Source organism: Orbicella faveolata, unplaced genomic scaffold, assembly GCF_042242905.1.
Source record: "Orbicella faveolata isolate gen_17 unplaced genomic scaffold, um_ofav_v1 contig_25, whole genome shotgun sequence".
Lineage (NCBI taxonomy): Eukaryota > Metazoa > Cnidaria > Anthozoa > Scleractinia > Merulinidae > Orbicella > Orbicella faveolata.
The window spans coordinates 22,900,583-23,022,478 of NW_028301553.1; the positions used below are offsets into that span (position 1 = coordinate 22,900,583).

At 38.7% G+C, this 121,896-nt stretch overlaps 9 protein-coding genes across 9 annotated transcripts; 5 read left to right on the forward strand and 4 right to left on the reverse strand.

Annotated features, from left to right (window-relative positions):
• The first annotated feature begins 9,863 nt into the window (after positions 1 to 9,863).
• Positions 9,864 to 13,036, forward strand: LOC149109514 (proto-oncogene tyrosine-protein kinase receptor Ret-like). Its single transcript, XM_089294644.1, has 4 exons — positions 9,864 to 9,890; positions 10,566 to 10,869; positions 12,389 to 12,499; positions 12,837 to 13,036. Exons 2-4 carry the CDS (start codon positions 10,641 to 10,643, stop codon positions 13,034 to 13,036), a joined length of 540 nt encoding a protein of 179 aa, XP_089150770.1. The 5' UTR covers positions 9,864 to 9,890; positions 10,566 to 10,640.
• Positions 13,037 to 26,510: 13,474 nt separating this feature from the next.
• Positions 26,511 to 58,133, forward strand: LOC110040077 (hemicentin-2-like). The gene is made up of 9 exons (XM_089294645.1): positions 26,511 to 26,901; positions 33,113 to 33,355; positions 38,917 to 39,183; positions 39,808 to 40,056; positions 52,421 to 52,684; positions 53,626 to 53,874; positions 54,783 to 55,040; positions 56,633 to 56,683; positions 57,858 to 58,133. Exons 1-9 carry the CDS (start codon positions 26,511 to 26,513, stop codon positions 58,004 to 58,006), a joined length of 2,121 nt encoding a protein of 706 aa, XP_089150771.1. The 3' UTR covers positions 58,007 to 58,133.
• LOC149109515 (uncharacterized) lies at positions 44,672 to 48,905 on the forward strand. The gene is made up of 3 exons (XM_089294447.1): positions 44,672 to 46,000; positions 46,317 to 46,887; positions 47,010 to 48,905. Exons 1-3 carry the CDS (start codon positions 45,417 to 45,419, stop codon positions 48,681 to 48,683), a joined length of 2,829 nt encoding a protein of 942 aa, XP_089150573.1. The 5' UTR covers positions 44,672 to 45,416; the 3' UTR covers positions 48,684 to 48,905.
• On the reverse strand, positions 48,950 to 50,918 carry LOC149109516 (uncharacterized). Its single transcript, XM_089294320.1, has one exon. The coding sequence runs from the start codon at positions 50,806 to 50,808 to the stop codon at positions 49,111 to 49,113; it is 1,698 nt and encodes a 565-aa protein (XP_089150446.1). The 5' UTR covers positions 50,809 to 50,918; the 3' UTR covers positions 48,950 to 49,110.
• A 2,056-nt stretch (positions 58,134 to 60,189) lies between the features above and the next one.
• On the forward strand, positions 60,190 to 72,371 carry LOC110040074 (proto-oncogene tyrosine-protein kinase receptor Ret-like). The gene is made up of 14 exons (XM_089294333.1): positions 60,190 to 60,293; positions 60,970 to 61,145; positions 61,772 to 61,885; positions 61,999 to 62,017; positions 62,531 to 62,561; positions 63,438 to 63,741; positions 64,178 to 64,288; positions 64,545 to 64,735; positions 65,027 to 65,149; positions 65,948 to 66,018; positions 66,564 to 66,604; positions 70,087 to 70,183; positions 71,002 to 71,101; positions 71,526 to 72,371. Exons 2-14 carry the CDS (start codon positions 60,998 to 61,000, stop codon positions 71,592 to 71,594), a joined length of 1,419 nt encoding a protein of 472 aa, XP_089150459.1. The 5' UTR covers positions 60,190 to 60,293; positions 60,970 to 60,997; the 3' UTR covers positions 71,595 to 72,371.
• A 2,333-nt stretch (positions 72,372 to 74,704) lies between these two features.
• LOC149109517 (striatin-interacting protein 1 homolog) lies at positions 74,705 to 83,717 on the forward strand. Its single transcript, XM_089294434.1, has 4 exons — positions 74,705 to 77,946; positions 78,823 to 78,891; positions 79,932 to 80,034; positions 81,027 to 83,717. The coding sequence occupies exons 1-4, from the start codon at positions 77,855 to 77,857 to the stop codon at positions 81,081 to 81,083; spliced, it is 321 nt and encodes a 106-aa protein (XP_089150560.1). The 5' UTR covers positions 74,705 to 77,854; the 3' UTR covers positions 81,084 to 83,717.
• A 1,854-nt stretch (positions 83,718 to 85,571) lies between these two features.
• Positions 85,572 to 94,098, reverse strand: LOC149109518 (cysteine repeat modular protein A-like). The gene is made up of 6 exons (XM_089294307.1): positions 93,991 to 94,098; positions 92,235 to 92,297; positions 91,879 to 92,087; positions 90,843 to 90,968; positions 87,891 to 89,447; positions 85,572 to 86,979 (listed from the first exon to the last, which is right to left on the reverse strand). Exons 5-6 carry the CDS (start codon positions 89,377 to 89,379, stop codon positions 86,375 to 86,377), a joined length of 2,094 nt encoding a protein of 697 aa, XP_089150433.1. The 5' UTR covers positions 89,380 to 89,447; positions 90,843 to 90,968; positions 91,879 to 92,087; positions 92,235 to 92,297; positions 93,991 to 94,098; the 3' UTR covers positions 85,572 to 86,374.
• Positions 94,099 to 94,654: 556 nt separating this feature from the next.
• On the reverse strand, positions 94,655 to 116,427 carry LOC149109519 (uncharacterized). Its single transcript, XM_089294458.1, has 20 exons — positions 115,614 to 116,427; positions 114,853 to 115,009; positions 112,596 to 112,756; positions 111,186 to 111,303; positions 110,107 to 110,178; positions 108,994 to 109,065; positions 107,962 to 108,033; positions 107,440 to 107,511; positions 105,966 to 106,037; positions 105,522 to 105,593; positions 105,045 to 105,116; positions 104,399 to 104,470; positions 103,329 to 103,400; positions 101,642 to 101,713; positions 100,544 to 100,615; positions 99,804 to 99,875; positions 99,495 to 99,566; positions 98,602 to 98,673; positions 95,427 to 95,504; positions 94,655 to 94,739 (listed from the first exon to the last, which is right to left on the reverse strand). The coding sequence occupies exons 1-20, from the start codon at positions 115,906 to 115,908 to the stop codon at positions 94,655 to 94,657; spliced, it is 1,902 nt and encodes a 633-aa protein (XP_089150584.1). The 5' UTR covers positions 115,909 to 116,427.
• Positions 116,428 to 117,107: 680 nt separating this feature from the next.
• Positions 117,108 to 120,610, reverse strand: LOC149109520 (CUB and peptidase domain-containing protein 1-like). Its single transcript, XM_089294646.1, has 4 exons — positions 120,559 to 120,610; positions 119,776 to 119,976; positions 119,025 to 119,270; positions 117,108 to 117,419 (listed from the first exon to the last, which is right to left on the reverse strand). The coding sequence occupies exons 1-4, from the start codon at positions 120,608 to 120,610 to the stop codon at positions 117,259 to 117,261; spliced, it is 660 nt and encodes a 219-aa protein (XP_089150772.1). The 3' UTR covers positions 117,108 to 117,258.
• Positions 120,611 to 121,896: the final 1,286 nt, after the last annotated feature.

Sequence of the window (121,896 nt, forward strand, 5' to 3'; positions counted from 1 at the left end):
TGATTTTGTAAGACCCTGGGGGTTACTAAGAATAAAAGAATTTAACTTTTATATCCTTTAAGCACGAATAAAAAAATCTCTTTGTTTTTAAGTGATCTCGTCCAGACTGTAAGATGTTGTGAATCAAATGTATCTCAGTGAAGCCCATTTATGATTCAGTGCATATGATGTTGCTTTTGAAAAGGACTTTCTTTTTGCTTTTTCATAGGCGAAAAAAAATGTGAATGCTCGTGTAAAGATACCGTGTTTGGAGCTATAATTGGAATTCTTGTTCTTATAATAATCACTGGAAAAGTTGAAAATTTACATGGACATGTCAATTTTAATTTACAGCATGTAAATATTGATTTACATTCTTTGTAAATTACAATTTACATGTTAGGGTTTTGTAAAATAAATTTACAGAAAATTTACAGCTTTTAGTACAGCATGTAAATGTTCTGTAAATAGTGATTTACATTGTTTTTGTCGACAATGATCATTTGAAGAACATGTAAAAACCTGTAAAATATTTTACGCACTTTTACAGTATCTGCCTTTGTAAAAAACATGTAAATTGCTTTGCTAAACCATGTAAGAAACGTGTAAATAATTCAAGCGAATGCTGTAAAAAGTCTGGAAATGTTATGTTTGTAACCCTGTAAAAACCATGTAAATGAAAAAAGGGGGCCTGTAAGAAACATGTAAAAACCATGTAAATGAAAAAAGGGGGCCTGTAAGAAACATGTAAAAACCATGTAAATGAAAAAAGGGGGGCCTGTAAGAAACATGTAAAAACCATGACAATGAAAAAAGGGGGCCTGTAAGAAACATGTAAAAACCATGTCAATGAAAAAAGGGGGCCTGTAAGAAACATGTAAAAACCATGTCAATGAAAAAAGGGGGCCTGTAAGAAACATGTAAAAACCATGTAAATGAAAAAAGGGGGGCCTGTAAGAAACATGTAAAAACCATGTAAATGGAAAACCTAGAAGTTGCACGGGTGCAGTGGGGGGGGGGGGGGGGTTGTAAATAGCCTGTTAAAAACATGTAAATTAAAAAGGGAGACCTTACAAAGGCTGTGAAAACAATCTAAATGAGATAATGGGGGCTTTTCGAAAGACTGTTAAGACCACGTTAATGTAAAATGGAGACTCTTAGAACAAAAAGATCTAAATTTAAGAGAAGGCCTGCCTAAACCCTGCAAAAACCATGTAACGGAAAAGTGGGCTTATTTAATATAACTCTGGTGTAACGGTTCAACCAACGGAGACTGTTGAAATGATGTAAATTCCAAGTTACCGACAGGTTCGCTATCCTCTTGTAAACGGTTGGTTGGATTTTGCAAAGAAATAAATGAAAAGTTACCCTGGCCAGGTTAAACTTGGGGGGACGGGGGGGGGGGGGGGGGGAGAGGAAGGGTTGTCTCGGGTAACCGAGAACATATAAATGGAACCTTTTAAAGGCGCGTAAAGTTAAAATGTAACACCGCCCTAAAGCTCCGTAAACCTACCGTGAAGCCTCCATTAAGGTGCCTTTTACGTTGAAGCATTTGAACTTCTCTAAAATCCAAGTGTGTGCTATAGTTTGCTTTAAATTGAAGTTGGGTTAGAAGGTATGCGCCAAACTAAATCGCTGCATTGATCGACACCGCACTAAGCTGTCTTCTTGTGAACTTTCCGCGCATCCACAACGACAAAATAAAACTAGAATTGTTACTGCACATGCAGGCGTCCCAAGCTTACGTCTCTAGAAAAGAGAAAATTAATTCTCGGACACGTACGTATTTATTCATGAAGGACCATGAAAGCGTCACGTGTTGTGTGAGCTCAAGACGGAAAGAGCCCCGGTGACCGAGTTTGAACTGACGCGAGTTAGGTTAGGCAGGGAACCATAAGGGACACAGCCGGCCCAGCGACCGTTTTCTCTCGAATGCTTTGAAACGCTGTTTTAGGCTATCTGGTGTACTTTCAAAGCTCTGTAGGTTAATTTTAGGTTGCGCAAAAAAAAATTTATCTGTTCGGTTATTCTAGAGGAGCTTGTGTATCTCGTACGTACTGATTAGGGCTTTTTTGTCCATTTCCCGAAAACTTTAGGACTTATCGCCTTTCCGAAAATGATAGCTGACTTTTTTTCGGTACCCAAAATGACATTTTGTTTTTTTGTTTTGTTTTGTGTTTTGTGTTTTGTTTTGGTGATTTCTACCGTTCTGTGCATTCATTGCCGTCACTGTTATCCCAGTCCCTTTGTAAGAGCATACCAGCCTTGTGAGTGCCCGATCTCCAACAAACAGGAATCAGCGGTCTTCATGTTAGGTACCAGGTCCTCTCGGTTCTCCCGCCATGTTTGGCAGTTCGTTGGAACCTGCGTGGAACTCGAGCTCTGTTTTAGGGGCCAAAATCCACTCTACCTTCGCTTCATCATCGTGCACGGTTTCAAGGCAAAGTTTTCCCTTACCCAGAAGCTGAAGATAGCGATCACAGGCAACAACAACAGGTAAGCAAGTTTTGCATAAATTGAACGAGTAGAGTAAAGTAACGTCAAGATACGTATACATTTCGTTTTGCCTTTGGTTGTGAATGTGTCATTATCAAGGAGAAGTTACATTGCTTGTGGAATCGACTTTGTTGATGTTTACCTGCTGTGCATAAAGGGCTTTATTATCTGTTATTATCTGTTCTCGATAACCGAGTATGAGCATGCGACATTTGTTATTGGCTGATGCATTCTCTTGTAAGGTTATGTTGCCCTCTGATGTGAATACCAGTAAGCTAAAATGTAATGTGCCATCTTCAGCAGAGAAATTTCTCTTATGCTAGTGTAAGTATTCTGAAGTTACTCAAGTATCTACAGTTGTACCTACATGCAAGTTACAATATGCTACACAACTGTACATGGACATTGCACCCACTGGTGCTGATAGTAAGCTAAATATTGTGAAATTTTCTTTCACAAAAAAAAAACACCACGATACTTTATAAAGAGGTATACATGTACCTCAAACTGTCATGAAAACTACACAGGACTTGAAAAGAAAAAAAGGAAGAGTAACTTGCCTAGGCAGGAAAATCTACTTGTCTTGGACGACACAGTATAGTCAATCGATTATTTCATAACAATCAATAGGAATTAGTCAATGATATCAGAAATCAATAAAAGAATTCGTCATGAGTAATCGATTGTGATCAAATTTTCAATAAGCATTATCAATTTTGCTGATACTAGCTTATCTTTTAAGTAACATTTAATAAGGAAGAAAATTATGAACAAAAGATATAAAGTGAAATATGAAATCATGAATACAATTGCATAAAAACATAACATTGTATCTTGTAAACAGAATTTTTTGCTGGCATACATGTATCAGGGACTATGTTTTGGGGGTCTTGGTAGTGCCTTTGAAATGTACATAAAAAAGTTACAATCAAACATTGTGTTGAGGGACACAATTTTTCTACAGTTTATGTGAACTAACAAAGAGAGGCCAAGTTTCAATTGATTCTCTAATGACTGATAAATTTGGTAAAATCAAATTGATAACTTGAAACTTCTCTAGCATGTGAGTATGAATTTCTTTCAATTGATTGATAGCACTGATAACACTTACATTAATTTCAATTTATTGATTTATATCAATTTATGGATCAATTTCAATCGATTGCCTTACCCTGGGATGACCAGACAGCATTTTAGAGACCTGTTACAGCTGTACATTTTACTTGTACGAAATTGGGCTCTTACCAAATACATGCAGGTTTCATGTGTCATGCATCTGTTCATTCATCTGTAGCAGGGCAGGAAAAAAATTGTAAGTCACTTGCCCAGTGGGCCAGTCAATTTCAGTTCTCACTTGCCCCCATTTAAATATTGGTTGCCAGTGTGATGGCCAGTAAGGAAATCAGAGGACAAATGCGCATGAGGTACACTCGGATTCCTAACTAATTCTTGCTTTCAACCTAATAATTAGCTAATCTTTAGGTCTTAAGTTTTGAAATGGAATGACTGGAAATTATCATTTATCAAGCTGGCATTTTTAGTCAGACTCACAAGACTACTGAGGCTACATGGTAATTTCACTTGCCCACCGGGCCACTGAACTTCTATTTTCACTTGCCCAAGAGCAAAATTTACTCGGCTGAGGAAATCAGACCTGGTTTTTTCCTGCCCTGAGTAGATCACAGATAACACCAAAATGTGGTAAAAACAAAAAATATTCACATAACCCATTACCAGAGTGTGTCACAGAATCTGTGAATTTTTCAGGCGTGTGCAACTGATGTTCTTACCACATTCTGATGTCTTCTGTGATCTATTACTGAACAGATGCGCGACAACGTAGAATCTATCTGCTTCGTAATACATAACAAAGAAACAAAAACAAACATTTATGGCATCAGCTGTACCTTTGTCCACCAATAGAGCATAAGTGCGTGTAAGAAACAATCAAATTGTGCCTGCAAATAACTTGACTTGTTATTTAAACATTGTTTGATAGGAGTTTGATTTATTGTGCATGAATATCACAATGTAGAAGATAGTGAACATTGAATATTTACTGCCACACATTTTGAGTTTAGTTCTTCTACATCCTCTGACATTCAGTGCCTTCCAATCAGAGATGCAAAGTTTTTGTCACACAGTAGCTACAGATGTAGATGTAAGATCTGTTTGATTGATGAATATTCAGGGCTCAAAATAATGGCAGGTCAACGGGCAATGTCTGGCCAGAATGGTGACTTGACTGGCCAAAAACTTCACTCGCTGGTCATGTTGATCAGTCATGTCATGTCGAGACAGTCACATTGTTCATTCTTGAATAAACAATCAAATCCCCAACTGTAAATCTGAGAGCTTTAAATCTCTTTTTTATTATGACCTCTAATGAAAACATACACCAATGCATACATGTATCTGTTCGAACGGCTAAAGACCATTCGCTTGCTGCTTGTCATGCGTTCAAGATCAATAGGAATGCCATTCGAGTGACTGGGGTTAAATCCATTCAGAAAAATATTTAGCCAATTTTTAAATGGTCTGGCAGTGACTGGAACAAACAAACTCTATTTGTGGGTTTAATTTGGCTCACATTACATGTACTTGATTTTTGCATAAATATCCTGACCGGTCAGAAACGAGACGTGACAGAGCTAAAATTACTTTGGCCAGTCAACATGACCGGCTACAGTCCGATTTCAAAGGTCACAGTATAAACTGGAATGATAACAAACAAAATGATAACTCCAATGTAAAATTCACTGATTGATATCATACACAGAATTTGCTGATTCATTCTCAGACATAACTTATCTTATTTAACGAAATGTTTTATGTTACTTGTAGGATGAAGTAAAATTGAGAGTGGTCAATACATGCATACTCCTTGGCATTGATGCTTGATCAGGAAAAAAAAATCAGCCACTGAGAAGTCTACAGTACTTATGACTCTATAAGGGGTCCAAGGCCCATTTCTTGAAGGCCCTGGAAACTTTTCGAGGGCACAAAGCCATCTTTAATTGAGCTGTGTCTAAAAACTAAGAGCTGTATATGCCTGAAACTTCTTGCCTGAAGGAAACCTCTGTTTATATTGAGAATAAGCGATTAAAACAGCTCTGTAAGCATAAGATTTCAGATTTTGGTATGGCTTTCTGGGTGCGAAAACTTTTTGGAACCTTTGAGAAATGGGCCCCTGGTGCATTACAGTCTAACATGGTGACCTTCAACACTTTGATATGCTCTGGCAGCTTTGTGGTTTAAATTCAACCACTTTAAACATTATTTTTTAATGCTTTGAAGTATCACCTACACTGTACCTGTGTCAGTTCACGAATTAGCATCAAATTTAAATATCTCAGATTGCTAGGTTGATACTTATTGTTCAATACAGCAGCTATAAGATTTCATCATAAAAAGAAAAGGCTATGTTTACATACATATAGTACCAGAACAATAATTTATTAACTTATGATGTGTTATGGGAACTATGGTACTAGATAGGCCTTTCAATTTCAACAGGCCCCTATGAATTTTTTTTTTAGAGTACAGTTTTTTTATCACAAAAAGAAAAAGTAAAATTTTGAATATTGTTTACAGTGAATGTTTTGTCAGGGGTCCAAAATGTTTGTACTGTTTGGATTCCGTACAGTTTTGGAAAAAGAAGGAAACTGTGACTTTGTAAACATAGCCTAAAAGATGTCAGAAGCCTTGTTTTATGTTATGCAATGTAGTATTCCTTTGGCATGAATGTTTTTATGATGAATTTAAAATGTCAACCTCTATCTTGTGGTAAGTGTTTTTTCTCCCTATTTTCTGTTATTTCAAAGGAACAATTCACTCTATGAAAAAAGTTGATCAATACTTCACACTTACATTGCAGTAATTTTCATAATAAGGTAAAGGTAAAGTCTGCATATGAGCCACGTGGCCCAACAGGCTGGAGCTTATCCTGCTTTTTGTAGCAGGAAGCAACTAGGACTATTTCTGCTCCCCCTGGATGACATGCCAGTCCATTGCAGGGTTACCCCACCATTAAATTCGCTGCTACCCACTTATACACCTGGGTGGAGAGGCACTGAGAGTAAAGTGTGTTGCTCAACAACACAACAGAACATACCTGCCTAGAGCTTGAACCCGGATCGCTCGATCAGGAGTTGAGCGCACTACATGTAACTACGAGGCCATCATGCCTCCCCCATTTCTCATTATTAAGGCCAATTTAATCCTACATTAATTACTTAGTAAGAAAAAACAGTTTATTCATTCATTTTATGACAAAGGTATTATCATTATGTTGCATTTGACTTTGTGGCTTAGTATATATTTAAGACAGGTATCCATTCGCAAACAATTTTAATTTAGTAATACACCTAAATTGCAAAATTTTCACTAGTTGTAGCTGACAACTGTATAGTTCTTAATCATTTTATTATTTATGAATTAAATAGGGCTCAATATGACATGGTTTCACACAATCTTGAAAAGGTCTTGAATTTTAGTAGTCTTCTCGCAAAGTGCTTGAATTTGGTTAAAGGAGCTCAGTCATGGTATTTTAAAATATTTTGGCCATGCACAAAATTACATTTAAGTCGTCTTGTTATGGATAGATAGTAAAGAAAACATGTTTTATTTGTTGCAATGTATACATTGTAAACCTTATTCATGGCATATAAAAACTATTTGAATTTTACTGAGTTTGTTCTGATTGCAATAAATTTCTGATTCTGTATAAATTTGCATATTTTCTACTATTATAATTAAGGTCAACATATTTGATTACAATAAAACAGTACATTCCATGCATTTTTCTTCAAGTTATTATTTACAAGTCATTTATCGTACAGGGTTTCTGCCTCCCTTTTTCGATTTCCATGTTATTTACAGGCTCCCTTTTTTCAATTTACAGGTTATTTACAGGCTCCCTTTTTCAATTTACAGGTTATTTGCAAGCTCCATTTCTCAATTTACAGGTTATTTACAGGCTCCCCTTTTCAATTTACATGTTATTTGCAGGTTCCCTTTTTCGATTTCCATGTTATTTACAGGCTCCCTTTTTCCATTTACATGCTATTTACAGGCTCCCTTTTTCGATTTCCATGTTATTTACAGGCTCCCTTTTTCCATTTCCATGTTATTTACAGGCTCCCTTTTTCCATTTACATGTTATTTACAGGCTCCCCTTTTCCATTTACATGTTATTTACAGGCTCCCTTTTTCCATTTACATGTTATTTACAGGCTCCCTTTTTCGATTTACATGTTATTTACAGGCTCCCTTTTTCGATTTACATGTTATTTACAGGCTCCCTTTTTCGATTTACATGTTATTTGCAGGCTCCATTTCTCAATTTACAGGTTATTTACAGGCTCCCCTTTTCCATTTACATGTTATTTGCAGGTTCCCTTTTTCGATTTCCATGTTATTTATAGGCTCCCTTTTTCCATTTACATGCTATTTACAGGCTCCCTTTTTCGATTTCCATGTTATTTACAGGCTCCCTTTTTCCATTTCCATGTTATTTACAGGCTCCCTTTTTCCATTTACATGTTATTTACAGGCTCCCTTTTTCCATTTACATGTTATTTACAGGCTCCCTTTTTCGATTTACATGTTATTTACAGGCTCCCTTTTTCGATTTACATGTTATTTGCAGGCTCCATTTCTCAATTTACAGGTTATTTACAGGCTCCCCTTTTCCATTTACATGTTATTTGCAGGTTCCCTTTTTCGATTTCCATGTTATTTACAGGCTCCATTTTTCCATTTACATGCTATTTACAGGCTCCCTTTTTCGATTTCCATGTTATTTACAGGCTCCCTTTTTCCATTTCCATGTTATTTACAGGCTCCCTTTTTCCATTTACATGTTATTTACAGGCTCCCTTTTTCCATTTACATGTTATTTACAGGCTCCCTTTTTCGATTTACATGTTATTTACAGGCTCCCTTTTTTGATTTACATGTTATTTGCAGGCTCCCTTTTTCGATTTTCATGTTATTTACAGGCTCCCATCTTTGATTTACATGTTATTTACAGGCTCCCTTTTTCCATTTACATGTTATTTACAGGCTCCCTTTTTCCATTTACATGTTATTTACAGGCTCCCTTTTTCGATTTACATGTTCTTTACAGGCTCCCTTTTTCGATTTACATGTTATTTACAGGCTCCCTTTTTTGATTTACATGTTATTTGCAAGCTCCCTTTTTCGATTTTCATGTTATTTACAGGCTCCCATCTTCGATTTATATGTTATTTACAGGCTCCCTTTTTCGATTTACATGTTATTTACAGGCTCCCTTTTTTGATTTACATGTTATTTGCAGGCTCCCTTTTTCTATTTACATGTTCTTTATGGGCTCCTTTTTTGATTTCCATGTTATTTACAGACTCCCTTTTTTGATTTACACGTTATTTACAGGCTCCCTTTTTCGATTTACATGTTATTTACAGGCTCCTGTTTTCATTTTCCATGTTATTTACAGCCTCCCTTTTTTTATTTACATGTTGTTTACAGCCTCCCCTTTTTTATTTACATGTTTTTTTACAGTATTATGGCACCCTCCCTGTATTAAATTTACATGTTATTTACGGGTTTCCACGTTGAATCACAAGAAATTTACAGGCTATATACAGTATTTGCAGGAACAGTTTACATGTTATTTACATGATCTTAGCCCTTTGCTTTGAAACATTTACAGTGTTTTCTTCATCATTTACATGTTTCACTTAAAATATTTACATGTTATTTACATGAAACCTCCAAAACATGTAAAAGGGGAAAAATCATGTAAATTATTCTTTACAGTCTTTTTTTGGTTATTTACATGTTAATTACATGTTATTTACATACTCTGTAAATTTTCAACTTTTCCAGTGAATTCTACTCATTATCTACGTGGTGTGGCTGCACAAGAAAGGTAATTTCTTTTTTTGAGGAGCTATTGTATTACAGGTTTCTGTGTCTCTTCGGTAAATGCTTAGAATGCATGTAACAGTGTCTTCTTTTGTTCCTTAGGTACAGGAGCAAAACGGTAAGAATGTGTACCCATGTATATACGTCAATACATGTTGCCCTAATAAACCTCTCACTCCAGTCGAGAAAGAGTACCTCAGTGGTAAAACCTCCTTATAATATGTTAGTGATTTTTGGCACTGGATTGACCCCGGTCCAGTCATTCGATCATAATCAAATAATACTAAACGATAATTACACTTGTTTGGGTCTATCCAGACTTTTGTGTCAGCAAACAGTATACCGGCCTTTATTCTGGAGATGATCATTACGAGAGTAAAATATCATTGGTTTTTGAAGTAAAGAATATGACATTAGGTATCCGATTCTGCAAACGTATTGACTTTCGGCGTTTTCTTTGTTATATTTTCAGGCAATATGAAGACAACAGAGGAGTATATGACGTAATATAATCTATTTGTTGTTTCAGGGTTACTAGTTTTTTTTCGTTTTACTTTATTGCACAAGTTTGTTTTACATTCACAGTTAACTACATCTAGAAATACCTCACAACATTCTCGCGGCAGGAAAACAGCATGGTAAAACTTAATACTGGGGAATTTCATGCACTTTAAGAGTCAGGTTCAGATTTAATCTCTTTGATGTACAAGCAAGTTCATTTCTTCCTACGATTTCCTTTATAATAAGACACGAAAATCATTCTGAGCTCAGTAGATAGTGCTCAACTTGGTGCATAAGATGAGACACTTTTTTTTATTGTTATATCAAATAGGATATAAGAAAGTAGTGATGTGTGAAAAAGTAGTGATTCTGCAGTCAGTAAAGGTGAGATTTGGCTTGATCGTCCTTCCAAAATGCCTTCGCTATGGCAACGAGAGAAACAGCAGCAGACACATGAAAATTTTGGCAAAGGATAAATGAACAGCTACTAACTGGAAGGTCCGGCATCACAGCAAAATTGCAAAATACCTGGACGGGCTGTAATCCCTCCTCCCCTCCCCTTTTTACATCCAAGGGTTAATATCAAACTATCTGTAAAATGTCCTAGTACTCAATACCACTATATAAGAAGTTGTCAAGGTAGTTGAAAACAATATTCATCATCTCTTGTTCATCAGAATGAAATAGCATTGAGTGAAGTTGAGCCAAATAGTCCTGTTTCCACTAACTCCACCCAGCCTCGCTCAGAATACATGGACTTAACAGAAGCAACCATAGACAACTCCGAAAAACAACGTGTTGCTCAAAGTGCTGAGTACGCACCTCTTCATCCATCAACACGTTCTTGGGAAGTTGCAAGGCAACACGTCACTATAGAAAAGACAATTGGTAAAGGTGCTTTTGGTCAGGTTGCCAAAGGAACGGCAATGGGACTTCGAGGCAGGCCTGGAAAGACGACAGTTGCTGTTAAAATGCTTAAATGTAATTTTTGTTCTGCTGTTACTTCCAAGTCCCCCTAAACTAGAAAATTCTTCATTTATTTTCGAGTTCCGTATATTTAAGCTGACCGACATTTTCAACCTACATTCAAGTCGGTGTCTTGATGGTTTGCTGAGGTTTAGTACTCGTCAACCGTTTCAGCAAATATTTGCTGAACACGTAGGGGCCAAACCACCCCCCAAATGTTTCATGAAGGCAATATTTGCTTGGTTTATATATTTCTGAACCAAGTTTAGCAGATAAACTTTCTTTGTTCTCCAGTTTATTTTAATTTGGAAGTTGTGACAAAATGTCAGATTATGACGTCATAATTGATGACGTCACCAAAACGTGCTATATTTTTTTGTAAAATCTGATGTAAAGATTATGTCATTGGAAAGGCCTTGACTTGAGGAGTAAAATGCTGAAAACCGTTTTTTGCTATGATGATTATTTTTTGAGATATGGTAAATTAAATATTTTTTTGTTGTCCCCCCGGAATTTGCTTAACCATACTTCCCTGCTTAATTCAGTCTCTCTGGTTTATTTTTTTCAGTTTTATTCTAGGAAGGCTATTAATCTAGAAAAATAGAAAGTTTGATGTTGTCAAAAATCGTATGGTTTTAGAAATTTGATTTTCGGCTTTGTTAAGATGGTATTAATAGTAAAAAAACAGGTGACGTCACAGGTTATGACGTAACAAAACTAATTTTAACGTAACACTAGGGGGATAATTTTTTATTCCGATTTTCTTCTTTATCTTTGCTTTAGTCATCTGGCACATCACATATGCAACATAGCTGCATTTGCTGGAACAAAATTACGGCTCCAATTTGGGGATTTTTCTCAAGGGGGGGACCCCATATTTTGCAGAGTTATTTTTCATATTTAAAAATGCCATATTTCATTTAATTTTTGTGATATGGACAAAAATTTTTCAGGTTTCAACTCCCCTTGATGTGCTCTTTCGAACACATTGTAAAAAATATGCATATTAAAAACTTCAAAAGTGGCAAAAAACATGACGTCATCACTGTGACGTCACAACTTTGACATTTAGCGACATTTTTGACGTAAATATAATTGGCAATAGGTCTCCTGGTCATCTGCCAAGTTTGGTGTAGAAAGAGTCAATACCTTTTAAGTAATGCGAAGTAATGTGAAATACCCAAGAACTGACAAAACATTTGGGGGGGTGGTTTGGCCCCTACGTGGAGAGCAGTGATCCGGCACTCTTTCACTGAAAACACTGTACAATTACTTACTTACAGTTATGCTTTCTTTGAAAATTTATTTAAATCTACCAATGTTTGTTAATTTAGTGTTTGTTGTTGCTGTTGTTATCGTTACTGTTGTTGGAGTGTCAGTAATAAAACACAAAAGAGATTTTTAGACGCAATAATGACTTTTGTATCGTACATTAAAAATCGTCACACGGGATAACATGGCGAGTGCTTGTTACAACTATGGAACACATCTATAGTATACACTTTTGGCCTAATTCATTTTTTTTCTTTTGCAGATAATTCTCCCGAATCAGACAGGAGAGATTTGCTGAGAGAACTTGACACAATGAAGCAACTCAAACCACATCCCCACCTCATTAAACTACTGGGATGTGTCACAGAAACCGGTAAAAGTGTTGAATTTAAATTGAAATAGCCATATCGTGTTCGTGAAATAGAGATTGACGGTATATTCTGTCAAAGAACACCATTCATTAAATTTTACAGTATATAAATTCACCTATTATCGTTTATGCGCTGAATTTCTGTTGAATTTCAGTTTATGTAATGTTTCAAATTAAGCATCATTATTTCGTCGTTGATTTATACTACTCGAACAGTTTTGTTTATTGTCATGATGTGTAAAGAATCTAGCACGACGAAGTTCAGATAAAAGTGCCTTTTCGAGGTCAGAAGGAACCAAGTCCAAGGTTTGGAAGAGTTATTTCTAAATGTATTTCGTAGAGCCATTGTTGGTGTTAATCGAGTATGTACCTTATGGAGACCTGCTGGGATACCTGAGAAAGAGCCGTGGACTGAATGACACTTATTATAAAGACCCGGATATCAAACCACAAACAAGTCTGACGTCACAACAGCTGATGAAGTTTGCTTGGCAAATCGCTGATGGCATGAGTTACCTGTCTTCAAAATCTGTAAGTTAGATATTTTCTACAATTTTCTAGCAGCACTTTCCAACATTAGTGGACAAATCTGTTCACAGCAGGAATTGTGAAATTGTGAAACGAACGAAACGACTTTTTCAAGGTGGAATTTTAACTGCAAGAGATGAGTTATTGACAGGTTACAACGTACAATGCTAGATTTTCTTCCGCTTTAATGCGGAGTTATGGAGTTATGGAGTTATGGAGTTGTCCTTTACGAGATTTTCACGATAGGTATATTTAACATCTTATGTAGCAAAAAGCTTCGACCAGCAGTTCTGTGAAAAAAATGTTGGAGAACAACTCTGTTTTCTTTGCAATGAACTGAATTACTGCAACACGAAAATATGTTAACGAGAAAAAGAAAGCAGCGAAAACGAGAGTAGCAATGGTGCTTATGCAGTTGTCTTAAATTCTCTTTTTCAGCATTTTCACAATTCCTTGCATGGCAATGCCGTAAAACATAATAATAGTAGTAATCTCTTTTTGTTAAAGGGATACAGCTTTGGACCTAAAAAGGTTTAAGGTGCCATTCGTCTCGGGACTACTGTCGTACCTTCATCAACTCCCTCCCAACCGTATTTTAAAGCCTTGGCATGCCTATTTTATAAATATATTCAAAATAACAAATGTTGTTAAGCGTGTGTCCAGTAATTGATCAAAAATGTGGTAAGAACAAAAAAAGTGGCACACGAGGCGATAGCTGAGTATCTCACTGATATCCTAACCACATTTTGACGTCTCCTGTGAACAATTACTGAACAGACACACGGAAACATGGAATGTATCAATAAAGAAACAAAAAAATGTTTATGACGCCATCTGTAGCAGACGTCTGTGTTCCAATTGATCATAGGCTAAGTAAGAAACAGGCAAATTTCGAGAATAATTTGACTGATTATGTAATACCCTGTTTAAGATGAGGTTCCTTCAAACGCTGTCGAACGTCCTTGTACTTTTATCAGTAGACTCGAGACGTTGCTGTTGTTGTTGTTACTTTTTTTTTCAGGTGGTTCACCATATCCACGAATGAATGGCAAAAGAATTGCAAGCCTGCTTCAAGAAGGATACCGAATGCCTAAACCACAACACGTGGATGATATATTGTAAGTTTTGCGCTTGGAGAGATTAAACTGGCAATGATTACCCTTTTACTGACGTCTATGACATCTACGCAAGCGATGGATCACTATAAAAAAAATTGCAAAGTGAGCCATGCAAAATAAATTTAAAATATGTCAAAAATCGAATTAAAAGCTCTTGCATGACGTAACAATTGTCTAATCCTTCCCGAGCTCAGCTCAAAAATATAATGGTCAATCTCTGAAATTTCAGCTTAACTTCGAACGAAGTAGTTGTAGACGACTAATGGCACTCTACACGCTTAAATTGATTCAGTAACAGTGGTAATTGATATTTTGAAGACAATTTTCATGAGAACAAATAATTTCATCCATTTTAAGTTTTTGTTTATCCTAGGCATGAGATAATGTTGAAATGCTGGCAAAATGACCCGAATGTAAGACCAACATTCTCTGATTTGAAAACCCAGCTGAGAGATATGGAGAAGCAACACAAGGTAAGACAAGTAGAAAGTAGCTATTAAACGATTACCTTTATGTTTTTCGTCAAGAAAGGTTAGAGTTACTAACGGGAAGTTTAAGGAACAAATATTTTTGGTGTGCCATCGAACAGGGCAGAGCCTCTGACCCCAAAACCTCGTTGAGTAATGTGTCTCTGAGTATGACAGTCGCCGTTCTAATGTTTACTACCTGAGTTTGCGTTAACCACTAATATAACGGTCCTTCTTAAAAACGCTAATGGTTCATTCAGCGTTTGGTTGATTGAAAGTTATTCTCAACATACAAAATTGAGGTATAAGATTAGAGTTTGAGTTCAATGAACACGAGCAACCGCAGTTTCTTGGCGATACTTCAATTACTTCCTATCAATAGGCGTTCTCATGACTTAAGAGGCAATGTGTTGAAGAAGGACATAACACGTGCTTTCGACATTGCTGATCTTAGCAGTATACATGTAGGAGTCTAGTTAATCATCCATGGAGTTCTGGAGGCTGTTGGTGGCGAAGGTAGCTGCTTGAGACAGTTTTCCTCGCGAGCGTCATGATCGATCTGTCTATTTTCATGCTGCTTTTCCTTTTCGGTACGAGAGGAGGAGGACTTGAGAAAACTGTGAACGAAACTTTCTTCCTTTAATAATATATATTCTTACCCAACAAGGTAGACAAATATGACGAGTAAACTACAGTTGTGTAGCCTTTTAGCCCTGCTGCAGGCTGTCGGTCAGTGGGGTGGCCGGGGACGATCGAAAAAGCAGGCGAACTGTTCAAAGGGTGGGCAGCGCTGCCCTGCGGATAAGTCACTACCCAGTGAACAGTCTACTAGTTGTAATTTGTTATGTCAATACCTATCCATTGGATAGTGAGTTATCCAGTTGATAGCGTTATTCACCCTTTGAACAACTGGCCCAGTTCTGCAAGCTCAGTAAGGAATCCAGGACTTTCAGATTTTTTTATCGACTCTTTGCTAAGAATCGGGACACTGCGTGGTTTCCGTAAACCTGCATGTCACACAGGAGATGAATCGCTTTGATTTTACTGATATAAAGATGCCATAACGGTCCCTTGTAAAAGAGTCATCCGTGTTCGTTTACGTGATGTCTAGGCCATACACATGAGCTGGACCCACAATCATTTGCTGAATCTTTCGTTAACCATTGTTGAATAACATGGCCTGTTGTATTTAGAGTATTGTGGTGTTCAGCTTTTTTATGATTGAGTACTGTTCATGTGATAATTTTCACGCTCAACAACCAGAAATATTCTCTGCTCTCCGTAGCGGCTGATCAACATGAAAATGTATGATGACAGGCAGTTATACGCAAACGTCGAGGACCTGGTGGTGTGAACGGGGGAAAATTAAATAACGTTAACTTTGGTTTTGTTGAGTAGTGATTTAATGGAACATTCCCTTTCCAGTGGTATTAATGCCACTAAGCTTAGATGCGAATCTGAGTGTTTGGTTAGTTTACCCCTTAATTTGTCCGTAATGAAATTACTGTGACGTGCACTGTCAAATTTCACACAAAAAGGAGAGATGCTGTATGTGGAAAAATGTCTCAGTTGATTAAGTTAAACAAATTCAGCTGAAGGTGCATAGTTTATTCTGCAAAAATTAAAATAAAAGAAGCAAAAGTTAGACAAAGTACAAGCAAGGTGTTTAGGGGATTTCTAGGCTTTTTTACTAGAAAATATAGCTGTTTATATTAAGAACTTAGTTTTTACCAATGTAATTGTCAAATACTTGTGAAATGTTCGTGGTTAGTCTGACGCGGCGTTTCGTCTCGGCCAAGAGACGCTTCAGAGACCTTTAGAATTCATAGGCAAACTTGTTGAGCATTTAGAATTCATGGGCAAACTCGTTGCCCAAAGTCTCTTGGCCGAGACGAAACGCCGCGTCAGACTAGCCACGAACATTTCACAAGTATTTGACAGTTGTTTGCTTTTGGATAAATGTAATTGTATTTAGTTTATTAGAATATTAGTCTATTTTAATTCCTGATGTTATCGCACGTCATCCCGTTAGTCACGCTCTTTGTTTGTTCTTCTAAAAGAAATATTTTCAATGTTTTGAAGGAATTTACAACACGCTGGTTAAAAGCCCACCATTTTTGCATTTTTTTATTACATTGCTATTGTTGATAAACAGTAAAAAGACGTTTTCAGCTATCTTTAATTTTGTAAACTAGTAATAAGAACAATTCCAAGCACTCGTGTGCTTAACACTTTCAAGTGAGGCTTCCAACTGAATAAAAATCGCTCAGATTACTTGGAAACGTAACATACATGTACTGGCAACAGATAGCAACACGAGATATTGCTTCGTGAACTTTAACTCTTGCGAAGGGCTGGACCAGTTGCCTTTTTCTTTTGGGGGGAGGGGGGGGGGGGGGGCCGGGGTTTGGATTTTGAAAAATAGATCCTGCCAGGATACTTGTACTAAACGAATTCATGCGAAAGACCAACGCCGACAAAAAAATTCGCGCACATTCAGTGAGGCGCAAAAGAGCATGTTACACGGAGAAAAAATATCAAGCATACACGTCTCTAGGGAATAAATCATATTGCATGACAGGGTTAAAAAATCCATGCTTATACCAAATCACCCACACACCCCTCAAAAGTCAAATGGTCCACCCCTAATAGCAGAAAGTGTCCGTTCTAATTACCATACAAATATTTACAGTTTTAAATTGTCATTTAGGAATAAGCACCAGTAAAGATCAGGCATTTTTAAAAATAAAATAAAAATCTTTTTTCTGTTTGAATCACTTCATTTCTTTTAAAGTTGAGGGACTGGGCAATAATTATCAGGAGGCGGAAAAGCTGTAAAATCAGAGCGGCCACCATGTATGTAATTTTTTTATGGGCGAGCTGACTCAAAGATTCCAACACCACTTATGTTTCATTAATGATACTCATTTCTTTCATGCTGTTTTAAACCATAATTATATTGCTGCATCAAAATCCAATATTGCCAACAATTTTTGCCAACTGCCCAGATTTAAAATAAATTGGATAGTTTTTGCTCGAACGTTTGGTTCAGCTCTGAACAAACTGTCCAATTTGAGAAAAATCTGGATACTTTCCATCAACCAATCAAATGCCAAGATAAATAAAAGAACCGAGTATTGGCCAATCAGATTGCAGCTATTATCACTGCCATCAAACGTCAGCGAGCGATGGTAGCTCGCTAAGTCTTATTATGCTTTGATAATGGCGGAATTTCCCGACTTTTCTCTCCACCTTTTTAACGTCTCAAACTTTCAAATGGAGTCTTCAGCTAGGTTTCCAGAGATAGCTGCCACTGATTTACTCGAGATGAGGGAGAATAATCACAACTAGAACTGTCAAAGAAGCACCAAAAACCTGGGTGTGCTGAGCGAAGCGACGTGAGAAAGGCTGAGGAGATTCCCGAAGACGAGCTTGAAGATGTTCTTTGCCGATTTTATGCAGAGGCAAGACTGCAAAACGGACATGAATACGAGCAAGATAGCCTTGCTGTTATACAAGGCTCCTTAGACCGCCATCTAAAGAACAACGGCTAGAGTTACAACATACTGCGAGTCCGTAAGTTCGCCATGTTCATCTGCTTTTGGATGCTATATAATTAATAGGTAATAGGACTACATGCTTGTCCAATTTGGAAATAATTGGATTCAAAAAATTCCCCTGACAGCCAAATTGGACTCGGCCTACGGCCTCGTCCAATTTTGGCTGTCCTCGGAATTTTTCTCATCCAATTATTTCAAGATTGGACAGCATGTCATTTGTCAAATTGCAGCAAGACCTATGCATCTTTCAAATATTAATATTGCAAAATATTAATATTAATATTGATATTGATATAAATTTTAATATTAAAATTAATATATATATATATTAATATTATAAATAACTTGTTTTCTCCAGCATATCTCCATTTAGCTAAGTGAATGTAGATCCTTTAAAAGAAAACTATAATTGGGTGGTCAAGAAGGACTAAGTAGCTCAACTGGCCAAGGTACATTCACTGTGTAGTCAATCTGCTTGTCGGCGCCATCTTAAATTTCGCACATGAAATTGAAATGGTCTGCCAGACGTTTTCAAATTCGAGATCGAAAGCCCGGACTTGCGCAGGAAACTTAAGGTGGTATGGTACCCTAAAATATGGCGATGTTCATGAAAAATTCAATTTCTTGGAAATACAAGACTTAAGACCCTTGAGGACTGATCAAAAACATTTTGAAACGATCTTGCCGAATTTCCTTCCAGATGAGTGTGAAATTTAAGGAAAGTACACAGTGGTATAAGTTTTTTCACGTGGCAACGGCCATAGCAACGACTGTTTACTAAAAGAACGTGACCAAAAATATAGATTATTTTTAACTTATATGAACGAAACTATTTAGAAAAAACTTTGAAGACATGCACAACTCGATTGGTATAATTATTTGTGAAAAGCTTTGCCTCGAATTGCCATCACAGGCTCATTCATTTCCCTAATGACAAGGAATATTTCCCACAACTGTGGTAATTTTTTACAAAATAGAACAACCATTGCACCCCCTCCCCCGAGATCCAATCTGCACCCCCCCCCCCCACTATTTGTGGCTCGTTAAATGCTTAATACTTCGTGTAAGAAACTTAAAGTGCATTTTTCTCAAAAGTTTACTTTTATACCGACTGACTTCGCGCCAACATTTCTACTTTGCAAGGTTTTTAAGTAGAATTTCTGAAACTTGGGCTCATCAAAGACCAATAGTGTCGTGATGATATAAACCAAAAAAATCGTAACATTTTAAGATCTGTCACGTGACATGAGATGATTTGTCCACTGGGTGTGGTAAAAAATAAGGTTATTTCCAAATAAAGCTGTAAAAAGCACTGAAAATAAGAGTTAACTGTCAAAACTTAGGTTCATATCAGAGAACAAAACAGAAACTTACATGATATGCTTATTTGACAGTCAATTCTTGTTTTGTAAAAGAGCAGGAAGTGTTGGCGTCAATACTATAAAACACTCTTCGAAAGGCTGTGGCTGGTTTCCATAGCAACCATTTTGAGTAAAACTCTAGAAATTTAATTTCTCTTCTTGAGTGCAATAGCACACAATTGATCTTTCTTCACCATATTTAAACAAACTTTTTGGTCCATATTGAGGGTACCATACCACCTTAAGATAGTGCCCCTTTAAAAGTCAACCGACAACAACGTTTTCGAACTATTTCTACCCGAGACTCTGCTCGGCCAGTTCGTGTCCCGTCCCCTACAGTTTATCTGTTAGATATTACGTCGCAGTATTACTTGGGAAAGTCGATAAAACATCATTTTGTTTACTTCTACGTGAGCGATAATCTGGGCGATGACATGTCGATTTAATTTGTTACATCTGAGTGATCGACAAATTTGCATATTGTAAGCCCTAATAACATTAGTTGTTTCAACGCTTCACGCATCCATGACTAAAAACACTGGATTAATTAACACATCAGTCATTATAAGTAGCATTCTTTTCTGCCATTTCCGACCTTTTCCTTCCCTCGAAACAAACTGGCCATGCAAGTGTACTTGTGTTTATAATTTGCCGTAAGGAAGGAAATTAATACACTTGCTTAAAATCGCCAATCAAAAAAAAAAAACAAAAAAACTTTCTTCCTTCTGAGCAGTGGAGCGTTTTGTTTATAGCTCCGTTGCCTACCTACAATTCATTCTGGTCGATGACATGTCGATTTAATTTGTAACATCTGAGTGATCGACATTTCGACATTTCCATATTGTAAGCCCTAACAACATTAGTCTTTTCAACGCTTCACGTATCTATGTCTAAACACACTGGATTAATTTAAACATCGGTCATTATAAGTAGCACTTTTTTCTGCCATTTCCGCGCTTTTCCTTCCCTCGAAACAAACTGGCCATGCGAGTGTACTTGTGTTTATAATTTGCCACACGGAATGAAATTAATGCAATTGCTTAAAATCGCCAAATAAAAAAAAGATTCTTCCTTCTAAGCAGTGGAGCGTTTTGCTTATAGCTCCGTTGCCTACTTACAATTGTATCCTAGCTATGGGGAGACGTCCACTAGTATTCCGCGTGAAATGAAGGAAATAGTAAACGTTTGCACGTAGGCTAGCGCCGGAAATAAATCAGACTTCTGACGATCGTGTCCTGCTTAACACGTACCACTGGTAATAACAAATTAATCTATAAAGACCCAGTGCTGAAGTTAGTTATGAAAGTGGATAATAACCAATTTAAACCTAAGTTAGTACTTTATAGCTAACTTACTCATGAAATAACTGCTCGTAAGTAACGCAAAGAATTCTTTTGTTGTTTTGTCTCAAAGAGTGCCACCGTCACGGGCGGCAAAGAAGGTCACGCAGTCCATACAGTGCTCGCTGGATGATAGCTGCTACTGATCTAAGGAGCCTCTCATTTCCTCTTGCTGCTAGATATGAGGAAGAAATGCTGCCATAGAAACGCAATGACTTCCGCATTGTAGTTTTCTTGGAGTGAACGTCAGCAAACACTGATGATGATTCAGGCTAGTAAAGACTATGTGCTCAAGTTACTTGCCTATGGAACAATATTTTCACAACTGAACATAACAGGTATTGCACTTTTCTGTCTTTTCAGCTTTTTATCTAAGCGCTAGTCATAGATACGTTGTGTCGACCGACCGATAGTCTCAATCGGGTGATATGCAAGACTCATACTTGGTCTAAAGTTGATCGATTTATAAAAATTTTAATAACCGCATTAAACTTGACCGAGACGTACATCGTCAGTCGACCGACTACTTGCTGACACCTTTTGTAGTGTACACTTTGTTCGTATCGCTTTTTCCTTCAACTTGTCTTATGTGTATCAATGCTACTGCTTGTATCTAATTCCCACTATTGACGACAACAGTTATGAAATACTTCGCGTTAAACGGACATTGAAAAGGCGCTGGAAACGTCACCTTTATTTCGGATGATTGTTTCAGTTTCAGTCAGCTAGCTCTGTACTGGGTCCAAGTTTAGTTCTTTTACTTTACACCTGAGCAAAACCATGTTATCGTTCTGTTGAAACACTAATCTCTTAACTCTGGAACGAGCGTTGTAACATATCTTGCAAATACTACATGCAACTCAAGTGTAATAAAATTAAATGAGTTTGTATGTAAATTTAGATGACAAATTCATAGCTATTAATATGACTGACAGATGATGAAATGTTGCATAAGATTAAGTTTACAAAAAGTGCTTAAAGGTATTTTTAGAGATGTTTCGGGAAAAACCCCTTCAGTCGGAAATCTGAAGCGTTAAACAAACGTTATTGTCTGACGTGCGGCTAATTGCGTAGACGCTCTTGAAAATGCTACGCGAGCTCGCATGCAAGTTCTTATTCATAAAGAAGAATTCAATTGAACTTGAATTCAACGTTGAAGCCCCTAGGAGCTAGTGTTCCTAGTCGGAAGATCAGCCGCATCTCGTCGCGCTGTCTTACATCCGTCCAACCCTGTACCTGCCTTACCACGGACACCCTCATGTCCTGGATCTTATTTTGATCAGGAAGGTTGAAGTGTTCGCCAACGAGGAATCCACCGCCTTGGTTTCGAGGGTTCGGATAGTTACCCTCTACTCAGGTGCTCACCGAAACACTCCGCTAGAACGTACAACTTGTGACAGCGTTGGCAAGCGATGACATAGACTACCCCGGCCGCAGTGAAATCGTATCGTCCCTTTAGGTGAACATAAAGGGTTTGCTGCTAAATGTGTCCTTTTTAGAAGGGTCCTCGCTCAGGATACGGAAGTTCTTGAGAAGAATTATCTTTACTTCTTGGTTTTTTGGGTGGTAAGTGAGGACTTGGGACACTGGGAGCGTTCGGTCCTGTTATGTCGTTCAGTGTTCCTGAGTTCTCTTTCACGGCTAATCCGTTGGGTTCGTTTTCGGCTGGTGGTAATGACACTACGAGGATATCGTCCGCTCTCAAAGAATGATGTCATCGCTTTGGATTTGGCCTCAAAGTCATTATCTTCCGAACAAATCCTACGAGACGGAGAAATTGACTGCATGGTATGGTGTTCTTGAAGTAAAGAGGATGGGACGAACGGTAATCAAGTTAGCTGTGGGTATCGGTGGGCTTGTAGTGAATGGTCGTAGTCATTCTGTCGTCAGATATGGAGAGGCAAAGGTCCAGAAAAGGAATTGAAGACTCAAAGGTGTACTTCAGAGAAGGGTGGTAAGTGGAACAAAAATCATGTGTGAACTCCTCAAGATCTTGCAGCGTGCCCAAGGCTGCTCCAAGTACAACATCAATATAACTTTTGTAAAGTTGAGACAGTTTCCCTGGAAGTCTTCAAACATTCTCCTCTCGGCATAACCAGCAAACAGATAAGCATAATTAAGTCCCATTTTGGTCCCGATCGCTACGTCACCAACCTGATGGTAGTACGCATTGCTAAATTCAAAAGAATCCAAGTTCAAGAATAGCTCAGCCAGTCGGACGAGTGTGTCTGTTAGTGGTTGCTGTGAGGACACTGGTCGAGGTGGCATTACAAAGCTTGCAGGGCATCATTGTTGGGGATGACAGTATAGAGAGATTTGATATCCGTCGTGAAAAGATAGCTATTAGGTCCTCTAAAAGTAACCGATTCCAAGATCTGAAGAGCACGACTAGTAATTACTTGACTAATGGTGCCATTGCCGAATCTAGGTGGGCGGGGATGTTGGAAGAGATCGGCAGTTGCAAGCCGAAACAATTGGACGTCCAGGGTTGCCAGCCTTATGGATCTTAGGGAGCATATAGAATTGAGAAGTTCTCGGATGATCGACTGTCAGATTTTTTCCTTTAGGAGGTAATTTGCAAGTGCTATTAATTTGCCCTACTGACAGAAGCGTTGACTTCTTTGTGCTGCACTTCTGTCGCGTCATATTCTATTTGCGAGTAAAAAAAAAGTTCATCTTCCTCCTTTATCCGCTGGCTTGATGACAACGCCACTAAGATTATGGAGTGATTTAATGTGGCTCAAAACATTTTCCAGCACTTAGATTTTGATGGGTCGTTATAATCACTCGTTATCACTTAAGCTTGATGTTACAATCATGGCATCAAAAACCTGCCCAATCATTGGTGAGCGCGTTGTTCTCATTTTCGTGACGCAATAGATTACCATGGCAATAATATTACCTTCTAAAATCACCCTTAATTTAAGATTTATGTGCTTATAATTCAAAAACGGCGCTGTGAAATTTTTTTATATAATCAAATTTTGAAAAAGCATGGTAAGACGCAACTTTTGGCAAAGTTAAAAAAAACTCCATACATAGGGTTCAGAGCCACTTTATGAACCCTATGTCAAAAACTTTGCCAAAAGTTGTATCTTATCATGTATATAAAAATTTGATAATATAAAAGAAAAATTGACCGTGCCGTTTTTGATTTATCATTTCGTAAAGCTGTAATCAAGGATGGTTTTAACAGGTCATACTGTTGCTCTGGTGGCTTGTTGTGTCACGAAATTGATAACAAAGTCTTCAACAATGATTGTGCAATTATTTGATACCATGTTGTAGCATTAAGTGATAAAGAGCGATTATAATGACCCATCAAAATCTAACTGCTGGAAAACTGTTTTGAGCCACTTTAAGGACGTTCGCGCGAAAATTTTCGCACGAACGGGTCTTTTGCGTAAATAATTCCAAATGTTACCAACGTTTTCACAGAACTTAGCCCTTCAAGAGGCATTTGAAACTGTCGCACAGATTAACGAAGAGCTAAAAAGAACGGAATTCGATGATGCATTTTGCAAAAAATTGAAACTTCTAGTCGATAGATTTTCTTCACTTTTTCGCTAAGCGTAGAAAATCGGCAGAGAAAATGATCCACCAAAAGAAAATTAGGGGTCACCAAACGTCCAAGATCGTTAAATGCAGGAAAAGCTATGGCAACGGCCATCTGCGTCATCATCTTTCATTTTATTACTTAGTCTGTGCGCTCATGCATGACGTGGCGTGTGAATTTGCGTGCGCAGTAAGGATGCGCAGAAACAATTAGCGCAAACGTCCTTTTTGCGCATCTTGTTCCTCTCGCGTTAGATTACGTTCACTCGCGCGCTTGCGAAAATCGATTTGACCAATCTCCGAGCGACGACGTTGAATGTAACGATCTAGAAAACAAAATTTGCCTGATGGTGGCAATCACGTAGATCTCTTTAGTTTGGGCTGATCAAAGACTGTATCTTCACTGGGTTCGCTTAACACCTTGCTATTTTGGAGATCTTTTTTTTATTGTTATTTATTTATTTTTTAATTTTTTTATTTGCAATAACGCAAGGGTAAACAATGCTTACTTACAACACTAGCTCTATTTACATTATATTGCTCTAATTATTTACTCTATTTTGGAGATCTTGGCTACTCTCTAAATTTTTGTCGTGAAAAAATGCTTTAAGACGTAGTCTTCGGTAAAATTTCTCACAATATTTATTGGTTGTAAACTCGTCAGTCGCAGGTTTGATTGGAATAAAATTTAGGCCTTTTGTAGGACTGATTTTTCAGCTTCAGAAAGGTTGAGATTCTCAGGAATAAACGTTGAACAATAAGCACTTAATGACTGCCCCCTCGGGAAAGAATGAGTTTTGTTTCCCCGAAACCTTCAATGTTACCCGCGGCGAAGCCGAGGGGAAAACTGAGGGTCGAGGGGAAAAAAACTCACTGTTTTCCCAGGAGCCAGTCATTAAGTGCTTTGTTATACCTCCCGACTCAAAAATAGAAAAAAAAAAAATGAAAAAATAAAAAAACTGGGAAAAAATGATTTGCTTGACGCCTACGGTGGCTGTGGTTGCGGTACGATCGGCAGTCAAACCGAGCTGTCCTTCGACACGATAATAGTCTTTTTCTTGGCAGCTAACAAAAATAAAGACAGTGCGTAAGTTGCTTTGCTTTCTTCTACTGCTTAACCCGAGAATTCTGGGTTTGATTTGACGAGGAACAGCATATTTTGTTGTAAATTTAAATAACACACAGTATTTTCCTACCTGATGAGTGGCGACAGCGATCGAAGTGCGAGTTGCCGAACGCGGGCGACCCATTTTTTGACGCCAAATTAACAGCTGGAATAGACGAAATGTTCAAATTTTTCCCTTTGTTAATCTGATATGTTTTTGCCGAATTATAAATCCCTTCTCTTGAATAATGAATGTCTTCTCTAGTGAGAAACGTTGCCTGACTTTAGTGGCCTTATGACATCGGGCCGACTCGCACACAAATTTGCCACCGTTTCAAGGTGCACGACCTGATCACGTGCGAGTCGAAAGTTCAAGTTGTTGTTTCCCTAGGGAGTTAGTGAGTTTTGTTCGCCCTAGGGAGTTAGTGAGTTTTGACCAATGGCACGTGACACGTTTTCCTCCAATCGGAAAACGTATTTGAGTTGGGAGGTATAATAACGTTTGTTTAACGCTTGGAGTTTGCGACTGACGAAGGGGTTTTTCCCAAAACGTCTCTAAAAGTACCTTTAACTACGTTTTGTAAACTTTATCCAACCCAATTCAGTTTAGAGTGCTAGAAAGTGACAATAATTTTTTTTATATTTCTAAAGATGATGAAACATTACCTAGAGGGTTTCAATGGGGCTAACTATGTAAGAAAGATTCTAATCGCGAAAGGAGCCAATCATAATTAGTAGTTAAAATTTGTTCACTCAAAGCCTAACATAAAATTAGAGAATGCTGTCAAATAATCGATCAAATTCAGATCAGTTTAAATAGCCGGATCACTACCCTCTATTCAATTCCTGAAAGTGTACGGAGTTTTACAAAATACCGAAAACTATATACGAATACTTGAAGTTAGCTGGCATACAGGTAAATCACTCATCATACCTTCGGGTTTCTGACACCGGAACAATATCTCACAGAGGCTATTTTGATGTGGACAGCTCCTCCACCAGCTTGGAATCAAACTAACGCAGGGAGTATCCAAGCTGTCATTCAAACTGCTGTTTATCAAGTGCGGAATGGAAGTACTAATGTGCTTCTAAGGTGGAATTACACATTGCTATCCGGTCAAACATTAGCACTGACCACGTTTTCCATTGGTGATGGCATCAGTCAGGATGACATTGGATTAGTAATCAGTGCCTTGGGCCCTTCTGGAACCCCCAGTAATAAGTTCAAAGACCGATTCAGCATTTACAGCACGAGTCAGTTTTCTAATTTGACAATAGACAAGGTGACTGAACAGGAGAGTGCTACTTTCCAGTGCAAGCTGCATGTGGGAGGGGATGCATGGGCATACAACATACGAGTTAACGTTACAGGTAAGATTGCACAGTAGGATTCTTGGGCCATAAATTAAAGTTCATGTAGTTGGTTTTCTTTAATCGACATACATTCCTTTGGAGAGCTTTCATCCCGGGAGGGACAAGAAAGCCTTCATCAGAGGCGAGCTTATGCGGTATACTAGGAATAGTTCCACGTTTAAGGCTTTTAGGCAAACACGTGAGAAATTCTAGAAGGATTCAGGTTTGTACTTCCTTTCTTTAGGAAAGGGAAAATATAACAGAGCTAACTAGTTTTCTAGAGGAGACAAATCACGCAATGTTAAAATGTGGTCTTCAAATCAGGCTACATTTAACTGTTGTCATAGAAACATTTACCGGGTTATCCAGAAGCATTTGCCAGATTTAGACTTCATCGCTATATTTCCAGGGTTATTTATAAATCTGCGACTACTTTGGGGGCTATACGAATTTTAAGAGACACAAAGAAACTTGTCTCATGTACTGCCACAATTTTGTAACTTTTTCTTGGGATATTTTTGGATTAAAACGTATTTTTTTCGTCTTTAAAACAATCCGTCTATGCGCGCTTACCATTTCTTTTTTTTTAAATTGCAATAGCCTTCGTTATAATGTTCGTTTTCCACCTAGTCCTAGTAGTCCTAGTAGTCGCCCTCCTTAAAGGGAAGGGGTTAGTGGGCCTCTTATATACCTCTTACTAACCGAGTTCGAGGACCGTACTGTAAGTTACGGACCGAGTTCTCCCCATCGATTTATGGCCCAAGCGCGAGGCGCGCGGGCCATAAATCGAAGGGGAAAACGAGGATCCTACCTTACAGTACGGACCGAGAAAACGAGGTTAGTAAGATATTTATTATATCTCTACTGTGTGTCTGACGGGTTCGGGAACGATTTCTATTCAGGCGGAACGGCTTCAAACTTCTGACGCACCTCGAAAGCAAAACGACTCAATTGGCAGTCATTGTTAAGTGACTCTTAAGTCGTTAGCAGGTTTCAGTACACAATTTTTGAAGTAAAAGAAAGTTTTAAATTTTTACTTGCTAAAAAAGTTAAGAACACTTGCCGATAAATCACGAAACATTTTGGCAACAAAAACAGCTTTAAATTTTAGCGGGCTGTACAGGAGAATACGGCCTGCTAAATTGACCAATGACAGCGCGCGTATTAACTGAGAGATATAATAAAGTAAGTTAGCGCACTGTTGCGCCGGTTGTGGTCCTCGCAGAATTATGGTTACTCTTGAAGTTTTTATTAAGGTGGCTGACAATAGCTCCCAACATTTTTTTTTAGCACATCTTTAATTCACCAGCACGATTAATGCGATAAGACTAGTAACGAGGAAAGGGCCAAACATTGGTGTACCAGTTACGATCATTTTCTTACCTTACAAGTTACTACGGAAACAGTACGATCTATAACAACCTTTAGTTAACACAGAACAAGCTTAACGGACTAGTTTTTGAGTTAGAAGCATTTAAAGATAAGGTAAGGGTGTATAATGTGTTCTGCTGTTGCTTTGGTAACTGTCTGTGTCACAAAAGTTGTCCTAACTTGTTTACCAATGATTGGGAATTTATCTGATACCACTATTATGCAATCAACTGAAAAAAATAGGTAGCATTGATCCATCAAAGATTCTGGAAATCGTCAAGATTGAGTACGTACTGCTTTGAATTTCAATCCAGTTATGTTTCCAGATCTCTCACACCTCCCCTTTGTTGTTGGCCAGCTGAATGGAATATATTTTCGAGATTGGTTTAATTGAAAGCGTAAGCACTGGAATTGAAAAGTCGAGCTCCAAGTCCTACTCGTCCGCCGATCTTATGGTTCCTATTATGTCTCTCTCCCTCTCATTGTCACTTCTTTGATCCTTCCGCCTACGAATGATTTTATTTAAAAGGAGAGGGACAAATAAATCTCCACGTCGAAGATGTGAAAATTATTACTTTTGACATTGATTTGAAATTACAATCGTTTTTGAGTGTTGGAAGTGAAACATCGATGTAGGAAACCATGACTATTCTTACCAGTATCTTTAGCTTTACTTAGATCTCTTTAGACTGTTATTTCAGGTGTAAACAGTGGCTGAGACCTCCTTGATGATCTAAGCGTAGATATCAAACACTTAGCTCCACGCAAGCACTAACATCAAGCATTGTCCCTTAAGCAAGCAATGAGTGGATTGATTGTTATACCCCGAATTGAAAATAAACTCTATATTGTCTTGCGTTTCTCAACAGCAGACTGTGAAAATAAGTATTAAGCAAATCTCTCGACATTTCTGTTATGCGAGAGAATTAACGTCCGTTTGTCCCAAAACCTCCAAAAATGATGTTTTTGGTATTTTGGCTTATATGGAAACAAAATTTCAGATAGTGTTGTTATATGGCCCTGTCTCAATAGGACTGGGAACTACCAAATTCACGAATATGATTGGCTGAAACTGATGTTGAAAGCGTTCTAGATTTTCCCATCTAGACCGGCATCCGGACCCGTAATGTTTTGCAGTGAAAACTTAGCGAACTAAACTGCAAAATCATTAAGAGTCACTGACTGGAAATATCGAGAATGGCTGGCCAGGTTCGCAAACTCGAAAATCCTGAAACTTTGCCTAAAGAACGCTTTTAGGGAACTACTTTCGAAAATTTTTTTCTGATTTTCTTTGAATTCAAAGTCTTCGAGAAACTCGCAAAAAACGAAAATATAGCTTTTTGCCTCGTTAATATGCAACAAATATCTGGAAAATTGACAAAGTTCTCGGTATTTGCATTGAAACAGTTTACAAAACTAGAACACGGGGTAAACTTAGCATTAGAGCTTTACCTTTCTTCTATCTAACAATAGGAAGTTTTAAATTTTTCAAGCATTTTGAAGGGTTTCGTCGACCGTCGAAGAGTTGCCTTTTCAAGCTCCTATGAAAACAGCAAAAATTGCGGAGTTTTACCGGCCTAAAACGCATCTTGGTATGTCCGATATGGAACTAAAACAAGTACTGTGCAAAGGAGAGTCGCTTCTACTATAATAATATGGAAAAAAAAATTCTGGGCAATTAAGGTTCACACAGGTAAAATGCAAAAGTTCGGGACAGTCTCTTCTCAAATTTGCATAATGCGGTTTGTTCAAAGAAAGCTATTGCTGAGCACCCTAGTTTGTTTTTGTTCCATTTGTGGGTCATGCTTTGTGGGAAATATACAAAAAGAGAGTTGATCAATGTCGTTATTACAACATCGTTTTATTATTTCCCGTAAGGTACATAAAACTATGGAAAAAGCCCAAAATATAAGTTCAAAGTTACATAGATTAAACACGCTACATGTATTATGAGACTGGGATCACGTAATATATATTTTCAGTTAGCTCCAATTGGAATTACTAGATTATTGAGGTTTAGACACTTGCTTATAATAGAAACATATCAGGGTTTGTCTTCCCCGTTTATACACACTCGATTAGTCTGCAAATATTCGAAAGGCGACTGGTCTTTTAAAGTAAATTTTAGCATGTGTCTCGATTTTGATCTTGATGGAAAACGAATTAATTAAATGCACTAAATGAAGCGAAGAGGTCTCATTAACGTGATTCAGCTAGACCAAGGAAGCAAGTTTTAGTGAAAAATAGACTAAGACTGTTTGATACCTATCCCGCGATCTGGGTTGGAAATTCGGCCTAGTCCAAACGTCGTGCCTCTGCCGTACCGATCTCAAATAAATTTGTCCCGGCAGTGGCTATGACAAGAGAACTGCGCTGATTCCAAACGTCGAGTTTAATCAGTCGCACAGAAGATCGGCAGACGCTTGCTTTGCTGAAGGCCATTTTAAATGGCACAAATATTAGCAACGGCAGCTGATGCAGCAGGCTATGAATTCAGTTCGGCACGGTAAGAGCACGCCAAAGCCAAGTAGCGCTACACGGCATGCAAAAGTTATTCGTCCTCCGGGGGGGGGGGGGGGGGAGGGGGGAACTCATATAAAAATAACTGGGGTGCTCGTCGTACCCTCAAAAGGTCCACCGCGAGAGCTTTTACGGTAACTTTTAGGGGATTGAGCCGAAAAATATGACAGGGAATAATGCGTTATGTGAACGGTTGTCAGTCTAACCATCGATTTTCCCTCTTTCTTTATTATTTGGAAACTATTAAGGCTAAGCAACAGACCAATTTCGATATATTAAAATTCAGCCTAAAACAATAGACCTCAGCACGAAGCTTTGGGGAATAAACCCCACAAACTCTGGAGTTATTCCCCATAGCCTCGTGCTGAGGTCTATTGTTTTAGGCTGAATTTTAATATATCGAAATTAGTCTATTGAAGACAGCAACAACGACCCAAAAAAAAAAACACACACAAAAAAAACACTGAATTATATCGAGGTAGTCATTCTATAACGATACTTTTCAATTTTCGTCAACTATGCAAATAAAGTTCAGCTAGCCTCAAAAACGTTTCTGTTTGCTGACGCGCGTTCTTGCTGCGCAGATTTTTTTGTTTCAAATACTGATTGAAGAAGACCAAAAGTTAATCAAAGTATTTATTTCGACTCGATATTGGGCAAACTAAAACGCGTTTTAAGCCCGTAAAATCACGCAATTTTTGCCGTTTCCATAGGGGCTTGAATTCTTCGACAGTCCACGGAACCCCTCAAAATTTAATTGAATGTAAAGCTTTCAATACGCTTAGTTTATCCGGTGTTCTAGTCTTGTAAATTGTTTCAATGCGAATACCGAGAATTTCGACTCAAGCGCGGCAGTAGCACGACGGTTGTAAGCATGCATGCACTCAGTTCGGCACGCTGAATTAAAGTCGATGCGACTACGCAGAGCACGACAGGCGTAATGCCGTTCCGCACGGCAGTAGCGCGACTTGACTTCGAACGGTGTGCTCTTGCCATACACGTGCCGAACTGAACTATGGACGGCGGAGCCGGGGTGGGGGCTTGAGCACCCCTCCCCATTCATTTTTAACCACGATGACATTTTCTTTTCTTTTAGTATAAGGTACAAATGAAGAAATAAAGAAAAAGGAAAAGAAAACGAAAAAAATTCTGGTTGACTGCAGATTTACCAAGAATTTACAAAGCTACAACCTCGTACCAGATCTGTAGGAAACTTTTCATATTTACATAGCTTTAACCTTTACGCAGCGTGCGCTTCCTTCCCACACACGGGAGCTTATGTAAAAGCGCAGGTCAGTCAGTACTAAGGCCGTGATATATCTGGAGGGCTGAGAATTATGTATTAAGCACACAATACCTGATATTGCTGTAAATGCACTAATAGTACCTGTCATTTTATAGTTCATCCACTGGTTGATTTTTTTAAGAACTCCACCATAGAGAATGTCAAAGATACCATTTCCAAGCCACTAGATTTCAATTTTTGGGGGGGAGAAGGATGACCCTAGACCCCTCTGCAAACTTGCACCGGCACCGCTCGTTTTCAAGCCGCTCACCTCTCCCTCCCTTCACTTGAAAAAAAGCTCCCGCGTCCCTGTGAATTGATATCCTGTTGCATCAGCTGCAGTTGCCTTCTAGCATTTAAAAAGGTCTTCAGCAAACTTCTTCCCATCTTCTGCGCAACTGTTTCAATGCAAATACCGAGAACTTTGTCAATTTTCCACATATTTTTTGCATATTAAATGGGGCTAAAAGCTATGTTTTCGTTTTTTGTGAATTTCTTGAAGACTTTAAATTCTAAGAAAATCGGAATAATATTTTCGAAAGTAGTTCCCTTAAAGCGTTCTTTAGGCTAAGTTCTAGGATTTTCGAGTTTTCGAACCTGGCCAGCCATTCTCGATATTTCCAGACAGTGACTCTTAATGTCCATTTTCTTCTAACAATATTTAATTGTGGATGTGCCAAGAAGCGTGATAAAAAAAAAGTAAGAGGACGAACAAACTTTGGCAGAGTTAAATTCAGCTCATCGCCGTTCGCAAGCAAAATGTCAGTTAACACAAACCAGTTACATTAAACGAATTAAATTGTTCTTGTTTGTCGTATAATAAACATCTCATTAACCAAGCTTAGTAGGTCTGTATCGGAGAATCTTGACCTCGGTCGTGTGTACAGACCTCACTGCGTTCGGTCTGCACTCACGACGACCTCGGTCAAGATTCTCCCATACAGACTTCCTGCTCGGTTAATATAATGAGAGCCAATTATTAACTAGTTAAATAATTAATAAAAATAACGTAACCCTTTGACAAGATGAACCCTCAGTACATTGTCCTGTTAGATCCAGCAGACATCACTCATATCTCAGGAAACCAAACAGCGAATGAAAATGAGGAAGTGACACTCAACTGTTCAGGAAAAGGTATGCCAATACCAAGTATTACCTGGACAAGAGTTTCTGACCACAGTCCTGTGTCCTTCCCTTTGACCATCACTGGTAAACAGGATGAAGGAGGCTACAGATGTACTGCTGACAATGGTATTGGTAATCCAGCAAGCCAGGTTGTCTACGTTATTGTTGAAAGTGAGTAAACCGTTTTTTTTTTAATTCACACAAAAATAGAAATAGCAGTTTACATAATTTTCTGTTTCTTTGAAAAAATTTACTTTTAGTGAATTGCTCTAGGGTACAAACTCATATTGATCATGAGTGCCGAATTGTTACAATAGAAATTTGATGAAAACTGCAAAGTTGCTAAGGATAAGAGATGGTTTTAGTTGCCATTCGTCTTTTTGTTATCATTTCACTTTCATTCTGCCGCTTTTGACTCTTTAGTTGGTGAAACATTGCCTATAATTATGTTACAGGTACATGTAAATGTTTTTTCATCCGCCATCGATTACGTGTGCATATTTAAGAAATCAGCATTTTAGTAGCTTCCTGGGCAAAAATGAAGTGAAGAACATCAAGAGGGACCTGAAGCTCAATAACTCGACCTAAATTTTCTTATACGGACCTACTTTAGCCCTTATACCCCTATTTCAATTTAATAACATCTACTGTGTTGTGCATATTTTGATTTCACTCTATCACTGGTTGTGGGTAGTTTAATCTCAGTTTAGAATAAATTACAGGAAAAAGAATGTTGAAACCGTTTCAGTTAAATATTATCTGGAAGGAAACAAAACTGACGTTGTCATGTCTGGAACATATTATAGGGAACAGAATATAATCCTATCGAAAAATGGTAAAGATGAGATTCGCAATATTTATAGATTCTTCGTAGGCAGCTGTTGTTTATTACAAGTTGCCATATTACATATTTCTGCTAAATATACGCAAGATCTTTGTTATGCACGTTTGAAAAAGGACTTATCGAGTGACGCTATCAGCGCAACTATACATTCTAACCAAAAGAACGGCCTTTGATGAGTACGTCCCGAAAGCGTCGTTTCGTGATTATGTTGCTGGTTGGCTTGCTCACCAAATGCTCTGGTTGAATGTTTCGTTACTCCCAATAACGCGGCTGCTTGTGGGTGAGTCGTCTCTCCGCGGCCAGATCCGTTTTTCTTGGGTCACAAACCGTCATTCTCTTTATTCTAAAACTTTTGCCCAAAGCTGTTTTTGCTACGCGACGAGAACAAGTCATTGCTTATTTGAGTTGGTCCTAAAAAGCATAAGTCGCTCTTTTTCTCCCCCTTTGTCGTTTTACTAGCATCCTCTCCTCCTCGTGCGTGTGTGTGTGGGTGGGGCTGGAGTGGAAACTCTTATATAAAAAGGGTTTTGAAAGGAACCCTTAAAAGGTAGCAAGATCCTGTTTGGTGGGCGCGGCTTGAAAATTTTTCACTCTTAAGAGGTACAAATTCTAAAACAACACATTATCTCCTGTCATAAGTTTGTTGACTCAACATCCTAAGGCAACCGCAAACGCTCCCGCTGTGGACTTTTTGAGGCTGAACCCCGTTAGAAGTACCAAAACCACTTTTTTAACCCTAAAAGGTACGACAAGCACACCCGTCCTTTTTGTATTGGAGTTTTTCCCCGGAATTCTTTCCCCTTTGATATTCATAGGCAACCTAGATAAATCCTCAAAACGTGGTCTAACTGCCTCTCTTTCTTACACTTTGTTAGCTGCTAAATATACATGTAAACTGCTCCACAAGCGTCTAACCGAGAAAATTATTGCGTTTGAATCTTGCCGGGTAACAATATAGGATAATTGACTGATGGATCAAAATGAACTCTTTGTTAATCGATGAAAATTTTTATTCGTTGTAGAATATCATCCTATCAATATAAATCTGACGTCTAATTTAATTAACAACGCTGTTGTTGTGAATGAAAGCTTTAACATCACGTGCAGTTCAGACGCCAATCCACCTGCAAAGTATCGATACTACAAAAACCAGGACAATTTTGTCAATGACACAACTGGAAGTGATGTCTCGGTTATTACAACTTCAGTGAGTGAAAGAAGAAAGCAGGTGAAATACAGCTGCACTTCGTTTAATGATTTTGGTGATGGACCTACAGATGGTTTAACTCTAACAGTGTTATGTAAGTATGCAATATCTATAGCTATCACATGTTTTATGTTTTTACCAAAATACCATATGCCAGCTCAGAAAAATCATCTACTCTAAGAAAGAAATTCACAGTCACGTGACTTCTAAAGGTCAGAACTGTTGGATAAACTGATTTGCCTGAATACGCAACTAGCTACAGTTGCAATACAGCCTGCAAACGCTTTTGCTAAAGCGTTAGGTTTAATACTGTTTTAGTTGGAAGACGACAGTTTCCAATTTTTTTTACCTTTGGATAAATAAAAAAAAGTCCTTAAAGAACTACCCAGATCTTCTTCTGGACTGGATTACTTACCTGGTCGGGAAACTAAAGTCCGAAATGCATCGACTGATTTAGAATTTATAATTGTACAGCGGCTGCTTTCCCACAAAGATAGTAATCCTAGTACAGAAGACTAGAATGTCAACTGGTAGTGGTAAAATGGACGTTAATGTCATGGCGAAAATATAGGAAACGACGTAAATTTCAAATCATTCTTCGACACGACTTTATTAAAAACTCAGTGGAAGGAACAGTGCTGACACGGAAAACGCGAACTCGAAGGAATTGAAGTCGAGACTGGAGAACAATCAGTTCCCATGAAAAGACTAAACTACTACAGGCAAATATGCTTTGCATCCACTGACGCGATTGCTAAAGCTCTTGACTACTTAAGGTGGCTCGTACCAGTTTTCTCGCGCAGGGAGTAGATCACCATCGTACGTCACGCGTGAGTAACACGTACGATAGAGGCACGAGATTTAAAACCCGAAAGACTAAAACAAATATGGCGGCGCGCGGCTTTTTTTCGCGCAAGGTCACTTTTGTACTGTTGGAGACGAAATTCACATACAAAGGAGGCTTTACCTGCTAGAACAACTTTAGTCAATTCTGTGTATTTAAGAAAAATTGTTTCGGGAATTCAATGTTTCCCAAATTTCAAAGGAAACTCGATCAATCGTGACAGCCACCGGGAGTGTATAAAGGACTTGCAAAACATAGCAAATGTAAGCCCGGGAGGTTGTCTTCAACGATAACTACAAATGCAAATGAAGTTTTAGCAGCAAACAAAACAAAACGCCTGTTCGGAGCCCGCTCGCCCGCGCGGGCACACATAGCAGTCAGCGGTAGTCAAAACAGCTCATGAGCAACTGCTGATCTTATAAAGTCTGGATTTTTGAATGCGTGTCTACGCGGGTGGAAATAACGGAACTCGCGAAGGCTTTTACATGAAAACAAGCCCGGTGACGCCTTCTTTTTATTGTTTCAGTATAATATTATTATTGAGAGGAAGCGTCAGAAAAAAAAGAAATAAAAATTTCTACGGAAGGAAATTTGCACTTTGTGCAAATTGTGGTTTTTCCAAGTTTACAAGAAATCGGCTCCGTAAAATTATTTTAAAATTGTTGTGCATTTCCATTTTCATATGCCAAAAGGTATTGATTAAAAAGAAACTCGGTGTCACCGGGTTAATTTTTTAGTTATTAGTGACATAAGCGAAAAATCAGGTCTGGAAAATCCTTTTAGAATGTTGCCATGGTAACTGCTGAGGACAAAATAACCGCTTATTTAGGACAAGTATACCTTATATAATCCAAACCTACAAAAATATTTCAGTGGCCCTGGTCTGCCTTTTTGTTCTATGCTTACAAAGTTATGAGCCGTCAAAAACCTGAAAACTGATACGAGCCACCTTAAGAGGCTGTCCGCGTAAGAACGGATAAGGCAAATTTCGGACCTTTACCGATTGGCTTCATTTTTTCAAGGAAAGTCAACCTTATATGCAATGTACAAGTATCGCATTTACTTGAATCAATTCGACTTTTCTTCATTTTTTACGAGACGGTTTTAAAAGTGACCTCGAAACTGGCTAATTTGCCTTGGGAGACTCTGAAATTTTGCTATAAACGTCGGACGCTGCCAAAACAAAGTTTTTCAATCTAACAAGCTGAATATTTTTCATACAAAAGTTTCATCTTTCCTCTATATTTTAACGGTTTAACAATTTTATTCTGTCAAAGTTTGCCAGAGTTATGAATTTTCTAAAATACCTCCTACCAAACTCCGGAATGTGCGAAGCGCGACATACCTAAAGTTAAAAGCTATTTTCTCAAATGTGGGACCTGATCTAGAAACGAATTTATGATAAATCAAAAGTACGTACATCAATGTAAAAACATATAGAATAAAATTTGTGGGCACTCTGCACTGCGTGCCGTACAGAGCTCCACAATTTTGCAAAATATTTGCCATTTTGATGGTAAACAAAGATCACGGCGGTCCCGCCCGTGACCAAACAAGAAGCCATTACTCAGAAAGAAATAGTGTTTCGTTTCCGGAAAAATAGGCAAAGTCCGAGAAAGGCTGGGGTTTTGATATCTTGTGCATGAGAATGCCTGGGGTGAGGGGGGATATGCGCTAATGCGCCGCTTTGCACCGCACTGATTTGTTCAGTTGCCAGCGCCTAGGGTTTTTCGTCCAGGTGAGGTTTAGTACTGAACCTATCGTAAAAGAGGAAGGGCCAATTAATTTAGTTGACTACACATGTATCAGTTATTACAGTCAACGCGCTTCGAAATGTATTTACTTGTGATACTTCACTTTATCTCTGCCCTAGGGGAAGGGGGGGGGGGGCGTTCCCTTATATCGGCTATATAGTTATGTCCAGCGACAGAGGGACATGTTTTATTAAGACATCTTAGTCAGAAGTAGAGTATCGATTTTGGTCATTTTGGTCTCAAACTGGATATGGTTTTTGCATTCTAGTCTTGAATTAGGTATGTTTTTTAGAAGAAGCTTCTTTTTTCATCATTATCGATAAGACCAGCAACTAAGGCCATTCACAATACCTGTAACATCATTCTGAACTAGAGAATTACGGTAGATCTGAAACAGAGTATTAATTTAGGGGCCAGGCCATAAATAGGTTAGAACTAGTAGTAATCAGAGATTATGAGAGTGCGTTCGACGCTCTCACTTTAATATATATATATACCGTAAATATATAGATTTAGTCCAAGTCTAAAAGCGGAGCTGCTCAGTTATTTAATTACATTTTGTTAATAATTAAAATTATTATACATTGTAGTCACCATCTGTCTTCTCATTGGCTAAAAAAAAAAAAAAAAAAAAACCCTCAGTTAATTCTGGGAAACAGAGCAACCTACAGATTATTCACTAATCTGCTAGCAGATTAGTAAATACTCTGCAGGTTGCGCGCGCCATGCATGATTTCCAAGTATTATTTCCATTATTATTATTAACGAGAGCAAGTGTTTTCATCGGGGTATCCAAACACCGATAAAACAAATGAAAGCACGAGGCCGTAGGCCGAGTGCTTTTATTGTTTCGAGTTGTTTGGATACCCCGATGAAACACGAAGCACAAGTGTTGGAAATAACTTCTCATGATCACTCTTAAAGAAATAATAAACAAAGACCAAGTGGAAAATTAAAAACATCAGATTTCCTCGATCGCCAGTTCTTCGAGAAAAACTTACCGTGTTGTTTAAGTAGATGATGGTAAAAACGAAAATCAAAGTCAATTATTATTGTTTAATTTCTTGGCTATCTTTCATGCAGATCCACCTGAAAATGTCCGCTTAACTACAAATGCAACAAGCAAAGAGTGTACAGGAGTTGTTATACACTTCACCTGCACTGCTGAAGCCAACCCACCAGTACACACTTATTTGTTGTACGAAAACGACACCGTGATTAGGAGTATGGGAATATCAGGAACCTGGATAAAAACAGTGGAAAATGCTGGCATGTTTGTGTTCAGATGCGAGGCTAATAATTCTATCCAAGGGATTGGAAAAAGTGGCAATACTATCTTGACTGTTGATGGTGAATTAAAACTAATTTAACTAAGTTGCACTTTAATTGCAGAAAATTATTTCAAGTATCTAATGACTCAAAAAGGTTAAAAAGTATAATCAGGGGGGAGACGGAAGAGGATTGCTGGGATACGTAAGGGGATTTGAGAGGTTGGGGAGGATTTACCTGCTGCGGGTGTAAGACACATCCTTTCATATCTGCATCATCTGGCAGATAAAAAATTGAGATTTTCTAAGAAAGTCTGCTAATCAATCTTTCTTCTTACATTGAAGCACCTACCTAAGTGTGTGTGATGTCATGCAAAGGACGTGTATAAGTTATGTACATTTGATGTAATATATCTAACACGAAAGACCGTGTTTAGTCACATTCCCAAACACCGAAATGAGTTAAATATACAACGCTTAACGGAGTATTTTTGACGAACTTCAAGTTGTTTGGAAATGTGGTCAAACACTGTCTTGAGTGATTGATATATCTCCTCAATCAAAAGTAAGACTATAAAGAAGACGGAGAGAGATAGTCGTAAAAATCTATGCTAATTCAGATCAGATATTCAAACACCGTAACGGTCATGATTTCCTTTGTTACAAATTGATGAATTATTAATGAGTTTGAGAATGCCTTTTTTAGCCCCGGCATCTGTGCACCAGGCCGAAAATAAAGTTGTCAAAGAAGGTGGTGATGTGCAGGTGAACTGTAATGTGACTGCAGGTACTCCTGATACAACTGTATCGTGGACAAAGGTCGCGACTGGTGAGCACATCAAGGGAAACCGATTGAACATCACTTACATCAGCCGAGCTCAAGCTGGAGAATACAGGTGCACTGCAAACAACACTTGTGGAGTGAACTCTACAGTGGTGGACATTGATGTACAGTGTAAGAATATCACGAAGTCTTTTTACATAAAGTCTTACATAGAAATATATCTTAATGTAAATTTTAACAAGAGACCAAAAGTAATTTCTATTTACAACGCTAAAAAACACCGAACGTTTTCGACACTAGGTCATCTTCAGGCATAGTAAAGACTGTCCGCTAATTGTGTATTAAATATATCAGTTACGTAATTTCCTATGGGAACAGTTTCGCGATGTAGCGATAAAGCTGTCTGTCTAAAGATGGTTTCCATTGTTGGATCAATAGGCCTTCAAGGATTTACGCTTTGTAGTGTATTGCAATTGAGGCGTGCAAAGTCTGCGCCAGCTAAAAGAATGCAAAGAATTCACACGTATCTCAGAGTCGCTACGACTCTTAGTATGCTCATCAAATCGCACTTGCACATTTCTCCTGGCCTCGCCAATGCAGCTGTAACCGCAAGAACGGTCTCCTTTGTAGACTGCTTGTGATCTGTGAGTGTATTTTACTTTAAGGTTTTAAAGGCTTTTGATTTGTCTTGTGTGCCACAGGATAATGGAAATGTACTTGAAATTCGTGAAATTGTTTAGTTTGGAAATGAACGTTTTACTAAGTTTTTCGCTCTTACTACAGTAAGGGGGCTTAATGAAAACTTTCATTAATTAAAACATCGTTTGCAGGCGAATCATACAGGCAACCGTTCACTGTAGGGTATCCAGCAGTTAGAAAGTTTTTCAATTGTTTTGATTTCGTTGTTAAAATGAGAAGAGATACGTTTGGTTCTCTGGAGGACGCCAGTGATGTAATTTCTTTTCTATTTTGTAGGAATTTCCGACTTCCAATGCGTAGGTAGTTTTCCCGGTTTCTTGTAGACTTTGCAGTCGTATTGGTTGTCTTAAGTGAAAGCAGTGTCGAGGAAATGGTCGGGATTTTCTTCGACAGTAAAAACAATGTTAGGATGGTAATTGTAAAACGTTCAAGAAGATCATTGAGCTTATCTTTCTTCTTTATGGATAACCAATCATCGGCATATCGGTTATAGATTGGTGGGTTAAAGGGTCGGACACCATTCTTGTTTAGTCATGAAGATATTCGCGAGGACAGGAGATAAATCGGGAATTACGTAACTGATATATTAAATGCACATTTAGCATACGGTGTTTACTTGCCCTGAAATGACCTAGTGTCGCAAACGTTCGGTTTTTTTTTTCACTTTTTAACTCTTTTAGCTTTGTAAATAGAAATTATTTTTAAAATCAAAGTAAATATTATGGATAAGACTAAAAGTGCTGATCAGTCCAAAATGTTTATTAGGGCGACCGTTATATTTGGCAGTGCATTTGAATGATTGTCATAAAAAATGAAGTCCATAGACCTAAGCGAAAAAAAAAGAAAGAAAAAATTACAAGAGAAAGTAGTTTCTGAACTGGAGAAGATGAGCTAAGATGATCTCGGGCAATTTCCAAAGTAGGCATCATTTGAATATATGAAGTAACCTCTCGTGGTTTTCACAAAATGGGTTTATTTTTAACATATTCCCTCATCTCTATGCGTGTCCAACTATGCGAGCATCAACACGCCACGCTTTTTAATGTATACGTCCCTACTCTCCCGGAAGATCCTTTAGATAAGGAAATAATTTACTCCAAACTGCAGCTTCAGTAGAACGTCCACGCAAAGGACAATCTCATTACTCGAGGCGACTTCAAAGCCAGAGTTGGTAAATAGTCCGAAGCCTGGAAATACGTATTCTGCGCAGAGCAGCTTGCCATCACCGACATCAGTCAGTCTGAAGACCACCTGGATGCATTTTCCGGTCAAGACACTGGCAGCCAATTGACAATGTTGTAATGTGCTGTGGTGACCAGTGAATGTTCTTAGTAAACATATGATACCAAGTGCAGAATGATATACTATTGATCATCGCCTGGTTTGCTACAAACTTAGCTTAGGAATGATGGCTTGTCAAAGAGATTAGGGTGGTTTTCCGGGATAACCTGCAGTCAAAACTTGAGAAAAACGGCTGCTTTGGAGACTTGCCCCAAGGACACACGTGGGACTGTATCAAAAGTGCCAGTTTTCTGAAGAAGTAGTCGGGTTTTCCACTAAGAAGAACAAGGACGCATTTGAAGAGAACGACCTTGAAATCCAGGAACTGCTAGCAAAGAAAAGATCTGCAACTATGCTCACTTGGTCCAACCAATTAAGAAATAAGCCTTTTGCAAGGCTTGGAGCACCATACAACGAAAGCTGCGTGCAATCCAGTATATGTGACCCAGTCACGCTTGGGCAGCTACCATGGGTTCTATGATAGTTATTAATTTTCTCCCTTTTATGCATCGTTTTATATATATACATTAATTAATTTTGGCTTTCTAACATATTTTGTATTGATCACGGGAAAGCACTCAGTGGAGCGTTCAATAAAGTCTCGTCTCTCATCTCATCTCTATGAAGCCTCGGAAGCTCTTTAGGGGGCACTGTTTCCGCAGGTGGACCCCTTACAGACGAAACATGGAAAGAAGCTCTCACTGATAAGAAATCTATTTTTAGCAGCTGTTCTGCACACTTCCACACCCTCTTCAGTGCCAACTAAACGCGCTGTTCCTAACCCTGCAAGTTTCACATTGCCCAACCGCCAGTGAAAACTGAACTTGATGAGACAATAGAACTGCAAGATAGAACAGCTGAAGAGCGGAGAGGTCCAGAAAAATCGAGATTCAGCTCTCCATACCAATCTCTACGCGAGGTTGTAGCCGGTTGTCGGGGGCAGGGTACACGACCGTTGTGGTGAAGCTACCATTACCCTGTACAAGAACAAAGGAGAAAATGGAGCTCGTTATTGCAGCTATTAAATTTATGTAAGAATGTTGTTGAACAAGCTTATATCATTCATTGTCGAAGCTCAACTTTTTGAAAGCCAGTGTGTCTTCAGATCCAACCGTAGCAAAACAGGCATTGTGTTATAATGTCCTTAGACAGACATAGGAAAAGATTTGAACACATTTATTGATCTGGCCTAAAAATTTGGCACCGTGAGCAGAAAAGGTTTTTGGGGAATCCTGGGAAAGCCAGGTTGCCCACCACCTTTTTTGAACACGATCCATCAAGATCAGACAAAGGAACGACCTGTCACAACCCTTCAAACGGCTTCAAACGGAGCCGCCTCCTAGCTCTCACACCATTCACAGTCCTCTTCAGAATGATGCTCCAAGAGGTCAGGTGAGACTTGGAAAAAGATGACTGGAAATACATTCGTTTACACACTGATGGGAGTCTGTTCAACCTGAGACGTCTACAAGACTAAAGGAAGACCTTGGAACAGCTGATGAGTGAGCTACTCATATAATGCTTTCCTTCAATTCCGCCCCCCCCCCCCCCCCCTCACACACACACACACACACTGATACTTGACAGCGCCGCAGCGAGTAGCTTCCTGCTTAGAAAAATCTTTGCTTTCCGGATTCTTTTAAAGTCAGCCTGTACAAAATGTCTTTCATCGGCAAGCCCTCCAGCTCCCTCCTCCATTAAGAGTAGTATCAATCATCATTAACCTGACCAAGCTGAAAGTTGTCTACCAGTTCACCTATCTGGGTTGCACAGTCTCTTCATATTCTAAGAAGTGGGCAATAGACTGGCCAATGCAAACGCCGCCCTTGGAGACTGCAAACGAGTCTGTAACAACAACAATCTGAAAAAAAAGAGACACAAAGATCAGCATATCATTATTATATACAGATCTGAAAAGGTGGCTACTCTCTTGTACGATGCCATTCCCGGTGCACGTATGGACGCCATCTTACTCGAGCGCCTCTATCAGCGCTGCCTCCACCGTATTCTCAATATTCATTGCAGTGACTTCTTTAAGAACCTGGTAGTCTTCCAAAAGGCGGAGATCACCACTACTGAGACCAGCCGCTAAAGGATGGAATACAACCGCCTACTAAAGATTTTGCTATACAATGAGCTTTCCGTTGGCCATCGTGACAGAAGAGCGTCTCTGAGAGGCACAAAGAATTACTAAAGAAGTCTCTTAACCGTTGCAACATAAACCATGGCAGTGGTGTACGTTAGCTGCTGACAGAGATACCTGAAGACACACAGGCCAGCAGGCCGGTAACATAATCTTTCGAAAGTTTCAGAAGGCTCACCATGAAAGGGAAGAGAAGAAGAACAAGAACAAGAAGAAGAACAAGAAGAACAAGAACAAGAACAAGAACAAGAACAAGAACAAGAACAAGAACAAGAACAAGAACAAGAACAAGAACAAGAACAAGAACAAGAACAAGAACAAGAACAAGAACAAGAACAAGAACAAGAACAAGAACAAGAACAAGAAGAACAACAAGAACAACAAGATCGTTTCCCAAAATTTCTGTTCCCTATCACGTTTTGATCTGTAAGTATCAAAATACTTACAGTAAAAATGAAAGGTAAGTCGATGAAGTGAATCTTACTCTGTTGTTGGCGTGTATACTGGGTATGGCGTATACTACGGATATGGCCAGAGTTGATTAACAAATTTACTCAAACCCGCTATATACGCTTAAACCGGTATATACGCCAACAACAGAGAAAGATCATTGCAACAACTCATTAGCATTACTAATAATTATTAATTTTATTTATTATTATTATTATTATTAGTAGTAGTAGTAGTAGTAGTAGTAGTAGTAGTAGTAGTAGTTGATGTTAATTAATTCATCTCATATACGCTTTATACGCTAAACCCGGTAAACACGCCATGTACAGAGTGAAATGTGCCTACTGCATGCTAATGAGTTGTTGCAATGATCTTTCTCTGTTGTTGGCGTATATACCGGTTTAAGCGTATATAGCGGGTTTGAGTAAATTTGTTAATCAACTCTGGCCATATCCGTAGTATACGCCATACCCAGTATACACGCCAACAACAGAGTAAGATTCACCTCATCAACTTATTATTGTTCATCACATCACATACGCATGAATACATTTGTTTAACTTTATCAGCTTTTTTCCGTTATTATTTTCAAAAGGAACTAACCACAAGAAATTTGTCAGAAATATCAAAGTTATTGATAGGTTACATAACGCTTATGTAATCTTTTCTTCATCAAATGTATTAAAGCATTAACTTGTTTTGGAGATTTGTATTGTGGAGTGTTTAGGTGAAAGCCATTATTTGTTTTTGAGCTCAACGAAAGAATTTAGAGAAAAAGAATATTGCAAAGCTATTGGTGGTGATCAAATGGAGTTCTCAATCTTTCACCTGTGATTTGCTCTGCTATTCTCTCCGGCGGGTTTGAGAATGAAAATTTGTTCATGTTTGTGACGGAACAGTATTTAAGGGTAGTCAGAACTTCAAACGGCTCAGTTCATGCTCATGTTCATGTGGCAAGATGAGCAAACCTTGCTCTCAGTTAAATAGCAAGGCAATAAGAGATAAGGCGGAGTGCGAGATAGTTGCGAGGGTTGAAAAGCTGTGTTCGGTTGTTGCTTTTAAGTGCGTTTGGCGGGTTAGCGACGCCGAAATAGAAAGAGCATGGAACTGGATATGCGAGAAACGCGACGAATGCGATTTAACCTTGTCAAAATTGGCGGAAATTTGCTTCTTTTTTTCGGCGATAAGTACGTCAACATTGGACAGCAAGAAGCGAAAAAGGCCACAATTGCAGGAGACCAGAGAGAGTGACGAATCGAATGACGAATCGCCCGTCAATGCGTCCCAGCTTTCATCGCCGGGAAAGCAAACATTCCCAGCCATATCTTACTGGGTGGCTTGCCAAACAAACAATGGCTCGGTCATTAATGCACTTAGAATCCAAAGAGCTGTCGCAAGTTGCGGTTTGGAATATTATGCATCAAGGGCGTCACGAAAGAAAAACTGCTGTCATAACCTGAATCAGCTGTGTCAAGTGTTTAAGGACCACAAAAACCTCTGCTTAATGCAACTAGTGGAGTCATCGTACCAGCATTGCCTCGGGTGAGTAGATTAATTTGACCAATTTATATTCTTTGAATTTCTGTTAAATTGCACGCTAATGAAAGTAAATATATAATAAACAAACATAAATAGTCAGAAAGGTAAAAAATGCTATTCATCATTGAAAAATCAAAGTAATCATGCTTCATTGCCCGGTGAAAAGAGACTGTTATTCGATTATCGATAATTGATCAATTTTTATCTTCTCATTTTCAAAACATCGCGAGTTTGATTTCAGCAGTTCACTTTCACAAAGTAATACCAGGGAGATATTGCATTGCCTTACGTAAGCAAAACCTTTTGTTTTGATTGGCAGGGCTCTGCAAGAGGAGCTTCATGGTGACTTCCACGAAGAATCCCAAGAGTCAGCGCCGACGGAAAATGTCGTTCGCCTTCGTGTCGTTCTTGAGAGTTTTCAAACGATGATGGCAGCATCCGTTTCGGAATTACGCCGAGCTGGTCTCGTGTTAGACACCTTTGGATTTGATAACAACCTGCAAAGTACATCGCAGACAGCACTACCAGATCCGCCGCACAAACCCCTATCCTGTCCAGTAACAGTCCTGTGCAACGATATACAAATTGTGATGAAAAAGCTGCAGTATGCTGTGTATCGCGGCGAGGTGTACAAACTGGCGGCCAAATCGCAGTTCACGTTCCAGTATCTGTGTACCATGAAAACGTTCCTCCACAGCCTAATGGGAAACGAAGCGTTCAAAGACCGTCTGGTCCAGCATATTCAACGTGTTCTGCCCATACTAAGCGAGCCAGAAAGCTCTTTCATACGCCAAATTAAGATTGACAGAGACCTGATCGAAGTACAAGACGGGTGGTTTTGGAGCTTTTCCTCTGGGTCGTTCGTCCAAGGGATTATCTCAGAATCTCAGGTGAGAAGAATACACTGGACTGTTTTAACATTTAAATAAGAAGATACAATCAAATTTTCAAACCCAATCTTTACGATCTGTAGCACTGTCTGATGTGCTTTTGTTTTGGCTCTTTTCAACAGAAGGGTCTCAGAACTCCACGCGCGTTTGTGGACTACGACCGACTCAAGGACCCGGAGCCAAGATATTTTGAGGCAATCCTAAGGAACAGCCTAGCAGAAGATGAAATTCGGCAGTTTTGTGCAGATTTCCTGGCGTTGTTCCGTCCCAAAGAACACAAACAGCCTGTGCTGTGTGCTATTGGCTCAGCTGACAGCGGAAAGACCAGCCTCTTCTCACCTGTTTTTCAGATCATTCCCCTAAGCCGAATTGCTCGCGTCACGAAGCAAAAGAGTTTCAACAAGGCTATGATCGACAACCTGACAGAGGTTATCTTCCTAGACGAGGCATATGCCACCCTGCTCGACATAGATGACTGGAAAATCATATGTCAAGGGGGCTTCACGTCGCACGACGCGAAGTGGAAAAAGGCTCAAGGTTTCCATTGCACTGCGACCATGTACATAACTTGCCAGGTGGAAATGGATTTTGGTGCAGCTCACAATCAAGCTATGGACAAACGCCTGCGCAAGTACCGCTTCAAGAGTCTTCCTCGTGTCGAACCTGAAGCAAACAAGTGGCTGAGGAAACATGCTATGGATTGCATTGTGTGGGCGCACAATATCGTAGGAGATAGCCCGAGCAGTCAGGCCAGTACAATGCCCACTGTGCACGAAAGTGGTATGCCTGAGGAGGAGTTGCGCAACATTTTGAGCGTTTCTTTAATAGACGAAGAAGTCGACGAAACCGCCCAGGGCGATTGTAGACGAGAACAGAGTTGCGGCCTTCTGACAGAACCGCAATCCCGAGAAGAAAGCTCTGAAGAGGACGCCATTGAAGATGTCGGCGATTCCGATGAAGACGAGACCCTGACGACCTTGAAAGCTAGGCTGGCACAATGCTCACCTGGCTCTCTACGTCACCGCCAACTGAGCCACATGTTAGAAAGTCATCTCGCTGAAAAGGAAAGGCTGAAAAGGGTTGAAGAAAGGTGCTATAAGAAGAGGCAACACTTCTTACAAACGAGGGGAGTGTCGGTGGAGCACGTGTCGTTGCTCCCGCACGACCATAACGAGCCGCTGCCCACACCGATTCGAAGGGACCTCGCTGCCTTTCAAGAAGATCAGGAACAGGAAAGGATCAGAACAGCATTTGGGAAGCCGTGGCTTTTAGCTATGGAGAAGGAAATGGCTGAGCAAAGCGAAAGAATGGAAGATCCAAGAGACGAAGAAGAACGAAGAGTGATGCAAAGTCTCCTGGAAATCAATTGCGAAAAACTGCGCTGTTATCACGAGCGTCATGGAACGCTGAAACTACCGGCTGCCCTGGCAGAACGCAAGAGGCTCTGCCTTAGCAACGAGCTGGTAGACCGTTCTTGCGTGAATTTCATACGAGACCTGTTCTCTCCGCTGCCAGTGAGAGTCTTCCCACCCAGCCAGCGTCCAGCAAATCTGCCTGCCAGAAGCAGGAGCTCAGACGAAGACGACGAAGAATGTTGGTCGGCGGCACCAAAGACACCAATGTACATTCCGAATGACGACGTGGAAGCTATCTGTCCACCGTCCCCAGGCATTGCTCGAGCTCACAACCCTGTAGCAGCTACGTCAGTGAAGAGGCCGCACTTTCAAAGCCAGGCGCATCCATCCAAGAAGCAAATGACCCTGACTCGTTTTATGCAGACTAGTACGCAACCGTAGATTGGTAGTTTCATGGGCTTGTAATAAGACAGCTTGCGTGCGACTTATTCTTTCTATGTTCATATTTGCACATGTATTAGTGTGTGCATTGTTAAGGAATACCACGTTGCGCTTATGCTACGTTTGACTATTTTGCACACGATGTGAATTAAAGGAAAAATATTATGGCTATTAGTTACATTAAGAGATTATAGTTCTTGAAAGCACTGTGAACTAGACAGTCGTTATGCCATAGTGATATTGACAGTGGCGATAGGTCAGTTCCAAAAGAATATAACATGTTTGTTGAGTTTGCTGTCATCTGGAGACAGGAAGATGCATTTACAATAAAGCAATTGATTTTTGTCTGTTTTGTGTACAACAAACTCTGCTTACACCCATCAGCTTTGCATTGAAAGTCAGTGTCCACACTTTTCCAGTCTCTTTATCAAACTAGCGACATTTTCATTCCGGCCCTTTTCTTTAGAGAGTCCGCCGTTCTTCCGTCTTGAAATGCGAAATCGGAATCTCTCAAAATAGCTGTCCACTGTCCAAACCCGTGCTTAGTTATCCCTTCCTTCAGAAAATCATCCTCTTCTTTCGTGAATTTTAAAACATGACGAGTTTTCCTCTGAAGGTGCAAGTTTCTCTTAGGCAGGGTATCCTTTATGGGGGTCGAGCTGTTTTTATTCTGAGCTGTCTCAACTGAAGGCCCGGAGCTGGACGTTGAACCGCCAAGTCTTGCGTGTACGTCATCGTCTACCTCGGAACCCTTGGTACCTTGAAGTTTTTGAAGACACTCGTGACCCTTCAGGGCAACTTCTCGCGATCGTTGCTTTTGATAGTGAACTTTAGCAACCGCAGAACTGTGTTTCTGGTCCTCAGACAAAAACCTTTGCTCTTCGCTAGTGAGCTGATTGAGGCTTTGCGTTTCGACGATTTGGCGATAACGTGTGGGATGAATGTATTTTCCAATTGCATCAAAAACCAGTTTGCTCATAGTTTCGCCCAGTTTGCCATGCTGACCTCCATTTCTGGTGACGAGAACGAAATCACACTGGGGCTTAAGCAACGGTCTAACGTTCGAGATGTAGCCGTTAAGAACGTGCATGTTTGCGTCGGTCAGAATCAAAGAATCGAAGCCATATTTTCCAGCCGTCTTGAACGTTTTCTGATCGATAAATCCACCGTTTTCCTTAGCTGTGGCAATCATGTCCACCGTCAAATATTGGTACGTCATGGGCCGCGATCCCCTCACCTTGATGAACAGATACATGGCTACAAATTTTGTGGCAAATGTTAGGTCTGAGGGGTTCACTTGAGCTGGACTGGTTTTGCACATTTTCACGGTATTTTCGTAACGCGGCAGATGAAATTTCACCACCTCCAATAACTCCTCCATTGTTGCCCAGTGCCCTCCTGCTTCCAGAGTCTCGATGTCTAAATCTTGTGTCCACTGCAATCTCATCATCTTTGCAACTGTTTTTCGGGCTCTCTTGAGGTACAACTCTGTCGTAGAGAACTTTCTTAGAACTGCTTCTGATGCGCCATGAAGTTTTCTGAAGTCGATCAATTCAGAAATAGCATCTATGTAGCCCAAACGCCCACCATGACCGAGCTTACATTCATCTTGTAAGTAGTCGATAAATTTAAACAACAGATTTGGAGAACACAAACTAAAGTCGACCACTTCAAACGTTAACTCCTCTTCATCTTCACAGCAAAATCTAAGAAACTTGAAGCACCTTGTCACTATCTGTTGAGCGGCACGATCTTTCTTACAACCGCCAGCACTTCCTGTCAACCATTTCGTGAATACTTCGCCAATGTTACATGATAATGGAAATGAAGAAAGTAACTTCACGTTGTGCTTTGTGGTCTCGCTTGTCTCATCTTCATTTCTTCCAATCGTCAGCGACTTTGTTACTTGTTTAGAATCGGGCCTTTCGTCAAAATAAAAGAACCAACTGTGTTTAGTGCTAACGTGTTTTCTACAGCCTCTCTGACTTTGAAATCCATCATGTTCACACTCTTGTATCGGGCAATGGTAAAAGCTGTCTGCTTCATCCTTTTCCAAGTGAAGCCGCTTTGGTTTGGGTGATGCTCCTTGGACATCTGACCAATTGACTTTGCACTTCTTGCTCATTTTTTCCCTTTAAACAACATGTGGCTAGCACAATCGCCTTTAAATCTTAGCCGAAACAAAAGGACGTTTCAACTTGCCAAAACATGCCCTTGCTTGCCCACACTCATTACTATTGTGTACAATTCATGACAGTGAGATACAACCCAAACTTGCCCAGGCAGGTCTGTACACGCCTATTCAGTGACACAATACATAGTTAACGGATCGATAAATCGGAACAATAAAGTCCAAAACTTGTTCCTAATGACCAATTTCGGAACAATATATTCCATTCACAGATAGCAAAATCGGAATAACACAGTCTTTCTTTATTAATTTCGGAACAATGTGTTCCACGCACAAATAGGAACTCGGAACAAAACAGACCTAATTTATCAAGTTAGGAACAATGTGTTCCATGCACAAATAGGAACTCGGAACAATACAGACCCAATTTATCAAGTTAGGAACAATGTGTTTCATGCACAAATAGGAACTCGGAACAAAACAGACCCAATTTATCAAGTTAGGAACAATGTGTTCCATGCACAAATAGGAACTCGGAACAAAACAGTCCTAATTTATCAAGTTAGGAACAATGTGTTCCATGCACAAATAGGAACTTGGAACAAAACAGACCTAATTTATCAAGTTAGGAACAATGTGTTCCATGCACAAATAGGAACTCGGAACAAAACAGACCCAATTTATCAAGTTAGGAACAATGTGTTCCATGTACAAAAAGGAACTCGGAACAAAACAGACCCAATTTATCAAGTTAGGAACAATGTGTTCCATGTACAAAAAGGAACTCGGAACAAAACAGTCCTAAATCACTCATTTGGGAACAATTTGTTCCACTTGCAGTTGACAACTCGGAACAAAATGTTCTTGTCTTACCTTACAGTGAACGCTATGTTCCTACTCTGTAAAAAGCCGGTCCTCTTAAGGTTAATAGGAACACAAAAATGAGGAACACTCGATCCCAGAGGAACGTTCCTTTACAAATATCGGAACAGCCGAAAAAACTTAAAATTTGTGAAAAATAAACCAACAAGTTCAGCTTTAAAGCTAAAAAAGCATGTATTAAACGTTTAGGTAAAATAGAACCAAGCTTCAAAATCTAGAGCACTTTGATGTTCTCGAAGGCAGTAAAATAAACCCTGTAAAAATTTTGGGAAATGTGGAGGAAGAAGGACAAGAAGAAGAACAACAACAACAAGAACAAGAACAAGAACAAGAAAAAAACAAGAAGAACAAGAAAAAAACTGGGAAAAGACCTCATCAACCCAAACCTTCCCCTACAGCCGCTGGGGCACGGAATGCCTGTCCTACAACGAGCTTGCCTGCAGTAGACCTTCTTTTGCAGTGATAAGCAGACAGAAATATTAGGTTTGCTGTGATGTATTAAATTATGGTAGTTGTCAGTTAAGCTCGATGACCAATGTATTGGAACAGTTGGGCTTGTTATGAGAAGGTAAATGGTAACTTGCCTAGCAGCCATAATGACTACTGTATATACATACAGACACAAGACTAAATTATATAATTTTTCTACGATGAAAGTGGTTTCTATGACATGCTTTGTTTTCTGGCCTTAACTTTTTTTGATTTTGTTCTTTCCTGTCTTTAGATAAACCTGAAGATGTTCATTTAACTACAAATACAACAAACAAAGTTTGTGCAGGAATCATTGTAAACTTCACATGCAGCGCTGAAGCTAACCCAGCAGTCCATACTTATTTGCTATATGAAAATGATACTGTGATTTATAATATGGGATTGGGAACAGTGATAAAGACAATGGAAAATGCTGGTCAGTTTGTATTCAGATGTGAGGCCAATAATTCTATCCAAGATACTGGAAGAAGCAGTGACATCATCTTGACTGTTTTTGGTGAGCTCGCATAACTAATTTAGGTGCCAAATGTTGTCATGAATCTGTTAAGTATCAGTGCCACTAAAGTTCTACGTTGTAGACTATTCAAGCTACGAGAGCACTATTTTGACTGACCAGAGTGCTAATCAGGGTGCTACTCAGGCTAGCCGGAGTGTTATTCAGGCAAACGGAGTACTGTTAAGAGTCAGTGTAATTGGAGCGTTATTTAGACTCGCCAAAGGAAAGCTCTTCTTACGTTAATTTCCTTTGCGTCTTCATCCATAACGTCATTTATCATTTTACTAACAACCATCAGAAGAACTAGCTGATAGCTCAGCTCTAGTTTTGGCAACGTGAAATAAATAGAGCATTGTTTTCATGTATCGTGACAGGATATTTCTCTCTCGTTCTCCCCTCCGAATAATGTCAGGATACCTATTACACGTATAACCCTAGTACTGCAGTAAGAGCGTTCTGCCGAGGTAAAGCTTATTGCCCAATAACACACCGTGAATAATCTGATCAGGCCAAACCCGTCCTGATCATTTTCAGACCTTCAAATACATTTTATAGGCTAAGCATAGTGGAGTTTTATTGATTTTCCATCACAAAAAGCAAAGGCAAGCAGTCTAGTTTTGTTTTCTACCAAACATTTGTTGCTACATGACAGGTTGCAATGTATCTGCGTAGTCGCTGAACAGACATCCATAGATTTATAACAATTACCTCTCCATCCTGCAACGGCCTAATGGTCAGAGCATTGAACTTGAGATCTGAAGGTCGAGAGTGTGAGCTTCGCTATATCCTTGTGTTTTGATCTCCAGTTCACAAAGGTGCAGCTTTGTTCCAAAATCAGCTGGAACTCAGTGTTGACGTTGTAATTTAGGAACATTTTCCCCTTTAATTTCCTTGCATTACTCTAAGGTAAAGTAACATGTTACATGAATTCATTTTTACAGCACCTGCAGCCACTGTCAAACAGGCAGAAAATAAAATCGCCGTGGAAGGGACCGATGTTGAAGTCTACTGTAATGTAACTGGTATTCCTGATCCAACCGTTATCTGGAAGAACGTCAAAAGTGGTGAAATTATTGAGGGAAATCTGTTGAACATCACCAACATAACTAGGGCTCAAGCTAGAGAATACAAGTGCACTGCAAACAACACTTGTGGAGTGGACTCTACAATGGTCAACATTGATGTGCAGTGTAAGAAATTAACTATTACATTGTTTATGTTTTTGTATAGATGTCATCTCATGGTCATACAACTATTAAACCTAAGTTTGCATAAAAATGTTTCAAAATTAATTTATAAGTGAGAGTTAGAAGGTTTATCAGTTGAAAGACATTGTCACCTGCTATTGAAGTATTAAGAAAGTGAGAGTGTTCTTTTCTGACATACTCACTGTACAGCCATCTGGTGTTTGGATCCAGAAACAAAATAAGCGTTTCTACCAGCCTGTTATTAAGGGATATAACATGATGCTCCAAGTACAACTCCGTAATCCGGGATCTCTTCAGCCGCCCTTGAATGATTTTTTTAATCTTTCGGTGATTATCATTATGTTGACCACTAATCTGATATAACAAATACCTTATTATACCTGTACTAATGAAATGGTCTTCAGAACGAATAGAAAATATTCGTATTCTCGGTATTGGACTGGAACTAGCTTGCCATGAAGGCTAATGCGGGGGAATATATAAATTACTAAAAAAAAAAAAGACTAATGTCATTTGACACTCCACGGATCAAACTCAGTTACAAGCTAGTTCCCGTCCAGTACCAAGAATACGAATATTGTCCACTGTTTCCCGTTTAAATCTGGTCAGCTTCGGAGAACGTCTCGATCCAAGGCTTCCTAACACACGTCTCACTCCAGCAGTATTGTTTTTCTTTCTTTTGAGACAGGTTTAGTGTGACAAGGGCAATTGTGATGGAAAACTCAAAATATTCCAGTGGGATTTTACAACAGAGATCTTGTACAGGAACAGAATATCTGCACCAGTTGCAAGCATGTTTGTGACATCAAAATTGCACTTTAGGCAAAAGTAGTTACAGTTCCGACATCAAAGGCCTTATTTTGCGTTTTCTCTTTGTTTGGTCTCTTCAGATTCCCCAACGATCACCATTGAAGGTTACACTATTGATGTGTCTGAAGGTGATCCAGCAGCAATTCCTTGCCCAGTACTTGGAAACCCTTATCCCTCCATAACTTGGTACAATGGAAATGAGACCTCTTCGAGCACTATGATAAATACCAATAACATTCTGCATTTTCCTGAGACTGTGTTTGATGATAGTGGATGGTACACCTGCTTCGCCAAAAACTCTTTAGGAAACGTTACTGTCACGGTCCAGCTACGTGTTGGTGGGTTGCATTGTTTTGTTTGGTACATAAGTTACTTTAATTTACAAAACTAATCACGCATTATAGCTGATATTGCAAAATAAGGCAGTCATGGCACTCATTCCTAACATTGTAACAGATAATTTTGTAGAAGGTCCATATGTGGAACAACATTAGCAAAGATATAGAATTGGAGTGGAGCTACTGAAAATGACATAAAAGATAACTTTTTGCAGTTTCCCTCATAGCTCTTAATATTTCTACCCCCTGCTAACTGATTGACACTCTCATGGTGCCTCCGTTTGTTGCTTTGCAGAGAGATTTTCTGTCAGAAGGAATCTAGATTGTATGATACTATTATTAGATATTGCAGTCGTGGTGTTTTTCCTTCAAATTTTCACGGCCAGAAATTCTGGACATCGCAACGGCGCACGCGCGAGGTTACTTGACAATATGGCCGCCAAACACTCAAAGGAAATGTATGGCAGAAATAAAACAAAATAAAATAGAGCACGTTCTGGCTTACCGGGAACAAGTGCCGCGATCCGGTTGAGTTCTTGAAAGTTTCCTCGGCTATTCTGATAAGTTGGTTTTCATCAACAAATGTGACTGGCCCTGCTTTTCATCGATGTTTATTTTCGAAGCTCTGCCCATACAATGCTCTACAAAACAGAGGCTTGAAATCCCATTTTTGCATCCCAAGAAGATTTTGATCCTCTGTAGCAGACAACATAATCGGGATATCCCAAGTGCCGCGATCGCTTGAAGGAAAGCACCGTATGATGTACTATTTGACCAATTTTCACCTGCGATGCTGATTTCTTCGCTCTGCTTTTTGGTTTTAAAAAGCTTGCGAAATGACGGAAAGCAAGCACGTAAACAGTCACGCTAAAATCCCCAAATCTGCTGTCTTTGCACGGCGATATTTCGGCTGCAAATGGTCCGATTTTGCACCAAAAGACATCGTTTGAAAGGCAATTTTCTCTAGTTGTTTACTTTTATGCAAGTACTTCGGTCAGCGGTTATTTACATGCCCAACAACATCTTTTTGTACAACAACTTTTTCTGTAATGTCGTTGAGCCCGAAGTACGCCGTACTGAACAGCGGTATGCACCACTAGAATGTGTACTAGACGTATGCCGCACGAAAATTAACAGACTCGATGTCCGAAATTTCTGGCCATGAAAAGACTATTTCATAAAACCGTCGGTAGGGTTCAATATGGAACGTCTTATGGTAAACAAATAGCATTGCCGCTGCGAAGCTACTGAAAATAGCTTAAAAGAGAACTTTTCACGGTTTCCCACGAACTTTACTATACATGTCAGCGCACTCTGCAAACTAACCTTATCATTTTGTATCAATTCACTACATTTGTGAGTTGAAGAGGGTTTTATTCAATCAGAATTTTCATATGGCATACTCAAAGTGGTTGTTGTGGTCAGAAATCATCGCCCATAATATAAAAAAAGAACATTCGCTTTTTTTTCTCGAGAAATGAAAATCCGTCAATTAAGGAAATGCAACGAGCCTTGATCTCTGAACAAATACCAACACAATAAAAATGTTTGGTAGTTCTGCATGAAAAACGTGAAATGTTTTCTTATATCAGAAAGGTCTGTACAAACTACAGTAACCACATTGCCAAAGACAACGACTAAAGGTAAGGAGTAACGTTTTTGTGCTTATCATTGAAGTTTTCTATATTGATAGTAGTTATGTTTTATGGACCTGAAGGATGCTATTAAAGGCTAGTTGCCCAGAAATTTGCTGGTAGCTGTTTATGATTTTCGAAAGCTAGACGAAAAGTATAGCAATGAAAAGGAATATAGCTTTCATCACGAATGCAAATTTCAGGTTTGTTCTGATTAGCCAAGAAAAAAATGGAAACCAGGGGGAGCAATGAAAGCCAACCTTGTTCTCAGTGTTTTCTCAAGAGAGAGGACTCTGGGAACGAGGCTGCAATAAAGAGTCGTTTGTGTCTGTCCCATGATCTGTTTTTGATCTGAGATATGATCAAAAGGTACGCGTTGAATGACGTCGGATCCTAAAAATATCCATTCTTTGAACCTCGTGTTTACGGGAACATATTGGTGCAAAATTTGAGATACAGTGTCTGGTACACAGATAAAAATAGCCGGAATTTTCAACAAACAACTATTAGGTTTTCCTAGTGAAACAACAATAGTTAACGAAAAGAACACAAGAACATCTAAAAAAATATTTTGCTTAAAAATGTTTGGACAGTTTGAAAATATCACCCATTTGCTAGTTCATAGTTGAATGATTTTGAATATTTTGTTCTTGTAAAACTTGGAATTTGACAAACATTGCGCTGTGCTTCAACCGATCAGCTGAATGAACTTGGGACTCGCCCTACGGGCTCGTACTATTTTTTAAGCCTTTCAAAAATTAATTCGTGCATGCTTTTTTCCAGAGTGAACAAGAAAAATAATGCGATTACCTTTACAAAATTTTAGACTCACATTTTGCACTCAGGAATACAACCTTTAACTTATTCTCCATTCTCGTAAGCGAAAATATCCTATCATGATTTAGGATCTTAAGGGACCTCTTTGTATTATCTGCATGAACATGCAAATCTCTTTGACATAATTAGACTGGTCAACATATTTGCACGCTGGGCACGTTCAATACACAGACATATTTCGTTTGTGCAAGACAATAACTTGATGATGGCTGAAGTGGGCAGCACTATTTGATTCAAGTCATTACAAGCTGTAGCCTTATTTATGCGGTTAGACATTTGAGTTTATCATCTTTGCAGAAGTTACGTGGTGATACTTATGTTTATTTAGTTTCTACTCATGTTTTAGAGAGCACTATTTCCGCCACGGCGACCATAGATAAGAGCTGCGATGAACGATTAGACGTTGAGAGAAGGTTTCCTAGTTTGGTAAGTTATTTTGTTTTTCATGTCGCAGATTGGTATCGTAACGCCACATTAAAAAACATAGTGCTATAGTTGTTAAAAACCTGGTGACGCTCACTAAAATTAATTAGCAAACATTTTGGCGTGTCACTTGTTTGAGCACGTGATTTGACGTTTCTATGGCAGCCATGTTTTTATAGGGTGTTTCACCAAAATTTAATGCTGTTGAAAATAAATCTGTTCAAGTGAAATTTTGGATTTTTATAGAGATTTTAAGGGAAAATCTTTATAATTATTGTACTTTTATCCTTTTTCTGATTTCTTTTTTTTTTAAAAAAAAACAATTTTGGAGCTGTCATAACATTTCTGATAATTTTGTGAAATGCAAGATGGCGGGATTTTGGATATGTGATGGAATGTAGACATAATTGATATAAGAACTTTACATTCCATGTAAGTTTGATTACTGTTATGTTCCCCTAACAGACTGACTAAAATGAAAAACAGCACAGGCTTTATATATAGGGTTAAGTGTTGAAGGTTTAGCCGTCTAAGTTAAGTATTTGTGCTTCTATATTTTGCTTCTTGTTTAGTTCTGCATTTCCTGTTTAGTGTTACTAGTCAGGCTGTAAATATTTTTATATATTTTTATATCAAGGTATGTGTTTTAGCACAAAAAAACGGGGCTACCTCTCAAGGAAGTCCTCAAGCGCGAGCTTTGCTTGAAATCTAGTCTAATTGCCGATAGGCGAGATCTAAATAAACCAAACAACTGTGTTGGATGAATTTGGCCACCGTAGTGGCAGGTTTAATGTAAACAAAATCAAGAGAATCACAACACAGCAAATATATCTAACAAAAGAAACTCTTGGATAAACAATAGGGCGAAAAAAATTCCGCCCAAAAGCTAACCAACAATATATCAAAGCGAAAAAGTAATAATCCGATGGAAGGCGACAAGGAAGGAGGTGGGAAGGATTTTACTCGTGATCGATCTGCTTGATCTGATGGCAAGGGAAGAAGGTAAAATCACTTGAGTAATTAACCTTATACAGTTGCTCAACCTGGCAACAGGTACCTGGTACAGCCTTCACCAACGGAAAATCACGTGAGAACAATGCCTTTACATAAATTACATTAGGTCTGGTCATTATGTCTGCTTATATCTGGCAAAAAAACAATGTGACTTTTATCTCACTTAAGGTGGCTCAAAACCGTTTCCAGCACTTAGATTTTGATAGATCGTTATAACCACCCTTTATCGCTTGATGCTACAACCATGGTATCAAAACTGCCCAATCATTGGTGAATACGTTGTTATCATGTTCGTGATACAATAGGTTACCATAGCAACAGTATCTGCTAAGAACTCCCTTCATTACAGCGTTAGGGGCTTATAATTCAAGTACGGCACGGTGATTTTTTTTTTTTAAGTTATCAAATCTTAGGCCCGGTTTAAACGTCGCATTTCACATGCGCCGAATCAAATACTAATTTTAGTCGACTCGAGTGAATGAGTTCGGCTGATTTGATTTAAATGTCGCATTTTTTTGCCGAATAAAATTGCTGAGCGCGAGCGATAGCGATATGTTAATTCCCATTCGAGCAAACATAATTTATTTAACATAATTTATGAATTAGATTTGGTACATGTAAAATGCGGCGTTTAAATCAACCGTCGAACTTCAGTTGTGTATTTGACTGGATCAGTCGAATATTCGACTGAACTCGCATTTAATTGAAATATGTCTCATTTAATTGATTTAAACGTCGCATTTTACATGCACTTAATTCGGCAATTCGATTCGGCGCATGTAAAATGCGACGTTTAAACCGGGCCTTAAAAAGCATAATAAGACGCAACTTTTGGCGAAGTTTTAAAAAAAATTCTCTACATAGGGTTCAAAACCACCTTAAATTTTCAAAACTTTGAGGTGGCTCTGAACCCTATGTACGTAATTTTTCAAAACTTTGCCAAAAGTTGCGTCACATTAAGCTTTTTAAAATTTGTTGATATAAAAAAAAATTTCACCGTGCCGTTTTTGAATTATAAGCCCTAAAGCTGTAAATAAGGGAGTTTTTAGCAGATGATACTGTTGCTATGGTATGGTTGCTATTGTGTCACGAAAATGATAACAACGTATTTACTAATGATTGGGCAGTTTTTTGATACTATGATTGTAGCATAAAGCGATAAAGAGTGGTTATAACGACCTATCAATATCTAAGTGCTGGAAACTCTTTGAGCCATCTTAGCCTTCTATTGTATGGGAAACAAGAAAGATGTAGATGGTCCTGAGTAAGTCGTTTTTTTTTATTCTCAGGCTTGTGAGCGCGTTAGACACTTGGGTTGTTTATCTGCCCAAGCTTTAGACAGTAGGTATGATACATCATTTGCTATTCTTCTTGTTTTTGGGGGATCATAGTCATGGGGCATATATTCTGAAAGTACCTTGGAACATCGTAACTTTGTGACAATGAGGACGATAAACGAGAGGGTATCATTAAGCCCTTGTTTAGCAAGGCCGGTTAATTGCGCATGTTAGTACTCATAGAGCTGCACTCACAGAGCGACGTTAGCTATATACTCCTTCATCTTCAGTTGCTATAAGTAAATACAGTTTAGGTGAGGGAGCGAACTAAGACCGGATGATAACAAAACGAAGACATCAGTGACGTAGGAAACTTTCCATCCTTTCACTCTAGCAGAGCATGCATTTCAATATATTGTTTCGTAATTTTTACTGATCTTCACTCGCTGTGTCTCTGTTTTTATCAAAGTTTTAAAGATCTCGATCCACAAGAATTTATTAATTTTCCTGTCTTTCGTATCAATCACAGTACATTGCAGATATCATCAAAAAACAGTCCTTTAACAGGTTTTCACGATAGCAAATATATATTTAAAAGACGTTGATTTAGCCGTCCACTTGTTGCTCTAAAATCGTTTAACCATTCTAATAACTTTTTGTCATGATTCAGCCATAGTGAAAGTTCAGGAAGTTATCATTCCTGTTTAGGTTTTTCACAGTGTAATGAGACCTTTTTCTTTTTAGGTGTGGTAGTGTTATCGTAGATTTCGAGATGAAATTCAATCAAAGCGCAGTCGTTAGTGAGGTGTTGAATGTTCTGAAAACGGCCGCAAAGGAAGATAATTTTGACGGATTTAAAGTCGATCCCAACTCCATTGAACAAGTTTCTGCTGCACCAACGGGCACATCAGGCACTAAAGGTACAACAATTTGTCTTTATTTTGATAGTAGTTTAAGACAACTGTTTTCATTAACGTATCTATAACCAAGGAATTGGAGACTGTGATTGGTTCTTCATTCCCGATATCCTTGCGGATCACCTCTGAGAAAATCAAAACAGCTTTCCATTTCCATAACGTTTTAAAAGCAGGGATTTTTCAAGTATTTTGGTTGCCTTAGCGATAGCCACCTTGCTGAGCTTTCTTAAACCTCGTAGGGGAAACTGCTACCGTAGCCTTAAACTAACAGCCGTACGATCACGGGCAATTACAATGGCTGCAATTGGCTGGAATTCGCGATTTTTCGCTGCCTCAAATTTATACAATACGTAGACACGCCCAGAATGTACTTTCGCCTTGAAACCTTCACGCATCCATTCAAATCATTTTTTTTTTGTCGACCGCCTGATGTTACGTGCTTGGGAAGTATTATAAATCAGTGAAGTATTCCTTTTCATGAAGACGCATGTAGGTATTGGGAACGGGAAATTTTTTTGCTATAACAGGATAAATGAACTGACTGGATAATTTTGTATGCATTTTGCCAATAACATCGATCAACATAACGTAGTCAAGTTAACGGGGTGGTTTTCATTTTTCTTTCATAGCTCCTGAAGAATGCAAGTGCTCGTGCAATGACGTTATCTGGGCAGCTGTAGTTGGAGTTCTTGTGTTTATAATCATCGGTTTGATTCTTTACATTGTTTGGCTACACAAGAAAGGTAAGTCAGTTTTCACATTTTAGAGTGCACTATTTTCCTTCGCAGCCGTCTCATTGCTACATGTCTATTGTCCCCATTATGAAGCTCAATTGTCTTTTTTTGTTCTTTCTTAGGCACTGCTGGAAAACAGAGGTAGGGTGGTTTTCACTTGTGGAGTAAAAAAGAGCTCACAGCTGATCAGTAATGCCAAGAGAATCTCTTCAAGTTTTTCAAGATTTGTTGCGAGTTATACTTAGCTTTGTCTTTGTAACAGTTGTTCCTTTGATTGCTAATGGTGTAATATATCAAACACGAATAACCGTGTTTGACCACTTTTTCAAATACCGAGAAGAGATTTGAAAATACGATGTGCAAAGGAGTATTTTTGACGATCTTTGAGATACTTGGAAATGTGGTCAAACACTGTCTTGAGTTTTTGATATATCTTCTCAATGGAAACCAAAACTAAGGAGAAAACGGAGAAATAAAATGGTAAAATCTGTGTTAATTACACGTAAGATCAGATATTTAAACACCGTCACGATGATGATTTCTTTATTTTAACTCGATCAATTATTAATGAGTTTGAAAAGTCCAAATACCAATTTTCAAATTTTCAAATGTTCAAATATCATTCTTTGAATCCCTGCTTGTTTCTTAATTCAGGCGCTATAAAGAAGAGAGAGGTGTTTATGACGTAAGTCATTTATTGAAAGCAGTAAAGCAGTTATACCACGTAATTTTTGATTGCACAAAGGCTGGTTAGGTTTTGTTTGTCGTATAAAGTTAAAATACTAGTGGGGCGCTATTGTAAGGCCGTTGCCGAGCAATAGTGCTAGTAAGGATGCAAATCGCTGCCTCCATTTATCGGCATACTGTGAAGGAAATTTTCCATACGGAAGAAACTCCATGGAGATCTATAGAACTGCAGAAAAACATTGACGGTGCCCGCTTATTGGTGTGCGTTTGTTGATTTCTTTGGAAAGGTAGCTACAGAAAATTGACGGTGGTTCACGATCAGATTTTAGAGAGTAGGGGAAATAATTATTTTAGGAAGGAAGGGGACCTAAGAAAGTAGACTGTACCTAATTTTACAAACAGTTTGTTCAACCGCGCTATACAAACCGAAGCAAACGTATTTGTCATGGGGATCAATATACCGAAACTCGTCAAACTCTTCTGTGTCTTAGGGAGCGATGCAGATAGCACAAGATAACTCTTTGATGTATGTCCTGAGGAGCGGGCTGGAGGAGGGGTTAGGGAGAAAATGGATTGTAGACAGCAGTTATGAGCGGTTTCACTGGAATTATAAGTGTGTTTTAGAGGAGATAGGTCACAAACGGCGAATCTTGAAAAAAAATGAACATTTTCAAGGCTTGTAAAGCTCCTTTCTTCTAAACTTCCTTGTCTATTCTCGGTTTTTTATTTCTACTGTGTTGCTTTGCTCTCTTGCAAGACTCTTTTCTCGAGCATTCTTTGACTGAATACCCCAGTAAAAAATATTTTAAATATCGTGAGATAGCTCCTTTAAAAGATGCTGCGGAAAACACATATCTCTTACATACTTTTCTAGAATGAAATGGCACTGGACGATCTTCAATCTAGTAGTTCTGTTCCGCGTAACTCTACCCAGCCTCGCTCAGAATACATGGACCTATCAAAAGCAACTACAGCCAACGAAGAAACACAACGTGTTGTTCAAAGTGCTGAGTACGCGCCTCTTCATCCATCAACACGTTCTTGGGAAGTTGAAAAGCAGCAAGTGACAATAGAAAAGATAATTGGTAAAGGCGCTTTTGGTCAGGTTGCCAAGGGAACAGCAACAGGACTTCGGGGCAGGCCTGGAAAGACGACAGTTGCCGTCAAAATGCTGAAATGTAAGTCTTTGTTCTTTTTTTCTGTTAGGTATTGTTAGGGTTCATTAACTACTTTTTCTTAGTTCGCGAATAATTTTGCTTAGAAACTCTTTCAACCTGCAGAATTCGGTTTCTGAATTGTTGCAGTTGGCGTTCAGTACTTCAAATCAAAATTCGTTGCAGAGGAGTCATCCATTTTTCCTAGTGTCCGTTTGAAAAGTCTTTTACTTTGATTATCTTTATTTGCCTGTTTGTTTTTTGCCAGATCTGTTTCATTGTTATTAAGGCTGTGGTCTCAGTAATTTATAAGACTTGATGACGAAACGCTGACGTTCATATTGTAGATTAGAAATATATTGCCACGTCAGGAGATAACGTTACGTATTTTTAAAGCATGAATTTAATTTATTAAACTGGCACAACATTTTTGCCTGATTCAAGTTTTGTTCTTTTCCAGATAATTCTCCCGAATCAGACAGGAGAGATTTACTGAGAGAACTTGACACAATGAAGCAGCTCAAACCACATCCTCACGTCATCAAACTACTGGGATGTGTCACAGAAACTGGTAAACTTGTTTAAAAATTGCGAATTGAACATGTCAAATATGTAACATTGATGGTACGTCCTGTCATAGAAGACCATTTATTAGATTTAAGAATAGACAATAAGTTGCTAATAAGTTCCATGCACAAAGAATCTAGCATGTTTGCGGAAAAAATTAAATGTATCTTTTTCTAGGCTATTTCAAGTATAAAGGAAATTAGTCCAAGTATTTCACAGCAGTTTGAAACAGTTATTTTTGAATGTCCATACTTTTCCAGAGCCTCTAATGGTGATAATCGAGTATGTACCTTATGGAGACTTGTTGGGATACCTAAGAAAGAGCCGTGGACTGAATGACACTTATTACAAAGACCCGGATATCAAACCACAAACAAGTCTGACGTCACAACAGCTGATGAAGTTTGCTTGGCAAATCGCTGATGGCATGAATTACCTTTCTTCAAAATCTGTATGTTAAACTGATATGTTAACAATCTTTTAGCCCCACTTTCCATAATCAGGTGTTCGAAAAATCTCTTCACAACAGAAATCATGAAATTAACGAAACGGCTTCTACTAAAGGGAAAATTAAAGCCCAGTTTGCAACAAACTTTTATTATGAAGTATTGAAGCATTACCGGATTTTCCTGCATTTAAAGCGTTATTTATGTTATTTTATTGGTTATACCTCACTAGTTCTCATGGGTTTTAGTGGCCATGTTAGTTTCAGACTTATTAAATAGTATTCCGTTTGTAACAGATTATCCACCGAGACCTGGCAGCTCGTAATGTGTTGGTTGGTGAAAGAGAAACGTGTAAAGTGACAGACTTTGGAATGGCTAGAGATGTTCAGCAGGACAACATTTATGAAAAAAAGACAAAGGTAACAACCCTAAGAACCGAATTGTTTCTATTTTGTGTCCTATCGTCCTCTCAAAGGGTATCAAGCCATTTATGATAGACCTTACGAGAGTTGCTACCCGACCAGCTGGCTATGGCTCCACGATTTCACACTTGCTGTGCATAACTTAACAGTTTTCTATTTCTTATTGTAAAAGCCCAATCAGCAATCCAATATTCTAAATGTCCGCGTAATTCCTCGCGAATCGTGTGCTAGGTTCATAGTTATTGGCCCAAGAGCTCAGGTGGGATCGGGTCTCTTGTCAAGATTACCTTCACATTTATTGCGACTGTATCTTGCCACAAGAGTGAGATTACCTGTCAAATTTGTTACCAATTGGTGCAGGCACTCACCTTTTAATCTGATGAAGACCATCGTTCCCCCTCGGAATCTGTAAGGAGTCTTTATTTCCTTCTCCTTCTCACTACATTGCAAAATAGACGGAACATAAGAATGCGCAAATTGCGTAAAGACTTTTTCCAAGCTTGAGGTGGATCGCAGTCTTTCTAAGTCGACCAGTTTGGTCGTAACCAAGAAAAGCTCGAGGAACATGTACCTTTCTTACCTTGATCTTCCCTTGTTATAGCTTGTAGCTACTAGACGAGTGACTAATGCTGCCGTTACAGTACAAAAACTTACCAGCCAGGAGAAATCATTAAAGACGCAGACAGGCGGCAATTTGTTTTCGTGTTCAAGACTATACCTTGACGAAGTTCTGCTAGAAATGTGTTCATAGTTTACATTGAAATTGAATTGTTCACGAACTACTTCAATCTTCAGGGCCGTCTTCCAGTCAAATGGACTGCTTATGAAGCGCTGTTGTATGGAACGTACACCACCAAAAGTGATGTGTAAGTACATTAACGCACGACTGGCCAATGGTTCCATAAGAACCACAGAAAGTTACCAACAGTAAACTTTATGTAAGAAGTGATCATGAGCCTCTCTATTGGTACTTCCGAAAAATCGAAGACAGATCTCAAGATTGACTTAAGGATTTTAAAATTCGCGTAGTCAGATAGAATATGAAGATATTAATAGCGTGAAAACTAAAACAATATCTGTCACCTTCGTTCACGCCACCGTTATTTATGCAATTTATTGCTGACGTGATACACATTGAAAAAAAGCAAGCAATTGAACTTTCTGTTAGCCTATTCTAAGTTGCCAACCCTGATAAGTGAAAGAAGATTGTATTGAACAAGGATTGCATTTTATGTTCAATCCATGAAGCTTGCTGTTTGAGAAATGAATGGTATAATTATTCACTACACCACAACTTAATTGTGTAATGTGACCGTGAAAAATATTTTCAACCAAATTGTTTGAATATCAATTGTCATTCTCATTGTCATTGTCTTAATGTTCAGTTATTATTCATTTTATTTATTTACAGATGGAGCTATGGAGTTGTCCTTTACGAGATTTTTACGATAGGTAACATCTTAAGAGTGCATGCCTGTAAAAATCAGACAAATTCTTAATTTCACGGCAAGGGCCGAAAATTCGATTTCGCTCATATTTTCATGGTAGATAGGCTAGGGCATGACAAAAACTACTGGATAGTTTTTTTTTTGGCAAAATATCCTTTTATTTCAAGGAAATATGCAAATTACCAAATTCCGTTAAAATCGTCATTTAACGCACCATTTTATTTCACAAGTTTGAGAGCCTCGCATGCAAAACCACATCGTTCTTCCGTCTTTAAAACACTCAAATATTTTTGTGCAATGTTTAAATGTGTACTGGGTTGATTTTAGGGAATGTTGCGTTGTCTTTTTGGGTGCAAAATAATTAAATTTCGAAGACATGTATTTCATTCACTTAAAAGTACTTCGTGAATCTAATTAATTTTCACCATGTGCGAAACCTTCAAATGGATCAAGCTTCTGGTGGTTGAATCGCAGAAGGATGGTCTACAGATTCCTGTAAAAATTTCTTTGGGCAAATAATTGTGAGCGACGCGAGAGCTTTTCAAAGTACGTCAAAACTGCAAATATTTGACCATCCGTCATCAAATTTCAATTTACGGCTCAGACGTATATTTTAGCATGTGCCACACGACTTGACCTATAATAAGTTGAAATAGACACAGAGCTGATAATTTCGAAATGTTCTAACCTTATTTGCTGTAAAAGGCAGGTCCAAAGGCAATTTGACGTGTTTCTCTCACCATTCGTCGCACACAAAGCAGAAGTTTGCTTTTGTTAACACAAGGTGTACATCCGATGTACATCGCCAACTGTCAACTTATTTAACGATCGAATACCATGAATCTGTGACCATCTTTCGAAACATATGATCACCACTGCATCTAAGTCAAAAACGGCTAAGTCATTTGTAGATAGCTGCTTGCTTTGCACTACACCAAAATATTACTTTTGATCATCATGGTTTGATGGCTTGAATCCTTGCTTGCAGCGGTTCCTTGTTCGTCACGCAATGCTGTCATCCCATTTTAGGGGGTAAGGGTAGGACAATTTCTATCCTAATACGTAAGGCTCCGTAAGGCTTGGAATCACTGGGAGCACACAATCGTGTTGAGTAGGAAGAGATTGAATTAAGAAATGAAAAGAATGAATAGTTTACCATTGCCCCTGTTGTTATCTTTTACTCGACCACCGCTACCTACATGCCCCTGCGTAATACTGTAACGCTAAACTCATACCTAGGTCTTTCCGCGCTATGCAATTATTTTTGGTTTACATGTAATACAGTGGGCTATCCTCGGGGAAATGGGTGGTGACCGCTTAATGGGGCTAGCCGCTTAAATAGAGATTGGTGTACCTTGAATATTTAATTTTTCACTGTCGGGCTATAAATTTCTTGGTGAACGTGGAGTCAATTCAAGACAATCATGATAGACGTGTGTTTGAATTATCACTCGTCATGCACCTTCAATTTCAAACTCTTATCTGCCATCGCCCTTTCCAAAACAAAGTTCTTAAATTTTGGGTGGCCGCTTAATCGGGGTAAAGACAATAATGAAACCCTTATCGGAATGACCAAATGGTGGCCGCGGAGGTAACCGGTCAATAGGTGTTTTATTTACAATATTTTACTGACGATAATTTTAGACTGTATTGACAACAGTCCACTATTTTCTGTTACATACTAATGCCTTGCCACTAAGCAAACAAAATACACCAAATAAAATGACATGGCCAGGGCTATTTACTCACGCAATTACTAATTAAATTTAGTCTGCTTTTCTCACGAATTAGACACGTTGTGATTTCCTATTTTTATTTCAGCTAGTTCTTGCTTCATTGATCTATAATTTGTTTATGGCGATTTTCTTAAAATTCTAGTGAGTACAGGCACTAGCTTTATCAGCTGTTGTCTGAAACGTCAGAACGTACAACAAACGTGATTTGGACCGACGCCACGTACATTATAGAACACGATTATATAAATATACACATATTATTGTATATATGAACAAACACATAAACAATGATTAAATTGTTTCACTTATCCTGAGAGTACTCTATACAAAATAGATCAAAATGTGCAGCATATGCCGTGACAGCATTGCGTGACGAACAAATAACGGCTGTAAGATTGTTCTGCGCCGATACGCTTATCAGCAATGGTCAGCAATCGATCAAACGCAATATTTTGGCGAAGCGTAAAGCAAGCAACTATCTACAAATGACTCAGCCATTTTAGACTTAGATGCAGTGATGTTCATAAGCGCGGAAAGATGGTGACAGATTCACAGTATTCGACCAATAATAGGTTGACAGTAGGCGATGTACATCGGATGTACACCTTGTGTAAACAAAAGCAAACTTCTGCTTTATGTGTGACGAATGGTGAGAGAAACACGTCAAATCGGCTTTGGACCTGCCTTTTACAGCAAATAAGGTTAGAACATTTCGAAATTATCAGCTCTGTGTCTATTTCAACTTATTATAGGTCAAGTCGTGTGGCACATGCCAAAATATACGTCTAAGCCGTAAATTGAAATTTGACGACGGATGGTCAAATATTTGCATTTTTGACGTACTTTGAAAAGTTCTCGCGTCGCTCACAATTATTTGCCCAAAGAAATTTTTACAGGAATCTGTAGACCATCCTTCTGCGATTCAACCACCAGAAGCTTGATCCATTTGAAGGTTTCGCACATGGTGAAAATTAATTAGATTCACGAAGTACTTTTAAGTGAATGAAATACATGTCTTCGAAATTTAATTATTTTGCACCCAAAAAGACAACGCAACATTCCCTAAAATCAACCCAGTACACATTTAAACATTGCACAAAAATATTTGAGTGTTTTAAAGACGGAAGAACGATGTGGTTTTGCATGCGAGGCTCTCAAACTTGTGTAATAAAATGGTGCGTTAAATGACGATTTTAACGGAATTTGGTAATTTGCATATTTCTTTGAAATAAAAGGATATTTTGCCAAAAAAACTATCCAGTAGTTTTTGTCATGCCCTAGCCTATCTACCATGAAAATATGAGCGAAATCGAATTTTCGACCCTTGCCGAGTTATTTTCCATTTTTATGGACAGGGACTCTTAAGTATACATTACTTTGATGGGTTTTCTACACAGTTCGGGAAAACAAACAGAAATTTTCCAGAAAATGAATTACTGCAACACGACAAAATTTTTAAGAAAACAAACAAACAAACAAAAATACATCGAAAATACCAGTCGTAATCATGTTTCAGGAGCAAATGTTCTCCCACTAATCAATGGAAATACAGAAAAAACAGTTTCCACTTTTTTGACAGCTTTTGTAAATTACTTTTAATCGAAGTAGTGATTGGGTATTACATGCCTCTTTCATTAATACATGCCGTTACTTCGTTTGTGTTGGAGGCAGCAATCATAATTCCGACAAACAAAGTCAACCGTTCCTGCGGTTTTACCAATAAACTCGAGACGTTGCTGCTTTTTTATAGGTGGCTCACCGTATCCACGAATGGATGGCAGAAAAATTGCAAGCCTGCTTCAGGAAGGGAAACGAATGCCCAAACCACAACATGTGGGTGAGAAATTGTAAGTTTTGCTTCTTGAAAATCAAACCAGCAGCGAGAGCGCTTTTTGGAGGGCTGCAGTGCACATGTTATCGCAATTATGATACGTCGAGCTATGGTCAATTATGCAATAATGTAATCGCAGACCGCCTAGTGGAACTTAACCTCGCATGTATTGGCAGTGGCTGTTATTCGTGAGTTCAGAATTTTAACTGACTGTCTCCTGCAAACAACATGTATATTGCCCTGTAGGGTGGGGTGGGGAGGACTACTCAGGTTCATGTATGACAGTGCTGGGCTCCGCCGGACAGACATAATTTGCATACAAATGGCAAGCAGACTTCCTTTCTTAGCGATTTAGGAATGACTGCTGTCTGCCAAAAGATTGAGATATATATAATGAATAAAACAAGATTAATGCAAAACCTGTCTGGAATACTTTTGATGTTCTGTTTTTTAATTAGTTATTTTTATGCAGAGAAAAACAACCTTTTTCGGTTTGCATTCTAGGGCATTGATTAATTTCATTTGATCTTTTTTTTTTTCTTTTTTCTTTCTTTCTTTCTTTCTTTTCTTTTTTTTTTTTTTTTCAAATTGGGGGGGGGGGGGGGGTACTTTAGCTTGATAAGACCTTTTTGAGCCTGACGATTCGCACCTCCTAACACAGCTGTGCCGAAGTACCTCCTGGGGTACACTCGCATTTTATAACTTTCGTTCTTGCTAAGGGGAAAAGGGAAATTCTTTCCGAAAGCAATTTAAGCAAAAGTGGTCGGTATTTGGAACTACGCGTGACATCGAAATTTATTGAAACAGTCCATCAGAAGTTCTTCTTTATCCCAGGTATCAGATAATGATGAAATGCTGGGAAAATGACCCGGATAAAAGGCCAACATTCACTGATTTAAAAAACCAGCTTAAGGATATGGAGAACCAACACAAGGTAAGACAAAGGCACATTGTTTTTAACTTGTTTTATCGAGAACGTCTGATGAACCAGAGGAAACAATTAATTATTCACCCAATCATCTACGACCTTGCTAACTGATGCAATCACTATGAATTAACAACCTGGCAACGCCCTCTGGAGTAAGTTGCTCTGGAGTAACATCGAGCACGATAATAGTAGATCCTTTTCTGAAGGCAGCGTGGCCGAGTGGTTTAGGGCGCTGGTGTTGTAATCCGAAGGTCCCGAGTTCAAGGCCTCCACCCTGCCATTAGCGGGATTTGTTTCTCGGTTGTCCCGAGTTCAAATCCTGGCTCACACTTTGTAAATAGCCAACTGGTCTGCCTCCTGCCTCTATTTGTGTGGTGTAGCTGTAAGTTAACTTATCATACTGATGAGGTAATTATGTTTTCATCTTAAGCGGCTGGTCAACATGAAGATGTTCGACAAGACGCAGTTATACGCAAACGCCGAGGACTTGGTCGTGTAAACTAGCAGAAGTTTCATCACTGCCCAAGCAGCAAATATTCATTGATTTCGCTGTCAGTTTTCGTAGTGTAGTGTTTTGCTGGAAAATGGATAAACTATTACATTAGTCTTAAGCTACTAAGTTAAGTTTCTTTACTTGCTACCCTTGTTATTCCCAAGTATCTACGTATCTCGATAGGCTGTCACATCATTGATTTTTGTCTCCTATTCACTCAGTGACTGATTCTCCTGTCAATTTAGATGCAAAAATTTTAGCAACTTTTAGACCTTTCTCAATTGACAAAGCTACGCAGATCCAGCTGAAGTTGTGCAGCAGAAAGGTCGTTTCAAAGTCACTGGGAAATTCCTCTCGCGCAACTTTCATTTAAAAAGAAAGAGTAAACAGGCATGTAAATGAGGAAATACGATAAAAGAAGCGATAAAGGATAACGTAAGTAAAGCAGTTTCTTGGTAAAATACTGGGAGTTAACAGAGATTATAGGTTCTTAGGATTATTAGGAATAGAAACATACTTTTGTTGATGTTACCGTATTAGCTATTGCTCTAGGCATGTATTTTCAAGGAAACATTTTCGACGTTTTAAGAAAAGTGCTACCAAACGCTTTACAAAAGCACGGTAGATTTGTATTTTTGACATTCTAAGTTTTAAATAGGTCGTTACTGTTGATCAGCAGTCTAAAGATGCGTGTGTACTATATTTTTTACAAGTAACATTTAAAGATTCCCACGCAATTAGACACGAAATGACAACAAACATTAAAAGAGCTTTTGAAACTTAGTAATTAGTTAAATGATTGGTTCTTTGGGTGTAATATTCGAGGGGAAATTGGCTTTCAAAAACTGCAATATTTCTTGGTGGCAAAGGTGCTAATGAGCTCTTATATTCTTTGTAAAATGTTGAGTTATTAAACCCGCGTCACCCAAAAGTATTCAATACAGCAAGCTGATATTCCTTGGGACATGCAGTTAATCGTGCTGTGCCCTTTCAATGTTCAAAACTAATGTTTTTGTTGCTCTATTAGAAACTGTATCGCTTATGCTAATGAGGAAAATATTGTAAACAAAGGTACTCCTGTATGTAGTGACGTGTTTCAACGCAGTTACGTACATTATTCATTTCAATGGAATCGTTTTCATTCACTTTTGAAATTGCGACTTAGTAATAGCCAGGGGTGTACCCAGGGGAGTGTTACGGGTCCTCCCTTTCCGATTTTCAAATTTTTCCAATAAAGTCAATTTGAAACTTTTCAAATGAGACAAAAATATTCTACTCCATATTTTAAGACGGTACGTGCAATTGAGACCACGACACCGACTACATGTCTATAAGCCTACCAGACGATAAATGCAAAAGTTGGTAATAATTTACACATATGTAGTTTGTGCGTCTAAAAACAGAAATTACTTCTCAAACGTGACACGCTCATGCGTTCTGGAAGGCTTAATGATTAAACTTTATTTGTTGATGGTGACTTATTTCGTACGGGATATAATTCCTCCTTACAAAAAGTCTAGCTATGCTCCTGATAAATGGACATGTTTGACCACTTTGAAATAATCCTTCAAACGCGAAAACGATCTGAAATGATGAGACATTCGCTGTATTTACAGGCTATTAATTTCTTGGCAGCACAACTGTTAACGCAAACGTTAGATTAAGTAAGTTTACATGGCTAATGTGTCAAATATTTTTTACGGCAAAAAATAAACTAAAAGTAACATGGGAGTTGGTGTTAAACTTGTTAGGGTGACAAGACAATCGAACATAACAATTTTTTTTTAAATAAAAAAATCACCGCAACCGTGGCAAACGGTTAAACTCGTTTCGTTCAGCATTGCATCGAGAATAGCTCTTTTCGTTGTAAGTTTTGTCTTCAGTATTTGGCCCTAATCGTACTCAAAACTTGAAACTAATTGTTTACTTCCCTCTGAAGAACCGACCAATTATAGTGTATGAGCGCAAAGCAAAAGACTGTACACGGTCGTGGACCTTTAATTCCAGCATAAATCTTGGATCTCGTTTCGTTCCTTTTAAGTTAGCGAGGGTTCATAACCATTCTCCTCATTTAACTATGGTGTGAGAGATCTTCGATTACTTTTTGAAATGATTGAACTTGCGGTTCAAAACTGTGTGACATGTTGCACATATGAACAATCCGCCAGTAACACTGCTTTTTTAGTGTTCTTCTTTCATTTCGGTCAAAATCAAAACTGATCGTGAGTTAAGCGTGGGACTTTCTACACTTGGCACCATCCTGTGTTTCAATCTGTATCTCATCAGTAAAATTTTCACATTTGCTGCTTCCACGTATTATTTAATTTAGTGACTACCTGTGTGACTATTGTTTCAGAGCCGTAAATTGCACTTTGCACTATCTGAGATTGTTTCACTAGTTTAGTGTAGTGAGAAAGCATTGTGATGATTGTGCAGTGTTCGTACAATAATCTTCACTCTTAAGGTGGCTCAAAACAGTTTTCTGTTGTTTTTGAGACTTATAGAACTAGGTGCGATTTTTCAGGCTTAGAACGGTACTGTTTTGAATGGCTGTGCTATTTTTTTAAGGTAACTCTCCACTGTGCCTTTCGTTGTGTTCAAGTCATAAATTAAGGTTGCGCTGTCCTGTTGCATAGCAACAAACGTGACCCACTTTTTACCATCAATTGCATCTATCTTAAAAACAAAGCCGGTGACCCCATATTTTATATATCTACACTGCTCCTCTCAGAGTCGAGCGCTCTATAAATTTATTCTGTTCAAGTTCAAGAAGTATATATATATATATATATATATATATATATATATATATATATATATATATAAAACGGTTATAAAATGCCTCAAGCCAACAAAGAATGCCACTGCGTCAGGAGGATCAATGAAGATTCACAGTCCAAGCCTCACCGCAAAAATGAATTTAAAAACGTTTGATAAAGCAAGGACGGACAACTTCTGACGGTAAAAAAAGTTAAAAAGTTAAAAATTTAATAGAAAAACGTTTCGGTCTTAGACCTTCATCAGTTACCTGGTAACTGATGAACTTTTAACTTAAAAAGTTAAAAATTTAATAGAAAAACGTTTCGGTCTTAGACCTTCATCAGTTACCTGGTAACTGATGAAGGTCTAAGACCGAAACGTTTTTCTATTAAATTTTTAACTTTTTAACTTTTTTTTACCGTCAGAAGTTGTCCGTCCTTGCTTTATCAAACGTTTATACATATATATATATATATATGTCTGAATTTATGAAAACCGTGTTAAAGACTTTGCACCAAAATAGCGGGCATGTTTTTGGAAAATCGGTTAGAAAATGTACATAAATATGGCCATGTCGTACCGAGAGTGCTATCTACCTCGTGTACTCTTAACAGAGTCCATACCATGCCTATACAAGCCTTTGAAGTCGCTGCAAATGAGTCGAACGAGCGAAACAAAGCTAAATTAGAGCTTACATTGATCATTTGGTTCGCCGCGGCACTAATTTAGACAGGCTTAACCTCTGCGATTTCACCTAAATGACCTCACTATGTCTTTACTGTGGGTTTAATTAGCCAGTCACGCTAACAAGAGCATGGTAGGCAGTGGAATCGGTTATTTACCTCTATATTTCAGCCAAAAAGTAGCCGTTACGTGACATGTCATCTCAATATCTGACCGGATTCGCAAAAACATAGCCATAGAATTTGACTTGTCACTGATAATCTTGCTACAATTCTGTCCCAGAGCTAGCTTTCCACGAGGCTTATCGTAGCTCAAATAGCAGCAAATAACTCTCCTGTATGCCTTTTGAGGCCAGGAAGACTAAATTCACCGTCTTTTCGTTGAATCATGAATTGTACAATTGAATTAAGAGTGCTTTTAACATGAAATTGGAGTCTAAATCAACACGAACGTACAGATATCAAAACCGCGGCGGAGAGCCAATCTATTGCTTTCTAAAGGCCTGCATCGTCCTAAATGGACTGAACAAGAGCTTTCTACATTGAGAATCGATTGAAATTCAGACAAACTAGGCCATAGTTAGCAGTAAGCGAACACTCAACATGTTGTCGTTACGTCAATTATCGCCCGGAAGCCACGCAAATAAATTTCTTCCGCGCTAGCAAATCACAGACAGTTCTGATACTTAGCTAAGCCGAGAACGCCTAAAATTGATAAAACAAGGAAATTCTACTCACGATCAGCGCTTGAACTCATGTTCTTCTCTCTCCTCGTGGCCATGTTTTGCTGGCAAATAGCAATGTCCCGGATGTACTTCAATTTTGTCGAGCGCGGAATGGCACATCCAGATTTCAACAGATTTTTTTTCTAAGTCTTAAGTTACATCAAAGTTCAAAGCAAATGACGCCAACAGCAGCTAGAAATGTCTAGTCCATTGCACGTCTAAGCCCTAAATTGATGTGGCTAAAGAGTTTTGCTGTCTAAAGCAAGCACAACATTATCACCACAGGGCAAACGGCCTTCTGTTACGGGACTAAATGTGACCCGTACAGTTTACACATCTCCTCAGGCCCGCCACACCTACGATAATAGACGACGCTTAATAGCAAATCGTTAGACTTGGGCCTTCATTGGACTTAATGATGTCCTCGGGCAGACTTCCTTCAGACAGCAAATACAGAACGCTAATCGGTCGCTCCTTGTCAGAGTCACCGCGCGAACTGAATTCATACGAGTGTAGCCTGGACTAAAATTCACGCAAATTGAAAAGGGGGTGGTCGATAAATGATGAAAAAAAAAAATACCTAAATAAATGAAACATGCGGCAGGGAGTTTCTACATTCCATGCTAGGTAAGATTTACAAGTTGCTGTCATAGCGAAAGCAGAAAAAAAAAACGAAAAAAAAACAACTAAATCAAAAAACACTTGATTCAGTCTTTAACACCGTTTTCATAAATCCAGACATAATATATATATATATATATATATATATATATATATATATATATATATATATACTTCTTGAACTTGAACAGAATAAATTTATAGAGCGCTCGACTCTGAGAGGAGCAGTGTAGGTAATAAACAATGGTATCAAGACTTCAATTCATCGTTTTATTGCGACAACGCTGTTTCGTATGGTCAAAGGATGACCACACTCATCAGGCAATATCAACGAATGACCGTTAAATTTCACAAACTGGCAATTAAAAGCTAACTTTAGTTTGCTATGAGATATAAAAACAGTTGCTATGATATGGAAAAACAGATGCTATATAACATTGAAAAACTGGCAATAACAAAAAAATAAAATAATAATAATAATAATAAAAAGTAAAATAAGAATAAAATAAGAATAATTTATTCTTATTCTTATTTTAGATAAGTAACATTCATACAATGCTTTGGCTATATGTTTCACCTCACTTACATGTTTCTACATTAACTTGATCCATTCATTCACTAAAGGAAATTCTACTCCAATCAACAGTGTCTCCAATTTCCATGATGAGGGACTTTTGTAAGTTTATCAATCCAGCGCATAATTTGAGAACTTTTTCCGTTCAACTTCTCAGGTAATGTGGAGCAAAGGTCAGAATGTTAATCTTTCAGACTTGCATTTGCTCTTTGCACATGAATTCTGCACCATGCAATTGTCTTGGGTAGCTCAATTTCTCTCATTCAATTTCCCATTAACAGACCTCCGTTTAAATCTGTACTTCTCCATTTAAATCTGTACTTTTGAAAGTCATTATTTTCGTATTTTCGCCTACATGTTTCTGTTGTTAAACATTTCAAGCTCAATCACATTTATCAGGTGAGATATATAAGAAGCAAATAGTGCTGCAAAGAGGTTTGAGTAAAAGGACACTGTCATTCAATTTGGTTAAATCCGAATTTTACCTAATTCCATAATTTGTAATTTAATCGACCCAACAAGCATTTTTGCCTTTGCTTTTATCGTGTATAAAAACTGAAGGAGATGATGATGATGATGATGATGATGATGATATGTATTTCAAACAATGGAACCTTCAAATAAACATTATTTGAAGTTTTCTTACGAAGCACTTAATACGGGCATTGAAACTATTTGCGCTTGTCTGTGTTCACGGTATAATTCTTTTCATTCCAAGAAACAATTTGAAATCTGCCTCTTCCTGCCACACGTGTAACACACGTGTAACAGAAAAAGCTCTTACTCACAAGCTGATAACAAGCTCGTATGAAAAGTTTTCTTGTATTAACTCAAACGAGCGCCTTCTCCGTGCAAACGTTCGTATATTAATGAAGTGGTTGTTCTCGTCACTAGTTTGAGTTCATGAGTCAGCACCTCGTATTTGCCAACTGCATTGCTCTGATCCTCAAGTTCCTCAACCAGAACATTTCTGCTTTCATCGCCTCTAAGAACACGTGAGTATCCTAATACTCTTTGGGGTTTGAAATGTTGATTTTTGGTTGATCTGTAATGGGCGAATTGCGGAGATGACGTGAGTAAAGTTGCTGTGTCGGTTCTATCGAGTACTGCGTCTGCGATCTCACAAGTGAACTTGATGCATTGGACATCATGGTTCGCGTTTGAAAAAAGCTCTGCCTGTCGGCCATTAACCCTTTAAACATTTGCTGCCCCTACGCATTTCCTGTTTAGGTAGTGGGGGAAGCTGTTAAAATATCAAGCAAATTCATCCCGTCCTTAATTGTCGTGACCACTCTGCTTTATAAAGCATTTGAAATTTGATGTTGATCAAAAATTGGCTAACACAAAAATTGCTACTACTTTTTAAGGAAGTGCGTATTTTCTATTCTTATTTGTGACTGATTCTCTCTTTGAGATTGCAGTTTGGCTTTCAAATACAAACTAAGTTCTGTGTGGGGAATATGGCTAATTTGAAGCTCTCTTCTCTGTTCCTCCTCTGAACTCAAGACAAGAACTTTTTAGAAACGAATTTTCATAGTTATCCTTCTAAATGGCGTTCTCCATGGGTTGATACATCCTCAGGACGAAAGGCTCAAAATTGTGATGTGGGTAAAGCACAAAAGTAATGACGAAAAAAAGTCATTGGAGACGTTTTCAGTTTTCTGAACCGGTGAAAAAATGATCAAAAACTTCTTTGTAAGGCTAGTTGCCTATCAGCAAATGTTTTCATACTTCTCATTTAACCTTTCGAGACCAAATTTTCTCCGTGTCTGTTGTGGAGGGGCGCCAGTTATCCATTGTAAAAGAACACATTATGTATGTGTTCGCAGAAAATAACTTTTGTAAAAGGATTTATCGCTTTCTTTTGTTAGCATTCCTCAGTTGGATTTCCCTGCTTGTATCTTAGGAGACCCTTCGGAACTAACCGCGCTAAGAGCCTGGTAAGTTGCGTCTTACAACAAAAACTAACAATTATAAGATCTTAATGTATATTAAGGGTGCTATGGCTATATAAGCCACCATTGGTCTCCATTTAAGGGAGATGGGGCTATAGAAGAAACCATGGGACTCGTTTTTAGAGGAGAAGGGCTATCAACGACACAATGGGTCTCGTTTAAAGGGGAAAGGGCTATAGAAGACACAATGGGACTTGTTGTAAGAGGGGGAGGCTATGAAAGACATGATGGGTCTCGATTTAGTGGGGGGAGGGGGAACTATAAAAGACATAATGGCTCTCGTTTTAAGGGGGAGACGCTATAGAAAACACGATGGTTTCGTTTTAAGGGGAGAGTGGCTATTTAAGAGGCTGTCTCTGTAAGAACCGACCACTGATTTTACTTCGAAAATTCGATTTTTCTCATAAGCTGGGTTTTCGAAGCCCTTACCTAGTCAATCACTAAAATGAGTTTTATTTCGTGTAAAATTCCAATTGAAGTTTTCTAGGATTGATTGAAGTTCGGTCCGTTCGACACAAGTTTCATACCCGCCGAAACTGGAAAAATAGCACATATTGCCGGCGCTCTAAATATAATATTCGCTCAAAAGTCCTAATTCTTTTTTTCAACTATAGATATATCACAGCAATTTTTCCTTTATTATGGTGGGTCCCATGCTTGTATAATAGTTTTGACCAGTTCCTTGTTTGTTTTCTGTTACTCTACGTTGAGGCCCCATTATTGGGCGAATGGTTTTGATTCTGGTTACTGCACTCTGACTGAATCGAACCACCAAAGCTGGACAAACACCTATACATTAATGTCTACTAAATCCATAAGGCATCATTTCTAGTTAACACTGCTGTTCCTCTCTAAAAGAGATGGGTAAAATAGCCAAAGTAGGGTGGAAACTGAGAACACATGCCTGCTTAGAGAAATGTGGCCCATGTGTTACGGTAATTTGGTTGGTTACCTACATTTGTGCCCTCCCGTCTACCTACTTACCTGCCTACCTACCTGCCTACCTACCTACCTTTGATTGGCAGGAAAATGCGGACCAAGAGGCTTGTTGCTAGAGAAAATTGTTTTCTTGTACACCTTGTGCGTATCCTGCAGAAACTTACCAAATGGAAACATTCGCTAACAATGGTAGGTCTGGTTCAGTTTTGAGTTTTCCTTTTATTCCATATAATGTCCGCTCGCTTTGAAAAGGTCTCGCCTACATTCAGCCTTTAACCGCAAAATGAAGAGTACTAGAGTTAAGTACACCTCAATAGCTTTCGCTTGAATGTCACACTTTAGGATTTTCTCCACATACTCAAAAATTAGAACCACCATGTACAGCCTAATAAACAGCACCACAGGAAAGTACTGCCCAGCAGCATTCATTTGAATGATCACACTTCAGGATTTCATCCAAAGATACCAAAAGGCCATTTTACAGCTCTGTGCTTAGTTACCTGGCCCATGGATGCAGGCGAGGCTGAAGGTGACCTGACTTTGGTACAGACCTCTCTGCTTTTCTTATTTAAATGCCAACTATTTAGCATAAGAACAAGCTGATTTACACAACAAAACCAGTGAGGTCTATATCAAAACAAGGTCACTTTCAGCCTCGATGCCATTCAGAGGCCAGGTCACTAAGCAGACAACCGTAAAATTGTCTATTGGAACCGTCTTGTACCGCATAATAAACAGTACCACAGGAAAGTCCTGCTCTGTGGCTTTCATGTGTGAATGGCCTCACTATAGGATTTCATCCACTGACTCAATAGTTAGAACCACCTTGCACAGCAGTTCAAGTACAGTACCACTGGAAAGTACTGCTCACCAGCTTTCATTTGAATGGCCACACTTAAGATTTCATCCATAGATTCAAAAGGTACAATTACCTTGGCCCTCGCCCCATTTCCGAGCAGATAAAACACCGAAAATCCCGTTCCTCGGTCTTTCTTTGCTTCCAAACCCCACGGAAACGCTTGCCACGCAGGCTAACATGGTTAGAACTGTGCTGACTAAAGTGACTCGAAGCCCTGCCTCGTTGTTCACCAGATTGAAGTTAAAGCGACTGAACTGGTCCTGTCTGAAGCTGTTTTATATGTTTTAGCTCACCTCACGGTGACTTTTTGATTCGCCTTCAGCTGTTGAAAGCTCAGACCAAACATTTGGTAAGAGAAACTGGAGGAAAAGCAACATGAAGACCATGCTGGCCATTTATCAGAAATTTCGACATCGGTTGAACGACGACTGGACCTATGGTAACAGTGAGTTGCTAGAGGCTACGGATATAAAGAAGCTATCTCCTGCTATTTTGGTCCCCTGTAAAATGCTAAAAGATGTCTTTCAATCAAGGAAAACCCAAACATAATGAAGCCGTTTATTTACTCAAGACCGTGTTACTGTACTGAGACTAAATACTGTCTTCTTCTGTTACGGATGGAAAGGATGGAGCCTAAAATTTTTAAATTCTCGCAGGTCATATTGACGCCATGGCTACAAATGTACTATGGATGACTTTTCCTGCAAAAAATCGATTGCTATCTTTCTCCTACATTTCAAGGAATGTTTCGACACGAGTAAATGATTACTGAATACCATTTCTTTGTAGTTTTGGACGGAAAACAGCAAAATCCCCATGTAGTAGTAGTAGTAGTAAACTTTATTTAAGTGTCAGTCGTTCTAGCGTTTTACACACTAATTGGTGACACTAATTAAAGAAAAATTAAGAAAAAAAAACATTAGAATTTTGTGAAAATTGATTCCCTTATTTTAAATAAAACTCTAGTTAAAAACATATTTAAAAACATACACTTATTCTAAACAGAACTCTAGTTACAAACGTACTTAAAAACATACACTGATTACGTGATTATGAGTACTTTCTAAATTAACTATTTCATAAATAACAGTTCTTGCAGCCCCCTTCTTCAATTAAGTAATTTCAGTTAAGTTTCTTTTCCTTATCCGACGTTTAAAAGTACTCACACTATCCATACCACGTTCCTCCTTTGTCAACTTTGACCACAAAAAAGGTCCAAGATATTTCAGAGAATGACAGAGCCCACTTAAGAATAAAACTTGAAGATAGGCCTCGTGTAAGAACGGTTAGGCCGTTACTTAGGACGAGGTAGTAAAATAACGGGGCGCCGTCAGTTGGAGTTACATTCTTCGGTTTGTGGTAATGGTGTGGTTCCATTTTGATTTTTTAGGGCCGGCAACAACAACAACAACAACACAACCTTTATTTGTACTCATTGTACATAAATATAGTGAAATGAAAGAGGTCCTAGTTCTCTTGTATTTTTAACTCGGATAATGGCTATGCCAGCTGGTTCTCCTACTGCCAGGTTTACTATGTTTATTTGAATTATTTGTTTCTTATATTCGGTCGGCCACACTAGCCTTTGTGCTTTGAATACTGCCAGGGTAAGTAAGGTAATTTATTTTTATAATTCATGTCTCATATTGAAAAATGCCTGTAATGGAGCCCCTTCTAAGTTTTGCGAGTTTATTACTGTTGTTAGAGCACTGGTCCGGTATCGCAGAGGTAATGGGCTCGACTGCTGCACAAGCCTGATTTTTTTGCAGGCTATATTTTCACTACTGCTCAAGTAGTGTTAATAACTGCGAGGTCACATACATGCTCATTCTTTAGTCCGCAGTTCAAATATATGATTTCATAGATTCACATTCATCTAAGTTTTTAATCAATTTAGCAGATCTCGACGCGCGCCCGTGGGATTTCCAAGCAGAGGAATGCGCGTTGCGCGCATGCGTCGACCGCTTCAACAACAGGCGATATGGCATTTAGAATGGAGACCGGTTAGGCGATAACTGTGAAGACGACGAGTATCTACCAGTAGATAACGACGTGTTGAGCGTCCTGGGAGAAAAGATCGAGTTAAGTAGCGAGTTTAAGAATAACTACGAGCGATGGCTTGACCGTGAGGTGTTCTCGGTGTCAATAGGCTGGGACCAGCTTTGTATCTGTGAGACGTTATGAGTGTAAGAATATACCACGGAAAATTGCTGTCAAGCAAATGAGCTGTTTCTCAGACACTTCAATCTCAGGGAATGAAGTTCCGCTCATGGGCATTCAATGCACTGGCAACACGCATACCGTCGTTCTTAACTTGAGATACGAGAAGTACTGCTAAGCAACTTCTTGGTTTTTCGTCAAAACGCTTGCCAGAGGTTAGACTCGGAGGTTAGAAAGTACTATGTACGTTATTTGGTAGGAAAGAGGTACTTCCTAAGTCTGACTAAAGAACAATAGTTTCGTTATCCCCTTCATTGTTTTCTTGACTTCTCCGTTGTTCCTTGTAGAAAAATGTAATTTGTGATGATCTTAAATTAGCATAAATTACTATTTTGCCGGCACGGACCAGAGGGCTGGGTACGGGTTTGAGGTGCGCAGTGTATAGTGGGATTTGAGTTTGTAATCGGTGACAGTTGGCGAGGTGAGACATTTTATGGCCAGCCTTTGCCGTGTTTAGGTTAAGTTTGGTTTTCTTTTAATAATATCATCAGTTGTAATCCACTGTTGTACGTTTATTTAGTTCTCTTATTGCTATTATATCGCTGTATAAAGCCTTAGGTTTATTACTCTACAGTACTGATGTTAACTAAGGATACCCTAAAACCCCGAGGGTTGCACCACTGCCTTGGTCGGGGGTACACGTTCCCAATTTTCTCCACTTGCTGGTTTTAGGGTTTTTGTGTCCGGCTTTGGTGCACTTAGCAATTGTCTTTTTATTCATAGCTTGTATTATATGCTGAGATGGAATAAACGGGACGATGGCTTGGCTGGCCAACGCACCCAATTTAATCACTGTCTAGTGTGTCCGGATGTGTAGTGGAGGCAAAATGGTTTTGTTTTCATTAGTCTTTAAATAAAGAAGGCACGGAGCTATCAAACAGAAATAATAATTGTGTTTTGACTAATGCCTGTCTTTCACTTGGTCAGCGATCATACTGCTGTTTATCCATGACACTGATCCATGGATGTTTGTGGTTGTGGCTGGGAAACGCGAGTTCAGCGCGATACATCACCATCACTATCTCGTTCGCCATCACCGTTATCACCGCCGTCACCATCACCACAGCATTTTTCTTGTCCAACTTTTCGTCGTCATTTTCACTGTCGTGGTGATCGCCACCACCATCACCATCACCATCACCGTCACCATCACCACCACTATCACCATTACCACCACCACCACCACCACCACCACCACCATCACCGTCACAATCACCATCTCCTTGACCATCATCGTTACCACCACCACCGCCATCACCGTTACCATCACCATCACCGTCACCACCACCACCATCACCGTCAACATCACCATCACCTTTACCATCACCGTTACTACCACTGTCACCGAGACCGTCACCGTCATCACCAGTAGCGTCACCATCATCATCGTCATCAACATCATCAACAAGAACAACAACACCGACGTATTTCCCGTCCTCGTTTTCATCTTGAATATCATTCTGTGACGTATTTTAGCTTGGGGCGCGAGAGTTTGTATATAAACAATATTCTCCATTTGGTGGGAAATTATGCTCGGATATTTGTCCGCGGACATTATCTGTTCCGAGAAGCGAACAGATAATGCTCACAGCTCACAGTTTTCCTCGAGCTTTGCTCTCGGAAAACTGTGAGCTTCGAGGAACTGATAATGTCCAAGGGCAAATATCCGAGCATACTTTTAAAGCCAAATGGAGACTATTGTATTTATTATCTTTCAAATAGTTTTCGCAATGGGCATTTGGGGAATATCACCGGATATTCCCCAGTTTTAGTTGGGGAATATTCAGTCACGTGATACGTTTAGACCAATCGCGTGCGAGCGAAAATTGTTGATGGATTACAATACCGGATATTCCGAAGTTTTTGCTGGGGCATATTCCATCACGCGATGCATTTAGACCTATCATATTTGATGGATTTTGAACATTTTTAAAACATGTGCTCGGATGTTGTAAGGCCAATGATTAGTTACTTGATTTGCATTTTTAGATCAAGTGTCTTTGTAGTCAGGAATTTCTATGCACCATTTCTGTATCGGCTAGCGGAATTCTTGAGCTCAAACGGTCATCGGTTTCCACTCGATTTTTAAACGATCTCGGATTAAGCAATGTGTTATATTTTTAAACGCAAAAATTTCTCATCCTGCTCTGTAAACAGTGCCCATATCGTCAAAACCCTACCTTATTTTCATGGTGGATGATGTGTTGCTTGCTTCCTTTGTGGTTATGGGTTGAAAGACGGGATGCATTGAAATCGCTGAAATCGCGATATATGCCATATCGGTGCACTGATCACGCAAATAGAATTCCCTGCTGCCGCTAAAATTGACAACCCGCCTTCCGCTAACAATGTTCAAAATATTCATAACCGAAAAGCTTTGTCACAACCACAAAACACATTGCTATGATAAGCAATTTGGCTTTCGACAACGTTGCTCCACTGCTTTACAGTACGTTCTCCAGTCCGTTCGTTAAGTCAGGAACTGACAGTGAAAATGTTCGCGGTTTTAGAAGCGCTTTTTCAAAACTTTCAGTGTAGTTTATGCGAGACACATGAGACTTCTTGTACTTTTAACTGCATTTTACGTATAGTTTGACTTAATTTAGTAACAGAACTCGTTTGATACATTTCGTTTGATAATTTTTTGTTATTCTTGCTTAATATTTACATCTACAAAATTACTTGTGTATAGTCTAAGTTCCTAAATTTCTTCACTTGCTTTGTAACGTTTCACAAATTTTAGAGAAGCGTTTCCATGGGTGGCAGCAAGTCTAACAGTTACTTGGACATGATAAATGCGATTGAGATGGATGTTAAAATTCTGATGTCTTCATGTCACATTAAAGAAATACTAACACTAATACTACATTTCTGAACAGCACGTACAAGTTTTTGGTGCAAACTGAAGTTGATAAATATCGGTAAAATGGAGGACACCTCTTAAAAGTTGCTTCTGGTTCGCTTAAAAAAAAAACGACTAAGTACTGCCAAAATCTTAATATCGCAGAAATATTTTATAAATGGTAACTGTCTTTGAAACTCCAATCTTTTGCGGCATGACTTTTACTTTGCAGATCACGAGAAACCTGTCGAAAAAGAAACTGACGTTAACGGTCTTTGAGAAGAAAAGGCAATTATAGTTAGCAAGAGCACGTGAGCCGGTAGATCCTGTATAGCAATGATAACTTCTAATCCCTACCTCCATCAAAATCGGGTGGAGCTTCTGTGATAATGTGATCTACACTGTATTCAACAGGTTCATCTGAAGATCGGTAACCAAACTAAAACTTTCGAGCCTAATGAATTTCAAATTGTATTTGAATTTTCTTTACAAGGGATATACTAACCTCAGCTTATTATATTAAACGACCAGAATTTTACGACCTAAGGTATATTAGAGTGATGTCACAAAGGTTTAGAATTCCGTCTCAATCACTGTCTCATAAACCATCAGATCAGTGTGGGAGAAGACGTCAGTAGCTCTGTTTGTGTCCCTTGGTGACACTTTTTCGAGATTTTCCTGGCGCCAGGGTATTTATGGCTCGACTTCAGCTCTACTGGATCGTAAACGCCCACCCTTCCATATTTCGTTGTGGCATCAACTACCTCAATTTCTACAGTTTTTGATTGAGAGACACTGCCGTCCAGAGTTTTCGTCGTTTCAAGATCGTGTCCACAATTTCCTTTTCCTAGAATGGCTCCCAGTTTCCCATTAACTTTTACCGGAGCGACATTGACGGGCCTTTCTTTTTCCCCAGATTGTAACTGCTCCTTACTACTACCGTCGGCGTTGGCATTCGTTGACACATCATCGTCTTCGTTTCCTTCAAGAGTGACATCAACAGCCCCGCTGTCCTGCACAGCGGCTGTGACCGTTGGCAGGTCAACTTTTCCAGTATCTAACTGGTTGTTTGTTAGGTTTGTTTCAGCTAAACCACTGATATCCCCAGGCAAACTGATGAGAGGAAGAATTAAGGCCAGACAGCAAGAAAACGACCACTGAGGATTTTTGCGCCATTCTCGGAGAAAACCATATATGTGCGCAACGTACTGGACTAAAAAAATAACAGACAAAAGATTTACGATACATTTTATGCCTTAAAAGGAGCATGTGACAAGATTTAATATTGCTTTAAAATACTGAAAAAGATATTGGAAGTTAACTAAACCCAAACATAATAGTTCCGTTTTGTTAAAAATTGTTTCGCAATGTAGCAAAACTATAAATAAGTCTTTTTGGCCAAGGATGCCAAGGATTGAAAAGGATTGTAGCTTGAAAAAATGGGCCAACTTTTCTAAGTTTTACTCTTGAGCTGTGGAATAGCCAAACAGAGGTTACGATCTGCTTCCCCTTTGAGAAAATAGCTTGATATATTTGTTTTGGTGTTTTAGGCACACTTTAGTCATGAGCAATGGTACTTGACGGTCCTTGGTGTTAATTTGACCTCCAAACCATAAAAATCACCATGACTACCATGCCTGGTACAAGTGCCATGCCAGATCATTCCTTTAAACTTGAAGAAAACAATAACTTGTTTTCTTTGTTTCGATTTTTGAAATATTGGATTTTATGCTTTTTTGGCATCGTTGGATCACTATTCATTTAATGGAATTTAAGTCTCCACTTTTCAAAAATGATACTTTTATCGCGATCAGTGCGTTAACAGTTCCAGTATGATGCCGGAGATTGTGACATCCGAATCCTTGTTGGTGCTGTTGTCTTCTGATGGATAAATTTACGACTTCTTTTGGACTTTCTCGAAAAGTTTGGAAATCACCTGCCTGTTATGCCATATGTCAAGCTTTCGTTCTGGATATTTTTTTTTCATGCACCATTAATTAATGTTCCATTAAACGTATTAATGTTCCATTGATTAGTAGGTTGGTTGCGCACAAAAGCGAATCTGGAGAAACGGTTTAGATCATTTGAGTATACTGTATATCTTTAAAGATGAATAAATCTTACAGGCAAGGAGACCAATGACCAATGTATTTGCGCCAATAACTAAGATGTTGAGAGTCACTGTGTCCAGGTCGGAATCAGTCGAAGAGGGAAGCTGCTCTGCAGGGATTTTGCTAACAGCCCCAACACCCAGGTTAAAAACAGTAACAGCAAGGGACGTGGTCATTAATTGGTTTTCAAACGCGTCTTTTATTGGGCAATTCCAAGCAAAAAGGACACCATACATGCCAGCGATGACCCATGCCAAGCCAATGTAGGACCTGCTTTCTTGTCCCACAAGAATGAGCCCAGATGTAACGATGACTTTACGAGACATCTCTACTAATTCCCAATACCACGAGGAAGCCTTGTAGTTTTCGTAGAGGAAATGCATCGCTTTGATAATTTCGCTGCTAGAACTTGGATTGTCAGATTTCTCGCCGTTTTCTGTATCAATTATTGTCCTTCGCTGCTTCCAGAGAGTGACGAATGCAGTGATAGGAAGGGCAAGTACATAGACCGTGGAAAGGAACGCCACCATAACCAGCTTTTTGTACCGGTGATCATCACAACGTATGCTATAGTCTGACTTTACGTACTTCGCACAGATCTCTTCTCTCACGTCTTGGCAAAGCTCCCTACAGGCAAGTGGCAGGACAGTAGCTGTCTTGGAACACGTGCTCAAGTAGGTGACATACAACAAGAAAAATAAATTCTTGCATACGGCTTCTTTCAGCTGTGCGATTTTATCCCACTTCTCTTCCAGAGTGCCTTGTCTTAATATGATCGCTTTGCGCACTGCATAAATTACGCCTGAAATGACAATAATAATAGCATTTATTGCCATTATTGCAAACAAGTTTGCAAAGGCATCCGCTTTCATGCTAGGAAAAAGGCAGTGCACAGGCGCCATCTGAAGAACGTTAAATTGGAGTACGCCTGAATAATAACCTATGGTTTGTAGGGACTCAGGCCATTTTATGTACGAGAACGCTTCCAAACAACCATAAGTGACTTGGTAAAAGCCAATTGCGATCTTGATTTTGGATAAAAACATGTCTATAACGGATGGCTGGTCTTCTCTTCCCTGTTTCTTCCTTTTGCTGGTCCACACACAAAAAGCGGTGATCACCAAGAAAACAGCAAATATGATTGCCAGCTGTCCAGCCGTCCACGCCTTTGATGGACATTTGGTGCACTTATGGAGTTGTTTATAGTACCCTTGCTGGCATACACTACAGAGCGGGCCTGTGTAACCATCCTTACAAGTGGAATCTATGCCACCCTCACAAGACTCTTTCTCTGGGCACTGATAAGGGGTTGGTAATGCAAACGGGTATTGCACATCATCCTGGCCTAATGCTGGCGATGCTGCTACGAGGTTGGCTATATAAATTCTGTAGCGATCTTTGCTTGTCTTGTTTCTCCATCTCCACCAATAACCAGGATTCAAAGCTGCGTACTCGTCTTGGCATTTTAGTTCGAGTCCACATTTTTCGCATCTCCCGAACATATGATTTCGATAGTAGCCTTCCAAGCATGGGCAGGCACGTAATCCAGCGAAGAAGTCCGTCTGCGTCCCTATCGATTATTGAATAAGAAAAACGTGTTAATTTTGGTTTGTCTCTTCAAACGTTTGGTTAACGTTTCGCATTCGCAACCGTCATGCCTCTAAGACTCGTTCGAACTCTAGCCTCTGGGCTGCAGAAACCGGTACCTGGGATGGCTTTCAAAATTTCCAGCCATTAATCTGATGTCTTCTAAAATATTATATGGCAATAATCAACAATGAAAGGTTATGGTGTCGTACTGGTATTCGCGTTTTCGTGGCGCCCAACGTTTGAATTAAAAAAAAAAATTACTCTTCAGTTTTATTAACGACATGTGTGTTGCCCAGAGGCTTAGATTGTGGAGCGTCTGACCGCTGTGGGACAGGGGCGCTTTTTCATGGGAGGACATGAGGTCTGGAAATTCTCCTTGTCCAATGGAAACGCGGGACCTGGTGATGTGTCTGAAGTTCTGTGCGAAATTGAACTGGTGATCACTTGAGACAAAAGATTTGTCATACTGTTATGGTATACATTCTCTGAATATCAACCCTATTGGTGAAAGACGTCATAATGATATTGCTTCAGACAGCAATCCCGAACAACTTCCTCACCGCCACAAAATACTTATTAGAGGCAAACTATAAACAGAACCGACTAATTCTGATCAACCACGAACCCACGCACATTTGACTAACAGAAGCCGGATCGAAGGGCGCCAATCACGACTTATTGTCTACAAATTCAATGACAACACTAATTACCTGACTGGCGATCAACAGTATCATGTATTCAGTGAACAATAAGCAGGGGGCACCCAGCGACAAGTTTCGATTGATATCCGTTCGGTGGAGGGTAGTTCGCCTTAAGTTTTCGGGGTCAATCTAAGAGTGCACTCGGATTTTTGTAACTGAAACGTGGCTTAAAAGATTCACAATGGGAAAATAATAGCCCCTATCTTTTTGAAAAGGGACATGTTTGCTGTTTGTGGCAGTCAAAAACGTCAGCTAGCATTTTCGGAAAGCAAGCAGTTTCCTAAAAAGTTCGTGGAAAGTTCACTTTTGCTAGCAACGTCCCAAAAAAAGATTTTGTTCCCTAAAATTTTCGGGCCATTAAAATTTCAGCTAAGGAATCCGAACAGATCAAATTCGTTTAGCTAACGGAGACATCACTTTAAACATGCTTCAAACACCATAAGGAACTCAATAATGCCTTTTTACAGCTTTTGCTTGACTTGGCTCGTTGGGTCAGTGCCCTTGAATAAGGTCAGTGGTCAGAGACTTGCGTTAGATGACTCGTGTAATGATGTCTTCTTCCGGCTCAAGCTGTGACAACGTTAGACAATGTCACCATAAACATTCCTTCTCAGGACTACACTCACCACCTTATATGACTCCTAGGTTTAAAATGTTTAGAAAAAGGGGTTTACCTAGAGGGCAAGTCTTGCAATCTTGTACTTGTGTCCCAGGTGCTTTATGAAATGCAACAAAGGAACCGTTTGGACATTTCCTGCAGCCTGTACTCACAAAGCCTGCAGCGTCGGAGTAGTAGCCTCCTGAAAAAAGGTAAATGGGGTAATTTTCAATAAACTGGGTTACTTCTTCGGCCTTCATTGACACGATTCCACAAGACGCTTGGCATTTACTTGGCTTAAGTTTATTTCGAGGATAATTGTAGCAGACATGAAGCCCTCAATCCCACTTAGCAATGTTCTTGCTTGTGAAAAAAATGACCATTATCTACCCTCGGAAGTATTTATTGCAAACAAAGGCCAGTGGGGCCGAGCAGATAATTCAAATAATCATAACATGATAAGAATCCCAACTGGCCGGAGGCAAACCATTCGGCTATTTATAAGAATGACCGAAGAGTTCAACCAGGAACAACCCCAGAACAACCCAAGCTTGTGGCTAGAGCGGGATTTGAACCCGGGTTCATGGATGCTCGTCAAAGGATTTAAGTTGTACTCATTCCAATTACAAGACTTAGAAAAGCCCTGTGTGGAATAATCTTTCCTTTTGTTTTCTTTGTTTTTCTTTTGTGTTTTGTTTTTTGAGGTATGCGTGTCTTGTCCCCATGCCATAGCTGAATGAGAAAACATATTTTGGATGATAAAACTGCTCCAGATGAAAATTATTGGCTATGAAAATACAATGGAGGGTGTGAACCTCAGGTTTGAGTTTGCGATTAAAGTATATATGAACGGATTACGTCGTAAGCAGACGAAAGTAGAAAAAACGATATCCAAAACAAATAGATTCCATTTGTCAGAGCGTGTGTACTGTGATAACGCACGGAGGACGTCAAAACGTGGTAAGAAAATCTGTCATGATACTCGGCTGTAGTTCGTAGCGTACTTCTTTGTTCTCAACACGTTTTGACCTCGTCCATTCGTAATTAGAGTGCACACGGGCTGCCAAATTGAATCTATTTGGTAAATATAAAACGAAACTTAATACAAATACCGGGTGGACATGGTATACATCCTTCAGCTCCCTGGGAAGAAGAGTTGGAAAATGTTCCCACGGGGCAGGGTATAAGGTGCAAATAATCCTTGTGCTTTTGCGGTAGTTTGGTGAATCCTGAAGCCAACAGAGCGTCGACTGTCGGTTTATCATTAATATTCGTGGGACGTTCCACTTCAACGGCGTCGGTGACGGCTTCGTTGGGATTGCTAAGAAAGACGTAAAAAAAGTCCCGCTGTTAGCGGTGGAAACATCGTCATATCCATCAAAGTGAATGGTGAACAGATCGTTTTCCAAAAACTTTCAAACAAGTTAATATAATATACTCATACATAATTATTGAGAGATCCACATACAGGTATATTATGCATCGCACAGAGGAAAATTTCAATGTCCTTGGGATTCCAGTTTTTATCAGTCTAGGATAAGTAAAAACATGAACGTTTTTACGTTTAAGCCTAGACTAAGCGAGTCAAAAACGTAAGTCGCAATTCCTGCAGTCTTCTAACAGAAGAGTCAACTCTTTTCTTAATGCTTTGTTTAAAACTGTTCAATGTTGAACTTTCTATGTCAAATGGGCTTATTTTACTCCATAGGAGGGGTGCAAGATAGCTTAAGTAATGTTTAATAAATGAGCAGGAGTGTTTTATCAAGTTTAAAACACGAGACGCAGCCGAGTGTTTTAGGACTTGATAAAACACGAATTGCGAATGTATTGAACGACTTCAAAAGCTTTACTGTACATCTATCCATTCTCACACTAATATTTAGAGTTTAGTTATTTTGGCTAAGCAAATCACAGGCGGCCCAGACGTTGAATACGATTAATACGTGACGTCATGCTGTTGGCGATTGCGTTACAATTTTAGCCGTTTATAAGACAATGTATGAGAATGCTTCGAAAGTTACTCGAATGCTACGTGTAGAAAATAATTTGAATAAAATGGCTTAACTTATGTTTGCATTGCGTTATTTTGATGTCTCTGGGTTCCTGGAGGTGGTTTAGAGCCATTTAGGCGAGTTTTACTTTCTGGCGGTTTGCTTCCCCTAAAAACAAAAAGAAAGGCGGGCGACCCACTGGCCTTACGGCCCGCACTCAAAGCTCCGTAAATTCCACAAAAATGGTCTAATCTCGTCAAAATTGCCTCATGGCAGCCGTCGATAGCTCTTCTTCCCATTCGCTTTCTCCCAAGGTTCCAAAGTTTATCTTAACCGACCGAGAATCGCTGGTTTTCCAGCTCCTGCTTTCCATTTCTGCTCCCTTTCGATCCGTAACCGATTATCTTGGCCGCAGGATTTGAATTTCTAGCTTAACGTCCTTAATCCTCAACTGAACACTCGGCAAGTGAAAACACATTTTTAGCGGAGCTCCGGCGGCCCGAAGGGCCGCCAAGCGGACCCCCATACTTATATGGGAAAGAAAAAGAAACCCAGGAATGGATTTTCTCATGGTTCTCATGGCTAGCGGTATTGCTCGTGGGCGCGTACGCGCGACGACGACGACGGCGGCGGCGGCGGCGGAGTTGCTCAACATGGCGGCCATACTCCAGCTAACAGGTTGACAGAGACATGCACTATCGGTTTGTAGCGTTACTCTTTGATATCCATGTTATGGTCAATTGACATGTGTCAAAACAAGGTATCCGCTGACCAGTATGATGTAACCATATCGCGGGCTCAAGTTTAGAGCTCATCGAGGTCACGTGTTTTTTGAAGTTAACCGCTGACCAAGTGCTAGTTTTTTATTAGATCGCGGGCTCATGTCAGCTTAACTTGCTGGCTGGGTTGTTCAGAAGTCTGTTAACGCTAACCCAAGGTTATAAAAGTTAACCGATGTATAAATTTTCTTGTATACAAATGTTTTCCACTGCTTTTTATGTATTTTGAGGACCTTGAGATAATTGAAACTCAAAACAGAAGGCCAAGCAACAGAAATGGAAAACTCCACCGTAAAGTTTCAAAACTCAAATTAAAATTCTCGCCTATCTTGGGTTAGCTTAATCGGGCTTTGAACAACCCGGACCAGGAGCTCCGCGTTTAGGCTTGGCTAAATCTATATATTATTTGTTATTGTTGTGTTTGTTGGGTATAAATACAAACATGATACATTACAATTTAGAGTCCAGTTTGCTTATGTTGATGAAAGTGCTGAGGCTCAATTTGTTCAGGTTTGCTCGATGCAAAAAACTTGAAATAAGGGAGAGAAATTTTGTTAAATAAAATAAACAACAAACAAAGTTCAAACAAGAAAAAAGGCAAACTTTGCACTCAGTGCAGGTACCCGCGAATTAAGTGAAATAACCTCATTAGCATATTGGTTGGCTTAGCTGGTTGGAGCAGTGGAGCGCTAAGCGAGGGTTTAAATCCCAAGGCGGACTTACGAATGACTGTTACGATCACGCTGGCGGTTTGGCCAACATCTGCCTCTGTTCAGATTGTCGCGTCATTGGGCAGTGAACCTAAGCTCTTGGCCTTGCCTCCTTCACCTCTGCTAGTACCAGCAATCTTGAAGGGAACGGAAAGAAACCCCCCGCACTATTCGAAAAGAGCTAGTAGGGAAGTTCTTTCCATGTGCTGAGGTCTTTCCCTCCACACATCTCATGGGTGGGGTGGGTGGAAATGGCAGGATGGGCTGACCACCTGTCCTCGAAACCTGTCTTGGTTTCGAAACGTCTAAAGGGGCCCATTGTTCTGAGAAAGAGCAAGGGTCGACGTATATATAATTATAACTCATTTATCGTTATAAATTACTTACAACTTACTTTTCATTGTTGACTTACACTTTCATTGAAGCATATTTATTGTCAAGAATTCTAAATGCCTTTGGTTCAATTGTCTTTATTGGATTATCTGACAAGATTCTAACAATAAAGCATAAAAATCAGCGGCAACAACAGCAACAGATTAAATGAGCAATGGAAACATGAAAAGGACATTGTACTTTAACCTTAACGAGTTTTCGCGCGGATTTTCACATCATACTGACATGAAAGTAAATCTTTCTATCAAAACAGTGCATGTGTGGTCCGTTTTTTACGTTACACATAACCTGCTTCGTTTCCAAAGGCAGCTGTCCCATAGAATAATGCACAGATCATTTGAGTTAGACGCTTGAAGAAGAAGAAGGAGAGTGTCACTCTGCAACTAGTACTGTTTATCAGTTCACCCCATTCAAGGCAAATAAGGTGATGATGCATTTTTATTTTCGCAGTACGTATACAACAGATATCTTTTGTTACTATTTAGCACATTGTAAACGTGTCCAAACATGGTCGTGGCTCTCTCAATAATCACGTGGATCGCACTCAACAGATATCCTACAATATACGAAATTTCATGTGTCACGAAGAAAAATGGTGGATTTTCCGGCTATTCTGCAGCAAACTCAGAAACCCGTGCTTCGTTTTCGGTATTTATTTACAAAACAATTATCCTACTTACACGTGTAGAAAATCCCCGGATGTTAAACCAGCTATCTGTGTGCGTGTGTGTGTGTATCTCTGTTTTTCTATCTAGCGTGTTCTAACAAATTAAATGGTCTGTCTTACATCACTTGATTTGACCTCGAATTTAGATTACTGAATGCTCCGCTTGGAATCATCTCCAAACGATTGCTGCCTAGAAATCTAAAATGCACAAAACGTAACAGGGAAAACGACGTAAGATTAATTAAATGCTTACAGTTGAACATTTCTTTAAATGGATCAACTGCTAACAATAATAACATGTTAAGAGGTTTATTATACGTTTCAAGGAAGCCGTGAAGATATTAGAGCTTTCCCCTTTCAACGCTCATTTTCTGCTTGATGGGACCAACTCAGTATGATCCCTGTTCCCACAAGCACCGCTTTGAATTGGCTTAGCAGTGCTCAGTCGAAGCGCTCCGAACTTTGCTGGTAAAAAAGCATCCAATATTGTTGGATCCAACATAATGGATGTGTTTGAGTGCTGGCTGCTGTTGGATTTTGTTGTTTGAAGTGCACTCAACCCATTGTTCAAAGACATCCAGTATGTTCGACCCAAGAACGAAGTGAACGCTTTCACACGTCCTTACACACTGATTATGTATATGGTACGTTTATGTCTGGCAGATAGCCAGACATAAACGCAGACATAAAGAGATCTCTTCTACTGTTATCGATGAACATCAGCCGGGCAGTGCCACTGTCATTGTCACTGTCACTCTCAATGTCATTGCCATTGCCATAATCAGTGTCATTGTCAGTGTCATTGTCGTTGTCGGTGACACTGCTATTATCAGTGACATTGTCATTATCATTAATTTTTCATTGTCACTGTCAGTGTCATTGTCAGTGATAAGTGTTATTGATACAGTAAAAACCCGCATAAAAGAACACGTGTTTTGGGGTTTCAGGCTGATTTTGTTCTTATCTATCGAGTGCTTTCTGCAAAATAAGTCTGAAAATGTTCTTAAGGTGTTCTTAAAATTGTTCTAAAAATTAAATACTGCACAGATGAAATCAATGTGCAAGCACAACATTTTAATCATTAATCAAGGCAATAATATTACACTGGGGAAGGATAGCAGTTCTGGTAATTAACATCTCGTTACTCTAATTTAACTGGCACCCAATTTTTTTTTATATAAGAGCAATTTTCATTTTTCAGGCTGAATGTGTTCTTATGTATATGGTACTTTTTTGACCAAATTTCGGCCTGAGTGTTCTTAATCCACTTGTTCTTTTATGCGGGGTTTTACTGTAGCGTAAGTAATAGTATTAGTATTGATACCTTCATTTAAAGAACTTTTTACAATAACTGTCTAATTTCTCGCGCGCTGATTGGCTCATTTTTATCATCAATAAGAATAAACACGAATAAGATTTTAATATATGCAATCTTTCAAGTTCAACTTTCAGCTGTCAAACTGTCAACTTTTTAACCAATGAGATTTTATGGACTTTTTTAATTAGCCAATCAAAAAGCGAGAAAAGATATTGACGATGTTCGCGTCATTTTGAATAAAATTCACTCATCTTTGTTTATGGCAAGTTTACGGCGTCTTTTCCCCTCATTTATTACCGGTATTGGACCATTTTGGGGTCTTGTTATGGTAAAAAACAAATTGACGTCAGTTTTTAATGCGTCTGTCCTCTTATTGATGATAAATTTCGTCATAACATTGTCGAAGTTTACTGCGGAAGCACTCGCCTGCGGCTCGTGGTTCCATAGATACTTTGACAATGTTATGACGCAATTTATCATCAATAAGAGGACAGACGTATAAAAAACTTAAGTCAATGGCTTAACTTGACAAAATTACCGAATTGTGATTGGTCGAGAGCAGCACAATTTATCCCAGATAGCACCCCTTAGGACAACGTTCCATGACAACGGTGCGTGAGCACAGCAAAACGTTGCAAATTTGAATGTTTTGACGAGTGAAACTGCACGAAAAGGCACATAAACTAAAAGGCACATAACCATTCTCTGGAAGAGGGGGATGAAAAGGGGTCAGCAAATCTGTCAATCCGTGCTAATTTTTAGGAAAATCCGCCAATCCGCAGATATATTTTTCGTAAATCCAAATCCGCAAGGTTCTTCTCTCTTGCTGTACTATCAGAGACATAAGTACCTTAGAACATTCACATAACTTATGTTAAATAAATATTTTAAATTTTGAATTTTTTAATATTTTATTATTATTTACTTTTTAATTTTTTTTAATAAAAACTGCTGAGCAACACATAGCAACAGATCTTGTCTAGAGCTCTCTAGTTGATTTGTTGCAAAAGAATATTAAGTTAAGTTGCTTTGTTTTGGATGTCCCAGTGCGCAATTTGCTCACCAGCAAGGTGTTTTTTTTGTACCATGTGATCGTAAACTGCAAAAGGCCTATCGCATTCGTTTGCATGGATCTCACGCTCAATGCATGAGACTTGAGAGTTCTGTTGCCAACTTTGCCAAGAGAGAATGAGATACCTCATCCTCCCTTGACTTTGTTTATTATTCGCTCGGTTTTGTCACTAAGACTATCTCAGGGATTAATTTAACAAGATTGATAAAAGAAGTAGTTTGAACCATTGGTGTAAAACTAGTTCTCCTTTCATTTTTTTTTAAATCCCTGATGACGTCTGTGTTATCAGACAGAACCAGTCGGATAATAAAGTATTAACAAAGATCTGTTGCTGCGTGCTACTCACTAGCTTTTAGTAAAAAAAAGAAATTAAAAAATGTAAAAAAAAAAAAAACATTTAAAATTTGGGAAAAAAATATCTCGATCCGTACTTCAAAACAAATAAAATCCATAATCCTTGCTGAAATATTGAAGAAATCCGTGATCCACCGAACTTTAAAAGTCCGCCAATCCGTAAAATATATCCTCAAAATCCGAAAATCGAGCACCTTTTTTAGCCAAATCCGTCGATCCGCGAACCTATTTACCCCCTCCTGGAATGATCTGTTGAGCTAACTTATCAGAATACACGATAATTAACAAGTTGCGCGACGGCTCATACAATTGGTAGTTTTGTTGAACGAACAATAAATATAAAAAAAATCGCACAACCTTCTCGTACAGTTCACTCCCTTGTACCTATTAATCACGAATTGTACTCGAGGTCGTGCGATTTCCTATACAAATTTGAATCTCATGTGGATTACAATAGATATTTTAACTAAATTAAATGTTCCACACAAAAAATCACTCCATCTTTGCTTTACTTCACAGTTTCAACACAAATTTGGTGGCTGTATACATACAGGTATCGGAGTTCGGTAGCATTAGCAAACGTTGCATTTGATATCTTTGATATTTTGTTGTTCCACAAAGAGCTGATGCAAATAAGAACAAAATGGCAAAATCAAGAAAAGTGCTGTGTAGAAATGATCACGTAGTTCGATCATCATATGATACTGTTGTCATATGTTTCGGTCCTCAAAGGAGACCACTTTGCAAACTTTGAATATTTACTATCATAGGTAAATGGCTGGTGTTTGTAGCCGATATAACGCACGCTCTGATTGGCTAAGCGCGAAGGTAAAATTCTCCCGTAATGTCCACGGGCCGACAATAAATTATGCAAAAACAAAACAAAACTATAAGCTGTTTTTTTTTCTTAAATTCTAATCGTAACTGTAACAAAATTCTCGCATCTGATTGGCTATCACCAGCTACGATTTTCGCCCAAATAGGACAGTGTAATTGGACTGTACGCGTCATGCCAAAGTAATTGGACAGTACAGTCCATCGCGCGCGCGCGCTGCAAGGGGGTAGTTTTTCTCTCCTTTCTTTCTCGGATTTTGTTACAGTTACGATTAATTGGTAACAGGACTTCGTGTCGTCCAATTCGGTCTGTAATCATAATCGTGATGTTGTTAATCACTCGTATGGTTACATGCCGAATTGAACTCCACTCAGTCCTATTACCATTATATATCATAAACAATTTAGTAACCTTTAACGTTCAGTCTTAACGGAAAAATCACAAACCTCGTCGTTGCTGTATTGAAGTCGCTATCACTCGGTCAGTATGGCAGGGCATGACTTTGAAATATTACTCATCAAATCATTTTTTAAGAAACTATATTTTTCCCTTTAATCAGATGTTGTTCCCTACTCCAAAGTCCTTATTTATGGTGACTTATATACGTACAGGAAGTCTAGCTTGTTTAGCATGCCAAATATTCCGTCAGGCAAGACTGTAATGTTGTTTGACTGCAAAAACCTGAAAAAAGAAATAAAAGTTCAGTTGTCGCACGAAATTTAATCTTAACCAATTTCCAGTTGAGATTTTGGGTTTCTTTTCCAAAAATTTCCCTGTACATTCCCTTTACTAGTAAGCACAGGATTCCTCTCCCAATGGTGCTACAGAGCTAGCGAACGCACATTTTTTCCCGTAATTGGGGATAAAGATAAAGTCAGGTTCCAAATCAATCTCGTCGAATACTTTATTTCCACTCACAGGAAACGAATCTTTTTGAAGTTGTCGAACGCTCCTTTGGGCAGCTCCGTTATGAAGTTTGATTCTAAATGCCTGCAATTAGGTAATATCACATAAATGATAACAGTTTAATCTGTTCTAAATAGCAGAACCACATACGTTTGAACGTAATAGTTTCTTTAATCTGATAGAAATACTTCCCATTTCACACTTTATTCAAAAGTACAACGCATTACGCTTTCCTGTTTATTTTTTCGGCTTAACAGTAGCTAGTCCCATAACCGACTGCCCCACTTCTCGGTTCTTCTCACTCGACACCCTTTGTCAACTCTTGCCAATAATTTATAGGCTATAAGAAAATCATTAACACCATGAAACAGTTTTGCGCTAAAATTTGCGCTAAGGGCCCGTACGCACTTGGTTGAAAAGATTTGTTTGGCTCTGACAAAAATCTCGACGAATTTTGTCTCCACCAAATTTTGACATTTTCAGCCATTTTAACGCCTACAAATTGTAAAATCCGACAGTTTGACCCTTGACAAAAATTTTTCCTGCTCGAGGTAGGACGACGGCGCTTTTGAAGCTCGGTACGGTTTGGCAAAATTTTGGTAGGACGAAAAACGCCGTTCGCACTTAGCTTGCAGAACGGAACTGATAACAGACATTTTTTTGCGAAATAAACAAAAATTCGCCTAGTGCGTACGGGCCCTAACTCTTCAAATAACGAATAAAGTTTTTACTCCATACTAAAACAGTCTTACAGTCTCCAAAGCTCTGTTAGATTAGCGAACACGCCATCAGGTAGAACTTTTATGGCGTTTGATGACAAATACCTGTGAACAGCCAAAGAAAAATTAGGCTTCCTGGAGAAATCCAGGCTATAGACGTTTCGCTAACAAGGAATTAAGTCATCGACTGTTTTTCTCATAAAAGATCCTTTCCTTACAGAAAGAAGTCTTCAATTTCTATTTGGCAACCGACTGCGTGAACGTAAAGAAACATGCCAGACGGGAAAAAGAGCGGTTTTAATTGATTGTCGTAAAACGAAACCGAAGGAAATATCCAGGGCCAGTCATAACAGACGCAAACGACCCATCAGAATTTTAAGCAATTGCATGCAATAGGTCATTTCCGAATTACCTCAGGCCCTCTTTCTCAAAGCGAGTCTTAGTGCTCATCCTTTCATATGCAAATCAGTGAGTTTAACTTGCTTGTGAATGAAAACTGATTTGCATATGAAAGGATGAGCACCTAGACTCGTTTTGAAAACTGAAGAGGCCTGAGGTAATTCGGAAATAGCCTATTGGCACCAAGCACGGCAAAATGCGTGCGTGGAAGTTGCGATTGCTTTTAGTCAGTTTTGATTCTTATTGGTTGAAAGTGGTTACTAATCATCGGCGTGGAAAGTTCAGTGTTCCAAGGAAAAAACACACACAGATATTCATGAACTGCTTGTACTGTTTGAAATACGTAATCATTTTTTTCTCGTACTGGTGGATCATGGGAGAGAATTAAGGGAGTGGAAGATCCACGTTGGCGGTCTTTCAGAAATATTATTGGCGTTGTTCCCCTGCTAAATATGACAGGTGCACCACTTTTGACTTGAACGGATGCCGTTTTGGATCTGTTTTATGCTTCGTGAGTATCACCGCTGAAATTTTCTTGAAGCCGCAATGGCCATCACATCCTTCCCTCCCCCTCCCATCCACGTCTTGTTCAGAAATCAAGAAAAATAAAAGCCCAGGAAAACTAGACATGAGTTATTGATAGAGGTGAATAAATACTTTAACTGCATTTTCTAGGCACAGGTCACATCTTGAAGTACACAGCTGTTAGAGCTCAGTCTTCTCTGCACTTACAGATCGCTTAGATATTCCAAGCTAGAAAACACACTTCCTGGGAGCACAGTAATAGAGTTTGATGACAAATCGCTGTGAACACGTGAACAAATACTTTAGATTTACTGGTAGACTGCAGTTTTAACCTAAAATGGTCAACTATATCCAGAGGTTTGATTCATAATTTAAAATTTAGCTCCACGATCGTAGTTCTTCTAGATCTCCAAAGCGTTCTAACATCGTTGAACAACATTTTACATGTCGCTGGTAAAAAGGTTTAGAACTTTTAGCTCTATACCTGAGATGATGTTCCACCAATTTTAGTTTATTGGATGAATTATTTGCTGTCGGTCAAACATTTGTCTCTCTTTAAATAGTGTCAAATGTTAACAGTTTGAACGTTTTGTCGGGCGGTTAAGGTTATTCCCCAGTATTGCATCGCGCATCCCTATTGCACATAATTTCATGCGTGATTAGCGCGCGCGCATTAAGAAATGGCGGCTTTTTCTTTACAGCTGGACCTCGCCATAGAGGTAAATCGTCATTTTCTCGCAAACGAGTATGGTAACCTATCATTTTTTGCTGTTTTTTTGAATTGAGTAATAAATTTCTCTGTGTAAAATAAATATGGACCAATTCTCAGTGTAAAACAAAAAGCAATCGTCAGAAACCTGAATTTAACAAGCAATCGTGACTACAATCATGGTGCTATTGTAAGGATTTATATGGGTATAAGCAAGGTGCTGTTGCTCCTAAACGAACATGGGGACCCCTCATTTTTATTTCAAAACTTAAGTTCCTATAATATAAATAATCAATAGGCAAAGTTTCACAAAAATCTCAGTGCAGGTTCTATGTCAGTGGAATTACCTTAAACGTTGAGTCGAACAACCATCGTCTCCCCGAGCCGCCCGGCCTCGCCTTGATTTCATTTCATGATAAAATTGCAACGATTCCAATACAAAATAGATAAGGGAAATCAGAAAAAAACTATTTGGACTTAGCTTCGTCGACCTCAGATGACGTTTTGATTTATGAAACTTAGTTCTCTTTTTATTATTATTATTTAGCACTAATGCGGAATTACAAAGAGAGGCCAAAGGCAGAGGCTTGAAGACTAAATGCGTATGTGTTTGTTAAAGTTGTCATACATTCGATTCTGAAGACAAATTGCTCTAACTGTTCCACCGGAGCTTTGTTTTCATGAGGTCTGGTATTTTTTTGAGAAAACACAAATAAAAAGAAGGTGTTCCCTTGGTCTGGAAAATAAACCCTAAGAGGGAGTCGTTGGTTAAACGAGAAATCAAACGGTGTTTTTGAGTGTATCTGGTGATAGCCTCCCACGCAGTCGTTTTAGGGGACTCCGATTTCACCTCCTCCGCACAAACAAGTCATTTTGTGGGGAGGTAAAATACGAGTCACCTAAAAACGATTGCGTGGGAGCTTAATCTGGTGAATACTATCCGCAAATCCGAGGAGAGTGTATCTTGTTATTTCAAGACAATTTGTGATCCTTTATCCTGTTGAAAATTATATTAATGATGTTATATTCAACAACACTTTTTATTTTCTGAACTACGATTTTAGCATTTTTGGACAAGAAAATCATAGAGGCAACTTTAATTTTTTGCACTAATGGGGGATGGGAAAACAAAAGGTAGTCGTTTTCTGGTTGCATTACCGAGTTAATGGTGCCGAGTTAACTTACAGAAACGCTAGCCATTTTAGATTGCCAAACACCCCCTCAGGAAGGACTTTGATAGAGTTGTTCGACAAATCCCTTGAAGAAACACAAGGAAAGTCAAATCAGTGAAGGAACTAACATAATATGCTTTGTGCGCGGCGCATGCGGTTAAAACTGATAGTAGTAAGGCCTGTTGATGTTCAGTAACGAAAACTTCGTTCAGTATCTCTATATCAAAATAAATCTTCCATCAATAAGGCTTGCTCATTCTCGGCGATAAGCGCCTGTTTATGAAATTTTTCATTCGCATCATGATCCTTACCAGCATGGGATGGGTGAGCTTGGCTGCTGTGGATCTGTCGCGAAGAAAATTTCCTACAATTGCACTCAGCTGGCTTATTTACTAGTGAAAGGCTTCATCAAACTCTCTTAGCTAAACCCATTTGAAATGACCCTTTCAAATCGTGATATATCGCATGATTAATTTTGTTAGGGTAGTCTCACTTTTGTCTTGAATTTTTTGTTTCCATTACCCATTCCTGGTGCTATCCAAAGAAAGTTGGCACTGACATATGTCCAAGCGTGACTAGAACATGGTTTGCCTTTTGCTTGGAACCACCTTTGTCTGGTTATATGTGCTAAGCCTTGCCATGGAGTAAATTCAGATGATATGCTAATGTAGAAGGTGGTTTTACTCAACAGGAAAAGATTCATCTGTATCCTGGGCAGCTTATAGCTATTTGGGAAAACCAAACCTTTGCAAGGGCTGGTGGAATCTAGATAGAAATTTTGGGGTAACCGAGGATTTTTAGAGATATTTTAAAATTAATCATAGTGAACAGATTGAAATTTTCATCACAATTCGGTGCTCAATTCTACTCAAAACTGAGTGACCACCTCTGGACTTATTTTTAGATCCCTCTAGCCCTCATTAATTAAGATCTGCCTTTCTCACATAATTATATGAAAACCGCAGGAGTACTTTTGCTTAAGGAAGCACCGCCTTAAAGAAACCCTGTTCTCGGACAATCTCGAAGTGCAGATGCACAATCAAAATACACGACACGCCCTTAAATGCTTCAATTTTCACTTACAGGAAATCTAGTATCTTCAGGCTTGAAAACACCCCTTCAGGTAGCCTTGTGATATTGTTGGATTTCAGACGCCTGAAAGAAAGGCGGTATTTTATTCATAGAATACAAAATTTCCTACTTAGCCGTTCGTCCCTGTTATTCAGCGGCAAGTTCAAAAGGTATCGGGATTGCGATTCGGATCCTACGGAATATCTTTTAAACTATACGCCATGTTTGAGTTCTTACTGCACTTTCAGATGGAAGGAATTTTATCCCGTTGATCCATCTCCCGATAGCACTATGCAAAAAGTCAGCATATGACGTTTATTTTGGGAAGATCTTTGCACGAAAATCATGCGTAGGCTACCATGCTTATGAAGGGTGGTAGCGCTGAAAATCAGTTTCATTCAGTTGATCTTGACTATAACATCCACTGGTTTCTTGACCACTATAAACAACAACGTTTAAACATTTTTTTTTTGGAACATTTTCTTGTCATGTACGGATAGGGTAATCCGTGTTGAGAATAACCTTTCTTCTGGAAAACGTTTTTTCTCCGTAACCTTTAATTCCTAAACCCAGTCACAAAAGAAGACGTTTTAATCTGTGTTTGTTTTTAAGGCATATTCCACTCAAAGTATCCTCGCTATCATAAAAAATGACGTACAAGGTGTAAAGTTTTGACTGTTTCAAAAATAAACGTTCTGGCAACGCTGCAATATGGTTTGATGACATATCCCTAGGAAAACAAAAAGGAAAAGAAAGTAGTCATGGAAGGAACTTTTATGTCTTTCCTCGGCATATTGTTGTGCTAACTGTATTATGACAGGGCATGGAAAGAGGTAAGATACTGTTCAATTAGTGCATACCCCCTCCCTCCCATGACACAGTTGTCATGCAATCGGCAAGATCATATGCTCAGTTGTTATCCCGCGCCGGGTCAACCTTGGTGTGAACACGTGCTTCAGTTTATCCCTCCTTTTTCCCTAACGCATATTTTGTACAACACAATGATTTGCAATTAGCCTTTCATTTGACCCGCGCTGTTAATGCCTTTCAAGGTTTGTTGACCGTCGGTGGTCGTCCTAGTACGTTGAATGAACATTCGTTTAAGTTTGTTTCCAGTACAATAATCTTCACTTACAGGAGGAAAAGTTTTGTGAGGTTGGCAAACACTCTCTCAGGTAAGAATTCAATTGCATTTGAAGTTAAATACCTGTGAAAAGATAAGCCGTTAAAACTGAATATATAGTTTTTTTTTCTTAAGCAAAAAAGACATGCTTGTATTTGTTATTTGTAGTACGAGTAGTTCTCGTTTAAGATTTCGGGTAACATTTGGGAGCGGGGGAGGGCAGGTTTGAATTTTTAAGTTGACGTACCACAGCCTAAAAACATAATAAGTAAGAGAAGACAAGGCACGGAGGCCACATTTCGGAGTCTTGCATATCATGGAATAACCTTGAAAACAATTCTAGCGATTTGTTCTTTGTTTTGTTTCATAGTTTTTACACTTTGTACATATCAGATATCTAATTGCAGTAAGCATATACAGTTAAAGGCGCGTTTTGCCTCGCAACCGTGTTCTTACAGATATTTAAGATCCCGCAGATTTGCAAATACCCCTTCAGGTAATACCCTGATCGCGTTTGATGACAAATACCTGTAAAATGGTAAGACTTCAACAAATATAATTCTATCAGACTTGCGTATAATATATGTACCTAAAATTGCGGGACTAAATTACTATCCCCCATTCAAGGACTTATTTTTATTTACCAACTTTAAAAAAAATGCCGCTTCCAGCAGCATCTGTTAGACCCATTATAGAATCATTTATTCACAATATGACGTTTGGTGTCGACGACCCAGAGATGGTCAGAATAGGAATGTCACGAGGTTAAATTATGTTAGTCTAGAAATCCCATGCATTTTACTTTTTTCGAAATCACGCTAGAAGTTCTATCGTGCTCGTGCAACATAATTAAATCTTACTTTGAGCAAATGAGCAAGTGATAAATTTTTCATTGTCTTTCAGCTCATGTTAGAAGAGAGCAGCCATTGTGATTACAGTTACAGGCATCAACAAGGCTATTAACCTTACCCTAACTACCTAACAACGGTAAAAGCTATTAATAATAAGGAGTCTAGGAAACCACGACGGCGACGCCGAGGACAACGTCGATTTAAAAATGAACTGATATTTTACTTGCGAATCTCGCGATAATCTAAAGTCATTAAGTTTGTTTGTCACTATCAAAACTTCCTCGAAACTGGATATGGAACACAGCGTTAAATTCGAAATAGAAATTTTGAAAATTAGCCGTCGTCGTTCACGGTCTCCAGACAACGCAGAATTTGGTCATTTCACGTTGTTGTTTTACAGAGGACGACAAAGAAATATACCAAGAATTGTAACGCACGTGCACCGCCATTTTTCTGCTCATTAAATCTTTTGTTTAGCAGCGTTCCCGTTGCCGATGCCGTTGTGGTTTAGTTAAACTCCCTACTACTTGATGTTACTGCCCTTACGCGTGATGTCATGCACTCTTTAGTTATGATCCCGAGATGCGTTGCGCGTCAAAAAAGCATGTGCTCGATCGAAGTAGTATACCGTCACCGTCAACATTATAAGGACACAAACGTAAGTTTTGGTTTCGTTCTTGCCTGTCTTTTTCCCGTATTCATAGTTGTAATTTCCTTTGTTGTTAGTTTTCGAAACCGTACGTTCGTACAAGCAACGAATTACAAGTACGCGTATTCAAGTTTGTGTAGTTTTTAATCATTTGATGCGTCCACACTTGAAAACAGTGTAAAAACAATAACAGGTTTGCTCTTCCTGACCCAGAGGCCAGGTCACTAGGCACGCAGCTTTAATTTGGGGGGTAGAGTGTGTGCCATGTTGGAGGAGTAAACCAGTCTTCTGGGAAATGAACTCTATTTTTATGCAAAATATTTTTTTCGTTTCAATAAACCAATATGGCCGCTGGTCACGTGAACGAATACCCGCTATTATAAAACGAAGACATAGAAGCTACGCGTGGCGTACTGATTTTATCACTTACAGCTTCTGCAGCTTTGTCAGTTTTACAAACACACCATCGGGTAGGAGTTTTATAGCATTTGAAGACAACGTCCTATTAAACATTTTTTGAAGGTTATTAAACTTTTTTTGAGGTAACAAGTTTGGAGGCTATAGCTAGTTTTGATCTCACACTAGTTTTACCTCAAGCAAGATGTGTTCTTTTCCCTCGATTCCAAAAAGGACAACAAAAACCAATGAAGCACGAAAAAGGCGTGCAAAACTACACTTTTGTTATATTTGAGGTCGAATTTATCTATTTTTATCCTTAGTGTAGAAACAAACATAAAAAAAAACGTTGTTTTAAGTGTTGTTTTTATGGTGAAAGTAGTAGTTGTGGTCATTGTGAGACACATTTCTGATCAATATCTCTTGCTCTTGGCATCATCATCACCATAATCATGTAACGCTGGCAAACGGCGTCCTGATTTATGATAATATCCAGTGAGAGCTGCCATGCGATATTGTCGCTTTGTTGTTACCGTAACGCTTAATCTTGACTCACAGCCTTTCTAGATTAGTCAGATTCATAAACGAATCTTCGGGTAGCGTTGAAATAGCGTTGGACGACAGATCCCTGTGTAAATAAACAATTAACGTTAACTACTTGTTTCCCGTTTTGTGAGGTATGACTATAAGACAAAGGACTCCCCTGCCTTAAATACGGACACTGCCAAGACACCTTGCAAATAATTGGACTGGGCGAGCCGTCAGTCATTTTATTCTAGACGTCGAGCCGTCAACATCGTAGTGTAAGGTTCACCCGGGAAGGTTCCCAGCTCACGACATAGTCATTGCGACTCGAAGATGTCAGTATAAGTGAACTGAAACGAAAGAAAAAAATTCGAGAAGGCTGCGAATCGTGGTTATTGGAGAAACAGTTAGGGGCTCCAAATTCAATTGTAGCCACAGTGTACCGTGACTAATATTTTGGTCGTTTAAGCACTAATAGGAATAGTCATTTAGAGTTATACAGCTAATGTTAATGGTTAAAACCACCTATTACCCAAAGTTAATTTAACTGTTTTCATTTGTTGACAATTTCGATTGTTAAGAATGATTATAATGACTATTGCTATCGGTCGTGACTATTTAAAATAGCTATTTTAACTACAATCCCGGACAAAAGTAGTTGAGACAGTTGAGCTAGATCACGTAACCTCTATGCCCCCTAATCAATGTTGGAAAAGGTCGCGTTTTTTTTTTTTTTTTCAACAAAAAGGGGAAAAATCTCCTGATTATCAACATTGTAAGTGGGGAGAGGGGAGAACCTGCTTCATGTCCCAACTTTTTTGTCTGGGATTGTAATCAATTTTTACAGTGTATAGGCAGTGTCCTTGTTTAAACTAAATTTTCCCCAACGGTATCTTTCGGAGACTTTATTCCGTTTTCATGTTTTGGAGGTCAAAAAAAATCGAAGAACCATCAAATACCACTTTTCATAACGAAAATGCTCCTAGAATATCAAGCCAAATTCTTAAAAGGGGAGCAAACCATAACCTGTATATTTGGCTAATGTTTTCCACAGATTACTCACAGTATTTGCAGCTTTCTTAGTTTACCAAAGACAACACCAGTTAGACGTACAATTGCGTTAGAACGAAGATCCCTGTTAATAGTTACGAAAGAGGTAGTTATAATAAAGTCATACATAAAAGTAAAAGGAAAGTAGTATTGAAGGCAGTGTTTAAGGTCGTGTAGTAATGTTGACGTTTTAAGACTGATGGCCTTTCAGAGACAAAAAGTCTTTCAGATGGAAGTCCTAGGTCAGGGATCGGACCGCGCAGGGGAAGGGGCCACCCCACTTTTTGTTTTGGAAAAAAATGAATTTAGTAAAATAGATTTTCAAAAATAAAAACTGCTTTAATAACGGACTAATAGTGGTCGGCTAAAGCTGTTGGGGGTCACGGGGAAACATCCAAGCCTGACGAAATAAGTTTTAACCGTTTCTAGAGTCACTTCTCTCTCCCCTTTCCCCGTCAGTTGAAGAGGCGGGAGCAGCCCCTGCACTCTAAAAATTGCTCCGCGGGCCCTGTAGATTCGGTGTACCACATTGACTTTCTATTAGTATGCTGCATGGAATATTTCTGTCCTCTGTCGTACTTTTTTGATCACAAGTTTGTATAGATAATGCATCCAGCTAGCGAAATTGACATTTAGTGACGCCTTCTTTTCAAAACTGCTTCGTTTTGTAGATATCATCTTTAAACTCGACGAAATTCAACAATCTTGCACATTTTACAAAGAAATGCACAGAGAGCAGACGTGTGTACTCGTACGCCATACGGGAAATTCAAATTGCCTGGTACTCTTTGAGTTTGAATGAGATCTAAACCTCCTAGAAACTTCAGAGCTTTGCTAAAATCAGCATGCAATGGGGGATATCCTTGTACTTGTCTTGTCCTATGCTTGTCTACCTGGCTTGCCATTTAATCTCATATTTAAAATCATTACGCCGGCAATTGTAAAATTGTGTCATTCACTGATTCGCTCCTTACTATTTCCTGGTGGAAGTATTAGATGTGTAGCAAATGATATTTGCATGCCTCAGATTCTATACTAATGTCATACTGCATATTAATTAAATATTAGGTATCACCATAATTATTGAGGCATGCATATTGGGGACTATAATCGACGTTCCACTCACAGCAGCACCAGATTCGTCAAGTTATCAAACAAATAGTCGGCCAAGAATGGTGTAGTACTTGAGAAAATATGTCTGAGAAAAGAGAAAAAATCTCTGTTAGTGATTCATCTGCAATGTGTTGCCTTAGCTGTACTTCTTGATTTGTCAACAGACTCAGATTACCATCAACATTGACGTAAAGGTGATCACAAGCCACAGAGAAACATATAGAATAATTAAATGATCCCGAAATAAAATGAGACGGAAAGGCTTCCCTACGTCGACAAAAGAGAGGATCTAAATTCAGTGTGAATATGTGGAAATCTTATACTTGAACAGGTCGCTAATACAAAACAGGTGCCCGCAATTTAGAGCCCTTAGATGAAGGTGATGCTGTCAGAGTCAAGCCATGCATAGTTTTTTCTTATAACGGTTTTTAATTAGAAAAAATATTCCTTAGCTGTTATTGCAGCTTATTCTCTGAGTTAAATAGTTACTCAATGTATTTTAGGCTTTATTACACCCATTTGAAAATCATTGGTTATTATTGCAATCTGATTGGCTCGCAACAATGCAATTTATTCCCAAATCGCACTATTTTGTGCCCTAAATCTCATCCTTTTTTAAGCCCATCAAAATTCAAAACGGGTTTTCCTGAAGTAAACATTAAATAAATATTAACACTGGCAAAAAATGGCGTGATTTCAAAATGGGCGTAATAAAGTGGTCATTGAACTTCATGTCGTGCGATTTTTGTCTGAAATAATACTGGTGATTTTAAATCACGCGTGTGATTTCAGACCAAATTGCACTACACTCAGTTCAATTTCCATTATAAATTCACACGAATCCATATAAAGACTATATAAATATGATACTATTTCGTGTATAAATAAAGATTGATTGATTTAATTGGATTAAAGAATGAAGATGCAAGTGAACTGTGCGATACCGATGTAACCGGCGCTCTACCAACTGAGCTAACAAGCTAACACGCCTGGGAGCTGGCCTTTTGTAATTTGCAGTGTCAACGTTTTCGAGAAAATCATACTAATCATTTGGCTAAAAAGTGTCAAATAAACCAGTTAACACTATCTTACAGTTTCTTAGTAGTTGTTGGTACACATTTGACGATGCTCGTCAGAGAAGTTACATTTTTGCAGGACCAGGTTTTCCAGAAACCAGCCGACCGTAAATAGGAACACGGCAGTCTGCAGACTAAATCATACCAAATACCGTTTCTTTCATTAATGTCACATATATGTTTTTATTTGGTTATTGTTTGCACAATAATCTGTTCAAATCAACAGAGGAAATCGTGTACATGGCTTTGTGCGATATCATAGAAAATACAGCCAATTAGAATGCAGAAAACCGTTGTATAAATACTAGTTATGTAGTGCTTTTGATTGGTATCCCATGGAATGTCCAACGAGTCGCTTTTATTTTCTTCGTATACACACGAACCTTTAGGCGAGTGTGTATGCCTAGAAAATACTAGTGACAAGTAGGATATTCCATGGTCACGAGAAAGCTTTCAATTGCATGTATTTTCTATGGTTTTTCTATGGTTTTTCATAGGAAAAAAAAACAAAAAAACATAGACCTGCACAATCAATGCGATGCATGGGAAGGTTCAGTGGAATACCGGCAAATATACAACGGCTTTACTGCATTCTGATTGCCTGTATTATTTATGGCACGGTGTAAACGTCGGCCTTCCATTCGACCTTCCTACCTCTGATCGAGCATAACTAGTATTGACCTCTGTATTGGTATATGTAATTCTTTATAGCACGGAGCAAAATAGATATGTAATGCTTCACTGTGCAATAACACTTGTATCTTGGTTTTCGTCCTATGCATTTTCGCAAAAAGTCACTCCAAAGTATATCGAAGGCATGTGGAGGGAGGATGGCCGAGTGGTTTAGGGCGCTGGATTTCAATGCAGTGACCCGGGTTCAAATCCCGCTCTGGCCACTAGCTAGTGTTGTTCTGGGTAAGTGCCTGGTTCAACCCCTCGGTCATCCTCGTACATAGCCAGCCAACTGGTCTGCCTCTTGAACTCTGTTGTTTTCGTTCGTATTGTTTGTTTCATTGGCCCTGAAAAGCTTCTCTAGGGGAGTGGTCAATTAAGTATTAATATAATAATATAATTTCATATGATATAACAGATATAATATAATGTAATGTAATATAATATGTATTAGGCTTGGGAAGGTTGAAAGCTTGTAAGTCCCATGAACATGTACATATAGCCAGTTAGTAACGTTTGTTATGCAACTGGAATAAATACACAATGCCCTGGGCTTGCATTTTTAGAAACGTGTGGGTCGTTTGGTGCCTCAAATAGCTCCCTCTACGGTCTGGTGGGGACGGATCATTAGAACGGTGATGGGGGGAAGGGGTGTTTTGGAAAAACCAAATTTGAAAAAAAAAAGGTAAAGTTAAGGTAAAAAGGTAAAATCTTTATTTAGACACGGTATTACCTTCAGGACTTTTCCACTTACCGTGTTCAACAGTAGTGAGTTGTACAACAAATCCTCTTTTCTCGGTGACGCCGTTTGTGTGAAATGTTATGTGTAGGTTCTCGCTGTTCACACTCACCAGAACAAACGTTCCAGTTTGGTAGCCACAGTAATTAACACCCGCGATCTGCAAATAATCTAAACTGAAAAATAAAAGATAGTAAGTAAGTAAGTAATCTTTATTTATCCTCGGTAAAAATTCATCAGGCTAAAGACATAAAATTAGACTAAAAATTCAAAAGTACAAACCACGAAAGATAAAACGCACTGGGGATATAAGCCCCTTTGAGCGCTCATGTTTGTATTACTTCAAATAAACTTGACATGCCATTATCAAACTTGGCAAGTGAATAGAGGACAAAAGTCCAACGTTTTTGACCAAAAAATTGACAGCAAAAGTCAGATGATGACGTCATAATCGATGACGTCACACCATACTCTTAATTTAAAGTTTGGAAATCCCAACGTTGTTTTGACGCTTTCAAAAGAGGGCAACGAGAGAAGTTGAAATCTGAAATCCCTTTTTAATATCTCAAATATTAAAGGAGATATGACAATTTGAACTTCAAGGAATGCTCATTCAGTAAAGCAGTGATCCCCCCTGAAATGAAACTTTCGAAATGAAAGCTCTTTTTCGTGTTTGCAACTCTACTTATATTGCAGGCTGATGGCTTCTGATGAGCAGAACGTGTACAGCTAGAAAAAAATCCAAATAAAAGCTATTCATACGTTTATAAGCAACAAAAAAAAAACTATGGTGTGACGTCACAAAAAGTGATTTCATCGATTATTTAAGAGATTAAATTATCGTTCTAAAGGCGAAAACAAAGGGCGAAATCATTTTTAGGTACACCAAGATCTTCATTTTATCGAATTTGTAGCATTTTTCAATGAAAACTGAAGAAAGTAAGCCAAGGGGGTTAAATTGCGAAAAAAGTATAGTTCCGGGGAGACACTGAAATTTCTTTAAATTGTTTTGACTCAAATAATATTGGTCATATTAAGAAATGGTTTTCAGTACATTGTTCTCCTAGTCGCGCTCTATCATTTGATGTAGTTTATAGTATGAAATTACGAACTTCATATATCACGTCTTGTTGACGTCATTAATTATGACGTCATAATTTGACATTTTGTCAGTTTTTTTCCAACTAAAATAATTAAGACAGTAATCCAGGGATAAAAGCAAAGTTTGGCAAAAAACGAAGCAAAATTGGTGTACTTGCACCTGTTTAGCGCTTGGAGGGGGTTAAATCCCCAGTGTGAAAATTATAAATATAATTGCTTACAATGTAACCTATCTTAAATACTATTACGCCAATATTAAAACCTGGTTTCCATGAATGCCGTGTCTCTAACGATTGCTAAGGTAATTATTTAAAGCAGTTCGAAATTCAATCAGAGTTTCTCTGCTTTCCTGACATTATGGGGCAGACATGGGCAGACTGTTCCAGAGGACTGCACCGCTGTAATAAAAAAACTATTACGAAAATATTTTGTGCGTGGTAAAGGAACGACAAGTGTATTGGCAGAATCACGGCGTGAGTATGGCGTGATATCATTACGGTCCACAAATTTGGAAAGTAAAATACTCACGGGCACGGTCATGAATGGATTCAGACCAACAAAGCTTTTGTAAATTATCACTCTTTGTTCATTTCATTTGTTATATTCCATAACAAATTACCAAGGAGTGCATTTGTTTTGTAACTCTCTACGCGCTCTTTAGTATCCTTAATAAACTAGAAGATACTAAAGAGACCTTTCAGCTAAACGTTGACAAGTTTTAATGAATATTTCAAGAAATGGCACTGAGAAATTTGGCGGTATAAGCGAAATAAGCGTAGGCTTACATCTGGGGAGTTTTTTCTGTGACGAAGTTTTCTTATTACTACAGTAAAGAATAGTAATTTTTTTTCTGATTCCGATGCATTGCATTATCTCACTGCGTGAAAAATCCCTGCAAGGGCACATTCTGTATTATAGAGCTGGTTAGGAAGGATTTGTACCGCTACATTATTTATACTTACAAGGAGAGTGGATAACTTATAAAATAATTATAGTTATTCTATATGCTAAACAAGTCCGGTCCATGCTTACAAAAGGATATAGAGTTGCAATTAGTATCGGGGGACGGGTTGGAATCAGGGTTCGTTAAACCTATTTTCCTTAAAAGTGGAAGTTCTGGTTAATCAAGTCACATAGATAATGAATAATGAATAACATATGTTCTGCTTACCTGCAAGTGGAGTGGCTCTGAACATAAAAATCTTTAAAGTATATTTTTAAAGCCATGCCTTGGGGAGAAGGAACTTTGTATTCACAGTTCAAGTTGTTCGGGTATTTGTTGGGGTACCTGTGGCTTGTCAGTGTGTTGTTTACCATCGCATCACATCCTGCCAAACAAAATGTCATAGTTTCCGTTTGTTCTAGCGGCTGTCAACACTAAATACAATGTATCCCGGATGAAATGTACTTTTCATTGCAATGTTTAATACAAATATTTCTTACTTATGACAGCATAAAGCAGTAAATAATTGAATATGAATTGGTCATAATGCCTTCTGATTATATGTTCCCTATTAACTACTTTTATGGCTTTTAGAAAGGCAACTGAAACAAAGCTTAATATATTAGAATCACAACTAGAAAACACAAATTCTTAATTCAACCCAACTGTTGAAGTTAGTTCAAAATAGTGAAATAGGGAACGAAAAAAAATCACATGGAAAGAATTCCTCTGAAATGGGGTTGCCTACCGCGAGACTTGAGTTCATTTTGATGAACATCTGACAGGGTCTTTACGGCGTCATTCTGATCAGGGCCTTCGCAACTGACCGCGTAATTTTATCTTTTCTTGTTAGTACGAGTTACTTAGCCTTCGCTGCGTCTGCTTTCTACTGATCCCCAAAATAACGCATTCACTCATTAAAGGTACGGGTTGTCGCGAATTCTTGGATGTGACTGTTTTTCCCTAGTCCTGTCAAAGACAAATCGTACCTTTAAACATGACTGGAATAACCCTTTTGTCAGTCCCATATCTGCTGGTTGCCACACAGGTGTAGTTCCCTTCTTCCATTATCATTGCATGTAAACTGTTTGTCCTATTCCCAAATAGGTACGAGGTGCTGTCTGTAATAGATACGTATACGGGCAGAGTTCCAATGGCTGAGCACTGAAGGTATTGCCCTTGGTATAGGCGTACCACCGGAGCTGGATTTGGCAGCAAAATCCTTGGTGGAGCTAAAAGATAAGAGAAAAATAACGCCATTGTGACCCACTGGAAAATCATCATAACCAGCGAAGTGATTTCCGAAGAAGAGTGAGGACATTACGCACTCAAAATGGCGGATGCAGAGGACACACTTTATTACAGTGGGCAGGCGCTAGTCATGACCGCTGACCTACAGTGTAGATATACAACATATGCAACAGCTAGATTAATAGAAAAAGTTGATTTGGTGCTTTTGGGAGTATTTCATTTCTTTATTGAGGGGATGCCATACAATCCCTTATTCCTATGATTTTTTTTTTCCTCTCTCACCCTCACTTTGGTCTGCTCACCCATGACAGCACATTATCAAGCAAAATGTTCAACATAAACATGAAACAACATAAAACCTTTATTTAAGCAGGATAGGATTTAATACATGTAAAATATTTGATCAGTAAAAACTAACTGCTGTGCCGTCAAAAATAGTCTTTGAAAAAATCCCTGGCAATAAGCCGTTTCTTTCATTCCTTGAAGCTTACATTAGTTGTTTTATCATTGTAGTTCACCATGTTCCACAATATAGAACCTCGATAGGCTAATGAGTCTCATAAATCTGCTATTGTATCTACGGATGGCAGCTACCTCGTGCCCTCGCAGCGAGTGGCAAGTGTCTCGTGCGTTTACCTACAATATTTCCACATAAACTGTCAGGTAATACATTGTTACGTTGTATGCGTTGTGCATCAATTTAGATATTTCTAGTTTTTAACTTTTAGATTTGATTGTTAACCAATTCACGGTCTCCATTAATTCACTGGATGCCATGTATTTAGATACATTAAGGAGCGTTTGAGTCTGAGTGAAAGAAGACACTTTTCGAATGCATCAACATCCACCGGTTCACAAACTGCCAATGCAAAAAAAGGAAGTTGTCGCATTTCTTATTGGACTTACTCGGTTGAACTACGGTGAAAATGATCACAAATCCTTGTGCTGGTGCAGCATAGTCAGAATAAAATGTCAGCACTGCATAGTCCCCTCCTAAAACAACTTGCTTCCCAGTTTCATTGCCGCAGTATTTACCAGCTATTGTATTGCTATTATCAGCAATCTCCACGTAGTCGTAACTGCAAGGAAAGATCAGTGATTTGTGGTGTCATTCGTCTTGCTCGACATTCATATTATTCCGGCCGTTTTTTGTTTGTATTGTTTTCTTTTTCATGACCATACTATATGCCGCCAAAGGGATCAAAACTAAGAAAATGAATGTTTTCGGGAGTTGTTCTTCCCGAAATGGGCATCATAACCTTGAATCCACCATGCAAAATTTCTTCATTATTTTTTCATGTCTCTTTGCGGTCATTTTTTTGTTTGTATACATTTTTACCAAGACAATTAAATATTATTTCTACTTTTCCCTAGAATAGCAACTTACCTACAGTGGTAATAAAATTCTACGTCAAAAAATTGAAAGACAAATTTCAACGCCATCTTGAGTGGAATGGGTACTTTGTGAACGCAGCGTAGATTGTTGGGATAGTCGTTTGGGTACCCAGGACTTATCAATGCATTGTTAACTACCCGGAAACAAGCTGTCAAAACAAACAGAAACACTATTTGAAAAAAAAAAAATCATATACGATTTATTTCTGGACGTCATCCACAATATTTTAAACGCAACGACATTTCACAAAATTCTAGTTAATACAATTGCCACTGTTTTCAGATCTAGGATAATTTTCACTGTTGTTCGTTTAATTGTCATTTTTACAGGCCATTGCCCTTTCAAGACATTCTCGGTATACTCTTTCCATTGCTTTTTTTTTTCTCTTTCACATTTTAATACTCACTTAATTTTATTAATTCACGCAGGGGCCAAACCACCCCCCTAATGTTTCATGAAGGCTATATTTGCTTGGTCTATATATTTCTGAACCAACTTTGGCAGATGAGCTTTCTTTGTTCTCCAGTTTATTTTAATTTAGAAGTTGTGACAAAATGTCAGATTATGACGTCATAATTGATGACGTCACCAAAACGTGCTATCATTTTTTGTAAAATCTGATGTAAAGATTATGTCATTGGAAAGGCCTTGACTTGAGGAGTAAAATGCCGGAAACCATTTTTTGCTATGATTATTATTTTTTGAGATATGGTAAATTAAATGTTTTTTTGCTGTCCCCCCCGGAATTTGCTTAACCATACTGTCCTTCTTAAGTCAGTCTCTCTGGTTTATTTTTTTCAGTTTTTTTTCTAGGAAGGCTAATAATCTAGAAAAATAGAAAGCTTGATGTTGTCAAAAATCGTATGGTTTTAGAAATTTGATTTTCGGCTTTGTTAGGATGGTATTAACAGTAAAAAACGGGTGACGTCACAGGTTATGACGTAACAAAACTAATTTTAATGCAATAACACTAGAGGGATATTTTTTTATTCCGATTTTCTTCTTTATTTTTGCTTTAGTCAACATTATCAATTAGCTTATCAACATAGCTGCATTTGCTAGAACAAAATTACGGCTCTAATTTGGGGATTTTTCTCAAGGGGGGGACCCCATATTTTGCAGAGATATTTTTCATATTTAAAAATGTCATATTTCATTTAATTTTTGGGATATGGACAAAATTTTTTTCAGGTTTCAACTCCCCTTGATGTGCTCTTTCGAACACATTGTAAAAAATATGCATATTAAAAACTTCAAAAGTGGCAAAAAACATGACGTCATGACTGTGACGTCACAACTTTGACATTTACTGACATTTTTCACGTAAATATAATTGGCAATAGGTCTCCTGCTCATCTGCCAAGTTTGGCGTAGAAAGAGTCAATACTTTTTAAATAATGCGAAATAATGTGAAATATCCAAGAACTGACGAAACATTTGGGGGGTGGTTTGGCCCCTACGTGATTGTTAATGGCACCATTGAAACAGTTAATGCGACAATCAAGTTAGTTTTGTAGACCTCATGTCTTGTTTTGCCGACAATTTTTTTTTTCATAGCATTCTACATTATCTATTTCTCTATCCGCTTCTCTTGATGAAGAGTACCTAGCTGAATGGGTGTTTTCTAAGATGACAATTTAAGGTCAACCTACGTTACCTTGATATTTGCTGCCAAAGCCGTATAATGTGTTTAGGTTTGCACATAACCGTTAAAAAAAACAAAAACAAAACAGAACAAAAACAAGAGACTTACGAAGAAAAGAAACGAGAATGGCTTTTTTGTCACTTCCGTAGTTGTTAGTAGCCACACAGCTGTAGTTCCCTTGATCCATCAGAACAACTTCGGCAGTTTTAGTTTTATTTACCAATACTGAAGAGTTGAACACAATGGCTACGTATATGGGAAACGTTCCATTTGCTGTTACTGAGCATGACAGTTTACGTCCCTGATACACAAGCATGGAAGGAGCTGGATTTGACAGCAGTGCCTTGGGTAAGGCTAGGAGGTAAGATAATACTTGTCAATCATGTACAAACGATGATAGAAAATTTTCGTTGACGTTAATATGTAATGGAGAGGAAGAGAGAAAAGGAACGCCTGTTTTAATTACTTTCTGCTCTGTTGGTAGACCTGGCACTATAGGCATCTAAACGCTATACGTTATCTCGATGAAATAAAATGGAGTTTTTTTTTCAATTTAGTTTCAAGAGAATTTCAAGTTTGCTTTGGTTTTGCTTCACTTCGCTCTGTGATTGGTTGAGAAAATTCGAGCCACTTTAATTTCTTAGCGAATGAGAAGCAAAACCAAAACCAATCTCTAGTTGCGCGAGCACATTCTCCTGCGCTTCTCGCTGGTTACATTTAATTACTTCAAATTCGGATTTGTTCACTGAGCTGTATGCTGTCTGTCTGTAATTGGTCAGAGTAATTTTGGTTTTAATACACTCAATTAAAGGCCACTATATCCTCAAACTCTATTATCTTGCCTTTTGATTGCACTTACTAGGTTTAGCAGCCTTGAAAGAAATCTCAAATCCTTTTTCCACCATAAAGAAGTCTGAGACAAATCTTAAGACAGCGTAGTTTCCACCTACAAGAACTTCCTTCCCAGTTTCATTACCGCAGAATGTATCTACTGCAGCATTGTTTTCATCAGCAATCTCTAAATAGTCCAAGCTGTAAGGAAAATTGTGTTGAGTTTGGGCTCATTTAATTCAAACATGTATCTGTTGTCTCTTTGGTAACGTAAGACTTGATTATCATTTATGCTTTCCTTGAATTCAAACCGAGTAAAATCGTCATAGTTCCCCCTTCCGGCAACCGAGTTAGTCGACAAAGAATGACGTGGCTACATTAAAATCACCTTCGCCCAATCTTCGAAACAATCTCGAAGGAAAACGTAAGGTGACTCTGAATCCACTCCAAAGGCGTTTTTACAACTTGGTAAACTGTTGGATCCCATCACGCTAATTATTTTTCAACTTGAATACAAAGTTTGGGTCGACGCAATTATTTTTCCTAAGTTAAACAAAAGCAAAGGGATGAAAATCAGCTACTCAGCTTTCTTTTAGCTAGCTCTTTTTTTATTATTATTATTTTGTTTACCAGGGAGTCCCAAACATTCACACTTGCAAGTATAGAGAGCTTCTTGTAGATTCCAGTTCTGAAATTTTGTTGTTGCTATATTTTGTTTTATGAACATTGTAAAACCTAAACTAGAGACAAATATCCAAAGACTTGATTTCATTTCGAGTTTTATTTCCAAGATGCATCGTTACTTACCTACATGGGGACGAATACTCCAGATGAAAATATTCAAAGACAACCTTTAGAGCCATGTTGGGTGGAATGGGCACCCTGTAAACACAGTTCATATCGTTCGGGTAATTACTCGGGTACCCGGGGCTTTTCAGTGTATTGTTTACCACAGAACCACAGCCTGCAGGAGCAAATAAATCAGATAATACGTTTTATATAATAAGCTGCATTATGCATGGATTTTGATTGGTTCTTACTTGCGTTCTACTAGAGGACAGACGCCCAGATGACGGCATCATTGAATAACTTTTTCCTCCGTTGTTGTTGTTGTTGTTGGTTTTTCTGTTTAAATGGCGGAAAGTTTTGAAAACTTAGGGGACATTTTACCAGGGTGGCCAAACGAAGGCGTAGAAAAAAAAAGACTTTCTGAGGCTGTGGATAAATTCTAAAAGCAAGAAGAATAATTAAAAAAGAAGACACGTTTCTTTGTAGAAATGATTAAAACAAAAGACTCGAGGAGTCTTAGTCGAACACCACAAAACAAAATACAAGATGTTTCTTTATTATATAAAACAAATAGATTCCATGTTGCCGTGCGTCTGTTCAGAAACAGATTACACAACTGACACTTCAAAACGTGTTAAGAGTGCATCCACAATAGGATCAGGCAGAGGCGGCACAAGCTATCTCACCGATTTCGATAAAGCTTGGCCACTTTGAAGGGGTTCACCCAAAACTACTTCAGTTTAAGTTTAAGGAAATTTGGTCAAAACCGGGGGGAAGTTGATCACCCCCCTTGTTTTTTTACAAAAATGACCAAAAATCACCTAAAAATGGTCAAAAGTATAAAGTTCTACCGCTATAAGAGTTCAAACAAGTCTTTGCAAATTTTCATTGAATGTTGTCCTACCCAACGACAATCTATTGTCTGCGTTTCGTTTTCCTACGACTAGTTCCTATCACACAAGTCATCTCAGCCAAGACCCCCCTCACACCCAATAGTGAAAACTAGGCCAAAATACCTCCAATATCGAAGCATGCTTCAAAATATGGAGCATACCGTCTAAAAGGTGGGACTTCATACTAACATTATTTGCAAAAAAAATCTTTGGGCACTCACTGAATTATTCCACAGGAGGGCTCCAAACATCTCGTCCACCACAAAGTACCGGCGTAATTTTTTTTCATTATAGCACGCAAATTCGGTAATTATGACACAGCAACAGACAAAAAATGCCGAAAAATGCTTACACACCATAAACTTTAATGAAATAGAGCCATTTCGAAGGCTTTTATTTGTCGTAAGCCATGGAAATAACAATCGGCGGGCTTAATGATGGCTTCTATTATTGTATAAGTGAACTAC

Coding starts and splice junctions, on each gene's coding strand:
- LOC149109515 (XM_089294447.1), top strand. CDS start 45,417: ATGAGCAAACCTTGCTCTCAGTTAAATAGCAAGGCAATAAGAGATAAG. Junction 46,001..46,316: donor TCGTACCAGCATTGCCTCGG/GTGAGTAGATTA, acceptor TTTGATTGGCAG/GGCTCTGCAAGAGGAGCTTC. Junction 46,888..47,009: donor GGATTATCTCAGAATCTCAG/GTGAGAAGAATA, acceptor TCTTTTCAACAG/AAGGGTCTCAGAACTCCACG.
- LOC149109520 (XM_089294646.1), bottom strand. CDS start 120,610: ATGGCTCTAAAGGTTGTCTTTGAATATTTTCATCTGGAGTATTCGTCC. Junction 119,977..120,558: donor TCTGGAGTATTCGTCCCCAT/GTAGGTAAGTAA, acceptor GAATTAAATGAG/CCCAAACTCAACACAATTTT. Junction 117,420..119,024: donor CATTCTCGTTTCTTTTCTTC/GTAAGTCTCTTG, acceptor TTGTTTTGACAG/CTTGTTTCCGGGTAGTTAAC.
- LOC110040074 (XM_089294333.1), top strand. CDS start 60,998: ATGAAATTCAATCAAAGCGCAGTCGTTAGTGAGGTGTTGAATGTTCTG. Junction 64,289..64,544: donor GGGATGTGTCACAGAAACTG/GTAAACTTGTTT, acceptor ATACTTTTCCAG/AGCCTCTAATGGTGATAATC. Junction 70,184..71,001: donor CAACATGTGGGTGAGAAATT/GTAAGTTTTGCT, acceptor TCTTTATCCCAG/GTATCAGATAATGATGAAAT.
- LOC149109514 (XM_089294644.1), top strand. CDS start 10,641: ATGGACTTAACAGAAGCAACCATAGACAACTCCGAAAAACAACGTGTT. Junction 10,870..12,388: donor TGCTGTTAAAATGCTTAAAT/GTAATTTTTGTT, acceptor TTTCTTTTGCAG/ATAATTCTCCCGAATCAGAC. Junction 12,500..12,836: donor GGGATGTGTCACAGAAACCG/GTAAAAGTGTTG, acceptor TGTATTTCGTAG/AGCCATTGTTGGTGTTAATC.
- LOC149109516 (XM_089294320.1), bottom strand. CDS start 50,808: ATGAGCAAGAAGTGCAAAGTCAATTGGTCAGATGTCCAAGGAGCATCA.
- LOC149109519 (XM_089294458.1), bottom strand. CDS start 115,908: ATGATGATTTTCCAGTGGGTCACAATGGCGTTATTTTTCTCTTATCTT. Junction 109,066..110,106: donor TTGACGAATCTGGTGCTGCT/GTGAGTGGAACG, acceptor AACTATTAACAG/GGATCTTCGTTCTAACGCAA. Junction 99,567..99,803: donor TTCAAAAAGATTCGTTTCCT/GTGAGTGGAAAT, acceptor TTCTTTTTTCAG/GTTTTTGCAGTCAAACAACA.
- LOC110040077 (XM_089294645.1), top strand. CDS start 26,511: ATGTGGACAGCTCCTCCACCAGCTTGGAATCAAACTAACGCAGGGAGT. Junction 26,902..33,112: donor CATACGAGTTAACGTTACAG/GTAAGATTGCAC, acceptor TTGTCCTGTTAG/ATCCAGCAGACATCACTCAT. Junction 53,875..54,782: donor GGTCAACATTGATGTGCAGT/GTAAGAAATTAA, acceptor TGGTCTCTTCAG/ATTCCCCAACGATCACCATT.
- LOC149109517 (XM_089294434.1), top strand. CDS start 77,855: ATGAGTCAGCACCTCGTATTTGCCAACTGCATTGCTCTGATCCTCAAG. Junction 78,892..79,931: donor CTAACCGCGCTAAGAGCCTG/GTAAGTTGCGTC, acceptor TTTGATTGGCAG/GAAAATGCGGACCAAGAGGC. Junction 80,035..81,026: donor GGAAACATTCGCTAACAATG/GTAGGTCTGGTT, acceptor ATTCGCCTTCAG/CTGTTGAAAGCTCAGACCAA.
- LOC149109518 (XM_089294307.1), bottom strand. CDS start 89,379: ATGTTCGGGAGATGCGAAAAATGTGGACTCGAACTAAAATGCCAAGAC. Junction 86,980..87,890: donor GGTCATTGGTCTCCTTGCCT/GTAAGATTTATT, acceptor TTATTTTTTTAG/TCCAGTACGTTGCGCACATA.